The 113,710-nt window shown below is 43.3% G+C and overlaps 9 protein-coding genes across 17 annotated transcripts; 5 read left to right on the top strand and 4 right to left on the bottom strand.

Annotated features, from left to right (window-relative positions):
* Nucleotides 1-468: 468 nt before the first annotated feature.
* On the top strand, nucleotides 469-4,826 carry gdf10a (growth differentiation factor 10a). The gene is made up of 3 exons (XM_030441045.1): nucleotides 469-998; nucleotides 2,475-3,622; nucleotides 3,731-4,826. Exons 1-3 carry the CDS (start codon nucleotides 737-739, stop codon nucleotides 3,920-3,922), a joined length of 1,602 nt encoding a protein of 533 aa, XP_030296905.1. The 5' UTR covers nucleotides 469-736; the 3' UTR covers nucleotides 3,923-4,826.
* A 3,947-nt stretch (nucleotides 4,827-8,773) lies between these two features.
* On the bottom strand, nucleotides 8,774-13,105 carry znf488 (zinc finger protein 488). The gene is made up of 5 exons (XM_030441171.1): nucleotides 13,024-13,105; nucleotides 12,527-12,914; nucleotides 11,498-11,717; nucleotides 10,910-11,138; nucleotides 8,774-10,721 (listed from the first exon to the last, which is right to left on the bottom strand). The coding sequence occupies exons 2-5, from the start codon at nucleotides 12,535-12,537 to the stop codon at nucleotides 9,634-9,636; spliced, it is 1,548 nt and encodes a 515-aa protein (XP_030297031.1). The 5' UTR covers nucleotides 12,538-12,914; nucleotides 13,024-13,105; the 3' UTR covers nucleotides 8,774-9,633.
* On the top strand, nucleotides 9,960-41,422 carry antxr1d (ANTXR cell adhesion molecule 1d). The gene is made up of 19 exons (XM_030441170.1): nucleotides 9,960-9,977; nucleotides 13,965-14,306; nucleotides 20,819-20,890; nucleotides 20,973-21,044; nucleotides 21,384-21,465; nucleotides 21,894-21,924; nucleotides 22,010-22,083; nucleotides 22,799-22,867; nucleotides 22,959-23,039; nucleotides 23,169-23,229; nucleotides 27,943-28,041; nucleotides 28,449-28,518; nucleotides 32,446-32,524; nucleotides 32,814-32,909; nucleotides 32,993-33,031; nucleotides 33,829-33,927; nucleotides 34,006-34,170; nucleotides 34,268-34,348; nucleotides 40,116-41,422. The coding sequence occupies exons 2-19, from the start codon at nucleotides 14,155-14,157 to the stop codon at nucleotides 40,419-40,421; spliced, it is 1,728 nt and encodes a 575-aa protein (XP_030297030.1). The 5' UTR covers nucleotides 9,960-9,977; nucleotides 13,965-14,154; the 3' UTR covers nucleotides 40,422-41,422.
* A 299-nt stretch (nucleotides 41,423-41,721) lies between these two features.
* rrp12 (ribosomal RNA processing 12 homolog) lies at nucleotides 41,722-52,958 on the bottom strand. 5 transcript variants are annotated; one of them, XM_030441169.1, is made up of 35 exons: nucleotides 52,724-52,958; nucleotides 51,374-51,600; nucleotides 51,066-51,149; nucleotides 50,898-50,974; nucleotides 50,701-50,806; nucleotides 50,494-50,610; nucleotides 50,229-50,367; nucleotides 49,522-49,649; nucleotides 49,320-49,418; nucleotides 49,140-49,231; nucleotides 48,930-49,041; nucleotides 47,939-48,039; nucleotides 47,728-47,842; nucleotides 47,500-47,642; nucleotides 47,292-47,413; nucleotides 47,144-47,208; nucleotides 46,892-47,054; nucleotides 46,638-46,792; nucleotides 46,077-46,144; nucleotides 45,891-45,984; nucleotides 45,646-45,804; nucleotides 45,448-45,528; nucleotides 45,264-45,369; nucleotides 45,075-45,182; nucleotides 44,823-44,980; nucleotides 44,639-44,730; nucleotides 44,303-44,458; nucleotides 44,035-44,207; nucleotides 43,839-43,949; nucleotides 43,705-43,748; nucleotides 43,505-43,583; nucleotides 43,134-43,201; nucleotides 42,967-43,049; nucleotides 42,663-42,866; nucleotides 41,722-42,616 (listed from the first exon to the last, which is right to left on the bottom strand). In XM_030441169.1, the coding sequence occupies exons 1-34, from the start codon at nucleotides 52,860-52,862 to the stop codon at nucleotides 42,764-42,766; spliced, it is 3,867 nt and encodes a 1,288-aa protein (XP_030297029.1). In that variant the 5' UTR covers nucleotides 52,863-52,958; the 3' UTR covers nucleotides 41,722-42,616; nucleotides 42,663-42,763. The 5 variants fall into 5 exon arrangements, with proteins under 5 accessions (XP_030297029.1, XP_030297028.1, XP_030297026.1 ...); XM_030441168.1 differs by having other exon boundaries at nucleotides 41,722-42,601; nucleotides 42,656-42,866; nucleotides 52,724-52,862; XM_030441166.1 differs by having other exon boundaries at nucleotides 41,722-42,610; nucleotides 42,657-42,866; nucleotides 52,724-52,862.
* Nucleotides 52,959-54,360: 1,402 nt separating this feature from the next.
* Nucleotides 54,361-61,645, bottom strand: ubtd1a (ubiquitin domain containing 1a). 2 transcript variants are annotated; one of them, XM_030441172.1, is made up of 5 exons: nucleotides 61,594-61,645; nucleotides 61,065-61,151; nucleotides 56,217-56,444; nucleotides 55,520-55,702; nucleotides 54,361-55,330 (listed from the first exon to the last, which is right to left on the bottom strand). In XM_030441172.1, the coding sequence occupies exons 1-5, from the start codon at nucleotides 61,643-61,645 to the stop codon at nucleotides 55,116-55,118; spliced, it is 765 nt and encodes a 254-aa protein (XP_030297032.1). In that variant the 3' UTR covers nucleotides 54,361-55,115. The 2 variants fall into 2 exon arrangements, with proteins under 2 accessions (XP_030297032.1, XP_030297033.1); XM_030441173.1 differs by lacking the exons at nucleotides 61,065-61,151; nucleotides 61,594-61,645 and adding an exon at nucleotides 59,885-60,318.
* A 2,095-nt stretch (nucleotides 61,646-63,740) lies between these two features.
* Nucleotides 63,741-70,005, bottom strand: zdhhc16a (zDHHC palmitoyltransferase 16a). Of its 3 annotated transcripts, none has more exons than XM_030442458.1 (11): nucleotides 69,840-70,005; nucleotides 68,364-68,622; nucleotides 68,076-68,270; nucleotides 67,879-67,967; nucleotides 66,914-66,942; nucleotides 66,661-66,794; nucleotides 66,388-66,471; nucleotides 66,210-66,295; nucleotides 64,759-64,882; nucleotides 64,534-64,604; nucleotides 63,741-64,417 (listed from the first exon to the last, which is right to left on the bottom strand). In XM_030442458.1, exons 2-11 carry the CDS (start codon nucleotides 68,595-68,597, stop codon nucleotides 64,315-64,317), a joined length of 1,149 nt encoding a protein of 382 aa, XP_030298318.1. In that variant the 5' UTR covers nucleotides 68,598-68,622; nucleotides 69,840-70,005; the 3' UTR covers nucleotides 63,741-64,314. The 3 variants fall into 3 exon arrangements, with proteins under 3 accessions (XP_030298318.1, XP_030298319.1, XP_030298320.1); XM_030442459.1 differs by lacking the exon at nucleotides 69,840-70,005 and adding an exon at nucleotides 69,557-69,825; XM_030442460.1 differs by lacking the exon at nucleotides 66,388-66,471.
* A 217-nt stretch (nucleotides 70,006-70,222) lies between these two features.
* mettl18 (methyltransferase 18, RPL3 N3-histidine) lies at nucleotides 70,223-75,814 on the top strand. The gene is made up of 2 exons (XM_030442461.1): nucleotides 70,223-70,468; nucleotides 74,720-75,814. Exons 1-2 carry the CDS (start codon nucleotides 70,364-70,366, stop codon nucleotides 75,677-75,679), a joined length of 1,065 nt encoding a protein of 354 aa, XP_030298321.1. The 5' UTR covers nucleotides 70,223-70,363; the 3' UTR covers nucleotides 75,680-75,814.
* Nucleotides 75,815-82,380: 6,566 nt separating this feature from the next.
* sufu (suppressor of fused homolog (Drosophila)) lies at nucleotides 82,381-91,007 on the top strand. Its single transcript, XM_030442533.1, has 12 exons — nucleotides 82,381-82,757; nucleotides 83,126-83,260; nucleotides 83,602-83,738; nucleotides 85,086-85,228; nucleotides 85,466-85,551; nucleotides 86,003-86,075; nucleotides 86,667-86,823; nucleotides 86,924-87,026; nucleotides 87,375-87,509; nucleotides 89,183-89,321; nucleotides 89,432-89,500; nucleotides 89,589-91,007. Exons 1-12 carry the CDS (start codon nucleotides 82,609-82,611, stop codon nucleotides 89,676-89,678), a joined length of 1,416 nt encoding a protein of 471 aa, XP_030298393.1. The 5' UTR covers nucleotides 82,381-82,608; the 3' UTR covers nucleotides 89,679-91,007.
* A 2,674-nt stretch (nucleotides 91,008-93,681) lies between these two features.
* LOC115597182 (E3 ubiquitin-protein ligase TRIM8-like) lies at nucleotides 93,682-105,299 on the top strand. Of its 2 annotated transcripts, none has more exons than XM_030442930.1 (7): nucleotides 93,682-93,986; nucleotides 94,571-95,159; nucleotides 100,621-100,716; nucleotides 102,058-102,291; nucleotides 102,440-102,471; nucleotides 103,802-103,917; nucleotides 104,022-105,299. In XM_030442930.1, the coding sequence occupies exons 1-7, from the start codon at nucleotides 93,973-93,975 to the stop codon at nucleotides 104,672-104,674; spliced, it is 1,734 nt and encodes a 577-aa protein (XP_030298790.1). In that variant the 5' UTR covers nucleotides 93,682-93,972; the 3' UTR covers nucleotides 104,675-105,299. The 2 variants fall into 2 exon arrangements, with proteins under 2 accessions (XP_030298790.1, XP_030298791.1); XM_030442931.1 differs by having other exon boundaries at nucleotides 93,682-93,990.
* Nucleotides 105,300-113,710: the final 8,411 nt, after the last annotated feature.

The raw sequence follows: 113,710 nt of genomic DNA, 5'->3' as shown, positions 1-113,710 counted from the left end.
CTCACACACACACACTCACACACTGTACAAAATGTGGATCACTGTCGCTAACAATAGCCCTTGGGTGGTTGGACAGACTATTATTGTAGGTGTTTCTATGCTAATTATGTGTGACTGAGAGCATGTCAAGTCCAGTTACTGGAAATAATGTGGTGAGCTGGAAACTGTGAGGTAGAATTACTTCGCCTGCAAAGAAAAAAGAAAAAATCACAGTTTGTTGAGTTTCAACAGCGGCTTTAACTAATGAGTGCTGCTCTGAAAACACCGTGCCAAAGCCACTGGATCGGTGTTATGAGAACAACATAAGGAAGACATCAGCATCATCATCATCATCATCATCAAAGAGTGAAGGAGGGTCAGCATCATGACCTCCACTTCTGGCTGCGCGCTCTGCAGAGACCTCGTTGGCTGACAGGAGTATACGTCAGCACCTCTCTCTGCTCCAGCATAACCCCCTCAAGCCTCTGGCGGTCACAGACGCGAGTGTAAAAGTAGCAGCTCCAACTGTTGCCCGGACATTCAGCATCCACGTCCTGACACAGAGGGAGCGAGACGGCTCACCGAGCACGAAGCGGGAAGTGAGAGGAGAGGTGGAACGTTTACGCACAGCCGCTTCAGTCTGGATTGTTTTGGCGCGTCTTTAAAGCCCACCTTGGATAGTCGTGGACCGCATTTTTTTTCCAAACTGCTCGCCTCTCGGAGTTTGATTTTTCTTTTTTCCCATTTCAGCACTTAAATGGCAGCTCTGAGTATGATTTCCTCGCACCTGCTCCTGTTGATGTCCAGCTGTTTCCTGGGTGCAGCATCAGTTAGGACCATGAAAGGGAGCTCTGGGAGCGCACAGGACCGCGGCATCCTCCAGTCCTCGTCGGACTCCTTCTCAGGCGGCCTGGATCAGGACACGCTCTCCCAGCACATGTCCAAACTGTACGAGAGATGCAACAGCGAGAAGCGCCTCAGAGAGGGAAACACCGTCAGGAGTTTCAGAGCCAGCCAAGGTGTGTGAACGCGCGTTCAGCGCGCAATTGATAGGTGACGCGGTAAAATACATCCATTTAGATTTCCTTGTAGAAATAAACAGACAGGGCAGCTTTGCGTTCCACAAGTGCGCAAGGCATCTGACGTGAAAGGCAGAAAATAAATGTAAGAAGCGACCATAAAGCTCCCCTGATCCTCTCCACGGATGGTTATTAAAAGTCCAAACTCCATGTGGCAGCGTGGCTCGGCTCTAAATAGGTAGGGTTGTTTTGGAACAGTCTGAGAATGCATTTAAATGATTTCAGGACGCTGTGGGCTCTCTGTGTTCTGTGGCAGCAGCTGTGCGCCTTCTGATCAATTACCGCAGACCGGCGCGCCTGATGCGCTGAGAATGCCCGGCTTCAGTACAGTGAAGCCTCAGCCTGCAGGAGGGTCACTGCGGCGGCTGTCTGTGTTCCCGCTGTGGCTCCGGGACATGTGTGACTCCACGTCCCGGAGTCAGGGGGGGCTTAAAGCACAGTCGTCCCTCTCCGTCTGATGCTGTTTTTAAAAACACAACTCACAGACATGTTATATCCCGCACCGTTCTCAGATGGCATACCATAACACGTGCGTATTTTTACTGCAGAGTCTGGGTGTAATCCAAGGAGGGATGTGAGAGAGTTTTCACAACAATATAAGATCTGTTAAAACAGTTGATTATGTCTTGGTGTCCGGGCAGACAGCGCTGGCTGTATTAGGCTTAAGGGGAAGCTTTAAAAGAAACTGAGGGTAAGCATTTCCATATGCAGGCTGAATCCGAGGTAATGTATATCTCTTGAGTCAGTCCATACTTCCGCTGAACTCTTACACAATGAACAATAACTCTGCTGTTGAAGTTAATGTTCATCATGAATATGTAGCTCTCTGCCCACCCCACCCCCCACCCCCCCCCTCCACCCCTGCCAGCTGGATCCCCAGAGTCTGGTTCCTCTTAAGGGCACCTTCTGCAGTCTGACCAAGGCGTCCCAGCAGCCACTACAGCTCAGCCGTGTAACGCAAAACAAGGAGAGGTGTTTAACGGTCCCACTGCTTAAGATTTGAGCCGCAGCAGGAGTGCTCGCGGTGCAATTTGATGCCTTTTTACCAAATCCCTCTCCTTCCCACCTTTCACATTGGACTTTATTATCAGAGTGTTCATCTTTTGGCCTTTTCTTACTCTGAGATTAGCGATAGATAATCGAGAAAGTCAAATAAGGTTTAACTCCTGGTTCAAAGCCACAGAACGAGAAACATTTCTATAACTAAATTATCCCTTTCGCACAAGAACCTCAAAGCACCTGTGAACCACAAAATTGCCAAATTGCTTCCATGTCTAATCAACTTTTATGTCAGGGATCAGCTGCAAACATTTTAAGTACATTTTGGTTTTACAAAGATCATTATGTAGATGAATCAGAGGTTTAATTGCCAGATTGTTCACCTGCCTGTGTGACACTGACTGATTGTCTTTGCAGACTCTTCTGACCACAGGACGATGTACAGACTTAACCTCACAACCCTCCAGGACTCCGAGGTCGTCCTCTCTGCCTCGCTCCACTTCCTGCTCGATCGGCACCCTCATCAAAAGCCCTGGTTCTGCAAACGCTTCAAAAGCCCGTCCTGTCGTTCCTCAGTTGTCCACCCTTCTCCTCCGTCCATCAGCCTGCTCCTTCGTTCTGACTCCTCTGGGTCAGAGGTCAGATCGGGGTCAACGGGGTCACTTCTAGGCAATGTGACCTTCCACCCCCACAGGAGAGGGGTGTGGCAGATGAAAGATGTGACCCAGGTCATCAGGGAGGCACGGGACAAGGGTCATCTCCTGGTGTCAGTGGAGTTGGACTTAGGGCAGCAGTACCAGAGGAAATCGAAGGAGGCGCTGCCTGCTGGCAGCCTGCCCTACCTGTTACTGTATGCTGATGACCAAGCCTTGGCAGAGCCCAACAGCGTGGCTGCAAGCCTTCAGAGATATGACCCGTTCAGCGAGGGAGGCGAGCCTTCACATTCCTCTCAGCTCCTGCACAGACCCATCTCGTCACCAGAGTCAAAAGGACGCGTGAGAAGGGAAGCAACTCTGCTCTCTGACCCCATTCAGAACAATGAGCTGCCTGAGGTCGACTACAGGCCTGATGGATACAGGAAGGACGACCTTTGGGAGAGCACTTGGTACCTGGCACTCAAACCCAAGCCGCGATCCGGAAAGAAGGAAAAGAAGAGAAAGATCCAGGAAGAAGAAGGAGCAGAGCAAGGCAGAGATAAGGACGTTCTTAAAGAAGGTGAAGGAACATCACAGGGGCTCAAACCCGAGGACTCGACCGTCAAAAAACTCAAAGACAGTCGCATGCAGACCGTCAGCGAGGGGCGGAAGCATGAGCGGAGGAGTGAGGGAAGGGATGGAAAAAAGCACAAGGGGAACGCAAACTCTCAGTCACCTGTTCTGAGTTTTGATGAACAAACCATGCGTAAGGCCTGGAGGAGGCAGTGGGGCGACAACCAGCACAGAGGCTGCTCCAGGAGGAACCTCCGAGTGGATTTTGCAGACATTGGCTGGAGCGAGTGGGTCATAGCACCCAAGGCCTTTGACGCCTACTACTGCGCCGGCACGTGTGGATTTCCCATGCCCAAGGTAGGAGCGCAAACATCTAAGTCAGTCATTTGGTTCCAAAATGGCATTACCAAGTTATACTGAGTATAGTGTGTTCTTCATTTCGCTTTTGTGTTGATTTTCTCCCAGGTGGCGAGGCCGTCCAACCACGCCACCATCCAGAGCATAGTCCGAGCCGTCGGGATCATCCCTGGGGTCCCCGAGCCCTGCTGCGTCCCAGAGAAGATGAGCCCCCTGGCCGTGCTCTACCACGACGAATCCAGGAACCCAGTGCTGAAGATTTACCCCAACATGTCCGTCCAGTCCTGCTCCTGCAGATAGGGCGGGGAGGGCAACACACACCGAGGACACAACATGTGGAGAGAAACAAAAAAACAGGACTAATGGAGACAGAAGCATACCTCTGTTTGTCGAGTGGTTTCTCGAGACCGAGAAACACTCTGGACGCCGGTATTCCTCGAGGAACATAGGATGTAGACAAATCACTTCCATCTCTTCTGTCCCGCGGCAGAGAACTCGAAGAGACACATTGTCTGGCGTCTGCCTTAGCGAGTCGCACATGGAAAGTCACGGCTCCACATGTCCACGAAGCCCGCTCTGTTTTGATTCTGTGTTTGAGATAATATTGAGGATTTTTACGGACGGGGACTTGCTTTCCCTTTTATCTCGGCGCTCGCTTTTTTCGAACAGCTCCCAGCGAGTTTGTGTTCATGTTTTCTTTGGACACGAAGGCTATAAATAAAAGACTTTATTATTATCAATGTGTCATCGGGGCAGCTTACACAGTCACGTACAGATGCCAGAGATTATTATGAAACATACTTGTACATTTTTTACATACCGCGCGCAGCTGTTCTTACTTTTAAACTAATCGCCCCGCCACATTGTACATACATGCAACGTTAATTTGTTTGCACGACAGGAAAGGTTATTGTACATTCTTGCCCCGTGTATCTTAAAAAAGGAAACATCCAATGGATTGCGGAGAGCATCTGGAATTCATTTTCACCCACCCAGCCCCGTCATAACACTTCAAGAATGTTATATTGAAACCAGAAATATTTTTCTATTTTGAATGTGAATCCCGGTTAAAAAACAATTTGTCACGGTTACTAGGACATGTATTGCTATATTCTAGATGAGATGGTGTTTTGTACATGTGTATTGTTTAAATTATGAAAAGGTAGCCGTCTATAAATTAGAATTAAAAGAAAAAATAATTTAATCCGACACCCTTGCTGGAATATTATTGTTTCATACGCTTTGTGTTGTTCTTGGTCATTACTGCCGACAACGCTTGATTCTCGCGGGGGCAGGAGCGGGTGGGGGACTTTTTTTTTTTTTTTTTTGTCATAACAAACCTTAAAGGGCACCACTGTTCCAAAATAACTTCATACAAAAGCAGGAACGTTCCACTCAAAGATAGCCAACATTCCCCTAAAGCCCCTTGAACCCATTATTACCCCACACCAAAGGCCCAGACGTCTGTTGTCCAGCAAATAACGTGACTGATGCAGTGGCCGTGGGTTAATGGTTGATGGAGGAAGCGGGCGCGCACCTATTAGGACGTCAGCCACTTGAACTTCAAAACACGGCGCACTTCCCCTTTTCCACCCCCTCGTCCCTCAAACGCGCACACATCCTCCTCAACGGCCCTTTTTTCCTTAAGCGGATGATTACAGACAGAAGACCTCGCCCGCTTTAACTCAAACCTCTTGTCACTTTTATTCACGCGAGGAGGAAGGTGACCCGTGCGGGGCCTAAACAGCGTGTCAGACTGACAGTGAAATGACAGGGAGAAACCTTTTGATTATCAAGTCATTACTCTGTGGTGCCTTTTTTGCTTTGAGCCAGAAGAAAAAAAAAAAAAAAAAAGCTGGCACAGATACCACATCTGTTTGCAACCACAGAATGCTCTGAAGTTTGCCAAGACTGGACAGTCATTTTGTCTCAAAAGCAGAGACATTTAGCGAGGACTTCAGGGGGATAGGCACAAAAGATTAAGGCTCTTTATTGCAGTTAAGAATAATGCTTTCAGTCTTTTGGCTCGCAGTTCTGCATGGCTCATCTAAAAAACAACTGTGCCACCCCTCCTGTCCACAGACTATAAAAAGTATTTGCCCCTTTAGGAAGTTGTTTTATCATCAAATCAAACGAATATGACATCAACTCAACAAAATTTGGACTTTCAAGATGAAGATATATTTATTGCGGTAGAATCAATTGACGATGCACATTTGATCTCCATTTAACTAATTCTGTGACTTCTGAAACCAATTTTGTGTTGGGTGTGTCTTTGCAAACATGTATTTCGTATTTTATATTTGTAATCAATTAGTGAAGATGCTTTCACTTAAGCATCATAAAATGTATTTTCCACTGATCAGTGTGACATTAAATCTCCACAGATTCAATGTTGAAAGACGAATAAAACATGAAAACTTTCAAGGAGGGTAAATACTTTGCGTAGCTAAACAGACGGTATTATTTTAAAAAAGCATATCTTATCATTTTACCTTAGTTTAAAGGATGCATTTCATTCACTGTCTAACTCCCCTCCATGCTGATGGAAAGTCTGTTCACATGACACAACATTTCTGGAGCTTCACAGCAAAATTGTGTTGCAGCATTCTCCTGCAAAACTGAAGTAGATGGGGACTTGTTTTAAAATGTAAAAAAATCTAAAATGGCTCCATACAACTTGTCCGGCATAATCAAAGTCTCCAGAGGCCCCCCCAGATCCCAAATTGATGTGCTGATTCATTCATTTATACTATTTTTTAAGATGAAATCTTCACTGTAACCACTAAGCTAAAAGCATCTGAACTCAGCTGTGAAAATGAGACTTTTGGAGCCATTTAATTTGTTTTTAGCGTTTTAAAACAAGTCCCCATCTACTTCAGTTGTTCAGAAGAAAGCTGCAACGCTGTTTTTTGCTGTGAAGCTCCAGAAACACTTTGTTGACGACGAAACTTCACCCTACTTCCCAATCGCAAGGGAGTTAAGTAGATAATGACTGAGTTTTCTTTTTCGGGTGAGCTTTTCCTTTGAGAGTGGAGGCAGAGCGCTTATGTAGCCTATATTATAAAAAAAAAAAAAAAACATCACCAGAGTCCATAAGGAATAAAAAGGTCGACTGGACAATTTCCTTTGGGCATTTTTGGCCAACACATGCCTTATTTATATTTTGAAACGCCAGCTTTCAGTTCAATGAGTTTGTTCATTAGCATGTTTTTTTGGATGGGCAGCTTGACATCAGGCCAGAAACCAGAGTGCTTATGAGAGGATATTCTTTCAAATGTTCGAGAGGGGTCACATCTCTGCGGAACTGAACAACGACATGCATTTTGTTTCAAGTGTTTTATTTTGTGACGGTAATAAAATGTGATAAACCCTATTTCAGGACAGTGAGGGACGGTGTGACCTGCAGCTGAGCGCTCACTGACAGTGTGCGCTGCTGCTGTTCCACTGTGATCTGGCGTCTGGGCTGGATGATGCCGGATGATAAGCAGTATCACAGCCCGAAAGAGATTATGTTTAATCCACACAACAGAGGATGACGGAGAGAGACAGATGAGGGGGAGAGAGAAAATGTCTGAAATACCAAATGCATGATTCACTTTTCTCCGTTGCGAACAAGTGGAAATGTTCAGCAACAACCAGCCTTTTCACCAACGCCCCCCTATAACCTCCATTTAAACCACGATAATGACTGCAATTTGGCTTATTATAAATCATGTTTACATTAATAGACGTTTTTGCTTCAAAGTAGTGCTGGCTCAATTGTAATGAACACATCCAGGTTCTTTTTTTTTTTCTTTTTTCTTTTTTCTCATTTCCTGACTGATTCCTTTTACAGTCCGGACCCACAGTCTGCTATTACAAAGTGAACCCCATGTCAACCGCAATCACAGTCACAGGAGAGTACTTACAACGGTCAGTTCCAGCCGAGAAAACCACACTAGTCTCGGCTCGTGTTCAGAGCCCAGCGCCTAAAAGCCAAGACGAAAACGAGCCAAGCGGGGAACCAAGAACAATATTTGTTTTTCCACATGATGACTGTTCAATTAAAGGAGAGCAGAACAGCCATTATTAGACAACAGAGGATTTTCTGTGTCTGGGCTGAAATGGCCCTTTCTGCACACGGTTACCGAGCTCTGAGAACTAATAGTCGTGTCCATTAGGACATGGCTTTAATAGAGTGACACTGTGCTTCTTAATCACCCATTTAATCACGCGGGCCTCTGGGTGTTTTACTTCAAAATCGTATTTTTCCTTAAGGAAATCGAGGTTTCCAGAGAAGTTTTAGAACTTTTATTGAGACGAAAAGTCATTTGTTTAAACACTGGAAACAATATAAATTTAGCAACCTAAAGATTAAAGTCAGACTTTAAAACCCAGTGTGGCAGTGTGTTTGTTCTCGTAGCCAACTTTTGAGTGAGTTTGTGTGCAGGTTTCTTGTCTCGTAGATCGAAGCAAAGCGTGACAAAAATTCTCCCCAAAAGTATAAATGAACTCCCTCTGACAGTCGAATCAGTTTGCGGTGGGAAGATAAAATCTGTTCCCCGGATAAAAGTAGATAAGAGCAGTGTGGCCGGGTTTTTTACGTCCCTGCTTACGTTACAGAGCGACCGAGCGGGGTCGAGGCTTGACTTTCCCATGAACCTCGTGCCTCCTTCCCGCCTCATTTACCTGCAACAGAGATGGCTATTTATGTCCATCTGACCTGAACGGGGGCCGTAGAGGAATCATAAAATCACAAAATTCAAAGCTTACAGTATGTGAACTCCATCCAGGGCTGCAGATTAATGATAAACATGAAACGGTTTTGTTTTTGTTTTTTTTAAAAGCAGGACTTGATTTCTCTTTTGCGTGGAAATTGGATATATTTTTTTTTCGCTTTTTTTTTGCTTGTTTTCAAATGTTATGTTGGACCAAAAATATAAATAAAGCTGCAAGGATAAGTCTATTAAAAGGGCCCTGTGTAGTTTTAGAGAAGACTTTCACACTCAATTTGAATATTTACAAAATGAATGAGATGATAACACTAATCTGTTTCCACGACCAAATAAACAAGCAGTCCTCAGAGGGAAATTAGGTACCAGGAATACTGTTTGGAGCGGGAAAGGTGGCAGGGTCCGCCACGTATAAACAAAGTAAAACAGTGTGAAATTGAGTTAAGGTCAGTTTGTTTATTCAGTTTATCCAGTCATGAAAACGATGAGTTTGTTCATTTAGTTTGGTAAGGCATAAAAGAAATATCTTTCTCTTCGGATTAAAATTTCTCCAGAAAGAACATCTGTTGCAGTTCACTTTTCAAACGTAAATGTTGAACATTTGCTGGGTTCAGCTTTTTAAATGTCAGAATATGCCGCTCAACATGTTTAATCCGGATTCATTCACTGCTGCGTTCCCTTTCTTTGTCTGATCACACAAGCCAGACAGTCATTCTTTAAACTGAATAATATGAAAAAAAGAATTGTTGGCCTCAGTCGCCGCCTGTTGGAGCGGACACAAACCCACACCCTCTCTGATGAGCTGAACCAAAAAGAAAAGAAATACTCGACACGTCTGTTTCATTCTCATCATTTTTTTTTTTTTTTTAAGATTTCAAAACGAATGTGCAAACACACTCGATCCACGCCTCTCGTACAAATCAGAGCAAAAGAACAAGCTGATAAATTAAAAAATAAAATAAAAAAGCCGTCGAGACATGTGTGACAATCATGAGCTGTCCTCGAGATCTCTCCAAGTCTTTTTTTTTTTTTTTTCACCCCTCCGGAGCTCCGTAAGGCACAAAACAAATCATCGACAGAACATAAGACGACAAACTGCACTGGGATCAGCTTACACGCACCTCTATCGTCATCTAGTGGACATGCAGCGATGGCCACGTGTGTCCGGTTTGCTATATTTTTTTTAGTTTTCTTTACAGCTACCTACATTCACCGTGGATCTGGAGGCGACACCTGTTAAATACGCGCGTCGGTTTCAGGAAATAAATAGAGTTTGTTTCTTTGTCCCTTCGCGTCTCAGTTGTGAGAGGTCATGTGTCTGGACAGGTGGTGCCGCTCTCGGAAGTACTCGTGGCAGATCGGGCAGGTGAGCTTCTCCTCCCTCCTCCTCCTCACCTGGGACTCCGCCGCGAACTCCTTCTTGTGGTGAGAGCGCATGTGGAAGACGAGGTCGGAGGTCATGCGGAAGGACAGGTTGCACTTGGCGCACCAGTTCTGCACCGACACGCCGAATGAGGTGAACGTCGGCGGCAGGATGGTGAGGGAGGACGTGCTCTGCAGCTGCACGCCGATGTTCCTGGACCAGTGCTCCGGCGCGTAATGGAACGCGTTGTTCAGCGCAACCGGGGAGGGCACGGCCGGTAGGTCGCCGCTCAGGATGTTGGACGCCATCAGGTTGTTGTATCCCATAATAGTCCTGGAGCTAAAGGCGTCGGTCATCTCCTCTAGGCGGCTAGAGGGGGCTGTCGGAGCGCTGCTGAGATGCGCCTGGGGGTCGATGGGAGAAGTTCTTTTACTCGGCCTGCAGAAAGCGCTTTTCTGCTCGCCCTGGCTGCCAGACAGGACCAGAGAAAACGCGCTGCTGCTGCTGCTGAGCGAGCGCACGCCAGAGCTCTCACCCGCCTCCGACCGCGCGTCCATCTCTCTGGCGTGCGTAAAAGTCCCCTTGGCTTCCGCGAAATCACTCTTACATCCCAAATGATCCGGCTTTATCTTATCAGCCTTAAGTTTCCCCGCGGAGGGGGGCGCGTCTCCCGCCGCCTGGTCGTAGCCTTTACTCAGCTGCGTGATGTTGTCATCATTGGAAATGTTGGTTTTTTCCAGCAGAACCGTTTTGCGCCCTCTGGGATAAAGAGTTTCCTCGCATTTCCTTCTCTTCGGGTAAATCTCCGCGTCCTCGCTGTTGCCAGGTTTCTTGTGCTCCAGATCTCTGGCGATGTTGTGGAAATCCGTCACTCGATGCTGCCTCTTAATTTCCACGTGCTTGTGCTCGTACGCCTCGCGGCTCCAGGTGTCACTCTTCACCTGGGTACACAGGAATCGGCAGTGGGCCAGGAAAGGGTACTCGTTCTTGAAGACCTGGTTACATCTTCCACATCTCAACTCTGAAATAGAGAAAAATCCGAAAATAAACAACCAAAACCTGCTAAGATAATGGTACATTCTACAATAAAATACTCAATATGATGCACTTTTAATCAGAAGATAAAGCAGAGGGGCCTCGTCTAGTGCAGTCCCGTGTTTAACACGCTGTCTCCTGACCGTGCACTCGCTCTCCACACCGTTTCCTCACCTTCACTTCTCCCTCTCCTCATGTCCGTGAATCCCAGCAGGTGAGACAGCTCCTGGTCGTACCACACCAGCAGCTCTTCCTCCTGCCGGATGTCTCGGATGGTCCGCACATACAGCTGGCCCGCTTTCAGGAAGGCCTCTGTGTTCTGCTCCTCTCCGTTGCGCGCAGCCTGCACGAGCCGCAGCCAGGACAGCACCAGCGCGGAATTACGCATGGCCTCGGGGTCCACCTGTTGACACGAGGCATCGAGACTTTAATCCCAAAATGATCACACTGTCATTTTTTATCTTCTCTACACGTTTGGAATTCCCTCAAATAATCATAGTTTGGTGTTGTAAGCGGATTTAATCGGTTAAATCAACTAATCCACGTTTTTTAACATTAGTCCCCTTTGATACCCAGGACAGGGTAAACTACAGTCATATAAGATAAAGATAAGGTGCATCAAATCTGTGGATACAGTCATTAAAATAACAAAACAATCTAGTGAAAACAGCAGGCTTCTGGCTTCTGGCCCAAACCCAAGGTCTTCATAGATGTCTTTGAAATGTACAAGTCAATAACGAGCCACCAGACTGCACAACTCACCCTGAACACGTAGGATTTCGCCGCCTTGTCGCAGGACTTCTGCGCTATGAAGGCGATCGTGTCGTAGAAAGTGTTTTGGAGCAGACATGGACCGAAGCACGTGCCCGCGGGGATGCTGCGCGTAACGACCACACTGGTGTAGAGATCGGCCGGATGCTGGAGGAATTTACTGTCACCGGTCCAGATGGACCGAGGCAGGAAAGCGTGATCCATCGTTAAACTGCAAAAAATAAAATAAAATACAGCAGAGATTATTAGTTAAAGAGCAGGTGAAGTATGGTGTAGTTTTTATTATTTACGATAAAGGTAAAAACACAAGGCCTGACCTGATCTGTAAGTGATTTAGATAAAAATCAACTGAAAGCCTGCACGTTTAATTATTTGTTTGAGTCAACCACCGAAATGTAGCGCGCACAGTTTGTGATTGGTGAAATAAAATACAGGTTTTAGTGGCCAGACGTGGTCAGCCGTTTTGGATTGAGATGCCCAGACACGCGATTGGCTGTCTCGGACGAAAAAAATGAAAAATAAAAATGTACAACAAATATTTTCTCTTCTTTCTGCTCAAACGACGCGTCAGAACCGTGAAGCAGGCGCAGCCGGTGTCGAGGCAAAATGATTTCTAACGTCCTTTGTCTCAGTTTTTCACTCGGTTTCTCCTTTTGTCTCCCCATCTGCCGTGGAGCCAACTGCCTCCTCTGTGCGCACGATAAGTTCAGTATGGTTTTTTTTCTTCTTCTTCTCCCTAATGTATGAACAGTACGGACGCAAGAAGATTACGTGACTGTATTTCTCCCCCTCTCTCTCGTCAGTTTAAAAGATGTGGATCTTTGGGGTTGTTTTATTCTAACAAACGCTGACGGTGGACCGCGCAGCGTCACGACAGAATGATCCGGTGCCAATCCGTGAATGCCAGTCTTCCTAGTTAGAAATAAGAACATTTGAGAGAGAGCGAGAGAGAGAGAGAGAGAGATCGCGCATCCCCGTGAAGACAACAGGAGGAGAAGCTCATTAATAGCGTCGACTCACCCGCCGGACATCGACGAGGATGCTCGTGGCAGCAAGTTGCAGCAGGTGCGGTGGAGCTCGGCGACGATGCCCTCTCGATTCCTGCTCACTTATCCGACTGAATCTTCCTCCGTGCTGTCGTCCCTCTCCTCTCTCCCACTCCCACTTATCCCCTTCAGAGAGCGCACTGAAGCGTGGCGCATTGATGTAAACACGTGCGCGCTCGCCGGCGCACACACACACACAGACGCGCGCTCACACACGCTTTGAACGTGGTCCCCTTGGCTAATCCTCCTGTGTGATTTACAGTCGGGACTGAAGAAGAGGAGGGGGGGCGGGCGATGATTTGGCCAGTAATGCAGATCCTGGGGGTCGTTATGCTCATCCGGCGCAGACTGATGTGGACACACTGTGGAAACAAGAGTGGCAGTTCCATCTTTTAGACAGTGTGAGCGTTTGAAATCTCAGTCTCAGATGGCACAATCACACCCAGCTCACCAAAATCACCTGAAACCCACCAGATTAGTTGGAGCGCAGTCTGCACGACAAGACCCCCACACACGTCCGTGCCAGCCTGCAACCTCGTCAGATAAACCACTTTGACGCCACTTATAAAAGACTGTATTCACGCTATGTGGGGTTCAGAGACAGTCTTTGCTCTGTGGAAACATTACATATAAGAGGTACACGAGTGGGTGAGTGTGCGCAATGGGAAATTGTAAAATTGGCCGCTGTTATGTGGTGTGATGCAGGGTGGTCCGGGTTTGCCACCGGGCATGATGCATAATTCATCAACTAAATGTTTCTGTCTAATGAGCATTTAATGGATTATTCTGCATCAGAGCTTTGGTTTGGTGAAATGTCCTGGTGGTTATCGAGCCAACTTTTTCGTCTAATGAGGAAGAGGGGAGCGCATGAGAGGCTGCGCTGGCGCACTCCAGACGCCTGCAGACTGAAAATGTTTAGAAAATATTATTATTAGAAGATTTGTTAGAAAACATTTCCTCCAGTTGCAGTGGTTTATTGCATTACACTGTACAGGAAAGTTTGGTAACAGCATCAGGAGCTCTTTGCAAACCTTTCAGCACCACATCCTTTAGTGGGTCGGTCTGATTTCAGGCCCATCACTGTTGCTGCAGCTCCTCTGTTATTTATTTTTCATTTGTTGCGTTTAAAGACTCGGATATTTTTGTTTTAATTGATCATAAGTTGGATTATTAAACGTGATTTCTGATCTGTAGAAACAAACTATTACATTGTTTCAACAGTTGGACCTATTTTATGAGATTGTGCATAATCCCAACCTGAAACTGCTCACTACTTCTCATGGAGACTTTTTTCCACCCCCTTTCCTGTGTAAAAGTGAAGTTTTGTGTTTCTCCTCGGGTGTCGCTCCTCTCCTCCATCCTGTCCTGCTTCACTGCCTTTTTTTTTTTTTTTTTTTTTTTTTCTTCCCCAGCTGAAAGAGAAGGAGAGCCAGCCCGGCTTGAACCGAGCAGGACTCCTGTTCTCTGAATGCGTCCAGCCTGCGGGGAGAGCACACCGAGCAACGAAGCACAGACGACTCAGAAAAACCGACGATAGATCGAAAATGTGAAGATCTTTAGTTTAGTCACAGAGCTGGAGCAGTGAACAGTGACCCGGGAAAGATGGCGAGGATGCAGACTCGCGTGTTCCTCCTCGCCGTGGCTTTGCTGGGAATTTTCTTCCTCGGTGTCTCGGTGAAAGGAGAGCAACAGGAGGAGGAGGAGGAGGAGAGGTCCTGTCAGGGCGCCTTCGACCTCTATTTTGTCTTGGACAAGTGAGTGTCCCGTTTTATTTATGGCTTTGTTACTTTCTCATCGCTGCGCATTGCCATGCAACCGCCCAGTTGTTTGGAAACGCGGAGCGCATCAGTCACATTCAGACTCCGCGTTTCTCTGTTGTTGTGGCGATTCTCAAGAAAAGTCACCTACAAGTTTGATCTTGTGAATTCAGAAACCTTTTAAACATTTACTGAAATTCAGTCCAAAATAACTGGTTTCTAGCTTATCGTGAAATCAGTTTCAACCCTCAGTGTTTGTCTTGAAGAGTCTTTTAGTTGTTTAAAGCTCCGGATGTGAAGGAAGCAGGGCGAAGCTTTGGGGCATGCGTTTCTTTTCTTTTCTTTTCGTCCGGTTCAAAGTGGAGAGGCACACAGCAAAGTGAGCTCTACCCACGGGATGTGGGATGTGGGCAGGGCGAGCAGGATGGATAGAGTTTCAGGCCGATGACGCCTGCGGACACAGCTGCTGGAGCTGCCCCGCAGCGGTGCTCTGCGGCCCGGCGCTCCTTTAAGCTCTTCTCCTCCTCCTCATCCACTGAGGGCCGATTGTATCCAGAGGCGGACATGTTGTGACGAGAAACAGGGCCCACTCTTTATTGTCTGAAGTCTTTTATTCATTAACACTAAATCTGATTAAGTAGATCTTTTTCTTTTTTTTTTCATGGAAAAAAATTACCAGAAAAAACCAACAACATGACATTGTGGCAGCTTTTTAAGGCATGCTTTTTAAAATTGAAAACATTCAAAGATAATCTCAAATTATCAACAGAGTATGAAGAAATAACAATTTTGATTTTACTGAACAGATGTAGCTATTGTGTTGCAGATATAGCCTACTGACGCTAGCATGCTAACTTGCTATCCACTCCCATCGCTATCCAACATTCCTGTGCAAGTGGTGTAAACAACAACAATCTGACCTCCCTGTCTCAACCACTAGATGCTGGGCTAACTGGGCTAACTAGCTAACGGCAGTTGTTTCGAGTATGGATTGAACAGGAGGCCAGGTCTTACGTATAGCACCTTTAATGTGTTATAGATCCCTTATGCTCAACCTTAATTCAATCTTTTCCCTTTGATTCACCAGGATGCCAAACACTCACTTACCAGAAAAAGGCTGTAAAACACCTAAATTGGAATTTATACTTAACACTCACCTTCTTAAATGTGCACCATGTAGTTTCCAGGGAGAAATTTTAATCAGAAGGAAAAGATGGACTGAAAAAAAACAAACTGACCATAAAGGAAAACACAATTTCATACTGTTTTACATTATTTGGCGGACCCTGCCACCTTTCATATCTTCAAACAGTGTTCCGGGGATCTCACATTCCACTGAGAACAGCTTGTTTATTCAGTCATTGGGAAAAATAAACATCCCTGAGTTTGTGTTTCTATCTCATTAATACTGTAAATATTACAATGCTGAGTTTAAATGTCTTCTCCAAAACAACAGAACGCCCCTTTAAAGTATGCCTCAAGCTATGCTGTGTGCAAAATGTTTCAGGGCCTGCTGCTGCACCTTTAGAAACGTAACCCAAACCTTGATCTTAGATTTCTCCCGAAAGCGACTCGTTCGGTTTCTTCTAGTGTTTCTTGGGAATGTTGTCTTCATCTGACAGGAGTCAGGGGAGGGCTGACAGGAAATGAGGCATGAGGGAGCAGGGACGACAAACAAAGATCCCCCCCCAGCCTGATTTAAATCAGCTTGCAATTACTCACGCCTCTCAGCCTAAAGAGACCCATGACATTAAAACCAACTATTAGAGAACTCCACGGATCTCTCTTCGTGCCGTTTTAACACCTTTATCGCCTGAAACTTCTGACTTCAGTCTCATAATAGTGAAATCTTTCAGGCCACATGAGGTTGAGCGAGGATGTTTTCGCCACCTTTTTCCCGGGGCTGTGGGAGCCTGCCCATGCAGCAATTACCCATGTGTGACTCCTCTGCGGTCTCAGACGGCTGCTGTTCATAGCAGCTCAGACGTTATAATTGACGTTTTTGTTGAATCCCGGCTCCAGTTGCGAGGTGAAATTTAGCATGCGGACAACATAACAATCAGACATGTCAACACATGCAGCAGAGAGAGAGAGAGAGAGAGAGAGAGAGAGGTTGAATTGCAATTAAAGGTATGGCTGAATTTGTTGCCCTAACAGGTCATAATTTCAAAGTGGTAGTTGTTTGAAGAGAGCGGGCCCGAGTGATTTTGCGGAGCAGCAGCTCGATGTGTAACATTTCGGGTGAGGTAATGGTTTTTGAAAAAGCTCGCTGCGTGTCCTCAGTTGATCCGAGCTGTGAGGTGGGCGCGCCGAGTGACATTTCGCTTTGGTCTCGACGCAGTTCCATGATCTTTTTCAGACGTCCGCGGCAACCATCTGTCAGCCGGCTCTTCAGTCTTTACCCTTTGCTTCAAAAAGTTTAGGAGGGGCCTGGGGAGCGTGGCGCGTTCCGCATGGCCAAACCTCTGGTACGCCTCTGTTTGTTTGACTGTCTGGACCTGCAGGTTTCAGCAAGCCTTCAGGAAGCCTCTGCTCTTTCTCCCCCTTTGAGATGGCACCGACTAGTTGGCTGTTTTTCAGATCTTAAATGCCACACAGTGACCTAATCTGATGCTCCGGCATCCGATAAAATCATTCAGGGGGATTTTTTTTTACGTGTCTACACTGGCGCTCGTCCCTTCACTTTGTAGTCTCACTTACATCCCCATTGTCCAGAAGGTTATGATGCACGCTGCGGTGAGAATGTGTGATGCAGAGTGAACATTAGTGAAAAATAAAAGAGCGCTATCTGCTCGGGCGCATTCCTACCCTCCACGTCTGACCCGCAACCAGAGACCAGGCTACATTTTTCCTCTCTTGCCCACAAATAGAATAATAGGTGTTGTGTGTTATGGCTGGGTTCTGGACAGAGGGTTTGTTTTCACTGGCCCCAGTGCCCGCAGACAAAAGGAGACCCTACCCTGATATTATGCAGACTTCTGGAGGTAGATCGGTGAAGACTCGCTGCTGAATATGTTGGGTGATGGCAGTGACTTCAGATTTGTAGAGAAAGTAGTAAAGACGCAGTGTTTACAGCACGTGAAATAGCTTCATTAATCTACAGTGAATCAAGAGTTTTACAAATACTTTTAAACAAAGCTAACTAAGATGAGTAGATTAATAGATTCTTTCAAGAGAAAGATGTTGCAAGTTTGGTGGTTCCGGCTTCTTAAATGTAAAGATTTGCTGCTTTTCTTTACCATTTATAACTTGTGAGTGAACAGCCGTTGGGTTTTGGGCTGTTGTTCGGACAAATCTCCCACACATTTATTTATTTTTTTGGGACATTTTATAGACTAAGAATTAAACGGTTAGTTGCATTAGTTCCATAATTGAAAACCTGTTAAATCCACTCACGGTGTCGAGAGGTATTATTTTTATGAGTGATCAATCTCTCAACCATTTAATCTGATTAATTAGATAACGTTTAATTCGAAAAAACCCGCCAGAAAATAATGAAAAGTGCTCAGAGGTTGAGGTAATATTTCCAAATACTTTAATCTGTTTAATCTGAACACAAAGATATTCAGTGATATTAAACAGAGAAATACTGCAAATCTTTGCATGTAACAAGCTGGATGACTTTTAAATTAACTGATTAGTCTGTCATTTCCACACATAGAAAAGGTCTAATGATACTAATAAGGTCAACTCCTCCTCAGTCAGTCATACACATAGTCTACAATATAAGGGTAATTCACTTAGCGCTGTAGCGAACTTTGACGCTTTTATGGTTTTTATTGTTATTTTTAGAAAAATGTCTCGTCTTTCGATACCAGAATTTCAATATCTAACGAGTTAATATCATCAGCATTATTGAGCCAGTAACCATGCAGCATGCTTGTTGTGCTAAGATCTTATAGTGCTGGGGATTGGCTGTCTCGAGGCATGCAGGAAAAAATACTCGGCTACACCCAGACTCCAGTTCCGTCAGCCCGTTAGTCCATGAGTTCCTCATGTGCATGTGTAATGTAACCTTTTGTTAAAATAGATTTCATAAAATTGAGAATTAAAAAAAGAAAAAAAAAAAAAGCATCTCAGGAATTGCTACCGAAGTCACAGTATCGCCGTCTGTACCAGTAGTGACGTTTTTTAATACCCAGCCCTAAATCTGGTGGTTGCATCTCAGTTTGATGCAAATAACACTCGCAAGAATGTATTATTTGAGCCGCGTCTGTGCCACACACTGGATTTTTAGACTGAGCGTTTGTCGTGTGCGCGTATCAGTGTGAATACTAAGATTAAGTTATCAAGATTCTTTCATCAAAGCTGGAAATGGGCTCCCCGAGGGGACCGTGTCTCACTTCCAGGGAGGAGGATAAGTGGAGCAAGTGACTGGTTAAATGAGAGGCACAAAGGAGCCATCATCTAACCAGCTCAGACTTTCACTCAGTTTATGACCCTGTTACACGCACACACACACACACACACACACACACACACACACACACACACACACACACACACTCAGCCTTTCCAAGTTCTGTGTGGAAGCTGTTTGATGTTGCACCCTTCAATAGACACTCACACTCACATTTACCCCCTGCTGAGTGTTACTTCTCTGTCCCGCTGTTGTTCATGTCACAGCCTTTTCACGCTCTAGACCCCCAACCTGTTGTTAGACTGGCTGTGCTTGCTGGGACCATCTGTTCCCCCCTCACTGTCTCTCACACACACACACACACACATGCACGCTTATAAAACACAGATACGACATACACACAGGCCAGCTGCCTGCTACATGGTCCCTGCTAGAGGCAGACTGCTACATCTGTCCCTGTCTAACCTCAACCCTCTGGCCCAGCAGCAATTAGCCCCCATTAGCAGCCCCCCTGGGACTGGGCTTCATTAAGGAGACTGTCATGGACACAGCAGCATGTAGCAGGCTAAGCGGCAGCTCTCACCGCTGACAGGTTACTGTACAAAAGTGATGGAATGTGACTGAGTGGTAGGAGGAATGTCGTCGAATGTGCAGGAGGTGAAGCGTTTGTGTTGTTCCTGGAACACACCTGTTTTCTTTTTAGGTTAAGCTAGGGTTAAATCATGATGATATTAATATATAGACATGGTTTTAGCCATGGGTTTGCCTACTTTAGCAAGCCATGTATCTCTGAGGCTCCACACAGCAAAGATTTAAGTTAAGCTAAATGCTAAAATCGGATACTAACAATGATATTGCTAATGACTCACAGTTTTAGCATGATGATTTTTGGGATGTTCTTTAGGCCATCGTAAACCGAAGATTTTCAAATTTTCAAATTTTCAAATTGAAAGCATTTAAGAGTAGGCTAGCATGCACGCTATTTTGAGTGTGCCATGCTAGCATCTCTGGGAGGTACAGCAATGCTAAAAAACATTAGCTATTGTCACAAAATAAAAACTATGTTTAGAGGGTGATGTTATACTCATCATCACTCTTCCATCATAGTTTGTGTTAGCATCGTGTGTTAGCATGTTAACATTCGCTACAATTTGCACTGAACACAAAAGTAGCCGGCAGCTGAGGCCGTTTTGAATGTCATTAATTTTGCAGATATTTTAAGTATTGGACACATTTAAACAATTCTCCATTAACAGCTTGTTGAGACATTTCCCTTAAAGCCAAAAAGGTCAATCTTTTGGTTCCACTAGAGGAAAAGTAGCCTAGGCCTATCTAAGCATATTAGAACGCTAACACCGGCTAATTAGCACTTGTCTTTGAGGCATCACAATCGTAAGTATTTGGTCGTGAAAAAGTTTTGGTAACATCCTTTAAATGACATATCATGAAATTATATTTCATGATAATTTAACATGCTATCATTCAGACCTGTATTTTTATCAATTATTTATGAAATTATAGAATCTGTATACCGATTTTAAGGTTTTGCTTTAGTTTTCTGAAAGTATGTTATACTAGCAGAGCTTTGAGGGTTTACTTAGGCACCGTAACTTGTTAGCATGCTAACACTTGCCAAGCACTGAACACAAAATTAGTTGAAGTTAAGGGTTGTCACTAGCTAGCTCTGAACTTTGGACACTAAATAAAGCATTTTAACCCATTAATGGCACTAGATGGAATGCAGTGATCCTCAAAGTTGTTTCAGTTCATCCTCTGGGGAACGAGAATGTCTGTACCGAATTTTATTAAAAAATCCAGCCCATAGTTCTGGAGACATTTCACTTAAAAGCAAAAAAGTTGACTTCATGTTTGAAGTACACAAAATGTCAGGGGACTATAATATCATTAGCCATTATTGCCATCCCTACACAGCATGTAGATGATACTGACATAGAATCAGTCGGACAAAAAACATTTATCTATTTATTTGTATGAAAAAGCCCAAACTTCGTGGGAGAGCTGGCCATGCTTTCTCAGTAATCCTGCATTTAATCAAATAAAATGGTATTGGCTGTGGTTGGTGATAATTACTCAACCGTGGAAACATCACATTTCTTCCATATAAGGTTTTGTTTTTGTTCTTTGTCAGATCTGGAAGTGTGAAGAATCACTGGACAGAGATTTACTCCTTTGTGCACCAGCTGGCAGAGAAGTTTATCAGGTAAAAGCCGGATTAGTCATTCAAGGGTTTGGAAGTTTTCCGTGTTTTCCTGCGTTAATGCAAAACAAATGTGTGTTTGCAGCCCCATGCTGCGAATGTCCTTCATCGTCTTCTCCTCTCGAGGAAACATCATCATGAAACTGACCGCGAACAGGTAAGACCAACAGTTGGATCTTTGCCTCCCCGTGCTTCTACACTGCACTGTCGGACACGTCTTCTCTTGTTATGTTTGTTTTTGGTTTTCCAAACCTCTGGAAAATTAGATTTTCTGGACAGATTTTCTTGCAACTCAAAATTTAATTGCATACAAGTTTCATCCAGCTTTAGGGAGCCCATGAATACAAAGCTCTGCATTCAGTCCACCGAGGACGACTTTGGCTGAGGCCGAACCTTGGATGCTATTTGAGCCACACAATTAGTTGCAAGCCCTTTCCCCTGAGAGCAGCCTTCTTCCAGTGTATTTTATCGGGCTGTTCCTTTGTTTACCCTTCAGGGAGGCCATCGATGAAGGCTTAAGGGCGCTGAAAAAGGTTATCCCTGGAGGAGACACGTTGATGAACTTGGGCCTGGAGATGGTAAGTCTGAGCCTGAGGACCCAGCACATTGGTATTGCCAGTCTAAATCACTCTATCTTATTCTGGAAAATATTGACTGAGGATCAACTGAGCCTGGCAGTGGGATCCAGAACTAATTAGATCAGTATGAGGAGTGGCTCAGACCTCGAATGACTTTCCCATAGATCCTCCATCCAATCAGGTGCAGGAAGGATTGATGTTGATGTTCTTCCAAAAGAGCACTTGAAAGTCATAGATTGCTCTTGATATGATGCGCGTCTCAAGTGAATGCATACTGAGCCGCGCCAGACCACCCCGAGCATGTGCTGGCTTCGTAACAACATCTGTGTGTTCACACCCAGCGAAGGCTATTGTATTATCTGAAATGGGGGGTAAATGAATAAATAAACCAGTTCATATTTTTACGAACGCTTTCTTTGCAATTGCAGGCTAATACCCAGATTTATCAAGAGAAGTATGGTAAGCTCGATCTGATATTCCTCTTCACAGTTAGCCCACATGTAATGCATCGTCTCAGAGAACATGAACGTTTCGTGCTCTGCAGGTACAGCCAGCGTCATCATCGCTCTTACCGACGGAGAGCTGAACGAGTGGCAGTTTGACACAGCTCAGCGAGAGGTAAGATGGGTAAGGGGGCTTGAGGGGTTAGGCAAAATATTAAGAACACTCAATGACGAAAGATTGAATTCTGTTCCTGTTTGTTAGGATTAAGATGTTCCAGCTGTTCTCTATGTGACTTATAGAGTTCTTGATTAATGTGCAACTTCAGATTCCAATCTTTTAACACTGGGTTGCACTGACGTTTTCATGAAGGTGCATCCGCACCTTATTTAAGGTTCTCCCATTAATACATTTTTATTTAATTTATTGACATATTATGTAAATGATTTTAAATAGGACTGAAGGTGCAGATAACTGTTTTTCTTCATTTAAATCACAATACACTCAACAAGAGAATATGATAACCTCAGATATATTTTTTACAGGCTACACTTTTTTATCAGACTTACTACATTCAAGATGCACAACTTAATTTTTCCAGAATTGGCTTTGCTCACTAATTCCTGTAGGCTGTTTTTTTTTTTTTTTTGAAAAGGAAAAATTCCTGGGACTATTATTGAAAAGTACCCATTGTTGGATTCCTTTCAGAGCTTACAGTCGCTTCTAATCTGTATTTAACAAACATAATGTTCCTCATGTGTTCTTTCTCCCGTCTGGAACTAGGACAGAGACTGAGTCTGATGTGTTATAGGAAGGGTACTTTGGTCTCCATTAGCCGACCAAACTCTCTTGAAGCTCACTGCATTTTTGTTTATCTGTTGCTTTCTGGCAGGCACAGAGGGCCAGGTCAATGGGAGCCATTGTTTACTGTGTAGGAGTCAAGGAATTCAACCAGACCCAGGTAGGATCCAACGAAGGATATTGAAGATGATGCAAATACGTAAAAACGGAAATGCCATGTATTTTCTTTCTGTGGCTGTTTGTTTTTCTAGCTTGCAACTATTGCAGACACTATGGAACACGTGTTTCCTGTGTGGGGAGGCTTCCATGCCCTCAGGGGAATCATTGACTCGGTATGACACGTACATACCACGTGTACACTCACACAAACACTCACCCACACACACAGAGACACACAAAATTGAATTATGTAATTAAATTGTCTTGTGACTGTGTTTTTTCCTTCCCCTTTTGTCTCTCAGATCATCAAGAAGTCCTGCATAGAGATCCTGGCGGCAGAGCCGTCCAGCGTGTGTGCAGGAGGTAAGAGGTGTGAGGGCCGAGGCTTCCCCCTCCCTGTTAGGACACTGGGCCGTCCCGGTGTGCGATTGTGTCAGATGACAGTCATCTAAAGCCTCTGGAGTGGAACATGAGGTTGAGTAATTGCATGGACGCTCATGACCGCGGAGTGACAGAGAGCGTATTGTCATTCACGGCCGGGGGAAATTAGCATAGCCGCCTCAGCGCAGCGTGTGTGCAAAAAATAGGAGGGGGGGTGCATGGGTGTTGGTCAGAGGAATTAGCTGTGAATCTTTAAGCATGGCTGCCTCTCTGGCCTAGTTTGCCACTTCGTATATGTTAAAAATGGCCCCTCCAAGACTGTACTCCTTCCAACCTTTGCTGCTTCTGGACAGTTTCAGGCAGCAGGAGAGCCGGTAGGAACCAAGGGAGTCGACGAGGGAGAGCTTTTATGTGTAGCCAGCAGGATGGATGAGCTTTGACATGACCTTATTAGGACTCACTTAAGAGAGTGCATTTGCAGCCGCGCTACCAAGACAACCAGTGGAGATTAGCATCCATTATGGGATATGAAGGAGGGGAGAGGGTATGGAGAGAGGAGAGGAGTGAAAAATGTTGTCTTCAGAGGACAAAAATGAGGAAGGAATGATAAAGAATCACATGTTATAATTAGACTCTCTGATCTGGTGCCAGAGCCCGAGTGTGTCAGCTGACGTGTGCCCAAATATCCTCCAACAGCCTCATTTATTATTCGATTGATGAGCAGCATAATGGTCAGTGAACTAAGAAACCAAGGACCCACTTTAACCAAGACTTGATTCTGGCCTAATTAATGAAGGGCAAAAACTGTAATGTGCCGAGCACGTGCCTATTGTACACTGTGTTCCCCTTTGTTTAGACGTTTTATTTTAGACATCCAGTGCTTCCTTCCTATGTTTAAATTTTATCTGTGGAGAAATAACAGGCTCTTTTTTTCCTTTCCTGAAATCATATTGTTTTAGTATAATGTGATATAATGTTGTTGTCAAGCACTTGTCATAATTTAGCAAAGAGTTTGCTTTTGTTTTGAAGTGCAAGACTGTGGACAAGGTTTGAATATAACCATCTACCCACATCCATCCATCCTGGATCCTGCATTTATACTCAGGCACATACTGACATATTACATAGGTATTGTGACAGTCTGTCTCTGCGCCTGCATGTAGTCACATACCGTACATGCTTCACACCAACGCACACATCTTCCAGCACATGTACACACACGTCCCTCACGTTGATGTGAAGTGACCAGACCGAGCTGCCCGCAAACAGGCCATCAGACTGGACAGTGAACGTTGGGCCACACTATCCGACATGACAGCAACGATTCGCCTCACACACACATGCACGCACGCGCACACACACACACACACACACACACACACACACACACACACACACACAGTTGGGCCTTAGATCTAACATGACAGCAGAGATTGCTGCTTTCATTAACGCCTGACCCTTTCCTCCCCGTCGTCCCGTCCTCCCATGCCCCTCCCTGCCCTTCACTGTCCCGTCGCACTAACGTGATTGAAGAGCCGCCGTTCGGACAAGCCGTACCCCATTTTTTTCTCCACGCGCATAAAACACTCATGCACATACGTGCACATGTGTTATGGTCGCGCACAGACGCACATTCAGACAATCCTTGTCAAGCGTTCAGGTGTAGATGTAAACGGACATGTGGCCACAGAAAGCAGAGACAAGAGGGCGGCAGCATATGTGTTGTACATGTCAGCAGGGCACCACCAGTCCCTGCCCACCATGTGTCTGACAGCACTGACCTTTTAGCCCATCAAGCCTGTGTGTGTGTGTGTGTGTGTGTGTGTTTATGTCAGGCTGTGTGAACAAGATGTTCAGAAAACTAGGGCTGCAGGTGATTATGACCAATTATTTTCACTATTAACCAATTAACCAATTGGTAAATCCATAAAATGACAAAGAAATTAGAAAATTGCTTAGTAAGTTTCAGGGTGTGCTTCAGGGGGTGATGTCCAATTTTTGCAACTGATTTACAATTGTAGTAAAAATAAAAAAAACTTAATGTCAAAATGAAGAATAACCCACAACAGAATGTAACTACAGTTTACTCTAAACTCTAAGTTCTGTACTTGAGTAGAATATTGAGGTATTTAACTTTTTTTTGGAGCAATGGAATATTTTCCATTTGCTGCTACTTTTTTTTTTTGCTCCACTATATTTATTTGATAACTTTAGTCATATAGTTACTTTGCGGATTCAGAATACTCCACGTAGCTAGGCACATTTTTATGATGTGTAACCAACCGAATAGTGTTCCGTGTTGGACATTGAGCGAGAGCACAGAGTGTCTACAAAGAAAGTATGCGTATATATAAAAAATGATTTATTTTATCGGCAATCAGACACAAAAATCACAGATACTGAAAATCAGAAAAATACTGAATGTCAGCCCTGATAATTGGTCTGTGGTCAAATTTCATTTTCATTTACTGTCATTAATGACAAAGAAAGAAAAAAAAAAAGAAAAACCCTCACATCTAAGAGGCTGGACCCAACAAATGTTTGACTTTTTTGCTTGAAAAGTTACTTAAAAGATAAATGAATTATCAAAATGAGCAACTAATTCCTTTCCCACAGACTAATCGTTTAATTGACTAATTGTTTCAGCTCTGTTGAAAACCAACAGGATATAATAATACAATGTATTTTACAATGATTACTTTGAACAAATTTTGGTTTTGAAATACTGTAAATGACTTAGGATTTACTATATATGAATGAATGAATGAATGAATGAATAAATGAATGAATGAATGAATTAATAGGATAATTCTCTGATAGATGTCAAACTGTTACATGTTGTTATAATGTAGTTTATTGCTTCATTGCTGGAGGAAATGATGCAAAGCCAGTAGGAAAGTTCTACCATTTGAAGACAATAATTAGTTTCCAAATCAGTCACTGGAGAAATATCTGTACCATTTTCCACAATGAGTTGTGTTTGTGTGTATGTGCTCACGCGCTCTGTCACGGTAGCAGCTCGTGCTATTTGATGCTAACACTGTGTGAAAGGGGCCGGACCGCAAAAGCGGCTGTGTTACCGAGTGAGCGCTCGGAATAATTAGTGCGGTGACCTCTCATAAAGTTGCACATTGTTGAGGTTTCAAACCACATAATCTATCAATTAATGTGAAAGTTAATGCAATCCGAGTTATCTGATATGATACGGTATAGTCGTGATTTATTTCTCCGGTTGTTGCGGTCGTGTTTTACAGTGAAATGAGGGCTGGGGGAGGGAGAGGGCGTGGGGTGTGGTTAACAGCACATGATTAGGCTGTCTGTGTGTGTGTGTATGTATACACATGTGGCATCTGAGTGAAGCTGAGGAAATGACATGAGCAGTACTGACAAGTTGCAAGTCACTGAACATCTGTAAAAAAAACAAGATGTGGTCGGATGAGGTCGGCTGCGTGCAGGATGTTAGGAATTTGACTTTTATCGGAAGTTTTATATTTCCGAGGGCGGATAAGTGGGCTGTCTGCATAAAAAATTAAGGTGTAATTTGTTTAATACCTGCGTATCTAATGTATACAACTTGTGAGAGCTCAATTTCAGTTTCCGTCTGTCCTGTGCATCTCCACTTTCCCTCCTGGATCTGCTCCAGCCGCACTCTATGGCATTTTACGCAGCATCTGTAAACATGTAGAGCCGTGCAGCAGAAGACGTAAAGTGCTGTTTGTTTTTTTTCTCCTCTCAGCTCCGCCCCTGTTTGTGTATCTGTGTTTATGGCTTTTCATAGCGGCAGCGTCTGACCTTTAAGGAAACACTGTCACGTATACGCCGCGTGATGATTTTATCCAGTGATCTTCACGCTGGAGCTTTAAATGTTAAAGGTGTGGCAAATGCTAAAGGAATCCTTGGTGCACAGCCAGAAACCACACACACACACACACACACACACACACACACACACATATACACACACATGCTTGTTCAAACTCATGCATGCACACATTCATGCATGCAGATCCTGACTTGCAGACGCTTTAACATTCCTCATAAAAACACAGAAGTAGTCGCACATACTGTATGTACACCAGTCTGTTTTTGTCTTCAAACACACACACACACACACTCACACGTGCGTGCTAATGGCGCCATAGGTAAGGTCAGACCTACTTTGACAGTGCCGCGCTGTTGTCAGCCCTGCAGGCATGTTTTTAAGCAAGTGTTTCTTCCCCGCTCTCTAACATATGCTGGGTAGCAGCCACATAGACACTCCAGCATATGCTGGCAAGCTTCTGTCAGTGCGCTTTAACAGGGCCTGGGGGAGACTAAAGGTCAAAGACGTACACACACATACGCACACACCTTCTGGCTACTGCCCAGCACATATTTGTGAATAGCAGAGATTTTAGCCTTAGCCCCATTGGAGCTTATTACGGCCTTTCCACACGTCCACGCACAAGCTCACAGATATAAACAAGCAGTAATGAGGCGTGCACACATTTCTGCTGCTTAACTTGAGCACATCAGAGAGAGGGGAAGGCGGTCAGCTCTCGCCATAATGGTTCACCAGAAATCCTGTGTGACTTCAAACTAAAATAGGAGGCTAAGTTTGACCTCTTAAATGCCTCAGATTTTCTAAAAACAGCAGAAAATATGTGATCGTGTCTCTAATGGTGCCTGCGCTCTTGTCGTTTTTTTTTGTCTCAGAGAGTTTCCAGGTGGTGGTGAGAGGCAACGGGTTTCTCCATGCCAGAAACATTGACCAGGTCCTCTGCAGCTTCAAACTGAATGATACACACTCTGTGGGTGAGTCCTGCAAACGTACACAAGCGACACACTCAAAAGAGCAGGATGCGTTTTGCAGTGCTTGGCAGGATCGACATTTCTGTTAAAGCGAATGTCAGAAGCCTTAAGGCAAAAGGTTGTGTCAGCGATTTATCATGTTCACGACTTCCTGCTTGTATTTGTTCCCTTGAGAATATTTCACAAAGTCATACTTATCATCAAAACACTCAACTCTAATGGATTTATTGTTTTGCATGCTTCTTATTAAATCAGATTGCTTTAATGGATAAATCCTTACACTGTAATGCATTGTGAGATTCTGGTTTGGTTTGCGCACTGAAGAGGAATGTGGAAACCATGCTGCAGATGTTAAAATAAATGTCTAAATGTCCATGACGTAAAGTCTGATTTTGTTTTTCCCCGTGCAGACGAGAGACCAGCTGGAATAGAAGACACCTTCCTGCTCTGTCCTGCTCCTGTCGTGGAGGAGGTTGGGAGGTAAGCTGCACATCTCATTTAGCTCTCGCCGCCGTTTCACCCCCACACTGTTTCTCCGTTACCACTCCAGTTGCCAAACTCCCCACATTCAGCTGTAACACCCTGAGCCCAGATATTTGCCAGCTGCACACAAGTTTGTTGTGGACGCAGAAGACTGCCGTCCTTGAACAAATTAGGGCCAAAGTCATTGAGTGTCTGTGATCAATCAGTGTTTGTCACAGCTAACGAAGCCAGACACCAATCACAAGGGGACAACAGGAGTAGAGCCCAGGAACACGACTTAATGAGAGCCTGCTGGAGAGGACCTTCGCAACCGTGTCTGTGTATCTGCGTGTGTGTGTGACGTATCCCAATCTTTGTGTGACACTTTGGTCGAGCGAAAGTGTGAGTGGAGTCGGCGGGGCAGTGTAAAGTTTCCCTCCGAGGGCTTCCAGCTCTGCTTCCGGTGATTCAGAGCATAAGTTTCTTGTGGGGCAGACAGAGCGATGCCGTGGGCCGAGCTCGGAGATGACCGAGGCCCGGCAGCCTTCCCGTCCCCGCTGCCTGCAGCCCTGTGCATAATTATACACTCCAGCCCGCGGCCTCAGACACCTCCCAGTCATCATCTGTCTTGACGCTGTCACTCAGATTTCGAGCGGGATTTGAGCTTGTCTTGTCCGCCAGTTAGAAGTACCGCTTTGATGGAGAAGTACTGCTCAGAGACGAGGGAAAAAATACATTTTGTTTTCACGCTGTGGCAGCAGGGAGATTTAAGAGCCTGTCACACACAGTATATTTTACTCACACGTGTTATAACGGATGTGGAATTTGAATTGTAACTCACAGTCTCGGGGGGTTGACCGAAAAGACAGAATTAGAATCAATAAAACAGTTCACCTTATTCACAACCCTGCAAATATCTGTCTGCCAGTCAGGTCGTGCCGCTGCTCCTGAGAGCAGGGCAGGACAGGGGGGCATCATTACACACTGCAATGGTGCCTGAAGGAGGCGTCCCCTCCGTGTAACAGAAGCCCATTAGAGCCGAGTCGACGCTGCCTAACACCCTGAGTGCCTCTTAAGAGGAAGTCAGCTGTGAATGGCTGAAGGGCCCAGAGGAGGCCAACAGCTGGCTGATGAGTTGTGGGCTGCGATGCAATAAAGTGTGGATGGAAAAATGTAGGTAAAAAGCTGGACAGGTGTTTGTGACGTATGATTTCCTGTGTGACCTGTCGCGTACGGAATAAGTGATGTTTTGAGTAATGTCATCAAAATCCTCCTTCTCATCGGATCGCCAGAATTTTAACCATGAATACACACCGTGAATCAATTGACTGACAGGTCAATCGTAAGAAAATAAATTGCCAACTGTTTTGATAATAGTTTCACTGATTTTGAACGGGCTGGTTTCAGCTTCTTAAAGCATCATTATGTAACTTTTTTTTTACCTTAATATGACAGCTTCTGTCATTGTGAACATTGTGTACAGTGTACTTGTAATAATAGTGAATGGTGTCTTCCACAATTAATCCATGAATCATTTAGTCTATAAAATGCCAAAAAAAAAACTTTTTAAGAATGCTTATCGCAATTTCGAAGTCAACACCTTCAAATTAATTTTAATGTCCAACCACCAGTCTGTACCCCGAAGACTCTTAATATTCTAACATAAAGACTAGGGGTAGCAGAAACCCTCACACTTAAAGCAACATTATGTAGTAATTCTCATTTAGTGGGATAAGGAGCGCAGCACAGTTTCTGAGTGCAGCACCACTGTCGTAAATAACACCATTCACCGTGTTACGAGACACTGTACCATCGACATGATTTTAAAGCTGTTATTTCGAGGTAAAAAAGTTACATAACGTTGCCTTAATCAATAATAAAAATAATCCTGCTGCAGTCCTCAAAAGCACCCCCACACTTCAGATCATATTGTAATGTAGGTGAGCTGCTTCCTGGTTTTTTTTTAGGTGTTTGGGACTCCTCCTGCTCCACCCAAGTCTCATCACATGCGATGAAGTCACTGACGCTGCTGTCACACAAATCTATGTTGACTGGGAACCTTCCGGATGCAGCTCCCCCTCCTTTACACACACACACACACACACACACACACACACACAGGGCAAAGACATATATAGTGGGGCGATTGATGATTGATAGGGGCTGAGATCTCTCTGTCAGAGAGGGGCTGATAGCACCACGTCCCCTGCCTGCCTGAAAGGAGGGCTGACTGTATCATGGCGGGGGGGGGGGGGGGGGGGGGGGGGGGGGGGGGGGGGACAGAAAAGAGAGGGAAGAAGTCAAAGAAAAGATGAGTGGCACCTGCACCGCCAATTTCCTCCTCCGAAGTCAGTGTCAGCATGAGTTATGATACAGGCTACAGAGGACACGGAGGGAGGGGGGCGAAAACAGACTCAGTAGTGATGGAGGGAGTGAAGCAGGGGTCTCGGAGGGGAGGGACGGTGCTAAAGGGATGTAGGACAGGAAAGGCACTCCTTCTACCATCCCCCCGCTCTCTCTCTGTTTCCTCTCCTCTCTCCCACCCTGCAGTGACCTCCTTGTTGCCCCCTCCTCAAATCTAGACCCAGAGCTCAATGCCCCCCTTGTCTGAGCCCCCCCACCCCCCAATCCCCCAAACCATAAGAACAGCACAAGGAGCCTTTCTCCATTCTTTTCCAAGCCTATAACTACAATCCAGCTGTCTGCGTTTTCAACCCTCGGCCGCCTGTTCTGCTCTTGTTTTTCTTCATACTTCCTAAGAGCCTCATGAACAACCTGTCAGCGCCGTCCTCTCCGCTAACCCCAACCCTGTTGCTTCCATCAACACCGCCATCCCGTCATCATCCCAACCAAAAAACTACACACTGCTCCCGTCCCCGCCCCGGCCTATCTTGATGCAGCTATCAGCGCCGAATACTGGAGAATAAGAAGCCATTTAGCTGTCTGTGGTTTCCACATTAGAGGTCTGGGTCTGATCCAAAACAGAAGAGATTCCTTCTGTGGGTGGAGAACTCCCTGACCTCTTTAAAAGCTTTAGCTTTGTGTCTATGTCAGCATGTTTGCGCGCTTATAAAGCAGCAAGTACGGACAAAGCGGATGGAGGAATGTTTTTTTTCGACACCTCGGGCGAGCTTCGAACGGCAGCCTCCCGAAGCCAAACCGCGACTGTGTGCACACAAGCAGATGTGCGCTCGAGTGTGTGATGCGCGTGCATTTAATAATAATAATAATAATAATATATTTAATTTGTAAAGCACTTTACATTTAGATAAATCTCAAAGTGCTACAGGAAAAGCACCAATACAAGAAAAACATTAGTAGAAGAAAAAAAAAAGAAAAACAAAACACCTGAAAGTCAATAGCAACTTAGTGATCATAGGCTCTACTAAAAAGGAAAGTTTTAAGTCCTTTTTTAAAGCATTCAACAGTCTGTGGTGCCCTCAGGTATTCAGGGAGGCTGTTCCATAGACGAGGGGCAGCAGAACAGAATGCTCGGTCCCCTAAGGTGCGGAACTTAGTCCTGGGGGGCTGGAGACGGTGAGAGTTGGTCGAGCGGAGGGGTCGAGATGAGGTTTGTGGGGTTAGCAGTTCTTTAAGATAGGAGGGGGCGTTGCCATGGACGCACTGGTGGGTGAGGAGGGAGACCTTGTAATCAATCCTGGCGGAGATAGGAAGCCAATGAAGTGAATGGAGGATGGGTGTGATGTGTTCATACTTTCGCACTCTCATCAGGATCCTAGCAGCACTATTTTGCACATACTGAAGCCTTTGGATGCTCTTGCTGGGGGTTCCAATCAGTAGTGCATTGCAGTAATCCAGCCTGGAGGAGACAAAGGCATAGATGAGCTTTTCGGCATCAGGAAAGGAGAGTGAGGGCCGGAGTTTGGCAATATTTCTGAGGTGATGGAAGGATGATCAGATCAATCATGAGTTCATGTTTTGCAGGGTGATCTACCTGCAGGTGAGCATGAACGAGGGGATCTCCTACATCACCAGCTCTGTTCACATCACTACTACTGAATGTGTGAGTACATCCTGCGTGTATACACTCTGCATTATCACAACAACTCAACAACGGTGATATTTCCCTCTGGCATGCCGCCTTATTTGATCAAACTTTCCCTTCAACCTTCTTAATTTCTCTCGGTTCTCCAGTCTTCTTCTTCTCTCCTTCCTCTCTGAGTTCTCCTCTGTTGTGTCTGTTCATCAGAGGAGGCTGTGAGTACTTCGGCTTTTCATTTTCACCTTTTTCTCGCCTCTTGGTCTTTTTAGTTCGGTTTAATCTGAACCCAGTCGTTGTGTGTTTTGTGTAGTTCGACGGCACCATCGTGCTCGTATCGTTGCTGGTGGTGTTCCTGCTGTTGGGTCTGCTGCTCATGTGGTGGTTCTGGCCTCTCTGCTGCACTGTGGTAAGTTTGAACTTCAGACGTCAGTATTTGTGATTGTGGTTATTTATTTGATGGTATTCTGATTATTATATTTGTATCTTCAGGTGATCAAAGAACCTCCACCCCCTCCTCCTCCAGAACCAGTAAGACTTCCTCTTTTCTTCTCTGAGTTTGAACCGTTCTGAGCATTTGGACCAAAAATAAATACCAGGCTGGAACCCAAAAATAGATTTTTTTTCCCCGTGATTTTGGTGTGCATTGTGCAACGACCTTTGCTGATGACGCATCCTCACTTGCAATGGCTCCGCACGAAACTGTGGAAATCATGGGCTGGATGCTAGATAGCGCCAAGGTTCAAGGAATTTTGAATGGAACCAGTGCACTTGTAATTTGCTTGAGGATTCCCGTTTTCTGCCACTGTATACTTTCACTCCACCACATTTTGGATTGCATTTTTCACTCTATTAATTTCATTGGCAACTGCCTAAAAAAAACACTGGTTTCAATAATCAGAAAAATGCAGAATATCAAATATCACCAGGCTGATAATCAGTCAACCAATAGTGTATGGTATACATATACACAGCTAAATATATATGTATATTGCTTTTACTTAGAATATTGATACTTAAGTTCATGTATTGCCAGAAAATGATTTTTGATATGTGAAAAATGCTCCAAGGAACTTTCAATTTTGTTGATTCTGGCGGCCCCTGTGGAGAAAAAGAAACGAAGTAGACTGTTTGAGTGCCGTCCCACCAGACTACAGAACAGGCTTTGAGACCCCTCATTTCATCCTTAGCACTCACAAGTAATATGATAGAATATAATAGTATGATAGAAGTGATAACATGATGTCGTTGCTTTTACGTAAGTATGCGTTTTGGGTATTTAATGACAATCGTGTATGTTTGGGAGAATAACAGAGTCTCTCTCTAAGGAATCAGATGATGAGGACGGGATGCCCAAGAAGAGGTGGCCCACGGTGGATGCGTCCTACTATGGAGGAAGAGGAGTGGGTGGCATCAAACGCATGGAGGTACTCACGCGCACACACAATCGCACATTTTCAGTGTTTAAAAGGAAAGACATATTAATATGGGTTTTTTTTTTTTAGGTGAGATGGGGGGAGAAGGGGTCCACCGAGGAAGGTGCGAAGCTGGACAAACCCAAAAATGCTGTTGTAAAGATGCCAGAGCAGGAATTTGAACCGTGGGAGCCCAAGCCTCGGAAGCCATCCCGCCGTGCCCCGCAGCAGAGGAGGTGGTACACACCTATCAAGGTCGGTCCCACAGATAAATTAATATTTAAGGTTGTGTCTGGATTCATTTTATCTGACATGTCTTTTATCATCCATGTTTTCTCTCCGGCTCCTCCAGGGGAAGCTGGACGCTCTGTGGGCTCTGTTCAGGAGAGGATACGACCAGGTATCCCTGATGAGACCAGTTCCTGGAGATGAGGTGAGCCGGCCCCACCACTACATTTACATTTCATTTTTATCTTCACCTTTAAAACAAGAAGAGAAAATCCCGTGTTCAGTAAACAGGCTAAATGACTGATACAACGCTATAATTTGGTAATTACGTGTAATTTCTGGGATTGCTCTGTGGGTAACAGCCACTTAAAAGCTTTTTACGAGCAGCTTGGATGGTACAGACGGTTCCAGCGTGGTTTATGCGGACAATCGAGCATCTGCATTCTGTTTTTTCTTCTGTCCGTCACATCGCTTCAAGACCACGCGTGTCGGTGAGCAGCGTGCACAGCTTCGACACAGCAGCTCAGTGCTGATTTTCTGCACACACAGCGAGTCAATGAGCTACTGATACCGCCCTCTCCGTCAAAGCTGCCATTGTTCAGGAGTACTGTACCCTTCTGTGCTCGTCCTCTTATTCCCTGTGACCCCCAGAAAACGACTTCTGCGGTTTCTGTCGCCACTTTCAAGGGATCGCTAAGGCTTTTCTCTTGGCTCCTTGTTAAAATGCTGCTGCGAATTTGAACGTGCCGTACACTACACTGGTCACCTTCAAAAAAGTCATGACATCACCGTATAAGTGTGTGTTTGACAGAGCAAGAGAGAGCAGAGCAGCCCCCTGTTATCTAACCTTGCATGGCGTCCCATAACCCCACAGACGTGTTTTCATCATCATACCGGTTGTCATGGTGAAACATCTGCTCCGTTGTAAATGGTTTCATTGTCGCCCCTCGTAGCCGAGGCCGCATCGCCGTGAAATTTATTGATTTGTTCTTCTGAATGGCGTGATTCATCTTTCTCTTTTGATTCATGTTAACAGTATGGAGTCAGTGTGTGTGTGTGTGTGTGTGTGTGTGTGTGTGTGTGTGTGTGTGTGTGTGTGTGTGTGTGTGTGCGTCTGCTGGATCTGGAGTCCATAAAAGTGTTCATCGTCACTGGTCTCATCCCTTCTTTTCCGTGCTGGGACTTTTTTGGGGGGGCCTAGCGGAACAATTCATCTCTGTCATCAGGACAGAGGTTTTCTCGAGTCTTTGTCAGGCGCTCGGTTCACAGAGCCGCTCGACAATGACCCCCACAACTCCCTTCACGAGCCATTAACTGCGGAAAATAAAAGGCCAAGAAAAGGAGAGGACAGAAATCCACTTTTGTTGCCATATCGGACATGAAAAGACGACAATCATTTGACATGTTGACAAAAGCCAGGCGCAGATTTACATTCTCGACGTGAGCTCTCTCGCAGTGGTAATGTCAAACATCTCTGCAGAAGCGAGAAACCGCAGCTGAATGACAAACAGCAGACAAGGATTACAGAAAGCACAGCGATGACGATTAGGATCCGGCTCCCTGATGCAGATTGTGAACCAGCAGCTCGGGAGGAGCCCGTCCCGCTTTTCTCCCCGCATTACTCCTACCTCGCTGCCTCTGCAAACGGCCATCAGCGGGCTGCCAGTTTCTGCCACGCTCCCTGTTCGCATTTGATCTCTCCCTGCTGTGTGTGTGTGTGTGTGTCACTGTAACGTGTGTGTCAGCGCTCCCGAGTGAGCGTCACACAAACAGATGGGGAGTTGAAAGGCCACGAGCCATATTGTGACAGAAGAGATTCCCTTCTTTTGTCCCCAGAGCTGATGGCACCGATGGCCTCAGCGCGGCACAGAGCAGACCAGAGGGCGGCCACCGTCCCTCACTCATTGGCGTCACAAACGAGCACAGCGGCGCCTCCCCCTTCCTCACCCCTCTGCTATTAGGATTAGTTCACCCAAATTTGAAAACAGTGGTATCTAGCTGTGAGGACAGTTTCAGTTCAGTGATAACAATGAAAAAGTTGCTTTAGAAGACATAAAAAAACGGAGAAATAACAGACAAACAGTACAAAATTATACAAATAAACAAATTAAACAAGCCGACCCCGAATGTGCTTTAAAAATAAATCATTGAAAATTTCAAATCCATTCTTACAACTTACAGCTAACTAATGTAGACATGCTGCAGTAGGCATTATTTGCATCCTTCTGTTGGAAATCATGAGTAGTCTTGCTTCAGCCTTTCGCACTAAACTTTGGAAAGTTTGTATTGAGTGAGACAAGAATACAAATACTAAATCAAAGTAATCTTAACGGATGTAATGAAGGCGTGTGTGACAGTTTACAGACTCTCAGTGGATAATCAAGGTTTCATTTTTTAGATAACTAAGGTTTCTGAGATATCTCTCCCCTCTATCACAGTTATCTGCCAATAAACTGACATGTTTCCCAGTAACAGTTTAACTGGTACTCTGGGTTAGGGTTGGGCAATATATCAGCATTATTAGATTTTGAATATCGTTATTTTCATGACTATGGTGCAAGTGTTGTCGTTTCTTGGTTTTAAAAGCTGTATTACGGTGAACTGATGTGATTTCCTGAACTAACCACCCGACTGTTCGATTTGTTCTTTGTCATTTTATCTAAATTTTGATGAGTATTTTTCAGAAGCGTGAAATTGCGTTAATATTTTGCCAAGTACTATAAGTCCTCCATGCTGTTGCATAATTGATATCCATGTGCTGGGAAGGATCTCTTTAATTTACATTTTTAGAATATTTTAAAAATAGCAAAATCTAAAAGAATCTCATATCTAAAACTAATTAACACATTTTAATTTGTATGTGTTCTTTTAGCCTATTCATAAAAAAAACCCCAACTATGTTAAGTATACTTTTCCTTAACATTCCATGTATAAATAGCTAAAAACATATTTCTAAAAATGCATTCTGCCTAGTGTACTCTTTTTATTTTATCCGACCCTGGGTATTTGGTCAAAAATATCAGGATATTTGATTTGCTATAAAAGAGAGAGAGAGAGATAGAGAAGAGAGGAGAGAGAGAGAGAGAGAGACAGACCACACAAGAAGAGAGAGAGAGAGGAGAAGATAGAGAGACAGAGAGAGAGATAGAGAAAGAGAGATAGAGAGAGAGAAGAGAGAAGTATATAGAGAGAGATATATATATTAGAGTCTATATATAGATAAATAAAGATAATATATATAGAGATTTATATATATCTATATATATATATTACATATATATATATACAAATATATACATATATACATATATATATACATATATATATATACATATATATATACATGTATATATATATACATATATATATATATATATATATATATATATATATCTTTCATAGCCAACAAAATTTCAATATTATTTAAGGCCGTATTGTCACAATAACCAGAAATCCAGTAGCTGCTGTTGCTGTCTACATGCCTAGATATCGCCAGATGTAATAAATGGCTTTTGTGTGATTTGGGTAAACTGACCCTTTAATGGCCCAGTCCCCCTGTTCATGATCCATTATCTTGACATTCCAAGTGTTTCCCTGTGTCGGAGCAGCATATGTAGTCCATGAAATGTGTTAAGTACACATGGAGCCTTTTCCTTTTCAAGTGGATCGCTGTAATGTCATGCGAGGTGACAGGCAGAGCTGTCAGGTCGGATGTGTGTCTCCGCTCTCTCTTCTTTCTCCCGTTTTTTTTACTATAATGGTGACAAATGTGTGTGTGTGTGTGTGTGTTTGTGTGTGCGCGCACGCGCGTGAGTTCCCTGTAACGGCCACAAAGTATCTGACTGTTGGGTGTCTGTTTGCGAGGGGAGGGCAAAGTCTTGGGGCTCAGGAAGAAGAAACCGAGGCGAGGCCGAGGACGGGTGTGAAGAGGGACGCTGGAGGTGTTTTGGGGTTTTGTTTTTTTCCTAAAAAGGAGTCGAGGGGTTTGAAGTAAACAATCGCCGAGAGAGGAGGCAGGCGGTGACAGACATCACAGCCGAAGGGGCGCACAGGGAGGCTGACCAGCACATGTGACACACTGCTGACCTCTCACCAGCTCATCTATGTGCATCATCAACTTAAAATCCCAAAACATCCTCTTTTCACCACCAATCCCATGTTCCCCTGTGCTCTCTCGCTGCCAGCCCCCTATCCCTTCTCTCCCTCTGTTATTCATGGGTGCCGAGGTTTCATTCAGGCCATATGTTCTGGCGGAGGCAAGCTTACAGTCACGCACACACACACACACAAACACACTCATATTCATGAGCTTGTGTTCTCATTGTGTCCATATGCTGTCTCTGGTGTTGTGCTGCTGCTCTGCTGCTCACAAACTGGCCCTTTCACCACAGCCCCAGCGACAAGACTGAAGCAGTCATCCCCCCACCCCACCCAATCGGGCTCCCCCACCAATCAATTACAGACCCTCTCACACACACACATGCACACAATGGCACCCCTGAGTCACAAAGCTACTGCCGCTGGGGTCCTCTTATTGGCCCCTGTGTGACTTTAGGGCCTCTGTGTTTAATAAGGTGTTATAATCAGACCACCAAGGGTCTGTGACACAGAGACCTTCTCTCCACCCCTCACACACTGACGGAGCAAGACAGGTGTGTGTGTGTGTGTGTGTGTGGGTCTGCAAAAGGACGCAGAGAACAGAGAGGGAAAGCCATCAATGAGAACAATAAGAGAAGCGTTCCATTCTCCCGGACTTGTAAATTATGTTAAACGCCAAGAGGCCTCAGTTAACTATTGTGGGGATATTGAAATCCTCCCTTTACATTCCAACAAGTCGAGCACATGAGAGACATAAACCACTTTCTGTTCTGCATCAAAAGAGGCCGAGTCATAGCAGAGAGGCTCCCTCAGAAGAGGAGGGGGAGTGGGGAAAAGCTGCAGACTGTAGAAAGTGTGTGTGTGTGTGTGTGTGTGTGTGTGTGTGTGTGTGATAATTTTGTCGGTGCCCGTCTTCGCCTGCATCACAGCTATTGTAGTGCAGGTGTGGACAGCAGACAGAAGCAGCTCTGTGTGCCCTCCGGGAGCCTCGAACACACACGCCTCTGTCAGCAGAGCCGGGCAGAGACTCACACAAACCACGCTGGCTGGCAGATCTTAGGAGGTCATTGATTGTGCACTAAGACGCACTGCATTTTAATCTGTATTCCGTCTTGAAATGATGATGCAACGTTTCGGTTTAAAGGGACAGTTCACACCAAAATAAAATGAAAAAACAGACTTTTCCTCTTACGTTGAATGATATTTATCCATCTAGATTGTTTTGGTGTGAGCTGCAGAATAATGGAGATGTAGCCTGCCTTCTCTCAAATATGATGGAACTAGATGGCGGGCGGCTCGTGGTGATCACACCATAAATGTTTTAAACTCAATGGCAAACTCGCTCTCCAGAAATAATTTGTTATCGTGCAGGAAACAAAGTTTAATGGTGACCTCCTAGTTTGAGCTGCAACGTTACTCAGCCAGCCGTCTCGTTCATGGGTAGACACACGCTTGATCAGGTCTGTGCACTAATATGTATTTGTGATTTTGGGATGAACTGTCCTTTTAAAGGTGCAATATGTTACAAGCAGTCAAATTCATTGTCAAGAAAAATGGGAGGCAGCGTATCACCAGAGTAACAGCTAACTGCTACAGTTAGTAGCTGCCTTGGCTAGTTAGCTCAGTTAGCTGTGCAGCTAGCGCTTCCGGCAGGGAGCTCAGGGATCACAGGATTGTTAGCCACCTTAGATTGTTAGAAACCTCTCGCAAAGGGATTTTGGACCGGGACGAGCTGGGGCTAGCAAGTTAGCATGTTAACTCGCTGTTAATCAGTAGATAATCTGCAACAAAACTGTGTTTTTACTTAACTTTTTAACTATAATTCTTACATACTGCCCCTTCAACCTTTATCTCTTTGCTTGTGTGTCTTGCAGGGTCGCTGTATTAATTTCCAGCGGGTCAAACATGGCGAGTCCAACCAAAACAACCGGGCTCCTCCTCGCACACACCACGCCCCCTCGCCTCCTCCTCCCCCTTCTCCTCCTCCTGAGCCCGCCGAAGAGCGACCTCTGGTCTCCAACTCTGTCCCCCGTACGAAGCCTCCGTCAAGGGGGCCCCGCACCACGCCGCCCTCCCGCACACCCCCTTCTGTGCTCAATCACCCTCCGGGTCCACCCCCAGCCCGCGCACCCCCTGGGCCCCGAGCACCCCCTCCGTCTCGACCCCCACCCAGGCTCTGATGATAAAAAACAAGGGTCTCCAATAAACAGCTGATACATCGAATCACCCCATAAACAAAAACAACAAAAAACTAAAAAAAAAAACACACAACCTCCTTTCACCACCAAAGACTGAGACAGCAGAGGTGTCAAATGTTAAAAGGCCGGAGCTCCGACTGGAGCTCGGTGCTTTGTTGCTGGACAGCAAAAAATATTTATCTGATGTCAGAATCAGCTACTGAGTTTCATCACGGATAACACTTTTATAGAAACATTATAGAAAAGACGAGCATGTAGTTACTTAATGGCCTGTATGTATAATATTAGACGTCATGTTGACTCGAGTGGTAAGAGTAAGTGCAATCCTTTGTGGAAGTTCAACGAGAAAGGATTTATATGTTGTTGTAAGTTAAGATTGTGACAATCTGAGCATGAGCGGCAGTAGATATACCGGTCGGTAGAGAGTTGGTAGAGAGTAGAAACTAATAAAGCTGAGTGAGGATGTGAAAAATGTAGTGAACAGCATGTAGTGAAAGATAACAATGTCGGTTAGTTGGTTGTGATTTTTTAAACATACACTATCTTTGGTTGCTACAAATCAAACTGATCATTTTACCAAAGAATTTTTTTCAACATCCAACTTCAAATTCATTCAGTACAGTTCAGTGATCCCATAGCAACTGCAGGGCAGTTTCTCCATATTTTATTTATTGTAACACAAGCCCCGTCTGCATCTGTTTCCTGTTTAGTACCAGGGGGGGGTTTCTGGGCTTTCAAATCTTTGAGGAAGGGGAAAGACGGAGGTGGATGTAAGGACTTCAAGTGAAAGATTGCATTGAAAATGTATCTTCAGGGTTCTCCTGTATACTGCATTTACTGACTGAAATGATCGTTTGCATTATTTCTTTATTAACAACCTTTTGTGTCCGTCTACAATAAACAAAATGGGGTTTTTTTGTTTTATTGTATATGTGCTGCTTGGCAGTGATTTCTTTCGCAGTTATTAAAAGTGTTTTAAAAAATATGGTATTATATTTCAGTGAGACTTTTTTGCACAGTCACATTGTGAATCAGCTTACAAACACACGGGGGGCCAGCACAGCAGAGGCCTAATGGCATGTTTATTACTTAATTGGCTGTTGCAGGATACAACATTTGTTGATGTTCTTTAATTAAACTGATTACACTTCCACTGCTGTCAGGACACTAATAATCTATCCATGACAAATTAACACAAAAGGCTAAGATCTGTAATAACTTTTCTGGAACAAGTTGCGGCTCCGAGATAAATCTTTTAGCCACTTCTTTGCACATTGAAACATCCTGTTAAAACTCCATTTATGTACTTTTGTGCAGCTTTTATGCAGACAGAATTCAGACCAACTTTTTACAAACGCGTGTTCACTTTGTCATTATAGTTTTTTTTTCTTGAGGAAAAATAAGGGAATTCAATCCACTTAATAATGTATAACACAAGCGTGAGGTTGTCTGAAACATTACATACATTTAACCACAGGGCTGATGCACAGTCTGAGAATGTCCTGCTCCCCCCTCCTCTGACACAGGCTGACGCACAGCTCACACACAAAAGAGCTCGATTAGGAGGTCAGTCTGTCACTACATGACTCACTTCTCTGCAATACATCGGGGCAAATGAATCACACGAGGCTAATGGTATATTAAGTCATCCTGCGAAACAACAACCTACAGCTTGTCCCCCTGACATCTCTTTAAGGAAGCTGAGCTGGACTGAAGGCACACTGACACATCGACGCCAACCGCAGGCTTCGGCTTTGGATAGATAGGAGAGCAACAGATCTTTTTTCAGACTTGTCAGACCAAAAAAAAACAGCCTTTAAAGATTTGGATTTAAATCATCTTTAAATGTATTCATGAAGACTTTTATGCAGTTAATAAACAAGAAGTCCACAGCGCCCTCAAGTGACCAGATGTGACATAACTCTTCCCAGACCAGTCTTCACATTTAGACAATGTTAAATATATTGATTCATGTTTTTAAAAAAGGGAGAGTTTTATCACATCTGAGTTGACAGAATTTTTTTTTTTCCCCCATTTGTTCTGTATGTCAAGGCCGAGACGCGTCATCCAACACACACATACTTAGTCAGAGCCTTGTGGAGCTCGCAAAGATGGAACAGTTTAAAAACAAACTGGTATCACCTTCAATGACACACAAACACACAAACACGCACACACACACACACACACACACACACACACAAACACACAAACACGCACACATCCAAGGTGTGTGTCTACATTTAAGTATGTTTATGAACACACTACCACGCACACTCTCACACACGTATTTAAAGTCCATTGAGTGAATGTTAGCCTGGTCTTCAGGCTTTCCCCTTTCTCTTCTGCATTTTCCTCCCAGACAGCGCCCCCTTCTGGGCTCCTCTCACCATGCCCTTGAACTGGCCCTGCAGTTTGGCACGCTTCCTGTGAACACATAAAAACACATTGGCGTCGGACACTCGAATGAATCAACTCCCAGTCATTAGCTCAATTAATCTCTATGATGACCGAACGTTGCTCGTACCTGCGGTTGAGCTGGTCCTTCTTCAGAGGGATGTAGGCGTAGGGATCGAGCTTCCCCTGTTTCTTCACATCTCCTTTTCCTTTCTGTGAGATGAAAGAATAAGACGCTCAGATTTACAGTTTCTAACCAGCAACTCCTGCAGTGTTTCTGCATGCTGGCAGACGCACCTTTGACTTGTACTCTGCCCCCATGTCATCCCTTCCTCCAAGCGGTCTGTGGATACCTGAGCCTCCAGCTGAGGAGAGAAAATAATTAACTGTTTCAGTCCTTTTTTAAAGCAAAAATGTTGAGAACTTCAGTGGTTCCAGCTTCTTAAAAGAAAGAATTTGCAGCTTTTCTTTGACATTTAAGACAGTAAATGAAGAATCTTTGGGTTTTGGACTGTTGACATTTTATAGACTAAAGGATTAATGGATGTATAATGAAGACGATTAGCAGATTAATTGATGATGAAAACAATCCGAGCAGTCTTGTAACCCAAGATTTAGGCATACTGATTTACTAACAACTCACTGAGGATGTTTTCTCCCAGTCCTACCTTTATATTTTAGCTGTGGTTCAATGTCCATGTCCTCATCAAAGTTGTCATCTCGGAACTTCCTCTTCTGTGTCTTTTTCTAAAGATGTTAACAAACACAAAAAAAAGCCAAAAAACAAAGATGATTTTTTTAAAAATCAAACAGGCTCTATAACAACAGGAAGTTGCATCATTACTGTGTCACATGTAGATGTACTCACACTCTTGACTCCAGCCTCTTCTAAGATATCTTTCATCTCTCCATCTGGAGGGGGAAGTTAAGAGATTATTGTCGCAGCCTTTTCAGACGAAGCTGTGTACAGGACAGCTGACTAACTCCAGGATTTCCTCTTACCTTTGTCTTTCACATCCTCCTCGTCATCCTCTCTGATGATCAGCCGTCCGTCTGATGTCACCTTGAAGCCGTGCTCCACCTTGGCACTCTTTTTCCTTGCCGGGTTGGTGGCTGAGAAACAACAAAAGCCATGTTATATACTTCCACAGAATACATTAATATTATTTAATCTTGACTCACAGTTATCATGTGTTACCTAGCACTCTCTGGGAAACCTTGGAATCCAGGAAGTTGAGCGGGTCATCTTCCTCTCCTTCTTTGAGCCAGGCCCGTCCTTTCTGCGGTTTGCCTGCCTTCTTCTGAGCCTTGCCGCCCTTTCCTTCGTCCTCTGACAAATCACTGTCGGACTCTGCCAGGATGTCCTCAATACTAGAGAGGAAGGGGGGGAAATGTTTTTTAAGTAAGACGTGAGGTAAATTCATGAATGACGGGGCGGTGCTTTGTGTTTGGGAACAGTGGTCTACCTCTGGCTCTTCGCTTTAGGTGCCTCGTCGTCGCTCTCTGAATCCTCGTGCTGCTCTGAGGCCTGTTTCCGCCTCTTGGTGCGAGCCTCGGCCTTGCGGATGTTGGCGAGCACTTTGTGGTGTTCTGCAGGCAGCAGGCTCTTCACCAGCTCAAAACTGGAAATGCAGAAGATGATCAGACACAAATGCACCGACAGCACATGACACTAAGACGGTACAGTGACCGGCGGAGGTAGAGAGAAAGGAAACTGAGAAGTGGCACAATAAGACCCCGCTGACTGGGGTCCAGACTAGCCTTGGAGTATCTTAAAAAAACCTATTGAAATGAAAAATTACCCAAACTTCCTGATGAACTTGGTGAAGATGTTCTTCAGTTTGGTTCTGAAGTGCCTCCTCACGTCGTCTTTGATGCTCCCAACGCCCTCAATCTGAACACAAGCCACAGAGTCAGGTCTGTATTGAATAAGGGCACAGTTATGTCTTCATCGCAGACCAGATCATCTATAATGTTAATGCCTACCATGACGGTGACGTGTGACGCTAGCGTCTTGGCGTCCATGATGAAGAGGATGACCTTGATGAAGCTCAGAGAGGCTTTGACGATCTCTCTGGTACGAGACGACAGCAGCAGACAAACGTTGTGCAGCAGCTGCTCTCTGGTGGTCACCTCGATGGCGTCTGGGAAAGACCGGACACCGGACTGAGTCTACTGATTCGGGGATGCAAGCGTTCAAAAACAAATGCGGGAAATTGTTGAAAGTCTCGAGCCTACCTTTATACTCGAACACCAGTCGAGTCAGCGCCAACACCGTGCAGGTGATCATGGTGACGGAGCCTGTGAGTCCTGCGTACACCAGAATCATATACTGCTCCAAGGCATCTGCAGAGACAGACACTCAGTTAGGATTTTAAACCTTCACACCTCCACGCATACACAACAGAAGGACGACAACTGCGTTACCTTTTGTGTTCCCACAGAATCGGATGAAGGCGTTTCCTATTTCCACCAGCAGACTGTAGGCGTTCTTACGCGCTCCGACCGACACTTCCTTGGTACAAATAATGACCTGAAACAAAGAACAACCTCATGAAGACGATAGACTTCGGTACTCTTTGTGTTTGCAAGCATTTATGTGTGTTTGTACCTCTGGCAGCAGAGCGGTGATAAAGTCTTTGTGTTCTTCGCCGAGCCGTTTCACAATGTGGATCAGACACTTCAGTCTCGGCTGAGGGAGAGAGCGATAAAAACGGGAAGATACGATCAGACAGGACAGTAAATCAAAAGTATATAGTCCCATCTAGTTTCTCGCTTTATTTTATTGCTCTCCACGCAGCAGTCTCACCCTCTTTGCTGGCGAAGATGCGTTTTTCAGAGTCTCGAGCAGGACCGCTTTGAGCGTTTCCAGATTGGCCACGACAAACGCCCTGCACTCGTCTCTCTCTCCTCCGCACATCTCCTCCAGCACGCGATACGCCTTCTTCTGCATGCCTGGATCCTTGGTCTGAAAACAAAAAGAAACGACGCTAACAAGAAATGTTTAGATTTAGAAATGTATAAAACATTTAAGCTCACCGTGTGTACCCTTACCTCCAAGAATGGCTTGATCAGCTCAAAGGTTTTAGTCATGGTGGCTGCGTCCACAGAGGGAGCCATGGCAACCACGAGGTCCATCATCGACAGCCTGAGAGGTAGAAGAGGACAGAAGAGTGATGATACCCATATCTTCTCTCACGCAGAGAACTCCGGAGTGATAAATCCATATTCATGTCCTACCGTGTGAACTCGTTGCTGTCCGTGCTGCTCAGTCTGTCTGTGGCTTTCTGCAGGAATGTGCACACCATCTGAGGAGGATCGATTTGGTTAGTGAAACATCAGAAGACATATTGCCAATGAGAGTGTAGTCTAATAATAATAATGAGCAGTCCTGCATGAAATAAGTCTCGGTTCACACAGCTTTAAGGGTAAAATTCAAGCACTTTCAAGGTACTTAAATCACAAATTCCCATTTATTATCGCATCCAGGTTGTATACTACAAATGCAATTGTGAAAAACAAAGTTTATAGAATTCCTTTAGACAGTCTACATATATTGTTTCTTTGTTCATTTTACTAGCTGTTCAAATAAACTTTAATTGAATGTTTTGATCATGATTATTTACTTCTTGCTCATTTTAATGCCAGGAAACAGCCGACAAATTTGAAGACGGGATCATCTCATTTCAAATATTAAAAAGATTTTTGGTTTACATGAGTAACTGCGTAGATGACACACAACAGTTGAAAATTAAGCATCTTCCAAACTTGTAACAGTTCTCACGAACCCTGAACACTCACCTCTGTTGGGGTGACAGTTAGGTAGACCTTAATGGTGTCCAGTATAGCCATCCTGTAGGTGCCGGACTCTCCAGCTGCAGGCTGCTGGCTGTACACGTTGAAGAAGATGGGCAGGAAGTTCTTGGCGAAGCGACCCATTTCGGCCTTTTCTTCCTCTGCAGACATAAAAGTGGACACAAAATGTTTTTTGGAATTACTTGATTCAAATGTAGGAATAATGAGTGGCCTTTCTCTGTGAATGTGCGTCCTCTTACCAGCAGAGCAGCTCTTGTTGATGATGGTGCGCAGAGCCTGGCACACGATGAGTCTCAGGTCGGCACGCTCGTTAATGGCCATGCCGAGGACGCGGGCGATGCCTTTAAAGGATGCCAGCAGGTCCACGGGACATGTGCAGAAGCCGGGGAGCATGGTCCAGATCTGAAGGAAAATACAGACATGCGCTTCTAAGCATCTCATTCACTTGAGCTCTTTACTCTGAATTCAAAGTTTCATCAACATCAAGCTACCTGTAGCTGTAGAGTCTGGTAGACTTTGGCCTCAAGTTTCTGTCCTGCTTGCTCCAATTCTTCAGCTAAAAACACAAGAACAGAGTCATTAATACTCACACAAAGAAGCTGTTATTCAGCCTCTTTAAGTGGAGCGGCACGCGCTTACCTCTCTGCTTGAGCGTAGAGGCCAGAGGAAGGAAATATGTTGAAAAGAAACCGAGGTGAGTGTTCTTCACATGATCCCGTATGACCGGGATCAGCCAACTGCGTGGGAACTCCAAGTCGTCCCTGGAAAAAAATAAAAACACCACCCGGTCAGTTTAACCGCGAGAATGACGAGACGACCTCTCCAACGTGTTTGCGTGTTCACTCACTCGTAGCCGGTGATGTTCAGAGGCACGGCGCCCAGCACAACTTCAGGCCCCATGCTCTCTACAGCTCCGCCCACAGCCAGGTCCAACTCGCCACTGAAGGGGAAGTGAGGCGTGGTGCGCAGGTCTGCCAGGGACTGCAGGGACTGTCCAGGACACGAGACAACACGCTCAGGCACGCAGCTCCATTTCTTTACTCACGTGGTGATCTACAAAGATTTCCGACTATACCTTGGTCATGACGGGGTGAGCTCGTTTGCCTGCGACGCGATAGAAGCAGCCCAGGACCTGCAGCACGAACGGCCAGGAGGCATGGAAGCGATAGGACAGTCCGTCTTCTACGATGCTGGAACACACAGAGGAGACGGCCGCAATGATCGTGATGAGTCGCCAAGAAGAGAGCAGGATAAGACTGAGGCTGGCTCTGAAAAAATGTACTTACCGAAACATTTTGCAGACATAGGAGGGGTTCCCTGCCGAGGCTGTGGCAGTGATCATGCCCATTTCCTCCATGTGAGGGGCGACACATTCGGTCAATAAAGTCTGAAACACACAACATAAATCAGGGTTCGTACACATTTTTTTAAGGTCAAATTCAAGCACTTTCCAAACACTTTAAGGGGCCTTTTTCAAACTTTTCCAGTACCTTATCACTGGGGTAAAATGCATATCTACAAGAATATATATAATCATTATTATTTTTTTTTTTTTCATTTTTTATCACAATTATGTACATTGTATTATGCTGTAAACATCTAAAATGATGTTTCAAATAGCAAAAACTTTAGAAATTAAAGGAGAACACAAAGTTTTATCCAAAAACAAGGGAAGCCACTTGGTGTTCTTCAGGCACACTTGCACCGAGACAAGGAGAGACCTGAGAACACCCTGTAATTTTCTTTTTTGACATAAACTTTTTTAAGCTGTTCGCTTATTCATCAAAGTTTGTCAATACTGAACATGTCATCTGTCCAAATTGCATCAAATTCACTTTCTCCTCAGCCATCCTTCTCTATTGCTACCAGGCTGCATGTGTAATGATACACACACACACACACACACACTGATTTTATTTCTCCTTGTACTAAGCAAACTATCCAGTCTGATCCCAATTTTGCCAAGACACAGAGTTATAATGTCAAGCACTTTCAAGCACTTAAACTAAAATCCAAGTACTTTTCAGACCTTGAAAATGCAACATTGAAATTCAAGCGATTTCAAGCACCCGTACGAACCCTGATGAATAGTCAATTAGGACCCTGAATACACTGCAAAATGAGAATCCACTGAATCTCAAGAGGATTTACTAATTTTCTAGACCTTCCTTTCTGACACAAACTTGAAAGATTAAATTACAACCCAGAAATACCCTGAGCCAATAAAACAAAAACCCTCTGGATCCCCTTGACACAGGCGGATGATAACGTCTTTACCTTTAGCGTGTTGGCAGCTGCAGAAACCACTTGCGTGTGAGGCGACAACAGGCAGGACATGGCGGCAGAGAAGAGGCGAGGGAGGTGACCCAAACTCAGAGAACTCTGCAAGCTAAAGACACGCCGACTGTTCACTAATCTGTAGAGCAATTAACACGAATACAGGAACAAATGTGCGATGCTGCTGTGTGAGGAAAACAGTTTATTTACCCCGACAAATGAACGTGCGCTTTCTCCATGACGGCGAGCCAGGCCAGGAGAGGCTGCAGGTCGTTCTCACTGGGCAGGTAGTCATACAGAGCCTGAGAGGATGAGAATTAACCATTAGCTTTCACATCCAATTCTGCATTATGACTTTGGCCATTTTTTTTTTTTTGTGCATTCTCTCACCGTGATGATCTGTGCATTGAGTTCTGGCGAGAGGGTCGAAGCATTCGGCTTCCCGCTGAACAGCCGATGAAAGGCCTGCATGGCGCTCGCAGTCACCAGCTACAGCCGGAAAACACAGCAGTATTAAAAACCACACTCAGGTGCAGCCGGATGCCTTTGTTTATCTATACAGACACTACTATGGATGTTTCTGTGCTCTCACCACGTGGCTGAGTGTCATCACTCGCAGCAGAGTCTCACAACAGGACTTGACAGATCCCAGAGGAAACGTCCCCATCAGCTCCTTCAGGAGGCCCAGCACATGCAGTGTGGTGGTGTCCTCTTTGCTGCCTGAAGGGGGAGAAGAGAGACATTCACATAATTACCTGCCGTGTTTTGTGTTTTCTAACCTAAAGTCTGTATCTGGGTTTCACTGCCACAGAGGGGGAAAAAACATCATGGTGCATTTTGTGAACTCTAATCTATATTCTTTGGTATGGCAAAGGTTGTGGGCACTGCCAGGGACTTCATGGGGCATTCAAGTGTACCTTACAAAGAAATCTCTTTCTGTTGATTGTTTCAAAGGGTAAAGTTTTTTTTTTCTTATTATTCTTTGTTAATATACACATATCTATATTTGTCACTACTTTCTATGCATTAACTACAACAATTAATAAATACATGTAAAATAAAAATAACAATATTCTATTATTCTGTACATGGGCAGATTTTAACCACTAAGCTAGAGAGTACAGGACCAGTACTCTCAGAATTGCTTTCATATTTAACCAAATAACTAAATCGGAAATTGAACCGAAACCTTGTGAATCAGAATAGAATTGAAATCAGGGGTGACACCCAGCTCTGTACAGAAACAGATACACAGAAAGAAAAACTAATAGTTACATATTGGTATACATGTTGCCTTACCTCCTGCTTGCTCCATTTCTTTCATGCAGAACTTGGCTGTGGTCACTGCAGCTGGGTGATGGGTTGGTGCATTATCTGTGAACAGGAAGTCACTTCCTCTGAGGATGGAGCACACACCTTGCTGAGCTGCTTTACGGACCTGAGAGGAAAAACATAGGCGTAAAAATATAAATATAAAAAAGGTACAAATTTGAAACATCTCAGTTAATGTTCAAGTTAACATGTAATAATTCTGAGGCAGTCACTATGAGCTGGTGAGACGGACCTTGGGCTTGCTGTGCACTGTGAAGCTGAGAAGGCCGTGGTACGCCTGAAGAGTGGACGGGTAAGCCCAGACAGACACGTCCTGCTTCCTCAACAAAGTGGCCAGGCATGACAGGATCTGCAGATGCAAAACTTAAATCAATCTTTGCTGCAGTTTAAAAAATGAACCCTGAACAAACAAACGGGGCTCAGAGAGAAATCTACTCACCCATCTGAGAGCTGAGGCGGTGTCGGACGTGGCCTGTTTGGACATGACGTCCATCAGAGCTTTGGTGGTGTCCGAGAACTTGGACATGAGCACGGGAGTAGGAACCCTATAGAGCACAACGCACCGGTGAGATTTCAAGTTACATCTAAATAGCCTTGATAAGCACGGGGGGGGGGGGGAAGTAAAATAAGTCCCACCGTTTCATGACGAGGTTGAGAAGGTACGCCACTGCAGCCTGTGACTCTGCTGAGTCCACAACCTCCAGGGTGGTCATCTATCAACAGCACAGATATGCTTTATTTTTCACTCATACAACATTATTTTTTATGTTTAGGACATGAAACTTCGGAAAAGGAAGAACTCACCAAAGCGGCAAAGTACTCTGTTTCGGTCTCCTTCCCTCCTTGTCCACGGATCACCTCAGTAACAGCTGCCAACACTGCACAGATCTGTGAGACACATCAGGTGATTTAGTTAAAACCAGCAATTTGGAATAACCGATACAAATCTGCAGTGTTGGTATCCTTGCATCAAATCCAAGAGGTGTCATCAACAACTTTTCAACTTTTTTTCTCCTGATGCAAAAGGGCGATTTTCACGACTACTTCAGTCTTACAACCAGTTATTTATGGTGTATTGTGAATACACAATCTACCGTCCGTGTAAATCCTACCTCTTTGTGAGCAGCTGAGTTGGACTCCCAGTATCGCTGCACCTTCCTGAAGGTCAGGTTGGAGCAGTCCGACAGCCCGCTGAGAAAGGTACCGGAGGTCCTGTCTGAAAACGCCTCACCTGCATCCTCTTCCATACAGGCATCTTTGCGACTGCCTGCGATCTCCAGCGGACCTGCCTGCAGCTCATTGTGCAGCTTAAGGGCATCGACTGTTAGATCACTCTTTTCTGTAGGGAAAAAAATATGATAAAAGAGGCTAATTGAAGCCATCCTACAAATGGCACGGACAAGGCAACTACAGTGCTGCCTTTACATCGCTAGAAAAACACAGTCTCTTTATTGTTTTGGCTCTTTATTCCAGCGCACTGAACTGACAAGAAATAAACCCATGGCTTGGTGCTGATTTGCAGCTTTTGCCGCGTTTGACGACATCTTGCACATTTTGAGACACGGATGTAAATGTGATCATAACATTACATTCTCACAGCAGACATCATCTGCAAATGGAGCTGCTACCCAATATCAGCCATGACGACAAAACTGTTGAAGGACTTCATGTGTATGCGGCTTTGTGTGGATGTAAACAGGCTAAAATTACACCAACTTTAAAGGATCGATATGTAGGAATTTTACCTGGTAGTTGTTTTAGTTGTTTAGTTTAGTGTTATATTGCAAAGCTACATCGTTAAATTAGCATCAAGCCCCAGGTCGTCCTGGTCCAAAACTCCAGTTATGCTATGCTGTGTGTGTACACGCTAACCCTCCCCAAGCTACCAGTCTGGACCACTAGCTGCACGGCTAACTGAGCTAACAAGCTAAAGCTGCTGCTGTTAGCGGTTGCTCTGGTGATATGCTACCTCCTATGCTGTTTAAGCATGAATTTGACAGGTGGCCTCTTGTTACATATTGCTCCTTTATGTTCAGAGTCACCATACATTTGTTATTTACACTAATGTGAGCCAATACACGTCCATATCTGTCTCTGGTACAGTTATAAACTCTTCGTAGCATTACTGCCAACAGTGTCAGGGTGTCACCTGTATGACAGATGCAATCATGACCAGTTGTCTTTATTTAATGACAGAACCTTTAACACACACAGCCACAAACACACAGTAGCTGTTATCATGTCAAATAGAGGACTTATCTGACTGAGGAGGTAGTTCAGGGGCCCAGAAAAAAAAGACAGAAAGATACGACGTCTGACTCTCGGCTGATAACTTTAATATGATCGCTGACAAATATCTAATGGCTCAACACATGAAGTTATCCTGGGCAGCCGCAAGTTAAATGGCTGACGCTAGCTGCTGGTAGCACTAGCCACATACCCACGTGTGGTGGGAAGCTTACCGGAGGGTCTGCTGAAGTAGCGGCTTTTAGCGGCCTGCCGAAACCGACTCGTCTGCGGGTTCGAGTCGCTGCTGTGACCTTTCTTCCACCGTTTGAGTTTGGACCCGGCCCCGGAGCGAAGTTTCCCCGATTTGACCATTTTCGGGGTTGACGGTACTCAAGTTACCCCGACTGTGCGTGGAGAAGCTCCTGCAGATGGCTCTGTCGCTCAACAGATGACGTCACGGGTGCGTTCACGTGTCTGAGCAGGCCTTCATGTTGTTTCGCCAGTAGATGGCGCTGCTCAACACCAAACGACATACTAAACAGCTGAGCAGTGGTGGTGAGTAACACAGTACATTTACTTATTAACTGCGCTGAAGCACACATTATACTCTGTTGACACTATTTCCCACAACATCTGAGAAATACATAGTATACTTTTAACTCCCCTACATTTATCAATGTTTTATTTTAGTGTATGTTTAAGGTATGTCTAATGTATGTTTTGTATTTTGTATGCTACTGGACACTTGAGTTTCCCTCGGGATAGATAAAGTATCTATCTATCTATCTATCTATCTATCTATCTATCTATCTATCTATCTATCTATCTTCTTTATCTGACAGCTTCATACCCTTCCTGTCCAGTATTAAAACATGTATATCCACATCTGGTTGTTTTGAATGTGAATGTTTCTGATAAACTGACGGAGAGTTCCACTGCACTCTAAAATTCCACTGCACTCAAGTGTTGTCACTACATGTTGATGATTAATCGCTGAAGATTAAACCACAAAACAGCATGTAATAAGAAGTTACTATAAGCATATAAAACAAACCATATATAGCAGTAAATAAAACATACACATGAACGCATCAGTAGCCTAATATTACTCCAAATATACTGATCATTTTATTGCAGAATGCATATTTCCTTTTCATTTTCGGAATACATTTTGTTTATAAAACGTACATACTTTGACTAGTTATTTTTTGTATGTTTTTTAATGCAGATCTTTAACTTGTAGTTCAATATTTTGTAGATATGGTATTGATAGGCCTAAGTAAATGAGGCAGATACACTGCAGCTGAGTAACTCTGATCTCCTGATGCGTTTGAAAGAACCCTCAGTCGCTGGTGGTCCTTGAATCTGGATTGTTTTGTTAGAACAGCTGTTTCCAAGAGGAAGGTAAAAGTGCTGAGCTGCTGAGGTTGCACGTCAACAAAACCATTACCATGAACATCGCGAGGGATAGAGTTGAGAGTCCCACGAAACGGGCCTTGATTTGTGTAATGTTCAGTCAAACACAGAGATTCTTTTACGGCTCTCTTAAATTTCTTCGGCACTATTCTAATTCATTCAACACTGGGCAGTGGTTCCCAAATGTTCTGCCTTGTGACCCCTTAAAACAGGGTTAAAGTTGGTCTTATTCTAGCCGTGAGCTGCGAGCAGGTTGACCACATTTTCTCTTAGATTTTTCAGTCTAATTTAAGGATATTTTAGTAGCTTGTGTGTGACTAAAAAATGAATCGAAGTATAAAATAAAACTTTGTGTGACAAAAATATCCCTTAAACCTTCTTGAAATCCTCGAGATTTTGGAGGCCTTGGAAAAGTATTTCCCTGAAGACATATAAGAATCAGGAAAGCAGAGAATGACTTTAGATTTACAATATTTATTGATAAGTTATTCAAGTACAGTGAGCATCATATTGTACATAGACTACAGTATCTTGTTTGGAGCGATGAAATAAAAAAAAACAGGTCACATCTCTTATTACCTTTTAGAAAGGCGCCCTTCGTTACATTCCTTGCCTTTATTGTGAATATACAGCTGTGAGTGGAAAATGTATTGCGCACATATTACATAACCAAACGACACATAAGGAAACTTATATTTACGATCTCATTTTCTGCCGTCCTTACCCTGCTTTTTAAAAAAGCGTGACAGAAATCTTTATTTAAAAAAAAAAAAGAAGACGAAAAAAAGACTTAACAGTTTTTCCCTTTTTTTTGGATCCCCAGGTGAACCATATTCAGTTTATCAATAAGCACAAGTTACACACATGATGAGGAGGAGGGGACCTGTGTAAACAATAGAGTTGTGAGTTGATGTCCAGACAGATAGACAGACAGACGGACAGACAAGCAGACACTGGGATGTGCATCTTAGGACTCTACTTTGAATCTAAAGTGTTTTCAGTGCTTTTCAATATTCTCACTTAATTTGGAAAAAGGAAAAAATACAAAAAGGAGCAATATAAAAGCAATAATATCTTATATAAAAATGTACATAAAATTCCACTGCAATACCAACTGGAAAATCATTCCAAGCCCTACTCCTATTCCTGCACTCTTCTCTGGCACGTCCTTTGTCTCTTCTCCGCTGCATGGCCCCTCTGTCTCAGTCCTCAGTTGGCTATGACCGCGGGGTTAGTGTTGACGATCACTTGGACGACAAAGTCCTTCTGGATCTTGGCGTCTTGCAGGCGAGTCTTGTCAGTCAGGAGCTTTCCGGAGAAGAACCACCTCTGGCGGGTCACCTCGATTTCCTCCTGCTCTTGCAATTGTTTCTTGAGCTCGGCGATGGAGTCGGCCAAGCTGGCTGTCAGACGCACATCCTTTCCTGAGAAAAACAGCCAGGCATAAATAGAGTTGACACAGATTTCGAAACGAGCTGTGAGACACTGAATGGCTATGAATTATACATCGGGCCCCAGCCTAGATGAGACGAGATGCGATAAAGGAGAGCTGCATAACACGCCGTTCTTCAGATGATAATGTCATAGTATAGGTCGGACAGGATGTTTCTTACCTGATGACAATCGCACCCGCAGCTGGAACTCCTGCCTGCAGGGAGGGGGCTGGGCTTTTTGTGTGGATTCAGAAACTTTGTTCTCAGTGGATGTCTCGCTGATGAGGTTGACAGGCGGGGCTAAAGTGTAGGCCGGGAGCTGGTAGCGGTTGCCCAGCTCATCATAACTCTCTGTGAGAGAGCCTGCAAACGGGACAAATGACCTACATGAACAACAGCTCTCCACAAAAAAAAAAACCTTCCCATCAGTAACACCAACCATCTATAGCCCCGATGCATAAACTCTGTCTCTGCTTCCCAAGAGTGCACGGTCATCACATTTACATTATATCTACTTTCATCACATTAACATCAACAACCACCAGCGTCCTTCAACAGCAGATAAATATGCACGGACAGAACGTTTCTTTTCCCCCACGTAACTCTGTCATGGCTCTCTGTGCACCAATCCATTCACAGCGGTCACGCAGCACTGCGACTATTATGTAACTATTACAGCAGTAATCTCTAAACAACTGAGGCATGGCTTTCTGCAAACTGTCCTTTGACATTTGGGGAATTATTACAGTGAGTTTTATATTTGTGCGGGAAGATCAAGGACGTTTACAGCTTACAATTGATAGCTGGACAAAGCACATTTCCATATCTGAGAGAGGGTACTGTGTGTGTCTGTGTGTGTGTTCACATGGTTTCATACCGTGTGGCAGAGTGATGCAGGCTCCGTCCACTATAGCCTGTGCTAGCTCCAGGTCATTGCACTCTGCAGCCAGGGCTGCTGCTCTGAGTGCATCCCAGATCTCTTTCCGTCCGTCAAAGGCCGGAGCCGTGTCCCAAAACTCGTCTCTCTTACTCCTCAGCTGGCCCTCCGTCATCGGGTACTCGCTCTTCCACTTTGGACGCTCCTTCTTGAGGGGCTCATTGCGCGCTGAAAGATAAAAGGGGTCAGGGTCATGCTCTGTTCTACAGCCACGCAGACAACCTTTTGGTTTTTAAAAAGGTGTCAGGAAGGTGTCAAAGCGTCACCGTGACTTTTCCAAGTAAATGTATCCTAATGACATAATAGGTGCAGCTAAAAGGGATTATGGGACACATATAGGATGCATGTGTGGTGTACACATGGTGTAAATGTGTTCCTAATGTGTTCCCCTCAGCAGACCTATGATTGTCGGGCAAAACGCATTTAAAAAAGCAACTTGGTCTATCATTTTGAAGACATATTAGTGTACCATCACTCAAATAGCTGACCGAGCTGAACAAACAATTTCCAGGACAAAACAGAATGAAAAATCAGAGAAGCTAAATGCATTAATTGTATTACAGCTGTACAGTTTTATGAACACTATGTAACTGAGTCATTTTGCTGAAACGCTGTAATAAAGTACAATGTTGAGGTACCTTTTTTCATTCCACTACGTTCATTTAACCAACTTTACCAGTTAATTCATATTATTCGTACACCACATAAAAAAAAATGTGAGATGATAATAAAATATGATATATCATTACAGATGAAGCTACCCAGTAGTCTATACATACTCAAAAATAACTTTTACCAGCTGCAACATCATATTGGTCGTAAATGAATCCATCAACGATACTAAACTAATTTTCTTGAAGTTGGACAATTTGTGTAAGGAGTACTTTCACTTTTGGTTTGTTTAGTATATTTCAAAGCTCGTGCTTTTACACTTTTACGCAAGTAAAAAAATTTGGAGTGCAGGCCTTTTTCCTCTTGCGTCTTTCAACTTAAGTAAATTATCTAAGTGCTTCTTGCACCTGTGTACTCGGTCATGTAAACACCAGCGCGGTCGGACAAGGTCAGAAAGGCTCATCACACTCCCAGACTCCCACACTGAAGGATCTTCAGTGTTTGGAAAAAAACAACCCCTCGCAACTGCGCTGTGTACACTCCCTCGCAACAGACACACTTATCACTACTTATTTGCTCTACAGACGTAAGCTAAAGCCAACTACTACTATGCATGTGACTGCTCTTTGTCTGAATTCTAACAGAACACAACCAGAGTCATTTTATACTTTCCACGCTGGCACAGCGTACCAAGTGTACCAGCAAACCAAGAAAGTCAATCTGATCCACAGAAGGAGGGAAATCAAAGTGATTATTTATAGTGTTTTGGATTACCGCAATGGCTAGTAACACATACATGTGCGCCGACATGCGCGCACACACACAAGCAAGCACCAGTGGATTATAGGCAGTAATCAGTTTCCACATAACAGGATTTGTCTGCCCCTATCCCATAAGACATTGGTTGGAGCGTGAGCACCCTCTGGCCAATGAAAGCCGGCAAAAACAACCAGGGACTAATACGAGTCCGCTGAAAAACAAACAAACACCTTCCGCAAATGACTGACCCAGGGTCACACATTTGAACGGCTGATTGCTGTTCTTCTGGCTTATATAAGATGCAAAATGTTTCACACCGAGAACAAATGTCAACCTTTCTTTACTAAGTTGCCATCTGCATCACACAGTATATGCACAGATTTAAATAATTTTCTATGTTGTTATCAATGCGGCAGACTACATAGTGATAAATGATAAAACACCATGAGCCAGTTTGGATTTATCCACGGTGTTACTTGTATGTGCTCCTGCATACGTATTCATTCAGAAATACACGTTTCATAGTTTTCATGTCATGCATTGGTAATTAAGGTCAACATTTTAATATGAAATGAACTTTTTAAAGCCATAATTAACACACAGCAGAAGTCTGAATAAAGACACTGATGTAAAAATGAACTTCTTCACTGCCTCCAGCCGGTGTCTGTGATATCATCGTGTTAAAGAATATTCTATTCTACAGTTTGCTTTAAGCCTTTGGTCGGCAGCTGCATAGTTGCAATTAGCATGACAGCCAATTAGATACAAATACCATGGTTATCTATAATCCTGACTGACTTAAGATAATTGCAAGCTGCCCTGGTCTGTTGTGATGTAAAGGGAACTCAAGGTAAGTATGCAAAGTAGAGTTCAGAGGGTTTCTGGAGTTATTAAGGACATGAACCACAGCACATCACACCACTGACCCTAAAGCAAACAAACACTGTGGTTGCCATTTTGGTTTGGGTTTTTTTGCTTACTAGAATGAGAGAGCTGTAGTCAGCGGCGACAGCCCGCATGATGCGAAGAATGTTTTATCCACCTCACTTCAGTAGGAAGTCAGTGAGCCAGACTATCTGTTTATGGTGGAGTGTAAGTGTACGGAGAGATCAACTTTGATAGTGTCTTCGGCGGTGAGCCCACAGTACCTGGAACCTCAGCTTAGCAATTTGAAATGAAGACAGTGGATGAAGTGTTGCTGTCCCCCCTCGAGCTGAAACATTCCCCATGGATGGAAAAATTACTCATTTAGTTTCTGTTCTGTCAATGAAAGTGTATTTTTGGACTATTTTCATTCTTAGTGCACCATTCATGACAACTACTACTACTACTACTAGTAGTGGCATGGTGTTTATAAGCAGCATAAATACCATTATTGTTGTCCATTACAACCCAAACTAAATGAATGAAATTAAACTTTTATTCTAAAGTCTTCATCAAAGTGAGATCTGTGTACTTCTCCGTGACTGAATGGATCTAAGTAAAAGCGTCAGGGTGGATGTTGTTGACCTCCTTCTGACTTCTTTTTAGCCATTTCCCTTCCTATCGCTCTTCAGTTCTTCCATTTCGCTTTTACTGTATATTTGTTTGTAGCTCAAATGCAAATAAAAGCAGGCAGCTTTGACTCCAACATCAGTGTTAGAATGTAAATAAGTACATTTACTCAAGTACTGTATTTACGTACAATTTTTAGATATTTATACTTTACTTAAGTAGTTCCGTTTTCTGCTACTTTGGATCTCCGCTCCACTGCATCTTGGAGGCAAATGTTGTACTTTCAACTCCTCTACATTTATTTGATGATGTAAGTTACTATTTACTTTTAGAGATTTCATGCTGCATCAGAGTCAAGGTAGCATGAATTTATATTATTGGTGACTGGATTAAAAAAACAAAACACAAAATTGGAAAAATGCTGAATTTCCCAATATGTTGTTCTTGATTTTTTAAACATGAGTATAATTTACCTTTACTTTTGATACTTCTGTATATTCATCATCAAAAAAATACTTTTGATACTTAAGAACATTCAATATTTGATATTTTAAGACACTATCAGTTAGGGGTGACCAAAACAATATTTCAGCATGTTATGGTTTGTCTATTAGCCTACTTTTGGGTACTTTTTTTTTTTTTACAAAACTGCTCAACATACAGAAAACCCTCTGAGACAGAGCACAATGCAAAGAAAAAGCACAAAAGTATTTCATTCAACCCACACATAGATCTATACTCACTCCTCAGAAAAACACACTTAAAGGGTGTGTCTGGACCGTGGTAGTAGTTGTATTCCCTGGAGTTTGGCACTCCCATAGCTGTTTGTTCCCCAAGTTTGATGTGAATCAGTTAAAAAGTCTGCATTCATGAGCTACAGATGCTGACCCAGACGAAGAGGTCTCAACAGCTTGCTGCAACAACTGACGAGACAGCCGAATGACCGCGTTTCCCTCGATGTGCAGCCTCAGATGCAGAGCCGACTGAACCTTCCCAAGTTCCTTAAAAGTGATCGAACTGCCTCTGCTTGTTATATCCCTTTTTAATAGCAACCACCTCACAACCCCAAAATACGGCTGGATCAATTCATGGAAAGAGCTTCGGTTTATGGGGAGAGTACGTTGAGTGTCCAAGCCAGAAGGTGGCTTCTTTACACAGGAGGACTAATCCTATCAGCTCTATTTGGAGACGGGATAGAAATACCCAAAGGCAACACGCTAAACCTATTAACAGACAATAAACCCCTGTCTGACTTGAAGGAGAAGCCACTCTATTTTTGTGAACCGCCACTAACAGGTGACTGTTGTTTCTTCGCAGAGGCTCTGCTATTTAAATCAGAGAACACACACCTGGCTCTCAGATGCACAGGTAACAGTCATGTAACATGAAATCAGAGGTCGTGTCTGTCTGGCAGGTAGGTGCTCTCCCCCTGCATGTAAATACAGAGGCAAACCATGCACTCAAGTGGGTCAAACTTTGATATGAAAACTCTGTGCAGCTGCCGCTCGATACATAATGCATGATGCTCCAGCTGAGTGCACAGGCGCCTTTATTCTGCGAGGGAGACACTGTCCTGCCGGGGCAGGTCCTCAAGCACAGATCAGACACGTGGCTAAGCCCTGACTGTCGAGACTGAGAAAGACGTCCATGCAGCAGGGGTGTAGCTATGAATCCTGGGTGGTGCTATGTATGTGTGTGTATCTCCTGTGCAAGGTGTAACTTTGTGAATATGTCTGTTGTCCTGATGTAATTATGTGTCAGATGTATGGACTCATATTCTCACCACCTCTCATCTCACTTGTAACACTTCGCTCTGCACATATAAATGTGTAGAAACCACCCTATTCTCAGTTTAAAGGGCATCCTCTCTGGTGCTTCTATAAAAAAAAAAAAAATAAATTACCCAGCTTCACAGCCTCTTACCTCCACGTTTTTTGCTCCTTGTCGAGCTCCGGGCACTCCCTTGTCCATCCATCCTGCTCCTCCCCACACAGCCTCCCATCACTGTCCCTGCACCCCACACCCAGGAGAGAGACCATCAGTCTACATCCACACATTTTTTTCCTTTTTTGTTTTGTTTTGTTTTGTTAAATGCAGATGTGATGGAGAGAGTTAATGGTGACGTCAAGCGGTGTGCCTTAGACGAGGAGCGGCATCATCGGGGAATAATGACAGCTCAGCACTCCTTGTTCCTGTGAGGTCAGACGAGCTGCGATGTTTACGTCACGTGTACTGCCAGCTGACTGGGGGACACGCGCCTTCACCCCACGCCACCCCTGCCAAGCTCTCCCCATTCACGTCGAAACATACATGTCTGTGCACTACGACACTTCATGGGACCTGTTTTTAATTCAAATCATGCACATCCGATGGGGTTTTTAATTCATCGTGCAGTCCCATTCATAAACAGCATTTTACCAGCATTCGACATAAACTTAATAATTTTGCCTACCGGAAATCCAGTCTGCCAAATTATGCATTCGCCTGCAGTTCGCTTGCCACATCCGAACTTGCTCCTGAGTGAAGTTAGCGGTGGATCCCGAAGCGTCGATCGCCTGAGGGGGGGATGCGAGTCAGCAGGTTGACGGACACAGACTGGGAGCTGTGTGTCGGTGCAGGGCTGGAGGGCTGGCGACCGGTTCGGCCCCTGCAGAGCCTCCGGGAAGTCTCAACAGCTTCTCCTCTACAAAAAACACTGCAATCAATATCCGCTTCCCCCCCGAGTCATAATGGATGGAGCTCACCAACACAAGCCGTCCGCACTGATCTAGAATTAAAGCCTTATCACTCTACACGCATGCGCAGCTTAGATACAATTGGTCTGTCCGGCGTCAAACTCGGCGGAGTAAGACAAAGCACCCCTCCAGAATAAGATGTGTTGATTTGAAATCATCAACGATCCGGGTTCCAAACAAGCAGAGTGTGAGAACACTAAAAACAATCATTAGGATAAACGTGGTTGAATGACGGAAGTGTCGTCGGGGCATTGTGCAAAGCAGGTTTGTACGGGTCAACAGGGATTTTAGTCTCAAAAGCAAGTCGGAAGTTGCTATTCTTTTAAGTTTGGCTTGACGTGTCCCCGCTCCCAAAGTGCATCTTATCCTCTCTTTTTTTCCTTTTTTTAAATCTGGTATTTGCAATAAAGCACACACCTAGAGTTTTATTCATGTTCATACATCGGTTGTTTCGTTCTCTTTCTGTAAATGTTGAGCAAAGAAAATAACACTTTTATGTTAGTTATTTGTTTGAAAACAATAACCTGCAAAAAAAAAAAAAAAAATGCTGGATTTTGCGGTCTCCCTGTCTGGGAACAAGTAAATCCCATCTATTTAATCTTGCCAAACTACAGGCCTGACTATTGACTTTATTGGCTTATCCACCGATATGTCCATGTATCTTTATAGTATATGCAAGTTAAGGTAAAAACAGAGACACCTCACAATAATAACTGCTTCAGTTGCCAGTGTGTATGGAGTTGAATTCTTTGCTGCCATCTGCAGAAAACTGAATTTTCAAACTTTGATCCTGCTCCTCATGACAACGGTGACCTATGGACATATTTGCACTATACACATTATGCATTGCTTAATCTTTGTCCATCTTATGTTTATGCCTAGTATGCACCCTCGCATTTCACTCTGAATAACGGCCCATGCGATCACAACAACACTTGGTATTGGTAACAGAAATTGAGAAAAACAAAACTGTGGAGTGCAACACGTCAACAAACAGACTGGAAATGGTCAAAATGAGTCATTAGCATGCAGTTTTAATACTCTAATATAAACTGAATTGCTAAAATTATTTAAAAACTGCAGGATTCTTTTGTTTTTTGTTCAGCTTCTGGTCAATTATTCATATCCTCCCAACATACTGCGAAGCTTCTGACTAAACCGACACATTGAGCGCTGACATCTGCTGGAACACTGAATGTTGACAGGTCTGTGTGAGAGTGTGAGTGTGTGTGCGTGTGTGTCTGTGTCTGTGTATGCAGTGTCAGACACAGTGGGAGGATCTGATGAGCAGTGGCAGGGTGAATGAAGGAGGGCTGAAATCTGTTATCATCCTTTAATCTCTTCAGCCTTTATCGGACAACCTTTCTCCTGCTCTTTAACTGACAGGATCAACATCCACTTTTTAATTATCTGCTAATCAAGGCATTAAATGCAAACAGTTAAATATTTGTAATTGATTTGTCATGTAGACTGTTGAGCCATGAGCCATGAGCGAGAATTTCACTCCAAGTGGAGGGAAAGCTTTCATATCTCCTCTTGATTTTTAGCTTTTGTCTCGGTGCACTTCAGCTACTGTAGCTGCTTGTTTTTATGACGTAATATATTCATATGAATCTGCAGATCAAATCTGGTCACATCTCAATTAATCCTTCCCTACTAGCAGCATGTCTGTCTGCGTAAGCAGCACTGTGACATAACACTGGAGCTGCTCAGTATGGTAAAGTAATCCTGCATGGGCAAAAATAAATAATTAATAAAAATATTCATAATATTTAAACATTTTAAGAATTTTGATGTTTAAAATGGAATCTGTGCATGTGTAAAAACAATGAATGAACATCAATAATAATAAGTGACCACTCGGTGAGACCATTTTTTTTTAAATAAAGCAATTTATAAAGATTTATTAACTTAACAGGTACAAAATACAGATAAATAATGACATTATCAACTTTCTGCAGTTTTTCCTTTAGAGTTTGTTTCAAATGATAATATTGGACTAGATTCTGCATACAGACTAGGGAGGTGGAGGTCTTGGGAGGAACAATTCTTTGTTGCTTTCTTTTTTGTTGCTTGTGCAGAACAAGCAGGTAGTTTGCATTTAAAAAAAAAAAACAATTCTAAAAGGTACTTCAGTCCAATAATATGTCAGTCAGTTCACGTGGATTATAAAAAAATATCAAACCCATCATTAGCTCAGAATCAAGCAAGACCCGTTTGTGATACAAAGTAAAACCCAGCAGAAGACAAAACCATCCAAAAATGTAGACTGTTGAGCCATGAGCGATGCCACAGCAGCACGTATTTGAGGTATTGGAGGTCGACATGACCCCATTTTTCAGTATGGAGCCACCATGCTTGGATCCTTTAAGCCAAAGTGGGCTGGAGTCATCAAAGACTGCTGAAACCAAGTAACAGATATGCCTAAGTAGTGTTTGTCATACAGGCATTAAGTCCTTTTTAACTGGGAGGAAGTCCCACGTCAAACCATCACCATGTGGGGTGTGTCCAGAGGGAAGGAGGACACGCGTCAGCCAGTGACTGGAGAGAGAAGATGAGGCAAAACGAGGATTACAGAAAAATACAAAGCCACGTTGATCATATATGACACATGGGTGCCTGAACAGAAAATCTTTACAGACATCAGATAAACACACCTTCTCTTCTCCACGCCTAAGAAGACTTTCCAGTTATTCAGCCTGCCGTAGTGATAGGGGTTTTTGTATACCTGGCGGAGCGTTTAAGGAAGAAAAAAGAAGCAATTAAAAAACCATTAAAAGGTCACTGTTATATAATTGAGGGTTGTGTCTCATATTAAATGATCTCCATTAAATTACCACCCCAGAAATTACTCCAATATCTGAAACATTTAACATTCTTACTCTTCCTCGTTTTGCCAGCCGCTGTCTTTCTTTGCTGTTGATGTGTCTTTCTATGCTGGTCTCTCCTCTTGATATGAGAACTGCGTGCCAAATAGTCAGAGCTCCCAGAGCCACTCCCACAGTACTGAAAGAACAAAATGTTTTTTTATTGGATCTGCTGCCAAGAAAATAAAAGACAGACACCGTATCCCCATTCTTCTACATAAACTGACAGTTACCAGTGTGTAATTTATAGTGCACCTTGTTTTGGGTTGTATGGAATAAATCAGTGCACTGATAGAAGACTTCTCTCGATCAGATTGTGAATACCTTTGTCAGCTTTACTCGACAAGAAGGAAGCCAAATGGTTTTCCAAACATTTTATTGTTTTGTTAGTTTCCTCTCCCCGGAGCAGTTTAGCCACAGTCCACAAGCTCTTCGGTTTCTTTGCACATTGCTTTGAGAGACAGTAGTCAAGGTTTGTCAACCATTTCAAAAGTAAAAGCTAAGCAACTTAACAGCACTTTAAAAGACAGCTAAAGCAAACAAAAATGTCCACACTCTAAAAGCCTTCACTTATAAATCATTACCACAAATGTGAGAAAAAATAAAGCTAAAAGAATTCATTTGTATCTACATCCACAGTCATTTCATTCACTTTACCAGCAGGTCATATTAATTTTAACTGTTTGTTTTGACCATGAAAATTTAAAGTTTAACTCCATCTCTCTCAGCCAATTTTACACATTAAAGTGTGTTTACAGGATCTTCGAGAGGTGTACTACTGCATATATGAAGCAAGTAGTATCAAGACTTTAGTGGCTCCAGAGGATATGCAGTAGTACTCCCCAAAACCCACTACTTTAATGTGTAAAAATTGTCTATTCACCCTTTAAAGCTCATAGATTTCAACACCAGGATAAAAACATACATAACAGAAAAAATGACAGAAATGATATACCAAACTGTTACGTTTATTCGAATTCCAGCTGATTCCTAACTTAGAAAACATCAGTAAAAACTAGATTGGCACTCAGTCGAGTGATTACCTCCGCCAAGGCCCAACAGTCCCCTTATATAATTACTCATGGATACCAAACACCACCCGGTTTTCTTCAAAGAAAATGTTGAATAATGCAAATAATAATTTGTAATGTTGTTTATTCTGGAACCATCCTTCAATCCTTTCAGTAGTTCTTGTGTAATCCTGCCGACCAACCAACCAACCAACAAACAGACACTGGTGTAAACAAAACTGCTGTCCAAAACTTAAAAACTGTGTGAACTCTGAATAGTATCCATCAAAAAGCACACTCAATAATTACCATAAGCAGATTTAGGATGCATACCGATACCTTTGAGTAAACTTATTTTTTTCCACTTCCAAGTATGAACATGCCACACAAACTAACCCTGCTTTGAATAACTTGGCCTGGTCCTAAGTATAACAGGTTGCAACATGCATTTCTTACCTGGTTAGCACCCACATGTAGATGATGCTCTTGTGAATCATCCTATCCCTAAAGGTGTACGGAGGTGCAGGTGTCTGATAGTTGGTCTAAAAAGAGCACATATTACATAACTAACGGATAAAAAAAGATCACAGAAGCTCAATCATCTTATCGTGTGTGTTAATGTTTGAAACTGTACCTGGCCCGGGGGGAGAAGCCCTATAAGCACACCCATCCCTGTCACCGGCACCCCTGGCTTCTCAGTGTCCAAATGCTTAAAGCGCTAATGGAACAGCCCGCGTACACAAACCCAGAGTGTTAAAGACAGAAACAAGGCAGGGTCAGTCAGGAACAGCTAAGCTCCGCAGAGAAAGACACCAGGCATGAAGGAAAAGTGGGAGACAAAACCTAACAAGCCTTACTAAGACAAAACACGAAGCAGGTCCGTCACAGCGTTAAATCAACATCTCACCTCGAGGGCGTAGTACGCATCTAGGAACAGGTTCCTGCCGCTGATGACACAGTAGACACAGCCCAAGGTCATGAAGAGGCAGAAGGAGAAGAAGTAGCGCTGGTTAAAGTGACCCACACAGTTATTCAACCAGGCTGCGGTGTTGACATTGAGGAAAAAGAAGCATCTCTCAGTAGTTTGTCATATTATCTTATTATGTCATTTCCGATGGTATAAAAAAAAAATTCTGAAATCATGTTAGTGCAAAGGATACGACAATGATGGTCCATTTTCAGAATGCACCTGCAATTTAAGAAAAAAAACAATCAGTCTGATACTTTGACAGACAACTTTGCAAGCCTAGACAAAAAAACAGATTGGCCCCCATAATCAAAACAAATTTTTTCCTCTTATCTGTGGTGCTGTTTGTCAAAATTGCATTCAAAAAACCTCAAGAGTCATGCCTCTCTGCAGAAATTATGATGCTGACACTCAAGATAATCCACATACCTTGTTGTGCGCAGGAAATATTTTCTTTCCGCTAAACTGCAGCCACATGCAGAAGGAAGCATTCATCTACTCATGGCTGAAAAACTAGTTAACTACGCTAACTAAGCAAACGTTATATTCTGTGTTGTAATAAGCCCAAGCCTCTGATTGATGATTAGAAGAGACAATACTGTTGAGTTTTTGTTTTGTTTTGTTTGCTTATTGGTGAGAAAGCAGACATCTTTATGGCCAGTGTCTCTTAGCTCACACACAAACAATAGATGAATAGATAGTGTCAGGAAAATAAGCAATTACAAATTGGGGTTGAACTGTCCCTTTAAGCAGTCAGTAAGATCTTGGTCAATCAAGACATTTTTTGAGTCAGTGATTTTTAAAAAATGTTTTTTGTGGCTATTGAGCCATTTCAAATTAGCAGAAAATAAATGTCACTTCTCTCATACCACAATCATCTGCCTTCATCTACAGAGGGGTGGCAGTACTAAAGAAACAATTTTACAGAGTTTTCAGTCAAATTAACCAGCTAATTAGTGAACATAGTCCCTGGAATTACCTTAGGTCACGCAGCAGCCCCTTTGCCAACCATTACTTCTTGTAAGAATTTGGTAGTTTGAAATTAAACACTAGGTGGTTTTTTTGGTTCTTTTTTTTTTCACCACAACAAGATGTAACCCAAAGACAAACCAGTCATCTAAGGGAATGAAGAACTGAAGAAATACAGCTCTGACTCACCTGTTACAGATACCACAGTGGTGTGTTCTTGCTGGTTTGGGCATGATGCACTTCTTGCAGACTGCCACAAATGGCATGTCATTTTTTTCCTAAATGAAAGAAGACGTTTTTGTTGGATTGTTAAATGTAAATCTAATCCAAGCCTGGACGAGCGCAGCAATTTATGGGTCTGCAGAAAAGTGCAGTCGATGTCTTACTGTAGGGGGATACCCAGGGGAAGTCTTGGTGGCCTTGTAGTAATGGAAAGCGATCATGACGAGGTTCCAATGTCCATAACAAATGTGCCAAACAATCCAGGCAGGGGAGTATGTGTTGAGGACCAGAGGCAACAGGACGATGTAAGCTATCAACACGATGGAGCTGACCAGTATGACCACCAGACAAACAAAGACCTGCCACACAAAGACAGGGGAGACATTTTTTCAGGGAAAAACTCCCAAAACTTTGTATGATGAATTGAACCATGCGCACAAACACACACTCACCGTGCCAAACCAGCGAGTAACATAATCCACAGTCCAAAACACCGGTTCAAAGACTGAGTCGAAAACCACATCCGAGTCCGTGAGGGAGTTAAAGTAAAGTGACTGCACCACCACGCTCATGTAGGCCCACAATTCCCTCATCCACACGGGAAGTCTGCTCCTTCCCCTCTTGATGCATGGCCGTAGCCGCACACAGCGCAGCAGGTGGAGCACTGAGCTGGGACACCACCGCATACCTGCATCTGTGATATGCACGCACCTTTGGAGAAAATGACATTATAATGAACAACAAGAGATCCTCTCAGCCTTATGCTAAGTAGAAGTAAAAAAATAAAATAATAATAAATAAAAAAAGAAAAGAAACATAGCCCTGTTTTGTTAACACTAAATGTGTGGATAATACTGAACTGAAACAATTATGTCATTTAGTTGCGAACCCATATATTCGTCGGGTAAGAGTAATTTTTGTCAATGTAAAAACAGGTGAAAATGAATCTGAATTCCGTCTTCTTATATGTGAAACTCCTCTGGTTTGTTTACTCCTCTATGACAGCATGCCTTTGGCTTGTGGACAAAAAAAGACATTTGCAGAAAAAGGCTTTGGGAAACACTGATCAACTGATTGACCCAACCCAATAGATTATTGACAAAATAATTAACAATGCATTTGACAATGGAAATAATTCACACAATCTGTTTAATATTTACTCAATTAAAAATGTTAAAAAACAAACAAACAGTCCTTTGTTATTCAATTTACTGTCACATAAGCCACAGAAAGGCAGCATGTCCTTCCAAATAGGAAGCTGTAAGGCGACAATGTTCGCATTTTAGCTTGAAATTTGATGAAAGCAACTAATCGATGATCAGAATAGCTGCAATTGAATTTTCTGTCGATCAGATAATCACTGCCACTCTAATCCCGAGTACTATATGAAACTTACCCAGCGGTTGATCTGAGAGCCAGTCAACTTAAGTTGTTAATATAACTCCCCTGTGACACTGACCCTTTAAGTTGTATACTCGCAAACCTGCGCATCCGTTTGTAGTGAAATAATAGAACAGAGTGTGAGAATGGCTGCACAGGTATGCCCAAGATCAACCCTCGCTTTGCTGCATTCCAGACAGGGTGGGGTCAGGGTGGAGACGTGTACCTGAGGTGACAGGGGGCGGTGGTCTGGTGTGGTACTGACCTATGGTAGCAGCAGCGGCAGCAGTCAGCTTCACTCCATCAGGTAATGTCAGGCTATTTAACGACACTTGCGAGGCAAATTAGCTGAGCTGTCGTCTCATGAAAGCCCCGAACGTCACATTTGTCCACAACACACAGAGCTGTGGGCAGTGCCACGGTGTCCTAACGCTCCCAAATCCCTTTTGTTTGGATGTCACACACTGTTTTCCTTGTCAAAAACCCGACGCTGTGCGCTGCGTTTTCATATTCATACACACTTCAGATTTATTTCAGGGAATACTCACTGTTCTACGAAGGCAGGAAGACTGCCGAAATCATCCCTCTCGTCGACATTTTCAAAAGAGAGTCAAACACGGCATTATTGCCACATATCAGCGGAGAGGAGCAGGATCAGGGACCTTGTGTGACAGTTAACAGACCTAAATCCTGATCCCGAAGTCGTGCGCACGCGTCATAGTGGCGGCGAAAGGCATCATGGTAATGTGAGTCAGGAAGTATGTACAACATTTCATACGTAGATAGTTTTTAGAGACATTTACAGTTTATGTGTATACCTTTTTATTAAATGTGATATCCCTCCTAACCTAATGTCACTGAAATAGACGTGCTAATGTTGCTTAACGCCATTAATAGAAAAGTAACAAATGGATACCAAGGTCCTCAGAATTCTGGGACTTGTAGTTTTTACACGCAGCGACTCTGCTAAGCTACACTTGCACGCCAGGTTGTTCGCCATGTGGAGCGTGTAGTTAGCGGGGAAAGCAGCCTTTCAGCCTCAAACAAGCCGTCTGCAGCGTTGTCAGTCATCATGTCATTTTGTTTTAACTTCGACGTTCCCGGTCAGACAACCAACACGGACAACGTGGATGGAAATGAGTTGCAAAACAGCAAGACATGCAATGCTGCTGAAGCTGTAAGTAACGTCAGCTAACTCAAATGTGTTCTTGGTTAAGTTAAGTCAGAGTACTCATAGAACTCTGACTTGAACTCGAACAGGTCCTTCGATAGAGAGCACATGTTTGGCTTTGACCTCGCCGTCGTTTTGTTGGTGTACGCATGTACACGCATGTATTACTGTACACCAGCAACATTGCATTCACATCTACATGCATGCCAAAGACAAAGACAAGTAAAGCCAGGTACGCATCAAAGCAAAGGAGAACAAATCAGGAAAGCTAACATAAATAATTGTGTCATTATTAGAATATAATCTTCTACTAGGGGTGGGCGGATTGATCCAAATATCGATAGTATCGATACCAAGGTGAGTATTGGTATCGGATCGATACTAGCGTGATGAGATTGATATTTTTGTTGTAGTTTCTCTTCTATGAATTCAGCAAATCACTCGTATTTCTTCACAGAGTTTGTGTGAGCGCAGTGCTCCTCTTCACTTCTGGCACTCCACTCACGGTTCACTGTAACTGGAACTCAAAAATATATACTTATATTGATATAGAGCCTACCTCAAACCTGAAGTTTGAATATGGCAGAATATAATAACCCCTTTGTGTATCTGTTGAAGGAACATCAGTATTTCTATTTAGGCTAGCCTTCATGCAGATAGGTTATAGATTTAAATAAGTTAAATATAATTTTCTTATTTGGCTAAAATCTTTGTCCTGTGTTTTATCATTATCATAATCATGGTCAACTAGTTAAAGGAAAAAGTACTAAATCACTCAATGATCAGGAATTTTCAAGTAAAAAAGTATCAGTATCGGTATTGGTATCGGTATCGGCAATACTGGCCCTGTAATTACTTGGTATAAGATCGATACCAAAATTTGCAGTATCGCTCACCCCTATTTTCTACTGTGCGTCATGTTCTTCATCACTCATTCATTATGTTCATAATTAAATCTAGATTCAAGGATGACCTGGTTTGTTAAACAAGTTACCTAAAAATGTAACAAAACATGCATTTAGATGACCAAAAACTAATAAGAGATACAATATGAAATACAATTTCTGGACTGGCTTTTCTTTAGCTGAAGACATCCCTAAGTGAGGAAAATACATCCTAAACAAGTTGATTAAAAGAGTATAGAGAGACTTAATATTGTGTATACCAATCCAGGGTTCTCCCCAGAAATTCTTAGTATAGCGGCGCACTCGACACTGTCACGCGCGGAGTATAGCGGCGCTGACCGAGCGGTATAGCGGCGCAGCGCCGCTGTTCCACCGTCTGGGGAGAACCCTGCAATCAAAATGCGTTATGCCTTTCTTTTTAGATATGCCGTTATACAGGCTGTAGTTTTTACTAAATTAAAGGATAGAATAGTATTCATTTTAAACTTTCTTTAAAGGGATATTCCAGTGTAAATTGAATCCATGGTCTAACACACTGTGACACCAATAAGACCCCCCTAGAGAGGTCAAGTTTTCCGACTGCTAGCTTATGTAGTTTTGGCAACCTCAGAAAAGACCGCACGATAACAATACACTGCAGTCTATGCCTCCAACAAGAAACGGCCATCAAAAGGCCACTCATAGCCACAAATAATGCTCAGAACAGCACCAAACTTCAGCAGCAATACAAATAGGGTCCCAACACATAGTTCGAGGCATCAAACATCTGCAGCTCAAGGATGAAAATGTATGATTATTACTCCATAGAAATGCAATCAAAGATCCTATGTGTCTTGCCTACCAGTTTATAATAGTTATTATCGAGAGCTGACAGGGAAAAGAACGGAATTGAGCATTTCTAACCGCACTCGGTAATCAACTCATCAGCGCTTCCCCACAACGAAGTAAGGTGCTGCAGGAGAGTGGTGAGTTGTGTGAAATCCGGCAAAGCTAGCAGATGTTTGATGCCTCGAACTATGTGTCGGGACCCCATTTGTACTGTTGCTGAAGTTTGGTTCTGTTCTGAGCATTATTTGTGGCTATGAGTGGCTTTTTGACGGCGGTTTCTTGTTGGAGGCATAGACTGCAGTGTATTGTTATCGTGCGGTCTTTTCTGAGGTTGCCAAAACTACATAAGCTAGTGGTCGAAAAACTTGATCTCTCCAGGGGGGTCTTATTGGTGTCACAGTGTGTTAGACCATGGCTTAAATTTACGCCGGAATATCCTTTTAAGTATAAGTAAAGATAGACCTGTCTTTAAAAATGGATACAGTGGAAAATGGAAATAAAAAAATCTCTTTTACTTGAGCACAAACACACAAAAGGGCAGGGACACACCCCCTCATTATTGCACAGGCACACACTAAAATCAAGACTATTTAATTGAGTCATTTCCACTGTATGAGCAATTCCATCACAATATGAAATATAAATTCTTCTGTTAGGTGTGCATCCACCCGAGAGCGCAGGTTGACGCACTCCTTGCCCACAACCTTTGACGTCAGGGCGGGGGCATTTCAAAAGAAAGTTTCATACAGAAATGAAATCATGCAAGTTCACACCGAGAGTGAGCTGTATGCGCTGTTATTGTCAGCCACCAAAGTTCTGAGGCATGCAAAAAGAAAAAAAATACTCACCAGGCATTTTTATGTACACTGTTGTGATCTGGTGGGTGTGATTACATGAACAGTTTGAGTAAATAGTACACACATGATATTTATCAAGTGTTAAAGTCACACAGCAAATCACATGTCTGATTGGTAACGGTCTTGTGTCCAAAGTGCGGTCATCCGCCAGTAAAACAATCTTCCAGACTTTTTCAGGTGGAGCACATTTTATAGAGGTGCGAAAATTAAAGGTTCAGTGTGTAGGATTTAGGGACAGTAATGGAGAATAACATTAATAATTATGTATTCTTTTAGTGTATAATCACTTGAAGCTAAAAAATATGCGTTTTTCTTTTAGCATAGATTAAGCCTTTTATATCGACAGAGGGAGGGGGTTCTCTTCCATGGCATCCACCATGTTGCATCACCTTGTTTGTACAGTACTCCATCAAACAAACAAAACCCTTTTTTTTTTTTTTCTTTCACCGTAGCGAAGGGTAAGATGACGGGTTGGTTGCAGTCTGCAATCTCACCCTTACATGACACTGAATCCTATATATCCTATAGCATCACTGCTTTCATTCCCCAGAGTCAGAAGTAAACATGGAGAAGCAGCTTTCAGTTACTGTGCGCCACATATTTGGAACAAACTCCCTGAAAATTGCAGGTCTGCTCCAACACTCACCTCTTTTTAAATCAAGACTTAAAACATTTCTTTTTGCCACTGCTTTTAACTGAAGCAATTCAAGTCTTTGAACTGCATTATTACTCTGACTCTACAGTCTTGTTTCTTTTAAAGCTTCTCTATTTTAGCCTACTTGTTTTGATGTTTGTCTCTTAATGTTTTTACTGGTCTTAAAATGCTATTTTTATTTTTATTTTTATTAATTTCTTTTATGCAATTTTTAATGTCTTTTAAATGAAATGTTTATGTCTTTTAATGTAATTTGTGTGTGCCTGTAAAGCACTTTGAATTGCCTTGTGTCTGAATTGTGCTATACAAATAAACTTGCCTTGCCTTGCCTAAACCAATCAACATCTAGTCAAACTCAGCACTTTGACAGATTTGTCTGAATTTATGACATGGTCATGATGTTTTTTATGTCAAGAGGAAGGATACTCTAAGAAGAGATCATCTGTTTCATTTGAGCTCACAACATAAATTTCCTCAGCAGATGTAACATGAGATACATTAACAGAAATTTGAAGTTGTGAACCAATTTGAACTCATTTTCAGTTTAGTTATTAATGCTCCAAAAGCATTTCGCTACAACCACTTGTTATATCGTTTGGTAAGAATCAAAACTCTTCAAAAAAAGAACTGTGTGTTCAACGGCAGCTTTTATTATTTTTTTAATTAAAACAACAGTTTTCTCTGAATTTCTTAGGAAAAAGCTTATAGCGTCCAACACACTTTTGACACCCACAATTTGTAGGAAATTCCTACGAAAACAAAAAACCAGCAGGGTCTTTTCAGTCCAACTGTTGAACACTATCAGTATGTGCCTCTACTGCACACGTTCACCAGCCAGTAAAAACAGGATGGTATGAATTGCTGATCTATATCTGTGTGGTTAAATGTTCCACAAGCCATGAGTATGTCAACTTAAAATACATGTTGGTCCCTCGTTTTCCTATCAGACACATGCATAGCTGAGTGTATACATCTGTTCCCTAACCGTGCATACTGCCTTTTATTTCCTCAGATTGAGGAAAAGACCACACCAGCGGAGCCAGTAAAAGAGGCTAAAGAGCACCCTCCACTATCTGACCCGCAGTTCTCCCTCATGGATGTTGTCGCTGAAACGGTTGCCATAGGAACTCTTCCTCCTCTTCATTTTCTCAACGAGACAGTTTTCGAAAAGACGGCCTCGGAGAGAGACGACAAAGAGAAAATTCTCTCCCGTACTGCCAAGCAGAGGTCTGACCTCATCTCTGGCGTGTACGAGGGAGGGCTGAAGGTGTGGGAGTGCACTTACGACCTTCTGGAGCTGATTGAGAAAGAGGGAGAGACTTTTGGGGGAAAGGCAGTTTTGGACTTGGGCTGCGGCGCAGGACTGTTGGGGATACTGGCTCTGAAGAGAGGAGCAAGGCTGATCCACTTCCAAGATTACAATAGTACAGTTATTGAACAGCTCACAGTGCCAAATGTAATGCTAAACTGCCAAGAGGATGATGACGTGGACGGTGAAGACGACAAAGAAGGGAAGGGCAAAGGGGTTTGTAAAATGAAGGTGGAAGAAAAACAGGAGGTAAAAGATGGCAGCCCACCAGCTAAGAAAAAAGCTGTCGACCCCTCCCAGCAGCCGTTGCTTGCCAAGTGTCGTTTTTTCTCTGGTGACTGGAGCACATTTCTTGCTTTGGTTAAAAAGCAGGAGCCACAACCCAAATATGACATTATATTCACCTCAGAGACTATCTACAACACCGCATACTACCCCACGCTACACGAGACCCTCCACAAGCTGCTGGCTCCAGGCGGACTGGTCTACCTTTCCACCAAATCCCATTACTTTGGTGTAGGAGGCGGGCTTCACCTGTTTGAGGTGTTTGTGGAGCAGAGGGGTGTTTTCTCTGTGGATCACCTGTGGGACGGGGAAGACGGACTTCAGAGACATGTTGTAGTACTGCGTTTTAAAAATGACAAAGGACACTTGAGTCAGTAAAGCAGTCTTGGATTTAATACAGCTTTATTTATGTAATAAACTGTCAGTGAGTCTTGTGGTCATTTAATAAACAATGATCACTTCACAGTTTAATGCAAATAAAAATACCAGCTACCGCTGAGCAATATATCCACATTATCTTGTTATGGTCATATTAATAATGTATTGTCTTACAAGTTTGGACATTTTGACTACGGCTTACGTCTTTTCCTGGTTTTAAAGGCTGCATTACAGTAAAGTGATGCAACTTTCCGAATTTACCGGACTGTTGTACTTCTTCTAATACTTCCCTTTACTCACTTAGTCATTATACCCACGAAGGACGTTAATGATTCATCATCAATCCATCGATCGCATTAAGCATTTAAGTTGTATTTAATTAAAAATTATATGGATTTTTTAAATACAAAAGAAATTATATCCTAACTGATATTATTACTTTTTTGCTGTTTAGTAGCAGGGCTCCAGACCAACTATTGCATGTTACACTATTAAAAATTAACGCAATATGTAAATGATTGTAAACAAGAATAATTCAAGGTTTAAGGTTTAATTATTAAATGTCTTTCTTTATTTACATCATAGCATTACATGAAAAAGTGCTTTGTCTTTGAAAATGTTTAAAGGCTAAAAGACGACTGGCTGCAAACAAACAAAATATTTCTATACATGTATTTAATCTGACCTGCTGAATACCAGACACAGTAATGTCTGGTATTCTGAGTAATACTAATACTATTCCTGAGTAATACTTTATCTGTTCTTTAAACTCCTATTGTCGTCTACTCAGATTTTGATATATATATATATATATATATATATATATATGTCCAACATACACTAAACAAAGAAATTAGTCTGTGACATATCTGATCTGTTATTTTGTGTTTTAACACATTTAATTAGACTTTTATTGCATTTTCATGCACATGCATTTAATCACCCATATCCCTAACTCATTTTGAGTAGTTTATTTAATATATTATTTATGATGAACCACTAATCTAATGTTATGGCAGCCGACAATCAATTAAAGATGTAGCCACATCCACGTTACCGATGCTTTTCTACCACACTTGTCATTATGATAATATTTTGTGAAAGTATCAATAGTCAACCCAATAATGTTGTTGCAATATCCATATTGAGGTTAAAGTTGTCAGGAAATATTTTATAAATATTTTATATTACATATAATATTTTATAAATATTTTGTATAAATATATATTTTATAGATAAATATTTATAAGAATATATATTTTATAAATATTTTTTTTCATCGCCCTGTCCTTCTAGCATTGAAGTGCTTTTGAGGCATATTTAAAAATATGGAGATGTATTATTAATTGCCATAAAGCCTTAAAGATATTGTAATATGTAAGGCCATATGGAATCGGCTTTTTTATCATTTCCTTTCAGTTTTCCATATAACTCTTTTGAGTTGTGTGTTGGTAGTAAAACAAGGAAGAGCTGTAATAAAATATGCTGTCTCATCTCCTATGTGCTCTTTGGTCACCTACACCTTCTCTCACTTCCTATATAGAAATTTGAATATGTCTGCCAGTAAGTGAAGTGCAGTTGAAAGGGGCTCTTCCAGGTCTTTAGATGCATGGGGAGGAAAGAAAAGGAAATGGGCTCAGTGACCTTTTGCGAGTGATTTCCCCAGTGTTCAAACAGCAGCATGAAAGCCAGGCTTGTTTCTGAAGTCCGGCGCAAAATGTCAATTGCAACTTATCCCACCAGCCCAAGGATGTAGTTTGAAAGTGGAGTCTAGAGTCACTGCACATCAATGCTGGGACTCTATGGGGTCTCTGTACCTCTTATTCTAGTAATGGCTCCTCGTGGATTCGGTGGGTTTTCACCTCCAGCTATAGCCAGTGCGTGATCTGGGTGTGCTCCATCGCGAAAACAAAGGCATGACACATTATGATGAGCGTATACATCCAGGAAATATGTACATGATACGCATCCAAGTACAAGAAAGGAACTGTGCTGAATGTTTTCCCGACAGCCTGTGGATTCCCCCTTTTGGTCCAGCCGAACTAACTTGAGAGGGCTTTTTCTGAGGAAGTACTTGGGAAAAACAGACTAGCTTCTTGTACGTGAGGTGACTAGTCCAAGAGTATGAGGAAATAAGAGGTTTTTTTCACACGGTGACGGAACAATGAAACTGAATATCAGTCTTTTTTTAAAACGGTGGTTTTTAGCCTGCTGACCCACTCCTGTCACGCTCACCTGATTGAACACAGTATCACATCCCCGTCATGTTTGACTATGACCAGAGAGCAAACAAAGTTATTTTTATGAGGGCCGCCTTGTCGAGTCCTTCCCCTGCCAGACCTCACCTGAATAAGTGACTGCAGCTACGCAGATATTCACGAAAATCCACCTCATGTTAAACGCACCCGTGACGCAAGTGTGCTGAGTGAAAAAAATATTTAGCAAAGAGCAAAACACTTTTCTAGGAAACCTGGTGTCACTGCCTCAAACATGATAGTGCATTATCAACCCCCACAGCGTGTGTGGACAGAATTTCCATTCACTTATTATGTAAACATATGGTGTTAAACACTATTACACTCACACAAAACACCAAACTAGGTTTCTGTTTGCATTACGTCCTGCCCTCAAACTTCCAGCGTGTCGGCTTCGTCATCGTCTCTCATCTCGACAGCTGTTCACGGCCTATGGGGGAATTCCTGGTTCCTCGAGTAGACACAGCCTTTCCCCTGCTTACTTTATGGGAACAGGGGGCAGGGCCAGTCAGATGGTTTTCCTCAGAAACTATTATGTGTTGATTCACTGTGAGGGGGCGTGCTGTTCACTCCCACTGTTTCCTTCTTACTGGGAAGTGACTGTCAGGCTTACCGAACGGAGGGAGGGTACAAGACACAGATAGAGAGGAGGGAGGGAGACTGATGGGTGATGTGAAAGGTGGTGGTATTTAAGGTTCTTTGCTCTGAATGTCACACAGTATGCCGTATCCTTCCTTGGAACTTGGAGGACATGGGAGAGCGAGCAGGACGTGCAGGTGAACTGGGCAGGGATGGCCACCACTTCAGGATCATTCAGTCTGGACAGACTTGCTGCCTGTACAACGCTTTTTAAAAACCCCTTTTTTGGGGAGATGGGACCGCCGAGGTGTGCTCAAAGTTTCACTCTGCGAGGGGCCTTCATGAGGAGATGTGTTTTTGATGCACCCAAGATCTGGAGCTTGAACATTTTCTGTGAATGTCGGGGGTAAGTATACTGGTAGAAGACCGGTCGAATTATGATCGAATTAGTGAAAATACTGGACACATTTCATCTAAGAATTGTCTGATATGCCTAAAACGGCAAGCTACAGACTTTCAACATCTTTCAGGTTGCGACATTTTTTTAAACAGTTACAGTAGACTTCTTCAAAAAGAAATAACTTCCACATTTCTCCTGATAAGGAAGCATGCGTGATGTGTGTAGGTCGACTGATCCGATCTTTGTCTGGGATCTGGTTCATGCCCTATTAAGAGATTTAATGTCTAGTAACAGGCTGTAAAACCGGTTGTTTCCCAGTCCAACTGCCGGAAAGATAGGAGTTTCCTGAACGTGTTCAGGTGTGGCCTTCCACACAAAGTTCATTGTGCTGTATTACATGTATCCTAAAAGAATGTACACTCTTGCTGAATAAACCACAGGAACTGAGATAACATTGAGGAACTATCTCACTTTACTGTCACTGTCAATATTGACTCCAGGCCTTGGATGAGGTGGTTTTTTTTTTTGTTTTTTTTTATAGATGAAGGAAGAGATCCTGTAACACAATGCACGTCGGTTACAGGCATACTTGCCTCAGAGGGTTCAAAGATACATCGTCCAATTGTATGTGTGTAATCAAATTGTCCCAGAGTTCTTTTCCTGGGAGTGTACGGCCATAACTGATGAGTCATTTCATTCCTTGACCAGCGCACTATCACCATGGTCTGATTCAGTGCTTGCATGAGCCTGGTAGACAGACTTTCATTTCAGCGGCTGTGAAGCATTTCCAGGAATAGTTAGGTCAAGAAGATGGTTTCCTCTGAGGACCCTGAAACGCCTCATAAGGCTCTGTCTAACCACAGCATTGGATCCATGCGTTCATAACTTCACTTCAGAGGTTTGTTTCCACTTTGGGTTTTTATTTCACTCGCACAAAATGCCTCTCAATGCCTCTGTTGCCGATTAATGAAAAAGATGTCTTAAATTGCGCGCTGCACTGGCGCGAAATGCAAAATGCCAGTTATGATTCATCACTGTTTAAGATCAGCTGCGGTTGCCACTGCAATGACCTGTTGCTCAATCTTCCAATGAAAAGAAGCGAGGCTGTCACTATCAGCTCATCAGCACCCTGCTTTTCTTGAGAAATGGGGAAGGTCATGACTTCATCTCACGCACTGCTCGACATGCTGTGTCCTCAACTTACTTTTATTGTTACATTGTTAAGTTTTCAGCTTGTTCTATTTGTTACAGGCGGATTTACTTTGCATATATTTATTCCTGAAAGTGAGTTGACGAGAGAATGAATGACAAAACACGAGTTGTGTCAAATGATTAAGCCGTTCAGGCGTCAAGTGGCTCCTGGGGAACAAATCTCGAAGAGTGTTCTGCTATGAGAACTGAATTCCATAGATGGTGGCGTCTTCAGGTGTCATCTATGGGCTCAGTTCTTTTGGCATGGTACTAGCGTGTCATCTTCATTCGCACGGCAGCAAAGAGCGGAAACACTGCCATCAGAACGACGTGTGTGGGGATTACAATCATCTGTGAATTTTGTTGCGAATGTTATATATATTATTACCTTTCTTCAAATGATGAAGAAGCAGTGCATTTGCATTTGTGAGTAAAATAAACATTAAAATTACTGATCACATTTTTCTCCAAGCTGATGTTACGTTGCATGTTGTTAATAAAGTGAACCAAACCAAACTATTTTCCTCTGCACTTTATTTACTCTAATCACATTTTGTTTGACATTTAAAACACCGCAACATCTACGTCATGCACTTTACAAGAAATAGCGACAGCATACAAGGAAAAAGGATTTTCAGAAAGAAAATGGCCACCACACACTTACTTAGCCCACGCACGTGGACCTCTTTTTTTTCTGGTCTTATCTCGACTCTAGTGCCATTACATCTCGAGCATGGCTGAAGGCAGTCAGCTAAGAAAGCCATAAACAATATGATCATGTAGGACAGCCAACATCCTTTTCAATTACAATATCATGAAAAATCTAATTAAATTTCCAGCTGCCACTGCTGAAGTATGAAAAAACAAAATGGCATGTTGTCATATGGACTTTCAATAGGGGAAGGCACAATCAGCACACCATTACTGGTTTAAAGCAGTTCTTTTGAGGTACCTGAAGTGTTTCAAAGTTATTCTTAGATGTGCCATGTACTGTACACAGGACCTTTCAGACAACCTCTGTTAGCTCCATGACAGGACTTTACACCCTCTCCAGTCTCCCCCTAGAAAGCACCTGTTTCAGGTGGCAAAGCTGTCAGTCCTGTTCTGGGACTGCAGCCGTGAGCGGCCATGGCTGCTGAATTTGCACACACACCTCCCAGATTAATTTAACAGCATTATAGGAGAGGGTCCATAGTTGAGTCTAGTAGAGAAGTCCCTGGCCTCAGGGCTCTAGTTATAGCTGAGTATACTGTTTGGGGGTAAGAAATACAGAAAGACTTGGCTGCTATCATGCATGAGGAGGGTGAGGTAAACATCGCCTGAGCAAATCATGGCGTAAAGAATAGTTGTACGAAGAATGGCTGACACTCTGAAGTCTGAATTATCTTTGCACAGCCGGAAACCTGTTGGCTGATAAAACACTGTGCTGCCATTTTTCTTTTATCGCGTTCAGTCTTATGAAAGAGATGACAGCACCTTCATTATCTCTTATCTGTGAAGTTATCATAAAAAAAACTCAAGTTCCTCATCTTATCATGTTGTTTTTTTCCTCATAATGTAACCGTCTGCTTATGCCTATTGTTTACTAAACAAATATCAATATTCAAAACGTGCCCGGTTTGACTCTACAAGAAATGTCACTGGCTCTGACTGATTATACTTTTTTTGAATGACATGTTTACCAGCAACCAGGACTACAAATATAATTTGTAATGCTTTCTGGACATGCTCTCTTTCTTAATGTATGAAACATAATAAAGTGAACTAAAAAGGCTAAACAATCTGTGGATGGAAAAGTCAAAATGCTATTTAATACAATAGCCTTAGCCAATAACTAAATACATTCACTAAAGTACTTTACTGAAGGACTGCTTTAAGGTGCTTGAACTTTACATGAGAATGAACATTTTATGCTGCTTAGCAGTTGACAACACTACATGTCAGAAGGAAATGTTTAACTTTTGATTTGCTGATTATGGCTATAAATCAAACATTTTTCTGATACTTATATACTTTCACTTAAAACGGTTGAATAATTGTACTTCAGATTGATTTGCTTGATCAAATAATCTTTCCTTCAAAGACCCATTTGGCCCCTACCTCCATCATTTGGCCCCCTGACAAACTTTGAAGTCCCAACCCTGAAATCACATCTCCCCGCTGTCGGATTGACAGCATGTGTGCCAATCATAATCATCTACAAATTCGTAGGGGCCTGTATTCTCATTTTCCATTGGTTAACGGTAGCCGTCAGTCAGGGACGTCACGATCCTCATCCAACCAATGGTTGGGTAGATTTTGCAGAGGATGAGCAACAGGCTGTGTCCCTGCTGAGTGTAGCACAACGACCGGGGTGAAATTTGTTTTTCTTTGCGTAACCTCACTAGTGTGGAGCCTTTATGATTTAGATTGCCCCCGTTTTTGTTTGACTGGGGGTGGATAACAGAAGATAGCTGCATATACGTTGTTTCAACAGAATAAACAGATTTGTTCGAGGCCTTGGCATGGATGAGGTACGGCCTAACAGTGGTGCTCAAGCCCACGGGCTGGTGCCGCTGTTTCCCCCTGGACTGCAGGCTATCTACGGGGAGTGTAGAAGACTTTACCCCGAGCAGGCTAACCCGCTTCAAGTTACAGCCATAGTAAAATATTGGTAGGTACTTTTTTCTTGTGTTGCCGGCTTGACACATCTATAAACGAGGCACTGAATTCGTGAAGCAACTTTGCGTAGCTAGTGATGATGGCTAGCCAACAGTTAGCTTAGCTGCTAAGCTAATCTTTCAGCTAACTACACCTCGGAGCCACACTGTCTGCAACTATGTTTAAGTTGGTTTAAGAATGCAGTAACGCTACCATACTATACAAGCTCAATTAAAACACCTTCATGTAAGTGTACCTAACTACTTCTGTACAAATAAAAGCCTCCAAGCTAAGCTAACATAGGTGTACTCAAGAGTAAACACAGTCCACTGCTAACAAAAACAGTTTTTGACATGGCCGATGGTTTTATGCTTCTCACAGGTTAGGAGGACCAGACCCGTTAGACTACATCAGTATGTATAGGAGCATGGGCTGCCCAGCTCAGGACATCCAGGAGCATTGGCACTATGTCAGCTTTGGACTGAGTGACCTGTATGGGGATAACAGAGTTCATGAGTAAGTATATACTGCAAGAACTTCACTTCCAGTCCCTCGGGGGGAGTTCAGTTCACTTTCTTGATCTGATCTTTTGAATTCAGTTCATTTTACATTCTTGGAAATCTTTGCATCACATCAAATCTGTAAAGTAAACATTACTTAGATCTGACCACCCACTGACTGACATGACACCTACTGATCCCCTATTATTCTACAGCATGCTGTTTATCTTGAGAAAACCTCATGCATATAACAAAAGATTAAAAACACAGCTTCTGAAGGTTTGTTTTCCCTGTTTCCCACTGTGTGTGTGTGTGTGTGTGTGTGTGTGTGTGTGTGTGTGTGTGTGTGTGTGTTAGATTCACAGGGGCAGATGGACCCAGTGGGTTTGGCTTTGAGCTCACCTTTAGACTCAAAAGAGAGATGGGAGAGACAGCACCACCAACTTGGCCAGCTGAACTCATGCAAGGCTTGGCACGATATGTTTTCCAGTCAGGTAAGAGCTCAGAGAGACAACGATGTACTTTTGCCGTCGAGCAACCTTTAAAAAAAACTAATTTAATCTCATTATTGTGAAACAAATTGTAAATTTACTGACAGTTTTGCAGCAGTACTGACAAAGGATTAAAGGAAAATGCATACTCTCAAAAGTCCTCTTTGATAAGTGAACTATTCAGATTTAACATAAATTAAACTCATGAAATAATGCGTAAAGCTAGCTCGGTGTTTCATGGTTTTTGTTTTTTTTTAAGCTCAGTGAGACTAAACAAGGAGGATTCACAGAATTCTTTGTGCCCTGGAAATGTCGGTGTCATTTTATGTAATGTTTGGCATTTTGAAGGAGGAGCGGTTTCATTTGTTTATCGATGAATTTAAGACAAAGAGATGAAAAAAAAAAAGTTTTTGCAGCTCTACATTCGTCATCCTTCACCTGGAAAACTTTTGTTAAAGAGTAACAATTGGTGTGTTCCATTTGGTCACATTTTGTTTTAATAGTCTGGTAAATGATATATCTGCAAAGGTTTTGATAGAATAACTTTCTTCTGGCTGCAGTTGCCAAGTGAAGAATGTGTTATACATTTGAAGAGAATAGAGTTCAGGAGTCTGATAGAGGCAGCTGTGTCCACGGACACTTAGTCCACATCATTTCTGTTTGTTGGAACTCCTGGTATTGACAGGAAGTCTAATTTCCTCTTTCTTTCCCTTTGTATTTGTGAAAAGAATCCCATTAAAATGGTAGTGTGTGTGAGCGTATACCTTGTGTGTAATGGGTATAAACGGTGCTACTTTAAAAAAAAAAAAAAAAAAAAAGCCTTCAGTTGCGTAAGTAATGTTCACAAGATTGTGTGGTTGAGAATGGGAGGAGACATTAAAAAGCTATGCACAAAGAGAAGAGGACTATTCTCTCCAGGCTCTCGCTCTCCTCGCCGCCCAGGCCTTCTCTTCTATCCAGCTGGGGTCAATTTGCGCTTGGGTGGGCTGGGCTCCTGAGCTAAATGAATGCTGATTCCTGGCCATCTTCCCCCTTGCTTTTCTCCTGCAGCGAGGCTGGACTTGGAGCATGTTACCTCACAAGCAGAAACATTCCTCACATGGAAAACAGTGTTTTTAAGCTTTTCTTCACACATTTGGGTCTTTGTTTTTCTTTCTCTCTTTTTTTCTGGCTGATCTATGTCCCTTCCTGTTATTGTAACTTTCCTTCTGCAACTCTGTTCTGTCAGATAGTGAAAAGTAGGATAGAAGGACTGCCTCCCACTGTTGGCTGAAGGCACAAGCTTAGTCATGACACAGTGTGTATTCTAGATAACTTAAAACTTGTCTCATTTTAATTGCTCTTTTACAGAAAACACATTTTGTAGTGGGGACCACGTATCGTGGCACAGTCCGCTCGACAACAGTGAATCTCGTATCCAGCATATGTTGCTGACAGAGGACCCACAGATGCAACCAGTTAATACTCCCTTTGGCACAGTGAGCTTTCTCCAGGTCAGTTCAAATATCTGATCGCAACATGGCAACGTGGCAAGCTACCGAATAATAAAAGTTGTTTTATTGTCCGGTCAAATGATAGATCTTTGGCGCCCATGAATGTGCATACACTCGTCATTTCTTATAGTAAGTTAAATGAAGTTTGTTGATTGAACAGCAACAGTAATAAGAGGGACTCAACAGGTAACTAGTCTGTAAACCATGCCATTTAATTCTCTGCACTGTCTCCTGTAGATTGTGGGTGTATGTACAGAGGAGCTACAGGCGGCCCAACAGTGGAATGGCCAAGGCATCCTGGAGCTGATGCGTGGAGTGAGAGTGTGAGCAAAATTTTTATCAGAACATGTTGGATAAAGAAGCAAAGTTTTACATTTTAAAATGATACATGTTGGGCTGTGTTATTCTCAGCTTTTATTTTGTTGCTTTGTTTCACAGGTGACTGTTCATGAGTCAAACCGGGCTAGGTTACTTCTGCGTCATAGCTTGGGATTGTAGTGGGAACGTAAATGTCCTTCCTTTTCTAGTATGTGAGGGGATACTCATCATTTAGATTTGGACTTATTTTCAACTTGATTTGACACAGGCTTCAAGTCCTTACCTGTCTTTTTTTTGTGCATACAGCAATGCAGTTACATCCACGCCATTCCAATAGAAACTGTATGCAGCCAATTTGACAAATGGAGCGTGTTACTTGTTAATTTATTAACTCTGTGTGTCTAACTTGAGGTTAATTTTCTCTTGGACTCGTGTTGATGATTGCCCTGTGTACAGAGCTGGTGGCCCCTGGCTGATCACAGACATGAGGAGAGGGGAGACCATTTTTGACATTGATCCACACCTACAAGTAAGGCTTTACTAAGTTTTGTACACTCAGTTTAGTGCACAATACTGTATTTGTTATGTGTGTAACAAGGAGCAGTAGTATGTTCCTCAGCTGCTTGTGGCTCATTACACATTTTAGAAAGACATATTTTTCTCTGTGTTCGAGAGCCTTGATACAGCTCCAATAATATTATGATGCTACATTTTCAACTAACTGTGTAACACCATCACCAGCTGTTATTATATTGTAGGAATGGCTTAGTGTGGAGTTTTGTCATTGGTCAATAAAGGAAAATGGGTGGAAAAGTTGACTTAAGAGTGACCCAAAGGACTGTCCTAATATAAACATAGATAGAGAAAAGAAAGCTGTTTATATCGCAGCTCAAGGTTTTCTCCTGGATATGGGAGGCAAGGGACCTTTATATCTACAAGGTATTTTAAAGAGAGCTTTATAGATAATGTAGTGTAATTTTAATGACTCCATTTGCTCTCTGTCTGTATTTGGCACCCCCTGTTGACCCATGAATCCTCATGCAGTTTCTTTTTGTTCCTTAAAATTTGGACCTCATGTGAGCTAGTGTTAATGATTGCGTATATTTCTTGCTCATCTAAGCAGGAGAGAGTGGACCAAGGCATCGAGACAGAGGGCTCTAACCTGAGTGGGGTCAGCGCCAAGTGTGTGTGGGACGATCTGAGTCGACCGCCAGAGGACGAGGAGGACAGCCGATCCATCTGCATAGGATCACAGCCACGGAGGCTCTCAGACAAAGGTACGCAAAGTCCTAAAGGAATGAAAAGAGTCGAGAACACTTAACCAATCGGTACACAATGTTTCTCATTTCATGCTGATCTTTGTCTGTGTGTTGTCAGACACAGAGCAGATCAGGGAGACCCTGAGAAAAGGACTGGAGTTTAACACTAAGGCAGCGCTGCCACCTATCAACAACCAGAGACAGAGCCATGAGAGACCTCAGTGAGTATTCCTCCCACACACCAACACACACACACACACTAGTCTTGGTTCAGCTCATCCCAAAGGCTTCACCAGGACAACTCCCTCCAATGTGTGTAATGACTCACCGCACAACTAACATTTGAACTGTTCTCGCCATTGTTTCTAAGATACTAGCACAACATGGCGGTTTATCATTAATGTGCTTGCTACTTTTCTGTAGAAGTCTCTTCTCTTCCACAGAATCAGGTAACAGTTCTGTGTTAGGAGTTGTGAAATATTTTTCCGTACACTTCCTCCACGTCATGCTGAATGTACCTTATCAAACTTCCTGAATCATTCTTTTGTTCTTTTCCCTCGGTTTCTCAGGAGTCGGAAGGACAGTTTGGAGAGTGAGAGCTCAGCGGCCATCGTTCCACACGAGTTGGTACGAACGCGACAGTTGGAGAGTGTCCATCTAAAATTCAACCAAGAGTCAGGCACGCTGCTGCCCCTCTGCCTGCGGTACCGCACCTTTCTCTCTCTCTCTCTCCTCCTCCCACACATGACACTTACCCTTTTGGAATGCCCCAAAGATAGGCCGATGAAAAATAGTCCAAACATTTGAGTTGGATGGGTGTGGTAGAATATCTTTAGTAAAAACACCCCAGCAAAAACACATATGACACAAATAACTTGAAGTTAAAAAGGGGCTTTCTGCAAATCAGCCCCAGATTTAAAATTTCCTCCACCTACTTTCACTTTGATGTCAGTTTGAAGTGTGAAGCAACTCCAAGGAGTGGGCTTTAATAGGTCCAGTGCTATTTTAAGTGAGCCAAACATGTTCAAAGTGAAACAAGTGTGTAAATATAAAACTCTGATTTACAGTTGGACATATGTTACTTACAGGATATTGACTGACTGTGGTCCTTCTGTATTTGTTTGGCACATTTTGTGTAAATGGGTTTTGTTTTTGTTTTTTTTGTTTTTTTTACCTCCTTCATGAACAGCTACTTACTAAGGAAGTTAGTAAAGGTTATGTTTGTACATTGACACCATAACTGAGTCACTGAAGTTGGTGCAGCACAGGAACAATGCCCCCTCACTATACTGCTCGCCTATTACACCAGAACTATGTCAATCGATAGGAAGTAGCTTTAAAAGGAAGATCGTCATGGTTTGCGGAATTAAAACTGGGATTTTTAGTGAAGTTTCCCTTTTTCTGCAAATTTAAATTCAGTGGGTCCTCAACAAGTTAGCCAAATTGCCACCGTCTAGCTCGTGAATTTAGGTTCCACAGACATCAGGAAAATCTTAAAAGCAAAAAAGAGGTGTAAAGATGGAATTGCAATGCATGCCGTGGTGACAAAACAAATGGAGAAGTTTGCAGCATCTCAACATCTTTTTCTGTGTGTAGGCTTTCTCTGGTTTGCTCTTTGTCTTCTAAAATTCACATACATGTGGCTGATGGCTAATCTGGACTGGTTTTATTTGCAACATTTTGGGGAAATAAGATGAGGATAAACCTGCTCTATGTGATCTCTATCTGTGCAGAGAACAATGAAAGAGTTAGTTGATAGATAGCGCTTTTGTGTGCAGGGAGTTGACAATGAGAAAGTGGAGTAAATGGCCCCATTATGTGATACCAGCATGGGGCTTGATCTTGTCAAATGTTGCCTACAAATTATGTGACTTTCGATGTCTGAACAGACTGTGGAAATGGGTGAACATTCCATCTCTGTCAAACTAGAAATAGACTTAATTCAAATTTTAACCGTTAACCAATATTTCTTGGTAATTAATTAAGGCTGATATAAGTCTTTGATTGGATTACAAGGCCACTTTATTTAGCTTATTTTCACGCAAGTATCAAATCGAGTTGACAAACTTAGTTGCCAGTAAAGATTCTCTATCACACTTAAATCCTTGTAATGACAGCCGATGTAAATATAAAAAAACAAACCAAAAATCTGAAACTGTTTTATTATTAGGTATTTCGCTGTTTCCAAATGTCGGCAATTACTCAAGGAAATACAGTCAAATTAGAATTAAAGCCAAATGAAGAAACTTTGAACATTAAGTTTCATTCTCATAATGATAATATTTTCCAACATTTTTGTCCTGGCATTGTTTTTCTTCATCAGGTGAATTCAACATATTTACTTACTGCAAACTGTCCTGTGTTTGATCTTTCACAGGGGCCGGTTGCTCCATGGGAGACACTTCACCTACAAAAGTATCAACGGAGATACGGCCATTACATTTGTGTCTACAGGAGTTGAAGGAGCTTTTGCTACTGAAGAGCATCCGTATGCGGCCCATGGCCCCTGGCTTCAGGTACTTGTGCACACACACACACACACACGGACTCATACTTAAAGTGAAAGTTTCCATGTTTCGCTTTCCTTTTTAATGTCTTTATTTGACCCTCTGTTCTTCCTGTATAGATATTGTTGACTGAAGAGTTTGTGGAGCAGATGCTTGGGGATTTACAGGAACTAAACACTCGTGAGGAGGCAAGTGAAACCCCTGTATTTTAAGTTTGGTTTGGTTTTGTTCAACTGCCTGCATGTTTCACCATGTCTGTTCTTTCTCTTTGTATAGACAAAGTTACCAAAGGAGTACAGCTGGCCTGAAAAGAAGCTGAAGATCTCTGTACTACCAGATTCTGTGTTTGATAATCCGCTGCAATGAGACACTTAATCACTAGAAAATACCAACATACACACCTGCAGATACACATTTCCAGAGTGGACCACCAAGGACATGCAGCCCACAGATATGTCACTCCTACAGTGGACAACCATTCTGTAACACTCCTGAAGACACTCCGAGGGATGATCTTAACACTTTTTTGCCTGTTACTGCATTCTCATACCAGCCCCACTGTTTACAACATATCTCTGAAGCGTGAATGCTTTTGAGAAGGTCAAATCAGCCCGGAACCAGCCTGTCCAGATGTTCCACCTGTAAGAACAATCATTAAAGGTGACACACTAGCTGTAGGGCAAAACAGGATGTTCCTCCAGTATGTCCTGCCAAGCTCTCGGCTCCAAAATATACGTCACTAATACGGATGAGCTTGCATCCTGTGATCACCAAACAGTGTTTCCAAACTATAACTGGGTGGCTGTGCTCAAATCAGTTGTATTTATTCCATTGGCCTTAGAAAGGACAGAACAGTCACATGTTGGAGCTTTTTATCCATGTTTTTTTTCAATTGAGCTCATGTGTATAGTATTTACAAATGCTGGACATTTTTCTCTTACGTGTTTGTGGTTATACCAAAGGTAAACGTTCTATGTCTCAAATGTGTCATGATTAAGTCATAATAGGTGGGCTGACTATGATTAACTACAACTGCCTATTTGTCTGGGATATCCACACCAGCATCTGAACTGTTTTCTTAGATACCTGGCAAATGCTGCAGGTATAACCACCTTTTCTTAACCTGTCCTGTTTTTTTTTTTACGCATGTTGTTGCGTGTTTTAAAGTTTCGAAATGTAATACATCGAGTCCGTTGTAAATGTTCAAAGACTGAGATATTCTGTTCAGTGGCCTGTCAAGTGTTGCCTCCAGTGGCCACATAAATATGTGGTGTTTTGTTTTATGTTTTGTTTTGTTTTTTTACCAGTAGGACCTGCTTGAAAATGAGTCAGAGAAAAATTCCTCAGTGCCTTGAGTTGAAAAGGACCACATACTCTCTGTTGACTTAATGCTGCATACAGCTCTCATGATGCTGCATTTGTTGTCTTTTTTTCTGATACTGTCACTGCACTCCAATTTAACACTAAAACAGAGAAAAAAAACTTGTACTACAGTGTTTTTCTTACAAGAGTTGCTCTTCTGCAATGTGATGGCGTCTTATATTTCTTTGTCTTTTTTGTCCAGAGTGACAAATTTCAAGTTTAGGCAGGTATTTTCTAAGTACTGTCTTATTGATTGAACTGGCTGATTGTAATCCCAAGTGCATTAAAGAGTATACATATTTACACAAATAAAGCTGCAAAACTGCAGAATAACAGAGGAACTTATTTCATTCACAGACTTGGTGTGTAAGTGATATGACTGCATTTGTATAGGCTTCTCAAACACAGCACTTAACAGTTAGCCTCTCATTCACCTATTCTCACAGTGTAAAAGCCTATCCATCGGGAGCAATTAAAGGCTCAGTTTCTTAGCCAAGGACACATGAACATGTGGACAGGGGACCTGGGAATCAAACTGGACAGTCCGGTCTACCTGCTGAGCCACAACTGCCCCTTTGTGTGTGATTAATATAGAATACTATGTTGAGAAACAGTGATATATTTTATGTTTTTTTGTTTCTGCCAATGCATACATAAAGCACCTTGGTATCCAAATACATATACAATATAAAATGCATGCATATAATGCTATGATGATTATTTAATGAAGAATATTAAAGCACATAATTTCCCATCAAGAATATATAGTGAAATGTACAGTATATACTCCTTTTATGAAGGGTTAACTATCCCCATTATTGATGGTCGCTACGTTATTTACTAATGCTTCATACATCCAGTAGAGGCTGGTCATGGTTGCCGGGTTGTGAAAACGTACTCAGCTGGGTGTTAACACCAGAAATACAGACTTTAGTCATTGTAAATCAGAATCAAGTAGACATGAGTCACTGTTTTGATGACATCCAACTGGAGTTGATGGAAAACGAATAACTCAAGGCTCGACTTGTGTGTGTACATTTTATGTTTTCAGGTAAGTTTTCTAGTTTTTAGGTTGTTTTTTTTGTGTGTGGCTATCAGTATTTCACTGCTTAAAAGTGATGGTGGTATTATTTGGACTGAGAAGAAATTAAGAAAAAGAAAAGCTTTTATAGTTATTATAGTCAATAACATCATATACATTGTCTTAGTACCTGATTAAGTCCTAGTACCTAAGTCAAGCTATAAGTGACTTGGGAGATGACTTTCCTTAACCAAGGACTTAACTAAACATTTTTTGCCTGAGAAGAAATGTTTTGGTACTTATTGAAATTTGGACTAAATGAATTGAGTCACTTATCTGTTTATTTATGTATAGACCTGTGACATCAATGTTTGGTCATCCAGTAAGTAATATATAAGGGTCTCTCGCTTGACGAGATACAGTCTGATGTTTCTTTCCCAGAGGGTGAGTGATCCGTTTGAGTGGTCTTCCTGAAGTGGAATACCAACTGGGCAATGAGAGCAACTGTCCCAGGGCAACAAACCCTGAGTTGCCCTCTAGTCCTAAGTTCACTGCGTGTTATCGTTATCGCCACTCGAACACGAAGGCGCCTTTAACAGATGTCCTCATTGCTGTGCTGATGGACTCTGTATCAGATATTATACACACATATTGTGACCACATAGTGCATATTTTATAATACATTGTTCACATCAAATGACCAGAAACCAACACAAATTAAGCATTTTTGTAACATGGGAGTGCTGTTGGCCCTGCATACATTGCTTCGGAGGGCATTAGATGGAGATGTCAGTAAGATCTTTGCCCCAGGTCCATCTAACACAGGGATGCCCAAGCTTTTTCCCCTCGAGGGCCAAAACTGAAATGTCAGGGTGGGTCACAGGCTAAAACTTAACACCTACTGTGTTCTATTGTTGTGCATTGTATTGTATTGTATTGTATCAGATGCAAAACGGTATTAAGATCCCTAATTACCTAAATTAACTGATTTCCTGCTGGCTGTGGTCAGATTATGAAAACAATTAATAATTAGGGGTTTTACATATCTATTGAGCAGTTACCTTACCAAAAGTAAAACAGCATGCACAGCACTTGATCAAATATATCTTTTTAAAACAATATAAATAAAAGATAACAAAAAAATAAGATGCTTTATTAATGCCACAATGGGGACATTTACATTGTTACAGCAGCAAAAGGCAACAGAGATAAGCATCAATAAAAAGCAAAGAATACATTAGTATAAAATAAGATACGATGATTAAGAATACTATAAGTAATGTAAACGAAAATTAAATAAACACCCAGCAGGCCAAATCAAGCCATGGGGCAGACCAAGGTTTGGCCACGGGCCCTGCTGGGCAGCTCTGCTCTGACAGATTAATCTAGTTAGTAATTAACGCTTAGCAAAAAGACAAATCGAATGTCTGGCTGGGTGTGAGAAAAAAAACACAAACCACAGAGTTATCAGAGATCTGTTCTTATTGGTGGCTTACAACTCTTGTATAGTTATCAATTATTAACAAAACTATAGCAATCACTAATATAGCCGTATTTGTTCAGCTACAACGTTTAAATAGGTTAAAAAGGGGTGCTCTGTTAGAAAGGGGAACCCAAAATGCTTTGTCCACACAAAATGCAGGCGGTCACACTGTCTTGAAGCCTGCATATTTTTTCCATGTGTGATTCAGTGCTCCTCCTCATGCAGTCACCCTCTCATGGGCCCCTCGGGGCCTCTAACCCAGTCATCCAGCCGGCACTCCAGTTTACAGGAGCCAGTGGTGCACAGGATGACAGGTCACACACACACACACACACACACACACACACACACACACAGAATGTCTCCTGGTCATTTAACAATCTCTCCGGTAGAGTTTGCTGTGGCTGTTCTCTTCCCCTGCCTCTCTGCCTCTCTGCCGCTCTGGCTGCCTGGCTGCCGGCCTCCTCTCGGCTCCTCCCCGTCTATTTATCAACTGTGTGACGGGTCACGTTATCGGAGGGGGGCAGTCGGTGTGAAAGCACTGAGTGAGCTCCCAGCCGACGAGTCACACAGTCTGCCCGCACTTGCCATTAAATATTCGTCAAAAGAGTTGACGGGAAAGCGAAACCGGTCGAGTAACAGCCGGGAATCTGATTTTAAAAAAAAAAAAACCCCGGTGTTTAGCGGTGAGCCGGACAGACTGCTGTAATCTACCCGGAGGAGCTGGATCTCATCGCGGGGCTGGATGCGCGAAGCTTTACGGCATTATAGGTGCACCGGAGTGTGCCGACGACATGGAAAATAAATAGTTGGTAACGCTGCTTTTCTATCACAAGAATACGTGTAATGTGTTTAATTTGAGTGGCATAACGCTTTAATGAGAGTGGGCATGAGTGTCGTCGTGTTAAATTAAATGTCAGCGGCGCTCGGTGTGATGTTTAATACACCGAGTCCCGTTTCAAGCGTTATTCTGGAGCAAGTTGTCACTTGCTCTTCAACGCCACTGCCTGTATCGTCCTGTTGTGAATTCCCCAAACGAGCCACATATTATTCTGTCATTGAGCGTAATGTGAATTGTTTTTTATTGTGACAATAGTTTTGAGTTTGTTGTCGAAGTTTCACTCTTTTTTCCTCTTGACTGAATCTTACCTGCTCCTCTCAAGTCAGCTAGTCGTACCCTGCTAATGCTCCTGTAGCTAATTGTGTTATTGTAATAAACCTGTCATACGCGTTTACCTGTGGGTTAGCTTGCCCACATCTTTCTGCGCAAGTAGAGTAGAAATAAGCCTGGTTTTCATTACGTCTATGTCTGTGGGTTTCCCAAAAGAGCACAGAAATCCCATATTTAGAGAGTAATTCTCAATTTTGCCCCTTTCTGTCACTCCCCATCAGTTTGGATCCGTCTGAAGACATGGAAGCAAGTTGGAAGAACTGCTTCGAAGAGGAGCTCCTGTGTCCCATCTGCCTGAATGTCTTCGAGGAACCCATCCAGCTGCCATGCAAGCACAACTTCTGCAAGGGTTGCATCTCTGAGGCTTGGGCAAAAGACAGCGCTGCGGTCCGCTGTCCCGAGTGCAACCATGACTACGACCAGAAACCCACACTGGAGAAGAACTTCAAGCTTGCCAACATAGTGAAGCGCTTCAATGCCTTGAACACTGAGAAAGTCCCCGCTGTGCTGCACTGTGTCCTCTGCAGACGAGGCCCCCCGCTGCCTGTGCGGAAGGTCTGCCTGCGCTGTAAGGAGCCCTGCTGCCAAACTCACATCCAGACGCACCTACAGCAGCCGTGTGCAGCCCCGGGACACCTGTTAGTCGACGCCGAGGAGCTGAGCGCTTGGACCTGTCCCAGTCACGAGGAGTACAGGCTGCTCCACTGTGAGGAGGAGCAGGTGGCTCTGTGTCCGTTCTGCTGCATCTCCCACTGCACTAACCAAAGACACACAGTCTGCGATGTGGATACCCAACGCATACAAATGCAGGTACATAAATCGCACACACACACACACACACACACACACACACACACACACACACACACACACACACACAACACGCTCCCCCTGCCCGCCTGTTCACTTGAATTATCAGCTGACTGTCAAAAGATTTGATAGATGCACTTTCTTCGAGTGATCTCTTCTTTGAATTTCAATGAAGCAAACATTTCTTTCAGGTCATCAGTCTATAAAGGCCTTCTTTCTTTGCCTCTTCCTTTTTATCCTATCTGATGTGAAGAGACTGGACAGGTGAAAGCCACCACTCGGGGTGGATGCACACACATGCATGCACACACATGCATGCACACACATGCAGACATACGTCACTGACTGCTTTTAACCTTGATCAAACCACACATTCCACCCCGCCACGCCTTCACATTAGGCGCCCTGTGCCCTCCGGTAAGTGCTGTGATGCAATCTGCATCCACCGGAAATGATGACCCCGGAGCAGTGGGGGTGGATCCACATGTAGTTTGTTTATGTTAGCTACCATGATTGTTTTTCAGGTTTAGTCCATGAGGAAATGCACACTGGCAAGACTTTAGGGACTGATAAAAGAACTGACCGACTGTCGTTGAGATGAAAATTTGGCGATATGTGAAGACAAGTTTGTGTTTCAACCATTTGTAGTGAAATGCTCTGGGAGACGAGGCTAGATTCTACATCATGTGTGTTAATATAACTGACAACAAATGACTTATGATGTGTCTTGGCAGGGTTGACCTCAGGATGCATGGAGGAATGTGTCCCGCATGAAGCCAGCGTGTCATGGCGGTATTTCTTTTCCTCATTAGTTCTTTACTGTTTTTGAGTTCGCTCTCCCTCCACAAGCCTAATGTAAGTGGCAAGGTGCGAAAAACAACCGCCCACGCTGCCTTATACGCATTTCTTCCCTGTTCCTCCCCATCTGTGGAGGGGCGGGAGTGAGAATCAGATTAGTTTTAGCATCTGCCGTGTTGCGGTCCTGTTGATAGGTTCGGTGATCGTATTATTCCATTCGGGAAGGTTGCAGACGGGTTTTCTTTCCAGTGTGAACATCACAAAGTTCTAAATCTGTTCAAGTCCTCGGCGCAAACTGTTGCTCTGCTTCGGAGCTATTATTGGGACAAAAGATGTCTGTTCAGCCCTTTCCACAGCTGCTCTCCCTACACACACACACATGCACACACCCACCCATCTTTCTTTTCTTTCCCTACTGTATGTTCACAGGCTAAATGGAGTTATCCAGGAGTCAGAGGTCCTGGCTCTTCTCAGATTAACACTGTCCTTGCTGGGGTGCACTCTCTCTTATATGGATAATTGTGGCAAAAGGCAAAAGTTAGGCTTCCTGTACGCTGGGTCATTTGCTGAAGTTATTTGAGGCCTGAGTGGCTTCTCTCCATTACTTACTGAAAGGTTGTTCTCCTTGACAGAGCTATGGTTCTATTTTGGTAAAAGGATTTTAAATTCCCTTGGCAGCACTCATGTTGCTTTTGGGATAAACAAAGAGGAAACATTCATATCTTGGTTATGTTTGGCTCTCACAGGAGCATTTTAGAGTAACCTTTTGCAAGCAAGCTTGTAATTTCAAGATGAGAAAGGAAGAGTAATATAATAGTAATGTCGTCCCTGGGACAGGCGGAGGAGGAGCCCTCCCACACAACCTCACCTTGGTTTTCTCAGGCACCTCAGCAGGAAACCGTCGCTCATGGAAGCTCTGCCGTCTGCAGTTTCTTGTATCTGGGCTGGAGTGAGTCAGTTCCCCAGAATGCAGAGGGCAGTCCATTGACATCAGACGTGGGGAATAGTTGTCAGTTGATTGTGAAAGAGGCTCTCTGTTCATTGAGCCTGAGGCTCCTCATTTAAACATGAGCTTCCTGGCAACCCGCGGGTGTCTGGATGCCTAAATAGGACAGTGGGGAAAGTGATCATTGGCGGGTTTAATCTTGATAAAGGTAGGCTTTCACGCTGCTACAGAGAGATCAGCAAGCAGACAGTTCCCTCCTGTCCCCTTATGCTATTTCAAGCACACAAGAAGACAAGAGGGGAATTGGAGGAAACATGACAAATGAGGAAGACAGTTGTTGAGCAGGAGCATCCGTGCACAGAAAAGCTGTTGCCATTATGCGAAGCCGAGTTACATAAAGTCAATCATGCTGCGATTAACCCAACAAAGTCTTCTCTCCTGTTTTTGTCAATACAAAAGTCACACTAAATGTATAAAAGCATCGTGTAAAGACGGTGATCATGAATGCAAGAGTGCTGTCTAAGAAGTTCTTAAATGTTGTGCACACAGGACATAAAAAACTGGATGAAATGTATGTTGTTGCCAACTGATCTTACAGGGCAGAGTCAGTTGTTATGGTTGATATCAGATTGTTTGAAGAGGACTGTTTAACTGAAGCAGCTTGTGTAAGCAAGATGTACTGTGGAGATGTAGTACAGGTGTGTTTCTAGCCAACAAAGCTAAAGATTGTCTAATTGTGTGTGTCTTTAGGATCCTGACAAACCTGATGAATGCTTGTATACGAAAACATTGGCTTTGATGCATCGTTTAAATTGTCTTGTAGTCTTCCTCTCCTCTTTTATTGATCAATTTTCCCAAAGATGAACTTCACCAACTAACAAAAACCACAGCACTGTGTGCACGTGTGTCCTCATCATTGATGTATTAAGTAGAACTAAGCATGCTATAATGAAACGGCCAACCTGTCACCAAACATATCTTATCACAAACATATCAGCCAGCACAGCTGGTCCTAATAAATCCACAATCGTCATATGAATGATGAAGAAATGTGATACTAGCATTACAAGGAATTACTCATCATAACATTGCTGTACAGTGCCATCAGTGGTCCAAAACTTCACCTAAACAAAAACGTTGCTCACCACCAAAGTTTAAAACAACATGTTGGAATTTGCTATTACCTCCAATACCATTGAAAGGTCATTTGATACATAAACCAATAATAACTGGTAAGAAAGAAATAATACGATTTATGATCAGTCTTCAACCAACACACAGATGTATTTTTTTTCAAACAAGTTGATAAGAGTTGGTAGGAGTAAGTGGAACGTTTCTAAGCTCGTCTTGCTAAGCAAGTGTAGATATCAACTGCATCCCTCAAACTTAAAATTTAACAACTTACATTTATTAAATGCATGCTTGCCACCCCAGCACCTTTATAACTAGGCATTTTATGACATTGGGCTTGCTTCAACAGCTCAGACTAGTCCCCATCTCTGGTGCTCACACTGTAAAGTATTCAGTATCACTAACCACAAAGTAAAATGCCTTCATGATTTCCCAAGTGGGACACCCACTAACACTGACAGTCAACACTGCAACATGGAGACAGATTTTAATGCATGATCATGTTACTGGAAATGCACTTAAAGCAGCACTGATCAGTATTGTTATATGAACGACAGATCAAATGACTGTGTAATGTGAGTGGAGCTGCTTGGAGATAAATCAACACAGAATTATCACCCATCCCTGAAGTTCCCGTCCTTCGTGTCTTTCAGGTGATAGTTTAAGTCTTATGTTCTCATAGTAACTTTACAGATTTGATTCTAACTCAGCGCTCTCATCAGCAGCATTTCCCGTCAGAGCTGGCAGCTCGACAAAAAGCTTTGATCAGCTCAATGTACACTAGCTGCCCAGCAACAAAAGGTGACGTACATTTCGTTGTACAACCCTGCATTGTAGAATGACGATTAATTGAACCTTGTGAACCTTTTATGTCTTTTGCCGACAACATGGTATCTGACAACATGATAAGAAAGGTGCCTGCGTTCGTGACAAAAACTACATAGCACGCACGGTGAAAAGGCTGCGTTAAGGCACAAAAAGTACTTGGAGAAGTTCGGAGATTTTGTTCAAATGAATACACTAATAACTCGGTTTCGTTAAAATGTGGAGTATTGCATTTCGTTCTCTCTGTACTTGTACTGTGCGCAATGACAAAGTTGAATCTAATCTAATCATGGGATTGCTTAGAGAAATTGGTGGACATACAGTTTTTTTCTTCTAATCCAATTGTGGAACTTTTGAGAACACCACAGTGGATAAATTCACGCACTCATAAGCCAACCACTCAGATAACATGTTAGACAGTAAATATAGTGCACTATAAAAGGAATAAGGAGTGTCGTGTTGTTAGTACTTTCATTGCCAATTGTCCAAAGAATGAATGATAATCAAAGTCTTGATTTGTGAGACATGAACAGAAGAAGACAAACTTGTTCTGCCTTTTCACAAGCAACACAATCGTCGCACTTGTCCATATAAAAATACAAATTTAAAGAACATGCAAACAGTTATGTGTAGATAATGTTTTGCTTGTACACAGGCTTCTTGCTGTTTTGTTTTGAAGCTAGATGGACTGTTGGAAGTGTTCACTGTGGTATAGTATAATGGCCGGGCAGTTGTTGTACATAAAGACTCCATGAGTGTTGTAAGCAGCTGAAGAGGCCTGTTGCTGTGATACCACAATGTAGCTACCCTGAAACTCGCTCACTAGAGACCGCAGGAATGTCCTCATTCTCCCTATCTCTTTTTCGCTTCAAACTTTCTCTCTGTTGGTTTCACCCTCTTTTTCTATGTCTTTCTCACTTTTCTTTCTGTCCGTTCTTGGCATGTGTGCAAGCAGAGCCCCACAGCACTTTGCCTTTCCTGCCGTTCCCTTTTCTTGCATGCACACCCATGCGGAGGGAGAGAGCCGACCCCTGCGTTATGCACACAGACATGACAATCTGTCACTGACACAGAGGCCAATGCAAACAATGGGAGCAATGCATGTGGCAAAATGAGAAAGCAGAGAGGGGTAGAGAGAGACACCCCCGCTTCTTGCTCCCTCCTGCTCCCTCACATACACATTAGCTCCCACATATAAATACATACACAAGGCTTTGTTGCCATGACAGCGGGTTCCCTCTTATTTGGGCATGGTGCCTTTTCCCATGCAGAAACAGTTCATTAAAAAGCGTACCTGCCCTCCCCGGTTCCCAGTTAGCTGTCAGCCTGTGACTGCAGATTGATTTCCTTCTCCTGCAGTAAATGGAGAAGGATTATGTTTACTGGCTCTTTTTACCAGCTGATTCAGCCCACAGAGGAGGTAGGCCGGTCCCAACAATGGACTTCACTTGCTGTTGCCCAGTCGCTGATAAACTTAGAAACATTCAGAGATGGATTTGTGCAATCTTTCTTGCCTTTGCTGCTGCTCCCCTAATGGATAAACGCATGTGGTTGTCGCTGGCAGCTGTTGTTTCCTCCGTCTCATCAGGATTGTGGAGGAGGTTGTCTTAGTGACTAATGAAAAGCACCCAGGTTCGCTGAGGTCACAGCAGAGCCCTGAGTTTTAACACACAGTGCGCAGTTATATATTTATTTTACTCTCAGTGCATTGTGTTGTGGTCCATCTGTCTAATCCATCTCTCGCATGTCATCTCTCCACAGGCCATGCTAATGAGGCAGCAAGACAGACTTGAAGGTCGTGTTCAGAACATCGATGAGCAGCTCACCAAGCTGGAGTCAAACAAGACGCTGATGAAGGTACAATACGACACAAACATCGTGTATGCTTACATTCTGAACTTTTGTCAGCACAGCCCTTTGTCATCATGTGGGGGTTTTTGTGCTGTAATTTTTGTCTGTGCTGTGCCATAATGAAATGACCCCGACTTTTGTTCGCTGCTGGAAATTGAAAAGAAAATGTAATTCATCTCTGGCTCTGAACGGATAGTGCATTAGGGGGGAAAATGCATTTTACAAATGACTTTCTGAATTCAGTCCTGAACAAGAAAGTGATAGATTCCACAAAATGAAGAAAAAATGTACTTCGCATCAATTCACTGCTCTTTGTCGATGAATACTCCTTTTTGCAATCCAAGGTTTTAAATTCTGCTGAATGGTGCTAAAGGTGATTTATGTAGTTCAAATGCTCGTGTTAATGAATTACAGTTATCCATAAACCAGGCAATGGTGTTAGCTATAATTGGAGCGCCAGGTATTCAATATTCCTTTTCGGGGGACTCAAAAGAGATCTATTAAAGACAGAATGGTCAAACTTGAGGAAATCAAAAGTATATTGTGTTTATGGCTGCAACTAACAATTATTTTCATTGTTGATTATTTTACCAGTGCCCGACTTGATGTCTCAAATGTCTTGTTTTGTCCACGACCCAAAGATATTCAGTTTACTGTCATAAGTAAAGAAACCAGAAAATATTCACATTGAAAGGCTAATGCTACTGCATATGTTAAATAAATAGTATAAAGCCTTTTGTGGCTCTAGAGGAAGCTGCATGTAATCTCATCAATTGCTGCAGTGATGTCACTCAGTGGCTAAGTTGCATTTTGGGTAATGTAGGCTCCAAGTTTTGAAAAGGAAGAAGAACACTAGAATAGAAATGGCGATATCTCTGGTTCTGCTGTATGAATTTTGATTTGTTGTCAATAACAAATGCCACAGTGTTATAGGAGTGCATTGCTAGACCAGTGGCTGGCCTCTCAAAACCTAATGCCTGCATTTCCCACAATGCAACATCCACTGAGTGACATCACTGGAGGCCCAAAAGGCTTACTCCTTTTGTCTCACATGCAGTACTCCCCAAGACCTGTAAACATACTTTAATGTGAACAATTAGTGGAGTAAAACTTTGAGAAGCAGGAATCAGAGAATTTGGACTTCTTCATCCTTAAGAAAGTCATACCGATTGACATGTTAAAACAGATGCAGCTTGAATTTTGACAAGATGAAAGCTCCTCCAGAGCCACCAAAGACATTACACAGCTATTGTCATTTTCTTCTTCTCTCCATTGCTAATAACCTGACTTTAACATGTAAAATAGGTGGCTGTAATTGTCCTTGTGCATGTGTCCCCCCATCCACAGGACGCAGTGTCTGAACTGAAGGAGCGTGTGAGAGCCCAGTACCAGAGGATGCACGCGCTGCTCGAAGCGAACCAGGCCGAAACCGTGCAGATGCTGGAGAACACTTTCACCGTGTACGTGAGGAAAAACTCCCAGCAGGTTCTGCAGCTCAACGAGAGGCGGCAGCAAGCGGAGAAACTCCTGAGCTCAGTGCAAACGTTCTTCCAAAGATCAGAGAGCATTAACTTCATGAAGGTACAGATCTGCACCTCTCTTTCCATGTCTCCCACATCCGAATATGTCTGTGCAGCAATGGAAACACACATAAAGATACACCAACTTAAAGTGTTTGACAGTATACACAGTATAGTGAGTGCCTTGTGTGTCTTGTTGTCTTTTTCAGAACACAAAACCTTATCAGCTGCTAATGGACAGGTGAGCATTTATATTTCTTTTCTGATTCACCCCATTGTTTGCTGATAGTATTTAGTGTTTAGGAGCTTGTCACCTTGTTGCTTAAATGAGAATAGCTAGTCCGCCTTCGAGGTCAGTCCACCGTAACGGGCTGGGCACACTGGATGCATGTGCAGCACTGCTGTGTGGCGTTACCTCTAGCTTTTCATTTCAGCATCCACGTTAACAGGTTAGACCGGCCCCACTGGATGCATGAGTTCTGCGTCGCTTCACCAAGAGATTCAGAGTCTTGCTTATTTTTACCGCGTCATGAGCACCGTCCCATTATCTACATTCATAATGTCTGTATATGTAGAATATGTCACAGATATGAAGACAATACACGCAACAGGTAAACTGTAGTTGTTCTTCCTGTACACTCTTTGTTCTCGCTTTCCCACCCTCCCTCTCTTTCCCTCTTACGCTTTCCCGCTCTTTAAACGGGGGGAAAAGGAAAGTCAAGTTATCATATTTGGTGTTAACTATCAAAGTCAAACTCCATGTAAACAGATAGGGCAGGCAAGAGCCGTGCTGCTGCAGCAACGCTACCTAAGTTAGCACAAACACGCGAGTGAGCAGCAGCAGCAGCAGCAGCTCAGCAAAGCAGAAGCCACACACGAAACAAGCATCCTGTGTGGCCAACCTGTAGGTGAGCCTAAGCCTAAATTGTGGCTAAGTTCAGGGCTAACCCATTTTACTTAAATTAGCAAGCAAGCAAGGAACAGGAACTTGGCTTTGGTCTTGAGGGGTTGTAGACTTCGGGGCTATAACGTTACTGCTGACTTCATACTCACCGTCACACATGCTCTCTCTATATCTGTCTTTCTCTTGACTGATACTTTCCAAAGGAATACACATTGCACACATTACAGCCCACAATATAGGGCCGTTGGTCTTGCACGAGGGTATGTACTTTTGTACCGCATCGGTGGAAACCGTGGCTTTCATGCACGCCCATGATGCACTGATTCTTATTCTGCTGTCATTAAGCATTAAAAAAAAAAGTATATTACCTACCTAACTGCAGTTAAATATTCAATATTTCACCTGTGTTTTAAAACCAGAGAATTGTCAATGCAAATGTTACCTTTGCAGAGAACATGATTAAATAAAGAAGAATGTGGAATTAAGCACAAGTTCTATTCCTGTTATACGCATAATCCTACTCTAACTAGGAGAGGTTTATAAGTCACTGTTGTACGTATTGTACTGCAAAATGCTTCTCCACCAAGGGTGCAAGAGACTTATTGAATCTGGTCCACGGTATTTTTGTGTGTCTGTCTCTTTATACCACATGTATTTCTTTTCTAAGGTCAAACTCACACCTGACTAGTGCCATCCCTCCACTCAGAGTGGGCCAACTACACTCTCATCACTTGCTATCCGAACTCTCAACGCGAGAAAAGAACCTGCGGAAAATGCTGGAAGGTAAGAAAAAAGTCTCAATCACTAGATTAGAATGAGCAAAAACTGTATTTTAAGATATTTAACAACAGTTTAACTGAGATGTAACTATTGTTTCCCTTCCTCAGAGCCGTTCAATGAGGCACCCATTCTTGAGATTGTGCAGTCTCACAGCAACTCTGCTGGCTCCCACATGGGCACTAGTTCAGGACTACAGAAGAGGAAATACAGCATGGCTTTCTTGGATAGTAACACAGCAAACTCCGCCTCCCAGGATCCTCCACCGTTGCTCTACAAAAAGCCCTTTCTAGCTGACCAGAGCCATCGTGCTTCATCCATGTATTCCTCCGAAGGTCTCTCCCAGAATCCTCACGCTGGCCCCGGCCACAGCCGACTCCTTGACCCTTCAGCCCATCACATGGTGGGTCTAGGGTCCAGCTCCAGCCACCACTCAGGGACCATATTCTCCCCCTCCCACTTCCCTAGTGGAGGTGCCTCGCAACAAGCCATGTTTGAAGGGAGGAAAGTACTGATGTGCACTCTGAATAACTGCTGCTGCTCCGGGGCCCCCGCTGCTCGTGCCCGGCCTCCGTACCCAGCGTCGGACTCCTTCCCCTCAATGACCTCTCAGGAGTTTCCCCCACACGCCCCGCTGCCTGCGAGCCAGCCACTGCAGCATTTTCCCTTGAGGGGGCTGATGGAAGCCTCACAGACAGCCAGGCACCCTGACTTCTACGGGCTGTACAGCCAGCCTTCAACCAAGCATTATGGGACCAAGTAATAAACCACAATCAGCATTTTGTTCCGTTGTATTAAATCAGAATTGGCCTCAGAATTTCCATGTTTGCTTTTTCGTTCCCTTCCCCTTAGATCCAGAGATATATCTGTGTCTCCAACACGCCTTCATGATGTCTTTATTCTGAAATGTACTTGACCCCGTTTTGGGAAACCATGTCCTGTTAGCTGTGGTAGCCCTGTTTACTTCCTGAATCAGTGACAGTTGTAACGCTCTAATTTGACGATACACGTTTGAACTTGTATTTATTTTCTGTTTCAATTCGACTGGAAGTGCTAATGTGAATAACGTAGTCTTAAACCCATTCAAGCAGTGAACTAAAGAAACAACATATCCTTCATCCCGAGTCCTGACGCGGGACTCCAGAGACTTCAGTGCCTAAAAAGACTGTTAACACGCTCTTATTATACTTGCAAGTTCCTAGGTCTTGATTGTTTCCTGTTTGCGGCTGAAAGCATGCAGGGAGCCTCTCCATGCACTCCAAAGTCCACGTGGCTTTAGAAACACACTGGACTACAAACGCTTGTCAGGTTTTTAATGAATTTTTATACAAGATTATGAATAAACCAAAATCAGTGGAAAACGTTGAATAAACAAGCATATTAATTTACCCTTGGTGTTGTATTTTAACAGCTCTCATCCAGTGACAGATTGGTTATTTTTACCCTCATGTTTGATTATAGTTTGTGCTCTGTTTGTACTGAGAAGCACATTTGTTCAGACTGAGGTTTTACAGTTCGACTCCCTGGGTTGCAGTTGAAATGTCAGAGCTTCCTGTAAAAAAAAAAAAAAAAAGGAAAAAGAAAAAACGAGCCATTATTGCAGTGCATCCCACCCTGCAAACTCGCCCACGATCTGCTCATAGGTTAAATGGAAAAATGAGACACTGGGTGAGCACATGTTTAAGAGGAGGAATCTCCGAACACAGCGGAGGAGGGTTTGGACGATGATTTGTTCCAGACCGGGCCACAGCAGGCCCATTATCTGCCAATTTAGGACAGTTCACTTCCTTGTCAACATCCTGGTTTCGGGCAAAATCTCCGTCTCATCCCTCTTTGTCTCATTATTGGAGCTTGTTGTCAAGTTAGGTCAGAGAACAGGAATAACTGATGAGCAGCGCCTCCCTCCCCTCCCCTCCCCTCGCCTCTGTCTCTTCCTCTCCCGGGGTATCATTTGCTGGGGCTGGATGTGGAAGAGGAGGAGGAGGAGGAGGGTGAGAGCGGCAGCAGCGGATGATATAAGCGCAGAGTTTTAATGAGGGCTGGGACAGCATAGTCATCTACTTATCTGTCACTCACGCTCCTTTCATCACCCTCCCACCCCACCGTCAGCGAGACGGCGAGGGGCGGAGTGGAGGGCTGAGAGGGAGGAGAGGGGAACGGGTTGGAGGGGGGAGTGAGGTGCATCACTTATTTATGGGTTATAAAATGTCCTGCCCTCCTGTTTTGTTCTCTCTTTTCTTTTGTCCGGCTTGATTTTTTTTTATTCATCATTTAAATTCAAGAGAGTGAATACTGAACTGTATGATTTCTGCTCTCCACAGAACCCCGGCCCCCTTTTAGCTGCTAATGCAGGCCGAGCAGTAGGAGGAGCTGAGGTTTAGTAAGAGTGTGGCATGAATCTGACATTTATTGTTTAGTGAGTGTGTGTGTGTGTGTGTGTGTAAGCCTATTAGCATTCCCCTTGAGCACAGTTCCTTCTGTGTGTGTGTGTGTGTGTGTGTGTGCGGTATTAATAAAACATACAGTAGATATCCTGAAGGAGGCCATACCATTAATTTAATCCGTATAAATAATTTCAGTCAAAGCAGGAGTTTTTACATCAACCGTGACGTTTTTGACCCCAAAAACATCAAAACTATGGGTTTTAGATGTTGGACATGACAGAATTCAGTTTGAAAATAGTTTGAAAAAGACATTTAAAAAAGAGAACATTTAGGTTTTGAAAGATTTCTTCGGCAAAATTGTATGTCAGACCTCTACGCACACACAGTATTGCTGATAATCAATCTTACCACATATTGGCACAAACATTAAGCTTGAAAAGAGGTGCTCCGCTCTGTGTGTGTCTCGTGTGCAGGCTCGGTGCAAGTCAAATCCTGTTGTATGAGTGAATGTGTGCTCAGGTGTCAGTGCATAATTAGCCAGTTATTGTGTGTTTCCTCATATATGTGCAGTGGTAGGCCCCCCGTGTGTGTGTGTGTGTGAGAGAGAGAGAGAGACCTCGGTGGGGTTACATACAGGGTAAAGGGTGATGCACTTGACAGCTGTGCTCTGTTGTGGCAGGTGTGTTTGAGCTGTATATGCATATAACAGTACAACACGCCCCTGCCTACAGGACGAGCTGTAGCCTGTAGTGTGTGTGTGTGTGTGTGTGTGTGTGTGTGTGTGTGTGTGTGTGTGTGTGTGTGTGTGTGTGTGTTTCCAATGCATGGGGAACTGTCAGCTGTTGTGCAGCTGTTGTTTGTGTGCTTTATCTGGTGACTGGAGGTACTGTTGGAGGTGCAGCGGGCACTGTCTCTTTCTGTCTCTCACACATTTTCTTGCCCAGCAGTTTTTCATCTTATACAAGACTATATTTAAGTTTGATGAAATATTGATACTTGCATCCTAAGACGTCGGTAAAAGCTCTGCAACTTTTGCATGGCAGTCAAAGAGCCGCTGCTGCTCAAACAGTGATATTTTGCAGACCACCATCATGCCTTGAAGAAAAAGTCCTCCTCAGAACAGCTCTGATATAGGCGCCAGTCACTTTGAAAGGAAGACAAGGGCTTATTTAAAGATGCAACATTTACACATCGGCCACTCGCAGCTAACTGCTCTTAGCTAGTTAGCACAGTTAGCCAGGCAGCTAGCGGGTCTGGACTGGGAGCTCGGAGCACCGAGGGAATGCTGTTGTTTAGGACGCTAGGTGAGGCGAGGCTAGCTGGTTAGCATGCTAACTCAAGGAGATATCTTCGATGCATAAATGTCTTAATGTCAAACTATTATTTCTTCACCTCTGTAAAGCAAATTTCTTAGAACACGTCAACCTAAATTTCTTTCATATCGCACCTTTAACTAATCAAGCAGCATCAATCGGTTGAAAGCGAGGATCGAAAAATAAAGAGAGTTTCAGATTCAGAGAGGTACTGGACGTATGAAAACACTTGAATGCAGAATAACTCCTGGAATGCACTGGACATCACATACTGGTGATATATAGCAGCTGAAGAGAATCTGAGGGTGGAGTTTCTCCTCCCCAACGCAGGCCTTTGCTGAATATTATTGACATAGTCCCAATACATTTGCACAGCTTGCAGCCTGCAGCTTGCGTAACCGTCCCGTCAGTTCAGTGGTGGATGTGAGAGGTGGCTGACATGGCAGCATTAAGCCATATAGCATGTGGATTTAATGAGCGGCTATTAGTCCGCACACACGCACACACACACAGACGTCGTCTTAGCAGACCTCCCAGTAACACTGACAGGAACCTGGACATATACAGCATAATGCATACAGAGCGGCTATTCATCAAGCATGCAGAATACTAACCTTCATCTGATAAGGCCTTTGAAATCAGTGCCAAAACTCAAATCCAGGATAGCAGTGAACACACACACACATACACACACACACACACAGTGCAAGAACATCAAAGAGCCGTGGCCGATGTGTATTGATCTCCAGGTCTATTTTTTCACTGGTGGAAATCGTTGTAACATAAACCAGTCCCACTGTCGAGGTTTAAGCTGAGGGGAAACAGGCAGCTCTAAAACAATATGTATACAGCAAATGAAATAAGCAAAGCCAGGAAGGGTGTGTGTCAGCGAACGCGTGCACGTGGAACTGTGAGCTGTATACATGAACACGGCTGGCAGGATGAAAAGGCCAGTTTTCAAATGGGAAGACAAAGTGCTTCAGCCGTTGCCACAGTAACTTTGGTCTAATCCAAGAGTGACACATTTGAGGGTCAGATAATAAAATAAATTTTCTCTAGTGCTGCACTTACAAGTGGAAACTTGAGCTCATGGTTATTTGCTTTATTATTCAGATTTTCACGGTTTTGCCCTTCTCTTCTAGAACATTTTAGAGGATTGTACCGACTGCATGTAAAAAAGGGTATTTATATTTTACCCCACTTCCTGACTCTAGAGGAGCAGGAGAAACTACAAAACATAGTGACTGTACCTGAATTACACCAAGATGAGGTATATGTGAAAACATTTTTGCACAATTGAGGGGTTAATTTGTGTGTGTGTGTGTGTCTCTGTGTGTGTGTGTGTGTGTGTGTGTGTCTCTGTGTGTGTGTCTTTGTGGAGAGAGAAAGAGAAAGAGAGAGGGAGAAAGAGAAAGAGAGATTTACTGTCTGCTCATGATGACGAGCCAGCAAACAGGAAGTTGTTTCCGGCAGCCAGGTATTTACCAAAGTAAGGTCTGCGCAGCGGCTCAGATTAAGTGCTTTAAGTGGCACTCGGTAGAAGCTGAACGTGCTCGCCTGCCACGTTGTCCGGCTTTTGCATGGCTTTGGGGCGGATAAAACTCAACAGAGCGTCTGAATGGAGCGAGAGCAGAGGGAAGCAGTGGCAAACAGAAAACACAGAAACAGTCAAAATCCCCCAGACAGTCAGCTTTCTGTACAGAGCAGTCGCTGCACATGCAGGCGCTAGAAACTCCCCAACATTGCCTCCATCCAGTTAAATATAGCGACGCGATTCCTCTTTCTGTTTTACTGGTGTGTTTACAATCACTGTACTTTCCAAAACCCTCTCCATTACTGTAACACTTGTGCTTAATACGGAGACTCGCGGTCTTCGAATCAATGAGGCAAATGGTCAACATGTGTACGCATGTAGAAAATGATGATTTGATGGAATAGTGTGTCAAAATGTGTACTTTTTTCCTATTTTTGCATCCAAATGTGGGCAAATTTTCGTATGTCAGGGTTGAAGACTATGTCTTGGTAAAGAGCTGCCAGATGACAGCTAAGTATAGATATTATTTGAGGTATGGAGCAGCCTATATTTAAAGTATATGGGGGAGGCAATGCTGTAAGTCCGGACTGTGAACGTTTCAGACCAGGGCTGCCATAAGTGAGGCCTGCGGGCCAAAGTTGGTCCACTGTAATGTTCAATCTGGGCCCCTAGTTTCTACTGAATAAAAATGAATTGAGGATTTATAACAAAATGCTGTTTTATTCTATTATTTATTTACATATTTATTATTTTTGTCAGGTTAAAAAATGCTCATAAAATGACATGATTTACTCTGTAAGTTATTAGTTATTCAGTCAGCTAAGGGAGCTTTGGGTCCTGGTACCATTTGTAGTTTGGGCAACCCTGTTTTTGACAATCAGACAATCAGATGTCATTAATACAGCCAACTGGACACACATCAAACCACTGGTCCTAGATCAGATACCAGGGAAAACTGACATAGGTATCCTGTTATGTATGCTTTTGGTTTTACTGATTATTTTCCTGCAGTACAAACCCTAAAAGTCTACATTCATCAGAGGTACGCCATAAATCTTTAGTCCTCCCTGCAGAGGCCTTAACAATGACCCTCAGCTGCTTTGACATGGATGCTCCTGCGCTGGGATCACAGCATTTCATACCAGTCGACCTTATCGAAGAAGTTGTTTACTCCTTCGTCGTGCCTCGCACCAGGCCAGAGAACAGGCGGACAGCTGCAGCTACAGACGACACTTCCCTGGCAACCACCGCACATATCTGGATGGACTCACTCAGTTGGTATGAACAGGAAGTGTTTTGAACAGTGAGATGTTGTTTATGTGTGTGTGTGTGCGTGTGTGTGTGTGTGTGTCCACCCAGCAGCTGCTCGACACTGAAAAACCATTTGACCCTCCTTCCACCTGAACTATGACCTCAACCGAAACGGATGTCATTTCAGGTGAGCCCAGAAACTCCAAGCTCAGCAGGGTCCGTCCATCACACCCCACACTGCCGATTTGTGTGTGACTTTTGGTTGTTTTTGAAAACTGTTCTTGAGCAGAGCAGGTCAGGTGCTCTTTTCAACAGGAGGGTCAACCATACCGACCAGAGCGCTGCGTCACCTCCAGTAATTTAACGAGCTCCGTACGAACGAGTGACTCAGCACCGGCCATATTAATGACGAGCCAACCTCTGGCAAAGACGGACCGTTCTGTAGTTACTTGATTACTCTCTACTTCACGGTACTTTCTAATTTGTATTAAAGCCCTATCCAAAATTAAAAACCACTCGTCCATACACTGCACACTCATCTCTCATAGTTTCCCAGATCAGCAGTTCTAAGCCCTCTCTTGATGCATTGAAATTAATGAAGCCGTCTCTTTTCCAGATGAAGAAATATACTTTTGTCTGCACCTAAAGGTGCCGTGGCCACAGTCGCTGTCAGTTGTCAAAGCATAAATAGAAAGTTGAATGTCTCACAAGCTGTTTGGAGAATTGTGACGGCTGTAAGAAGATAATGCCCTCTACGCCATAGAGACAGACAAAATAGGAATTTAACCGTACAAAGAAATAGATAACTGCTTTCTTTCTCTGCACCATAATAGATAAATGTGATTTGACATAAAAGGTGCCAAACATCTGTGTGCAGCATACAGAGGCCTCCAATCACGGGCTCAAATTCAAAGCAAAAATGATGCGAGGAGGAGTTTCAGCAGAGAGACAGTTGACGCAGGACTTTCTTGCTTTTTAGTCTGCAGTGGCACACGCACACACACGCACGCACGCACGCACGCACGCACACACACACACACACACACACACACACACTGGACTAGCATCAATTTACCATTCCTTAGATAAAATAGGCTGCCCTATATGCCAGGAAACTTTCTGTGTGCTGTTTCCATTTTTTTTTTTTTCACTCCAGCCTCTTTGGGCAGCCTGAGTTCCGAGTATTGTCACTGTATTATCAAATGTCTATTTGTGATATTGTAAATAACACCCATTCTGCCCATGTACAAACTCAAATACTCCACAATACCATAACACATCCTGTACTCCGAGTTCACATTTGCTGCATGCTGCATGCCCCGATTAGGAAGCAAACATGGGCGTCTACAACATTGTTTCCAAACCCACTGGTTTGTTGACTACCATTTCACTGCCTTGGTTTTCCCATTCAGCCGCTGCCATCTTATTTTTTGTAAGCCAGGAGTGACCATGTTTAGACTAGAGGGAGTAGCTGGGGAGGATACCAATTAGATCTGACTGAGAGCCCAAGGGCGCGCCGTTGTAGCCCATCAATCACAAAGTAGTCGCACCCTAAAGCATACCATGCTTTATCACCGGTTTCACTCTACACGGAACCATAACTTACAAAATGAACATCATGCTGTATTGAACCTGAAAGTAGCGACTGAGATCATGAACTCATCCAGAAACGGTTTGCTCCCGCCCCCGTTTGAGGTCATAAATCAAGTGAGAAGTAGGGCAGTTTCCTCATAAGCTTACACGCAAGCAGACCTCTATTTGAAACCAGTGGAGTCGCCCCCTGCTGGCCTTTAGAGATGATGCAGGTTTTGTTTTTTGTTTTTTTTTTAAGATTTTTTCGGCATAGACACTTTTATTAAGCAGTAGACAGATAGGAAATATGGGAGAGAGAGGGGGATGTGAGCAGCAGCAAAGGACCTCCGGCCGGAATCGAACCGGGGTCGGCTGCGTATATGGAATGCAGGTTTAAGGCACTTTTGTACTTTTGTCTGGAAACTCCGTCCATACTTACACAGTCGAGGGTCTGCCTACACTTCTTCTCAGTTTTTGGCGGGCTGGACGCTGCTGCTGCGGAGCGTTGTCGCTTCTCAGGGACAAAAGTTCATCTCACTCGTCCAACAGGTGTTATTAAAGTCAGGTCACACCTACAACTGGGCAGATAGCCAATCACCGTTGGCCAATCATGGGCCATGACTTGGACACACTGTAGGATAAGATGAACTCCTTCCATAAGACAGCTACAACAAACCACAATGAGCTTCTCTGTGCTACCCTGGAGATGGTGTTTGCCTACGCTGCAGGCACAAGCGCTGCTCTGGACGCGGCTGTAACCTCTACATGAAGGTGAGGATGTAACGCACCACACAGACGCCGGACCATAAAACCTTTATACCCAATAAAAGTGGTATAAAGGTTCGCAAAACTCCCACTCAGCACACACCAGTCGGATGTGCTTTATGACTCAGAAAATAAGAAGCAGCAGCACCTGCTCCGAGTCAAGGTGACATTAATTAGTTGGAGGGATCGCCGCGCGTTGATTTGCTGTCGGTCACGTGACCTCCTCAGAGGTTTTTTTTTTCTCTCCCCCTGGTGATGTGAAATTCAGTGAGTCCACCTCCCGAGCTGAGATCCGATCTGCCAAGGCGCCTCAGAAATCTTAGAGCAGGTAATGGATGTCATCTGAGGTTACTGCTCATTTTGCCTCTTCCACTACTGAGGAAAGAGGGGGAGAGAGAGATGGCTTTGCTTCTAACACCCTAATAATGCCGATGAAAGCACTCCTGTCCTCCTCCTCTCTGTGTTATCAGACGGCTGCCAACCAAGGGCATCACACAGGTGGTCATTTATCATGTTTCCAAGGCAGCGCCTGGCATGTCTTATTTGTTAGGACAAAAAGCCGCCGTGGTGTCCCTCCTCTTTTGGACATCTGGCACTCAGCGTTGTGGCTTATTTAGTATTCTCTCCCCCAACTCTCGACTCTTCCCCTCCCCTCCGGTCCCATGGTGTCACAGTGCAGAGACGAGAGTTGAGGTGATTCCATGCAGGTGGGCTGTGACTGCAGATGACTCTAATGTGTGTTACTGTATTCTCCATCCCTTGACGATGCTGTTGGATAAACAGGTTGATTATGAGAGGATCACTTTCCCCCCATGCGCCTCTGCGAGTGATTTCTGTGTCAGCTTGAAGAGGTAACGCCGTCTCTCTACCTGGACAAGAGGCTCTGATGGTGCAGACTGGTAATCTGCAGATGAACCAGTTATACAATCAACAAGGATGTTTGCTCAGTGCAGGTGGGATTGCGGTGTTTATGTATATGC

This window comes from Sparus aurata, chromosome 15 (assembly GCF_900880675.1).
Source record: "Sparus aurata chromosome 15, fSpaAur1.1, whole genome shotgun sequence".
Classification (NCBI taxonomy): Eukaryota; Metazoa; Chordata; class Actinopteri; order Spariformes; family Sparidae; genus Sparus; species Sparus aurata.
Note: the sequence above shows the minus strand (reverse complement) of the source record. Positions and strands in the feature narration are given on the sequence as shown.

Excerpts from the sequence above, each read along its gene's own strand:
- gdf10a (XM_030441045.1), top strand. The coding sequence starts at position 737 with ATGGCAGCTCTGAGTATGATTTCCTCGCACCTGCTCCTGTTGATGTCC. Across the intron at positions 999-2,474 it reads GAGTTTCAGAGCCAGCCAAG|ACTCTTCTGACCACAGGACG; the intron begins GTGTGTGAACGC and ends TTGTCTTTGCAG. Across the intron at positions 3,623-3,730 it reads GTGGATTTCCCATGCCCAAG|GTGGCGAGGCCGTCCAACCA; the intron begins GTAGGAGCGCAA and ends ATTTTCTCCCAG.
- zdhhc16a (XM_030442458.1), bottom strand. The coding sequence starts at position 68,597 with ATGCGGTGGTGTCCCAGCTCAGTGCTCCACCTGCTGCGCTGTGTGCGG. Across the intron at positions 67,968-68,075 it reads CCCCTGGGTATCCCCCTACA|GAAAAAAATGACATGCCATT; the intron begins GTAAGACATCGA and ends TCTTTCATTTAG. Across the intron at positions 64,605-64,758 it reads GGCTGGCAAAACGAGGAAGA|GTATACAAAAACCCCTATCA; the intron begins GTAAGAATGTTA and ends ACGCTCCGCCAG.
- sufu (XM_030442533.1), top strand. The coding sequence starts at position 82,609 with ATGGATGAGGTACGGCCTAACAGTGGTGCTCAAGCCCACGGGCTGGTG. Across the intron at positions 82,758-83,125 it reads ACAGCCATAGTAAAATATTG|GTTAGGAGGACCAGACCCGT; the intron begins GTAGGTACTTTT and ends TGCTTCTCACAG. Across the intron at positions 87,027-87,374 it reads CAGAGCCATGAGAGACCTCA|GAGTCGGAAGGACAGTTTGG; the intron begins GTGAGTATTCCT and ends TCGGTTTCTCAG.
- mettl18 (XM_030442461.1), top strand. The coding sequence starts at position 70,364 with ATGTCATTTTGTTTTAACTTCGACGTTCCCGGTCAGACAACCAACACG. Across the intron at positions 70,469-74,719 it reads CATGCAATGCTGCTGAAGCT|ATTGAGGAAAAGACCACACC; the intron begins GTAAGTAACGTC and ends TTATTTCCTCAG.
- LOC115597182 (XM_030442930.1), top strand. Across the intron at positions 100,717-102,057 it reads CAAACAAGACGCTGATGAAG|GACGCAGTGTCTGAACTGAA; the intron begins GTACAATACGAC and ends CCCCATCCACAG. Across the intron at positions 102,472-103,801 it reads TATCAGCTGCTAATGGACAG|GTCAAACTCACACCTGACTA; the intron begins GTGAGCATTTAT and ends TTCTTTTCTAAG.
- antxr1d (XM_030441170.1), top strand. The coding sequence starts at position 14,155 with ATGGCGAGGATGCAGACTCGCGTGTTCCTCCTCGCCGTGGCTTTGCTG. Across the intron at positions 32,910-32,992 it reads GGCCTCTCTGCTGCACTGTG|GTGATCAAAGAACCTCCACC; the intron begins GTAAGTTTGAAC and ends TTGTATCTTCAG. Across the intron at positions 34,171-34,267 it reads GGTGGTACACACCTATCAAG|GGGAAGCTGGACGCTCTGTG; the intron begins GTCGGTCCCACA and ends CGGCTCCTCCAG.
- znf488 (XM_030441171.1), bottom strand. Across the intron at positions 11,139-11,497 it reads CGAAATCCTACGTGTTCAGG|GTGGACCCCGAGGCCATGCG; the intron begins GTGAGTTGTGCA and ends TCGTGTCAACAG. Across the intron at positions 10,722-10,909 it reads GAGGAGAGGGAGAAGTGAAG|AGTTGAGATGTGGAAGATGT; the intron begins GTGAGGAAACGG and ends TCTCTATTTCAG.
- rrp12 (XM_030441169.1), bottom strand. The coding sequence starts at position 52,862 with ATGGTCAAATCGGGGAAACTTCGCTCCGGGGCCGGGTCCAAACTCAAA. Across the intron at positions 50,611-50,700 it reads CCGCCTCAGCTCTCAGATGG|ATCCTGTCATGCCTGGCCAC; the intron begins GTGAGTAGATTT and ends TTGCATCTGCAG. Across the intron at positions 43,749-43,838 it reads GGAGGATGTGAAAGACAAAG|ATGGAGAGATGAAAGATATC; the intron begins GTAAGAGGAAAT and ends TTCCCCCTCCAG.
- ubtd1a (XM_030441172.1), bottom strand. The coding sequence starts at position 61,645 with ATGTGGCAAGCGAACTGCAGGCGAATGCATAATTTGGCAGACTGGATT. Across the intron at positions 61,152-61,593 it reads TTTGGCAGACTGGATTTCCG|GGACAGTGATGGGAGGCTGT; the intron begins GTAGGCAAAATT and ends TGTGGGGTGCAG. Across the intron at positions 56,445-61,064 it reads AAGGAGCAAAAAACGTGGAG|CGCGCAATGAGCCCCTCAAG; the intron begins GTAAGAGGCTGT and ends TTTATCTTTCAG.